We start from the raw sequence: 144,179 nt of genomic DNA, 5'->3' as shown, positions 1-144,179 counted from the left end.
GTCGTGGGCGTTAATAAACCATCATAGTTCAAACAACATATCGTATCAAAACAGCGTAAAATAATTCTTTAAAAATTTACACATCGTGCCAAGAAAATAACATCGAAGTTGGCCGCATGCGATAGCCACAAACTACTCGGCGGAACCAATAAACGGCTTGTCATCCCGCTCTGATTGATCATTATTTAATGCGCCAAACTATCGTGGCGTCTCTTTCTCACTGGAGGGCTGCCAGCGAGCCGCGCCGTGCGGTGTAGAAAATGTGGCGTTTCCGTTTTTATTTGAATACAGAATCGTGCGATAATGACGGTGTGAATTTTTATGTGCCGCCATAGTTCAAGATGAAGCGAATGTCTGTTGGGAACTTTACACTGGTCTACACGTACCCAATTAGACAAACTATATAATTACACAATTGGTTAGGTACCTATCATTAACTTGGCTATTAAACAGCCATATTATATGCTTTGTTAATACTACCGACGTGCCTGACTTGACTAATTAAGAGTTACTGTGTTTCTTGGTGGAGTTTACATCGAAATTAAAGGTCATGCCGGTCTTTGTGAAAAACTGACTTCATCCGAATCTAGGAACTAATAATAAAACTGGAATGTACAATAAACGAGGAATACTTTCTCTAATAAGTCATGTCAAAGTGGAGCAAAATAATTTCTTGGCTTGGAAAACATCAGTGCCGTTAGGAGAAAATCAAAATGCGGGAAAATAGCATGAAAATGAATAACGACTTGTGACAAAGACTTATGTGCTTATCATTCGTAAAAACATGTTGTTTTTGTATCTGTTACAACACTATTACTTTTATTACAGTTTTATCGTCGTCTGGGACCAAAAATAAATGGGTGTCAACTTGGGTTCAACGATGTTTTGTTTTTACCGTGTGTAAATTAAATAATTATGTAATTGATTATAAGAAAAGAAAGAAAAGACGATGTCTAATTTCTTTCAATTATTTATAATCAAGGAGAACAAATATTTGCTTGATTTTGCAATACGGAATAGAGCTTTATGTCTTCTATAAACATTTTTAATCGTTTTTTGGTATTTGTTTTTCTAATGAATAAAATCCTTACACAGCAACAAAATAATACCAATCAGAAACGCCAAATGTTTTCGTAGACTTAAGTGAGAGAGAAAAAATAGTAATTCTTCAGAGAGAAAAAAAAATCCGTTACTTTCTGTAATATACGACTACCCACTAGGCGTGCGGTTGACAGCCGGGCTAAAGGATTTATGAACGTTCCCCTGTACTGTTAAGAAAAAAAGTTAAGTTAAGCATGCCATGTTGGGTGTCGAGATATTATATTAAAAGCTACGGGTTGGGTAACTATAAGAAACGGACTATTTTTTTTTGTTTTCACTCAGAAGTACAGAAAATAACAAAAAAAGAAGAAAAGCATTCAAACTGATTTATCTAGATTAAAAGATAAAAACACTTTTTTGATGAAAGTATTTTTAATTACAATTTAGTACCTAAGCGGTTAACAAATTCTGATTTTAAGTAGGTAACATCTTACTGTGATGCAATCAATAGAAAACTTTTCGAAAACAAGTACACGAAACGCATCCTTAATAATACTGAAATCTCTAAACTTACAACCAACGAAAAACTTCCATATAAATCCATCTGGTACAAGTACGCAGAAAATCAAATAACTCCCATTTCGAATCCAACTAGGGGCCCTTTTAATTTGGCAAACAATTTTTCATACCGCAAAACTTCGGAACTACGGCATTATGATGCAAATTCGTCCCAATTAGCCGTTGGGAACGGTTCCGTACCGTTCCGGGCTACTCGCATCTGCTTGCTAATTTGCCTAACAATACGGGTTTAGTATTCAAAATATTCAAATACATCACCTTTGTATGGCTCGTGATTTCTAAACACTTAGTGGAGTTTGCGCTGATTTTTTGTAGTGTATGGTCGTAGTTAAGTTAGGTGGGTATGTTTTCGTGATCGTATGTGAATGGATTGAGATGTTTTTGAATGTGGTTTTGATGATACTAGATGTGTTTGATTATTATTACTAAGGGTTGCTATGTCGTTAATACAAATAAAAATTACGTTATTCATCTAAATACGGTCTCTTAAGAGGTCAAACCTAACGTAGCTAAGGGTGAGGTAAGATTAGATTTTCACCTTTTAAAATTGATTTTCTATTCCTATGTCACCGTAAAATCGTTATTTTGAAAGGAAGACATCCAAAAGAACATTTTGATTGTATCTCAAGAGCAACCCAGAGGTGACATCATAGGTAATAACCCCCCTAATCTTCTCAAAACTCTTTGACACTTCCATATAAAATATCAGTAACCCTTTAAAGCTTCGTCTATGTCCCGAGATAAACACATAAACACTTGGGGTACTAAGTACCAAAAGATAAGCCAGCGTTATAGAGCTATTTCCTAAAAATGGCTGATAGCTAGCAGGGTTATGGGCATCGATAGATGACGGGAAGTGTGTGGGTACGCGTGGGGTTGGGGATCTGGGTTGATTGGTTTCCATATTCATAATAACTTATCAATAAGTAAAGATATAGTTGGTAAAGTGAAGATATATAGTTTATAGAGAGCAAAAATGATCTCACATTCTTTTGATGAAATAGGTAGTTTATCATCATTGTCTGCAAAATAGATCAGCGGCTAGAAACATATTTTGCTGAAAGTAATGTATTATCTATTTTAGTCTCAAAAGTATAATTATTCATACTATCAGCATAGAAACCAGATTCAATAGACGTTCTTCTATACAACTCGTGGCATATTAAAAACAAGGACATAATTGCTAAAATTCTTGCCCCCACAGAATTCTATTCAATATAAACAAAGCCACATAATGGTACGCCCTGAATGACTGAACACAAAATATTAACACAATATAAAAATACCGAAAACATTCCAATAATCCTTTACTTTAGAGCATCGTATGTCGCCACAAGATTAAATTCCTCACAATATAACTACTACGCAGAAAATGTTCCGTCGGTCTTTTTAATATCGTATGTTGAGACTTTTTTATACCGAATATAAAATATACAATTTCAGCATCTTCAGTGACATTGTGTACCATCCATCTTTTCGGGTTTAGCTTTCCGTCTCCCTCTAGCGCATACTTGTTTCCCTTTCTATCGGATTTGTAGTTCCCCCCAGTGGGCTGGAGGAGTTAACTCTTTGCGCATTTTTCATTGGAATACGGCGGATATGAAGAAATGTATCGCGTACTCAACCGTGTTATGATTTTTTACTTGTTCCTATTTTTTGTTGTGTGGTGATGTTATGAAATTCGGATTGGGTGAATTAGCATAATGCTGGAGCTTAGAGAACTATACTACCTTTGTGGAGAAAATATATTCGCGAGTTAGACAATTATGTAGTTTTATGAAAAGCTTTATGATTCTTTGAGAATCTACATACCAACGAGAGGAAGACGCTTGCTGAAGACGAAGCCAAAAGCAGATGTACTAAGTTCTATTTAGGAATATTACCACCTTGCTGTACAGGTATCAACAATCTAGGTTTGGTAGTAGCTCGGTTGGCATTTATAAGATAGAGTTTTAATTGCGTGTGCCTATGAAAAATGATGTCCCTCGCAATGTTAATAGATAAAATAAGAGTTTAATCTTGCATTGATTGAACTTTAACAGTTTCCTTACATACTACTTTTAGTTATTCAATCTTTTCTATAAGTCATACGCCAGCTTTGAATTACTATAAAACTTAAGTAGGGTGGTTTTACACACGTATCCACACGTCCCATTCCCCCAAACAGAAAACGTCGCGCGCTAAAAATTATTATTCCCAACATTTCAAATTTCCGAACCTAAAAAAAACATTATGAAAATCCAACGAAATTCCATATTCAACTGCACCGCCCACCAACAATTGACGCTTATTCCAGTCACAATTCAGTTATATTTGCTGAAGAGCTGCGCGATTCCGAGAGAGCTTTAAAAACCATCGATTCTGTATTTCAGATTCCGATCACGTTAGTCAGCGGCGGCGTGGTACGTGCATCTGCCATCTAGCGTAGACAGCCGGTACTATTATAGAGTTAACGTGGTTTGAGTCAATGTTACGTGCCCAGTAACTAAGAGTTTAGCTTTGTAAGCACGTTGGGTTACGCGTCGTGTGTTGGTTATCAGATGTCGATGCAGACTGTTTTGAATTGAGAGGAGATACTTTATCTACAACACTTGCAATGCCTATAAGTCTATCAGACAAGTGCGCTTTAAGAAATACATCATCATCATCATCATCAAATACAGCGTCTATGTGAGTGATCTTATCATTCATGAATAGAAGATATATTAAGCCGCTGTATTACCGATTCTGCAAGTCATTTTGTTTCATCTACTGATCCATTTACCTTACAATTCTATCTCAGCATACCTTTGACCTCATATCCATGAGTATACTCACAATTAACAAGATCTAGATCACTCATCGAGTAGTACTTATTTTTACCATAGCAACCTTAATTAAGTATCTTAATTTTTGAAGTCTTCTTCTTCTAAACTTTGAATCCATACATGATTCATAGCAGAACTGAACGGTGATGTAATATCATATATTTGTATTAAGGCATTATTTATAGATAATGATATCTACACAATTTATATTCAATAGCTTACTGCTATAATATTAGTGATGATTCATCACTTTATTGATAACAATAATGAGCTTTATGCAACTGAAGATAAAGATTACTATAGAATGGAATTTATGGTGGATGATACTCAAAAGAGTGTCAGTCATGAATACTTGAAAGCTGATTTTGATTGTCAGTTTGAGCTTGTTGCCACCTGCTTACGGATCTTGGACATTCATGCCGCATTCTGCAACTGTACAAAGGTTTATGACTGTATGTTAAAGAATAACAAGCTAGCCCGCATAGTTTCTGCTTCTATCTTGCTTGGTACTATCGATTCTATTAGGTATTCTTCTAAAGGCAAGTCTGAGGCCGTTGGTCAACTCCCTCATATAAAGTCCATAACCGAATTAGGCACAATTTGAAATCTTTTTTTAATTTTGAGTAAATTCGGAGATTCCCTTTTTCCATAAAACCTCGATTAAGTGTACATAACTTAGAGGTAAAAATAATAAATGTATGTGAACCAAAGGAACATACTAAGTTTACACTTGCGAAGGCTTTTCAAAGGCATTGGACACGGAGAAGTAAAATGAATCACCAAAGTAGATTCATATTACTATAAGCGAAACGTTTCCGAAGAAACTGGCGTAGCAACAAGACTAATCCATGCAAATCAACCGGTAACCAAATACAAAGGACGTTGCAGAATCAGTAATGTGGCTTGTAAAGAAAACATGGAATTTCCATGTGGTTCGGATGCCAATCTACATGACAGGCGGCATCCATATTTACCCAATATGGAATAACATTCAGATGTATTGCTCATATATCAGTTCTGATTATACACACGTGATACGGAAAGCTCGGATTTGTAAATAAATGTAGTATGTGAAACGAATTTCGTTTTCATGACTTGAAATTGTTACTGGTTTGGGTCGAACTTCATTTTTTTTTTGTTTTTGTCTTAATGAAGTGAAATGAAGATGACTTAAAAAAGAAGGCACAAAAATATTAAGTAGAGTTCTGGAATCAACTAAACCATGATGCAAACAAAGATATAATTTATTCTAAAGCAGAAATAATCTTTGAATCACAATATATATTCTCAAAAACATAGGTACTTACGTACTGCAAAACATCGTTGCGTGAACGAGTATTCATTACCAGACACGATACCTTAAACATAAAACATGTTTACAGAAATTTCGTCATAAAAACAGTGCCATAAACCAACTGTGTGCAATACCAAACGTACCTTATAAAGAAGGTAAACATAGTAAACAAACAAACCACCAAATCTATACTCGAACACACGCAAGATAAAAATAATGAAATATGAACTAAAGCGAATACACTACACTCGAGAAACACACCCCTTAGAAAATATCCCATCCATCAACAAAGAAAATAGCGAACCTCCGTGCCTTAGACAAATGATTGACAGTGAACGAAAAAAAGAATAAAAAAAGATAGGAGAAAAAAAGAAATGATTCCTTATTCAAATTTTCACGGCGTTCGATTTTTTTCCTTTGTCGCGAGACGTTCCTTTTTTGTTTCCATTTGTAATTTGTCGGTTTGCTCTTTCGTTGTAAAAACTGCGTTCAGTTCAGCGTAAATGTCTTTTGGCAAGTTTTTTTTATTGGTTTTTATTATAGAGTGTAGACATCTTGATATTCAAACGGTGTGTGTAATTTAGTATTGTTGGCCTACAATTTGATCTCAAAGACGGAGCACATGTAAATTGTGTCGTATGAAATTACGTATCCTATACAATTTTACGGTACAATTCAATGTTCGGAACTCTACTGAATATTTAGGTTAGCTTGCTGTTCGTAACTTTAATTTCAGACAAGAATTAAGTTTATATTGACACTTTCTTGTCTGTGTCCGTGGGCAATTGGCATGTCGAGTTATTATTACTTCTATTTATGGAGACATTTAATTATAACCAGAATTAATTTTATGAACCGTGGCGCCGGCTTTGCTAATAAATCTGCTTGTTACTTTACTAGAAAACTCTGATCCAGGTTTAAACATAGGTATCCTTTCAAATACCTTGGCTACCAATCGAGCTTTAAATAATAACCCTCAAAACGCGACATACATACATAAAAAACTTATATCACAAAACATTTGAATCATGAATTCGGCACGTCCGCGTCCCGAAAAGATCAGCTGATTGCCGAAAACGTTCGCAATTTAAACTGTGTGACCTTGTAAAAGCGTTAATTCACCCCATCCCCGCGTAATTTGCGCTTACCGTAAAACTGATTACGCGTACAACAGCAGACGATTCCGTCCCTTTCTTTATCGTGCTGTTCCATTCACTCCCATTCATGAAACGTTTAATTATACCGCCTTGGGATGGCTTTATGCGATAGTGAAAGTGGAGAAGTTTGATTGGAGTTTTCAGGGAAAGTGTGGGGAGTAGAGCGAGCGGAATTCAGCGTTTCGTTTCTACTGCGGTTGTTTTGCCATAGTTTGGTCAATGTTTTAGAGAATACTTAATAACTTTCTTTTTGAAATCGTAGCTCTTTTTCCTGATTCAAACGACAATAATCTCATTCTTAAAACAAAATATTTTCTTTCATTTTTTTCTGTATTTTTTTTATCTGTCCATCTCTCATGACACCAACCATTACTAACAGCCGCGTCTTCGTCTGCCGACTTTTTTGAATATGGCGGACGCCGGAGGCCCTCAAATACTCATTTATACCCCCCTTGTTTTCCGCATTCGTTTTAATTTTAAACACGAATGTTGAGCAGGTCCGGGTCTCTACGTAATGAGTGGGGGGTTCGAATTAACCCAGCGTTTGGGGGTTAAATTGTGTCACTTGTTGATTGTGGCGATGAATTAATTTGGTTTTGTGTGAATTGTTTAATGGGGGATTATGTTTTATGTGTCGCTCGGAATGTTACAATCATGGTTCATTGAGATAATGATATGAAGCCTTGGAATGAATAATAATTTCTGAAAGAAATGAAGTGGAAATTCGAGTTGACCGTTCTAAATCTTCATCAAGATCAGGAAAAAATGCAGCAGTGATGAAAAATGTCTTAAATTACCCAAATAAAGCATTCATTACAATACTTTACGTAAAACATACTTACTATTTGTCAAAATACTACCGCACACGATGTTCAATAGTTGAAAAACAATAATAAAATCGTAGATATTTAAGTTTGTGCCCAATAAAACACGGTCCCGGCGTTATTACGCTAAACCAATAGGCACTGTTTCATTGGATCGCCATTATCCATTATTACTGGAATGATACAATCATACTAGTAGGGTCGCCATGATTTTTGGGAAATGTGAGACCCCTAGTAACAACTTTCACGATGTCATTAGAACTTTTTTTTGTTTTTTCTTGCTTTTTATTATACTTATGATAATTTTGGCTTGTGTTGTGACTGTGCTTGTACATTTTGCGGTGATATCGATTACGAAATATATCGTTATACGACGGTTTCTGATTGAAGTTGCAAGAAAACTACTACACGTCAAAATGTTTAGGTGAAAAATACTTTTAAAGAACGATTTTGTTTATCAGTCACATTTTCTGAAATTATATTTAATGATAATAATTATTCGAAACTGTGTACGATACTCATTTAGGACTTGTCCCGACGAATCAAAAAGCTTGGCTACCCTTGACACAAGCCCACAGCAATATTACAGTTATTGGTTCGTACCAATAATATGCTGTCACAGTTTTCATATTGTTTTTAGTTTTATCGTATTGATCACGAATAGATACAATTTCTATAATCACGCCTATTTATTGGTCGACAATGTTGAACCTACATAAGTATACTTAACGATACTACTGTGTTTTTACTGATGTGTTTGAGAATATGTTTTCAATTCATTTAATACTGATTCTTTGCTATTTCAAAACTGAATCATTTGGTCTTATAGACGAAGAATTTAATCTAAGCACCTATCGATCTTAAAAGATATAATGAATCGAATTATGTCATCAAAAAACAATTGAATATCTTTATATGATATGCGTTCTACTGTTTCGTTATAAAAATGTACGCCCATTGTCAATACATGCATTCTTACTACAACTTCATGAAACATGAGCCCATAAGTATTGTCACGTCGATATGTCTGAAATCTTGTCATAGACTAGTTGCTAGGGTGGTTTGCAATGTTTAATCTCATCATTCCAAATTACGACTGCTTAGCAATAGTAAAATAATAAAACACAACTAAGAAGCAAAAAAATACAAAACACACGAAACGCGACATGAATTCTCTTCATCATTACCAGGACAACGTTACAAAACCAACATCGCAAAATCAACTTTCCTCAAGCTACAAACTTCAAAGACTAAGGAAACCCAGATAATACCGTGTCGAACATCCTTCATCCGTATAAAATTGACACGAAATAATCCCAAACGGAACCTCTGTATCCAAACAATGACCTTATTAAAGCGACATACAGGAATAATTCAAACATACATATGTACATATACACACGCTACTTGGTAAATCCTTCAGAGTAAAACGAGATGGGCCGGGGAGGCAGCCTACCCCTCCAGGGGGCGCCACCCTCGTCTATAGAATGTCTCCACACGAAACCCCTTTGTAGAAAGAAGGGTTACCTTGGGAATGGAATAGAAAATAGTACATAATAAAAATTCAAAATATATTCTTTGGAGGCACCAATTTTCTGGAATACCCGAAGGGTAGCCGTTCTTTTAGATTATTCGCTTTTTTTTTGGAAGCAACCTTGTTGTGTCATGTGATGCCTTTGAGTTATATTCCGTTATAACGATCTCAGAGAAACACAATAAAATACATGTTTTTGTGGAATGATAAAGTAGACGCGGTGTTTATTTGAGGCGGTGTTTTTGATCTTTGTTTTTTAATTGTGGTGTGTAGTTGGTAGAGTAGTTGTTGGGGTTAATCGTTTTCTTGTTTTGTGATTACTTATTAGCTGGTTGGAAGATGAAGGGAGGTGATTTGGTTTTAGAAGTGGGTTGCGTTTTGAGGTAGAAAATGCTGATTGGTATCAAGTACCATTCGATATTAGATATAAAGGCTAACAGACTAGATTACAATATTACCACTTAACTAGATTTGTGTGAAATTCCTTCAAGATGTTTCGTTTAAGAATTTTCAAATTATAATATAAAATGGAGGATTTCGACACGTGCTTAATTCATACATTTTGTACTTGCCACGATATTCAAGTCTGTCTCTAGAAAATCTTTTGTGATTTGTTCACGAAATACATGTTTTCCCATATTTTTGCTAAAAGGTTATTTCTGATACACACAATGCCTTTACCCTTAAATGTTCGTTCACATTAGTACTAATGAATAATATCCTCAACCATCAAACCGACGTCAAATTTAACTTATTCCGTATAAAATAGAATAAGGAAACAGTGGTTTGATCGAACATCCCCGCCGTGTCAGGTACCGAGTCAAAAACGAAATTCCATTTCCACAAACGAAAAATCCATCCAATACAATATATCACACGCTTCTAAGCCCGTTAGGAATAGAGCGAGATGAATATACGAGCCTGTCCCGGGTTGAAGCGAGACGGAATCAAATGTCCCTGCGAAATGGAACGTAAGAAGATTGAATAGAAGTCACACTAGCACGAGTTACCTTTACGCACACTAGTGCAAGTGTAATACACGATGTTAAGGGGAAGACTATTTAGTTTGACATCTCAATTTGGTAATGGATTCGTTGTGAAACGAAAAAGACATTCTTTTTCTATGCTTTAATACTCTTATCTCAAGTACTTAAATCATTTACTTGACGAGATACTAATAGGGACTCTTGTAATGTTTACGAAACAAATAACTGGGAACATATAAATGGGAGCCAAAACTTCTTTCATGAAACTTGGCTAACGTTAATACTACCAACAGAGTTTAAATTCTCCATCCCATAAGTAGCAGTGTAAGCCTAGGAAAATTCAATCATATCATTTAACTATAATCAACGTCAAGCATTGAATTTAACTGTTGATTTTCTACTTTTCCTTATAAAACACAAGATAAAAAAGACTATACAATCCAATCAATGAATTGTACTTGAGTCTTCAAACAAAATATTCAAAATAACACCCCCTTAACTAAAGGGTTATGCATGTGTGCGCCTAAATACAACGAGCACACGCGAAAAATTCAGATCAACCGTAAAGAAATCACACACATAGAAAAGTAAAGGCTTAGATCACGCACACTCACACAAAACGTATCCGTACACGCGGCAATCTTGTTTGCCTGTATCTGTGTGAGTGATTTTCGCGATATAGTACCCTTGGGTGCAGAATATTTTATTTATTTTCCTTGCATTTGTTGGAATATCATTGTTGCTATGTTATATTAAAGTGTGAACCACAAGATTGCTTTTCAGATAGCTTACGGTGGTTTAGGAGACCTCGTTTCGTGTTTAGTTATGATTCTGTTGTAGGTACTTTTGATATTTGAGAATGGAGGAGAATTGAAACAAAAGAATTTCTGAGAATTAATGAAAAGTTATTTAACGAAAGAGTATGGTAACATAATCCCAGGTCTATTATGATGGTAAAGTGTTACTACCTACCAAATATTTTGAAAAAAAATTGAGCTCGCTTTCATATGAAAATTCGGAATTTGGATTACCTCACGATGTTTACTCCCACCAATAATCGGCAGTTACATTGGTAGATACTATCGTGGATCTGAAAATACAACCACATGCCTAAAATGTGCTAATTAATCTATGTATGTTGTACCAAGACACAGAAAGGTGTATGAAATGTTAACCTTAAATTGTTCTGTATTTCAGATTTTGCCCAAAAATGTCTCGATAACTCATTATTTTGTCATTTTCTCCTACTTTACCGTAGACGACAGGATTCTTAACCGCCAGCTTTGATGAACCAGTCTTTGAAACGTGAGGAGACAAGACCCCAAATAGTGCAACAAGAACAAAGAAGAAAAATAACGGAAAAAACATATTACAAATTTCAGAAACAATGAAATTGTCAGAGATTTCGTGCGCTTTCTATGGCAATAAGCTTCGCTATACGCGCCATTATTCCTTTAACTTTATTAGAAACATCAATATTACACATAAAAATCATAACCCCATAATTCCTTAATACCTACTCCACATGCTTACCATAAAACACATACATACCATGGCCGGTAATAGCTTTTTATGTAAGTCTCTCACGAACGGAACCCACTGGTAAAACGTTGTGTTCAAGTATGCCGTTAGTATATATGGCTCGTTTGGATCGGCGAGGCGAGTGGAGAGTCGAGTGATTCGGGTAACTTGGTGAGTCGAGTTGCTTGTTAAGGAATAATTTATTGAATTTAGTATTCAATGCACGGTTGTAAACTAAGTTCAATTCTGGCTTTGGTAGTTATAAAAATGATGATAAATAAAGGTGGAACTTAATAGTCGTAGATAATCTTAAATATTTAATAGAATCTCTTGAAATACATCCGTGAGTTTTGATCTATCTGGAACACACTTTTAAGCTTTTAATGCACTTCGAGAAGATACTTTCCTAATTACTAGTATTTTTGTTAACTTTTGTCCTTGTGTTTCTACTCGTTTTCTTTTCAATACGTGAGCCTTTCATGGCCGTAATCCAGTATCTTAGAAGAATACATACGAATATGACAACAGCTTTTTAATATAAATTCTCAACCATTAAAGGTTAAGTTTATTACAGTAAACAACATTTAAAACCACAAAAATCAATGTACCAAACGCTCAATTGTAGACCAATTTCATGTACACTACCAGTAAACTTACCCTCGAGCAAAGCAAGTAAACTCTCCCATTAAAACGCAGCACAACACAATGCTGTCGTGTCTCAGCTACATTCGCTGCGTATGGATTGTGGACGTTCGTGTGATATGTAAATCAGTTGTATTACACAATGATTTGTGAGCCCACAGAGATTTGTGGCATCGTGTGTTGTGACACTATTTATTAGTCATTACATGTTGCTGCACGAATCGGTAACAAGGAAGCTCTTGTTAATAGCTGTCTTCTGGTATACAACTCGTATAGGTTTTTTTTCTTTTATATAGTTTTCTCTACGACTAAGTGGTACACAATTTGTATGGAAAATTATTTATGATACAGTTTTGAATATGAAAATTTTGATTTTTGGAAAACTGATCTATGCAGTTAACCTGAGCGGAGGTTTTGACAGTTAAAACTTGAGTTTGACGGTTAGTATAACGATCTTATTTAAGCTATGTTCTATCTTTATTGTTAGTTATAGAGTGAGTTCAATTGTAAAACGATGTTAGCTTTTCAGAAAGTATTTTTTCCCCTCTTCCGGTTCGAGCGACAACAGAAACGTTTTTTTATAATAAACGTCGTGTCTGAGTCATCTCTCCAAAATACAATTTAAATCAATATCCACCCTTAGGTATTAAAATAATCTCGAAAACGTGAAAACATTTCTAAACTCAGTACAAAAAGCATTATCTTCTTAAAACACTGAAAACGGCGTACATTTGAACATGGTATCTACAATCGTCTGGTCGGATATCCGATGGGGTCTATAGGACCCCCTCAGACAGGTTAGGGTGTAAGACAATCCCTATATTTTGGTCTAATCATCGATTTAGGCACAACGCGAATGTTTTGTTTAAACCAAAACCCTGTTTTTCGAACAATGATTTTGTTTAGTCGTTTAATTCATTTATTTATTGCATCTTATGAAAAGGTTCTAAACATGGTCAATATTCATAGGTACACCAATAAAATGATAGCTAATAATCTAAAAAACTTCTGCCTTTGTCGGAACATCTGTGTGTTAATGTTACGTATTAGGTAAATTTTATAGAATTTGTATCTCAAACTCTTGTAATCTTTCATAAAAACAAATAATAATATTATTTTTTTTACTTTTTATCAAAAAGCTTGAATTTGAACTGCCCATCACCAGCTCTTACAAAACAAAGACACCGAGACTTGAACACGCATTTGCGAATCACTCAGACACCTTGTCCTACACACATAGCTCTACAGACACATTTTAATTACCACATACCTAAAGCCTTTTTGCTTAAACTCATTACGTCCAATTTAAAACGCCTTTATCTAGTTTAAAACCATCAATTTTTGATTTAAGACTCATGTATAATTACTCCTTCCAAATGCTTTGAACTAGCGGATTAGTTACGGGACTTGAACATGTACTATCTAAATCTATTTAAATCGTATGCACATTAGGTGTTATAATTATTATGTTGAGAGTAGAGATAACAATTAAATTGCCAGTTTCATTAATTAGTTTCGAGTATTTTTTTGCGTTTGAATGAATTGTCTAGCAATTTGAGGTTGAAGTCCTTACTAGTAACTAAGGTATTTTAATCGGACGGTAAGTTCTAACTATCAAAAATGATAGTAAGATCATCATTTTTTATATTTTATTTTACGTTTAAATTGAATAAAAATACTTCTATTTTGCAGTGTACCACAAATTCGGAGTAAAATCGCTGTTATTATAGAATTCAGCACCCGACTTTCGAAATCAATAATAATTAGATTATTTTAGTCAAATACTCCATTCAAGTCATTAGCCCAAAGAAAAATAATTCATCTAAAAATGTATAGTATCATTCTCTTTACACAAGTTTTCGTAATCATTAGCTCTATTTAAAGCTTGTTACACCGTCAATTATGTCATCCTCGATAAAGGCCACTTACATTGATCCCTGGTCGATTAAGTATTTAATCTAGATGCCCTTTTAGCCCGGTGTCGATATAGAATGGTCGAGGAATCGATGGTAAAAGGCCTATATTTAGAGTGACTAGCTGATAAGTCTGTCAAGACAAGGAATAAGCTTTGTGTGTTTGCATAAAGGAAAGGAACAATGGCAGGACATTATTCAATATAAATGTATATACATATATTTTAAAATTAATTGAGGTGTATTTCAGTGAAGGTTATATAGCATAAGCAGAATCTGAGAGTTTTTATAATTGGGAAAACGGAAAAATAATGTATTGGCATTTTCATAAATGACATTCAATTACACAGGCATGGGTCAGAATCTGTAACGCCTTATAGAACATGCAGAAGGTTTCAGTCTCATTTCATATTATTCCAAAAAGTTTTTAATAAAACTTACAAGGGTCGTTTAACTAATAGCAAAGAAACACATCAATACACCAACATTGTTTATCACCAGCCGTAAAAATACTAATAAACAAATTGCAACATTTTGTATATTGCAACTCTTGCCAAGATCATAAGTTTCAAGAATATTCGTAGCACGGAGCATTAACGATCATTTCATTCCGACATGTTTACGGTTTTGGCATGGCACGGAAACGGCACGATACGATTCCGATCCGAAACGTCTGCGACTGAGAAATATTAAGCTGAGAATGATAGTTTCCAATTTAGTAATGGAATGACGGGGTTTTGTTTTTTTGTTTGAGCAGTTTTAGGGGTTGAAATTATGACATTTATGGTAATTTCTTTTAGGTGACGTCATAACGAATAGATGCAAAGAGTGGGCTAAGCCACATTGATAAATTGTATGTTTTAACTACCAATCTGTTTGTTTTTTTATTGGGGCCCGAGTTACTGATAGCTAATAAAAAAGTAATTGAACTCTTTGCCAAGCAAGAATCACGTAGGCTACTCGTGAAATATAAAAGGAAATTTATTTATTTCAAAGATTACTATTACAATAGGTGTTGCACAAAATGAAGTCCATAATACTCTCACGAGCGTATTTAGTCTAGGACAAAAATATGAAATTCATATTGCAAAAAGCGTTTAAATCCAATCTCCAATCATAGTCAATAAGATACACATATAATAGAAAATATGTGAATTATGCACTTGTACTTAAACAATATTCTATCTTAAAATATATTGAATGTAATCAAACTACGACTATGTTATATCATCAACAGTAAGACGTCACACGACGATTAAAAGTGTGATAATTTTAATTATAAAGCTATTTCGGTTTATGACACAGCCTAGTTAAAGACGGAAGGAATAGAACAAAAATGCATTAGAAATCGACTATAATAAGTATTATCGGATTAAAAGATTAACGGAAGGCACTTGCCTTCCAACTCTCAACACTTCATTGTTATAAGGCCATAATTTAAAGTTCTCTCAATTATAAACAATTAAAGACTCGTCTTAATTTAAAACGAGGATTAACATTTTAATTACGATGATTAAAACCGAAATCTCTAAACAAAAAACAGCTGTATAAGAATGAAGATTATCTAATGAAAATATAATTATAGCCGTATTTCTCAAACTATATTCTCAAAACATTGTTTTGAACATAACTACAAAGAAAATTGACTGTATTTTAGAAATCAAATTTAGTCAAAAATGCACGGATAGCATAAAGGCTGAAGTCATTATGCCAAATTGTACACGTGTCGCGGGTTCGGTCTTCGCGACGGACAAGTACTTGTGTGATACACGAATGCTAGTTTTGAGTCTGGATGTCTTTGTGCATATGGCTTGAATGATTGTCAAACTTTTGCGACAGAAGGATTAAATTCTGTATTGCAGGAATCGTTTATAAAAAAAGAGTTTAACCAGAGCCGGCAGACAATTAACATCTCTCCAAGCGCTAGCATTGTTTAATTCGCTCAAATATATTAAACTGAAAAGTCAAAGTCAGATCAATTGTGGAAACAGAATATCTCTCCAATACGCTAGAAGTTTTCTATACATCTCTATTCTAATGCGAATAACATTGTCTAGGGGACTTAGTGCATTGCACCTGTCGTAACACCCTAGGGCACTAGTTGCACATTAATTGTAGAGCTATTTCCATTCAAACAACACAATATGTCCGTCTATCCGTCCGTTTAAAGGGCCTCCTGTGCCTCAAAGTCGGTAACATGTGCATCTACCATCTGACATTTGGATAAATGTATATTATTTACGAGTAACGTCAAATGTCGTCTTTGTATTTGTTGGTGGTGCTTCTTTCTTCTATTAGTTGTAGGTTTAAGTTTATGAAAAGAAAAGAGTTTTGGTTTGATCTTTTGCAATAATTCTTCATTATTCGTTTATATAATTATTCTTATACTAAAAGTGTCGCTGAAATCTTTGGTGAAGGATTACGTAGTACGCAGGAAAGCAAGAGTCGTGATATATGTTCTTTGTTCCTTAAAATGTCAAGAGCTCTTTGCTCAAAAGTAAAAAAAAAGATAGTTTGGTGTTTCGTACCTAAGGGTAAACGAAATAATAGTCTTCGCTGTATGTCCTTGCGTCTTTAACTAGGGTGTCATAAACCGAAATAGCTTTAAAATTAAAATTTTCACACTTTTAATCGTCGTGTGACGTCTTACTGTTGATGATATAATGGAGGTTAAGCAACGCATGGTGCAATCATTAATTTGATGGGAGTCCAATTTTTTAGACTACTTTTTTAATATATCCTTTGAGTAATTTGTAATTTATTACAGCCAACCTTTTGCTAGGAATAAGCATTGTGTTGAACACAACTTAATTGGAAGATTGTTTTTAAATGTTCAGCATTATTCATACATTGGCCTCTAGGCAAGAAATTTAACAGAAGTATGAGTGAAGGTGGCTATAATGACTGAAATCATTAACCGAAGCCACCTGTAGTCTGGAACAATCCGGTTAGTTCACTCCCGGCAGCTACTATATTACAAACCCGAAAGTTTGTTCTTTTGTGATGTATATTTTTAACACCTTCATGCAAAAACCACTGAACAGATTATGTTGAAAATTTGGGACATATGTAGCTTATAAACAAAATATACGGTTTTTATCCTGATTATATTATTGTCTCGTGGTATCATTTTCGATTAGTCAAAACAATCATGATTCAAACATGTTGAAATGTCAGCTATGTCACATAATCTGAACACAATGAGAAATACCTTTTGAGGTCAGTTAAAAAGTGCTACATGGTAGCCAGATTAGAGTAAATGATTTTTTTTTAAATTGATTTATGCTTCAAGTTTCTAATTTAGCTAATTCCAAGTTTGTAAGCTAAGTAAACAGTTACTTTACAATCCCAATTTGTAGAGTAACCATCGATTGCTGCAATTTGCATTAAATAGTCTCATGTTAGACGCATAAAAGGCTAAAACAATCCTCATTTCTTTTTAGGATTCAGTACCTACTCAAAGAGAAAAAACAAACCCTAAAACTAACTCTCAGTTTCTCTCTCTGTCTGTTTGTCTGTGACCAAGCTGTACCTCATGAACAATAATAAGACGGTAGAAATTTACACAGATCATGTCTGTTCCAAAAAAATAATAAAATAGAAAATCGACTTTGGCATCGCTTTTTACGGTCATTTCTTTTAATAGGATTTCATTTTTTTTTTTTGTGGTCGGCCTAGGAAGCCTTGACGGGACGATCTAGACGCTTACCGCGCGGGCTGGTTCACGTGGCCCAGAACAGAGAATCATGGAAAGATTTGGGGCCTTTGCCTAGCAGTGGAACTCCATGGACTAGATTAAAAGAAACCTATTTGTACGGAACCCACAATCTCGAAACCTGACTCGTACCTAAACGGTTTTTTGATAACAATGCAGCATAGGAGAGACTTATCGGATTGCTGCGTGCCGCGGATTCATTAGCTCCGAACAAGGAAACCAGCAATGTTGCCGCGAGAACCTAGCAATAAACAAACAATAAAACCATTACGCTTATAAATTATCGGGACAATGGCAAAAACGGCCTCACAAGACCAAGTATTCTTTGGATAAATACAGAGGGACCATAATTGGTGCCGGCACCCTTAGGCAGCCTTAGAAATTATGGTAACGTTTAATTTGGTTACAATACTAATGGTTTACAAATTATTCGCGAGTTAATAATTCAAAGTTTTAATAAAGTCAATGATCTTCTCTATGTAAAGGGTGTTTTAATTAGGACAGGTTGTTTTTATGTCATACTGTTGATGTTTAAAAAGCTATTGTTATTAATATGTATGTATTGAACAAAAACAATGAAATTAATAACGTTTTGTCGGCATATCTTAAGTTATTGCAAAATTTAATTGGCTAGGTATAATTGAAGTTTTAACATGATAATTGCTTTGTTAAAATGTTGAAACATATTGCTGAGACATCTTTATTTATATACGATAGTAAAACATAAGTACGCGAGATATTATTTTGAAAGAACTTAGTAAAAAAGCCGGTCAAGAACTGGTTGGACTCGCGGTATTGAGGGTTCTGTACAAAAGGCAAAAGAAAACCAAATTTTCAAAAGAAAAATGATCATCTATCAATTTTACTACCTTACCATACCTCGTCAAAAAAGTCAAAAACGAGGATAAGTGTCCTCGTTTTTGACTTATTATTCATCAATATTTCAATTGCCTAGTTATCAGGTTTCATTAGATACTGCTTGGTAGCAGACAGACGGATAGATGAAGAAACGTGCAGACAGCGGAAATATACTAATAGGATTGCGTTTTTACCTTTTAGCAACGGATCCCTACAAACTTAATAAAAACAATAAATACAGTCTATTTATTCGACAAGTGATCTTAAAAAGCGTCGTTTGCCATTAAAAGTATTGTCATAACATTGTCACATTATATATGACGGTATTATTCAACGCTATTAGCACTTTATTATTCAGTTTTAATATAGCTCAATAATTTAATAGTTAATTCAGAAGGCCCATTCTGAATGGTGGTTGAAAGTTAATGTAGAGTCAGTTTGCTGCAGGCTAATAAAATGGAGAGCTATGTTGATTATAGACCTGGCTACAATTTCTGTTTTTTTTTTAAGTCTTGGGCTTTTTGACTTCATAAATGCCGTTTTGTAGTAGAGAAAAAATACCTACTCCTGTATATTTTATAGATGAATTTGCCATATCAACATTTTTTACTATAAATCAAGAATTTATGCGGTTTAAACTTCCAAGTTCTTCTCATTTCTTTGAGGCCAACAGCGTGTTATTGGGAAGCTTGTTGCGCAAAACAAGCGCTTTGGAAACCTTAAATTCGAATTGGGGTTGCCTCTGGTTGTTTGGACATATCGACCTTCAAAAGTGCTGATTAGTATCCTTATTTAAAAAAAATACTTTGTTTTAGTTTTGAAGACCACATGCTATTTACACCAAAACTTTGAATATATACTTTTTTCGTTTAACCTTCTGACTTCCCTGCCCCGTGTAACCGGTACCCACTATTCAATTTTTAATAACGTTTTAGCCTCAATTATGGCGTAAAAGGTGCCATTATGAGACCAGACATTTATCTTGTTCATTATTTTTGTGTTTAACTACATTAAGTGTCGTATAGTGTCAGCGTATGTTATTAATACATCTTGATGCTTCGAGGCACTATTATTTATTGGACGTCTAACATTTTGCTGTAGTCAATTATAGAAGACGATTTTTCTTTTTGACGGCAGGCGGTAGGGATGTTTCGCTTGTAGGAATTGGTTGAAGGATTGTGGATAAGATTAAAAGGGGTTTATTGAGATGGTAAGAGACAAATATCGGAGAATAGAATACTTTGAAGGCTCTTCTCAAATTTTTTTCTTTACCTTATGATGATTTTGAATAGTTATATTATACTGTGCTACCGCCAGCTCTGTTGGAGTTGTTTGGTATATTACTTAAAATAGTAAGGCTACTTTCTTAAGACCTGTTTTGAGGTTTAAAGAAGTTTGTCTAAAAGAACTTTTGTTTTATATCCGATTACAACAAAAGGACTTTTATGTTCTGCGGATAAAGTGAAGCTAAAACTTGTATTTTTTACGAAGGGCTATTTATTTTAATTAATTTTCTTATTTCCTAAGCTTAATATTACGGAATCATAAAATTCGATTTTTTATGTAAATGTTTACCAATATACAATTCTATCGACAATTTTAAATACCTCCCCTATTCTTACCTTTAAGAAATAGATAAGTTAGTGTTTATTACACCCAGCTATTAACCTTACTTAGCATGAAAAGTTCAATGCGTATAGCTTACATATTCACTTACATTATATGTAATTTAACCATAATTTGCATATTACACGCATTAACCGGCCATTTCACGTAACGACAGTTGCAGTTGACGTCATAGTGAAGTGTAATCACCTTCTATAGATATCGATAAAAACGTCAAATGGACTTTTATATCGATAATAGTTTGTGCGGCCTGTTTTAAATATATTATAGCCTTTTTAAATGTTATTGATACTTGATACTAACTTGAGTTCCTTGTGAAAATGTTGATTCTAAACTGTTTTAATTATATTTTATTATAAATAAAACGTTAAATGAAAATTTTCGTTTGTCATATTTTAGTGTTTAAATAGGATTTGACTTCAAATTAATAAGGCAGTTGTTAGATTAACGATTCACAATTGATAGTTAATCTTTGAACTCATTGTTGAGAGAAAATATAAACCTTTCATTTTAAATGTATTTTAGTTTGACTCCAACACAAAAAATAAATATTTTCACACGTAGAGAGTTTGAGCTTTCAGAAAACAAGGAAATTGTAATGTTAGAGAATGAATATTTAATCAAACAATTTGATAGTTTGGGGGCTAGTAATTTTCTATATATTTTTTAATCAAATTACCAATAATAATACATAACTAGCTTCGTACACGTTTAACTCTCCTTCCGCTCGCTACTCGTTTAACAAAGACAGACTTATGTTTTCCTTCCCTTAATTAATTAGTCCATGGCTACAACTAAACCTAATTATTTATGAAATGTTTCTTTTTGCTACGATTGTACTTTACAAACTATGTAGGGTTGGCACTACGGTGAAGTAATATTATTTTGCCATCAAGATGTTAGTATTATTATTTTCCGTTTTACGTGAACTGAACTAAATTATTTTTCTCACATTTTGTTATTTAAAGAAAAAAATAATTGTTAATTTTTTGTGACTTTAAATACACGACTTGAATCTTTCGTGAGCCTATCTGCTTGGAATTTCTATCCTTACGAAACGACTGCTTCTAGATTTTACCTATTAGAGATCCTCTTGATTTCGGGTTTTTGAAATTATTATTTTACGTATCAATCCGAAGCTAAAGTGAAAATAACATGTGAATAAATACGAATAATGGTTATACAAGCGTAAGTAAACTACTACCTTAAAGATTTTTTTTTTCATTTTTGACAACCCTAGCATTATTTATTGATATCGTCAGTTTACAAATTTACGGTGTGTTTCAAACAAGGCCCCTGCTAAGTGACGACGTTGTACAGACCTATTTAATGAATTAAAATTACTAGGAACATTTGAATTTTTAATTGTAAAACCTTTTTTCTTTAAGCCACATAATTAATTATGTTGCTTACTAAGAAACATGTTATATTTATTTTGTCACGTAATACGTAGTTTTACTTACTTTTTATTTAACAATTAACTTTGATGTGTATATTTTCTTGATAAGGGTTAGATTCTTGGTTAGTGTAAAACTCATAATGAAGGTGCATAAAGTAAAAATAATTTTCCCGGAAGTGGCTCTTGTTGTGGTATATTTTTTTCTTTCTACTTTTTGGCTAACTTAATTACCTTGGTTAACGTATACAACACAAGAACAATTAGATACAATGACTTAATGAAAATAAAGAAGAGGTCGCTGGTGTGAACTTCGTTCTGCTGGGTTGAGCTGTGGATATAAACCATATAATGTGCCATCGAATCATAAACAAAAAAACATGCAAATCAGTCCAGCTGTTCAAGAGTTAACTAAGAAATAAAAACGAAGACAAACATACAAAACGATAAGCAAACTTTTATAAAAGTCAACAAAAACATAATAAAACAAACCACATACAACCTTACCACCTCACAACACATTAATATAGCCTTTATCTTCATACACATAAGATTTACTTTCATGTTTTTTATGGGAATGAAAGTGTGGTCTATTGTACCCATTAAGTTAACCCTCAAATTCGACAGCACCGAAGATTCACTTTCACTTAACCTGTGTTAAGTTAACCCTTTCAAAAAACTAACATTACGCCACCTGAGATTTATAACAATGGGATGTTTAGACCCCTTTTCTTGTCGACAATTGTTAGTTAATCTTTTGCAGGAAGTAAAGAAAAAATTTAAGGGTTCATAGACACCTGCGCAGAAAGTGAATTGGGAACAAAAACTCTTTGCTCCAATGATTTATTTGGTTTAATAAAAACGATTATGTTGCATGAAATTGATAGTGAGAATCTTCGTTTTTAAGGGTTGATTTAATAATGGAGTAGAAAAAAACGTTATTACTTTCGAAAGGATAGGTGAGAGTTTGAGTCTACGGAACTTTGGTAGTTTCGTTTTAAATCAAATAGTGTAGGCGCTTCGGGAGAAACGCGATCGTTTTTTGTTTTATTTCTTCGATTTTTTTGATATATACTGTTAAAATATGCATAATACGTACATAGTATTACGATTTACTTTTCAAATATTGTTTCTTTGTTTCGTTCACGCCTCTTTTTCTGTTCATTTTTACTATTGGTAATCTGAAAAGTAACAACACTCGTAGTCATATTGCAACTGAATTAAAAAGGAATTTATTAATCCATGTTTTCTTAAAAAACGGTACAGGTAAGACTAATTAATAATCTTTTATAATGAACATCTCCGTTTCGTATGCAAATCGTAAAGTTGCATTTTTATTACGGTCATTCTAATAATTAATATTTGCAATACATGGAAATATCATACAATTGTGAGCTAAATACGGTAAAAACGGATAACGGGGTCTACAAAAACATTCTATTCATTACCTCCTGATAGTGTTTATGCAAGAGAGAGTCAGTATTCAAGAGCAAAGAGTACTTTTTTAGGGTTCCTTAACGGAAGGGTATAAACGGAACCCTATGAGGCTTTGCTATCTGTCCGTCCATCCCTCACCGTTTTAAGAACAGGCGAAGATGGATGGTTACAATTTAATTAAATGACGTTATTATATTGTCGATATAACAACAATAACTATCTACAAATGAAATCGAGAAGCAAGTCCTACTCGCTCTTGACCAGTTTTTCTATAAGCCCGAGTTGCCGAGTGCCCGACAAATGTAAAAAAAATACAAGTACCTTAACTTTAATTAAAATTAAATTAAGTTGTACTTCAACGTATAAATCCCTGGTAAATTTTGCATAACACAACCAATTATCAAAGACGTATATTCAATAAAAAGTATGCATTTGTTAAAAAACATCTTGTTTAAAGAAATTTTCGCACGCATATTAAATAGACCGGCTAAAAGCGACTTGGCAACAATCATGAGAAGTTTTTTTACAACCATTGTGACACTTGGCACCTGAACATTTGAATACAGCATTGTATTTAAGTCTACATGATTTATTTGCATACGATTTTGACTTCGGCAACGTAAGGGTTAGATTTGCAAAGAAATACGACGGGTAAGATAGATTGTTCGCACGGGTTGTTTCGACCGACGTTGGCAGTTGGGGGTTATTAATTTTTCTAGGGATGTTCGGTTTTAATATGCGATCATTAAAACTGTATTATTGTGTAATTGCGATTGTTAAACATAATGCGTTTATAAATGAGAGAATTTAGTCGTTTAAGTGTAGACCAAATTGCTTATTTCTGGAGATTTTAGCCATATTTTGAACGACTTATTACAAGTCATTTTCTTCCATGTCATAAATGGATGTGACAAATTTCTTAAAAAAAATAAGTTAATGAAAATTTCACATTGATATAGTATCCGATCCAAAAAACATCGGATGCTGCAGATGCAACATTAAAATTAGAGCCAATATTATTATTACTCTGACATGTTAACCCTTACCCAGGTACAGTCGCTAACAATAGTACCTTTTTATATGCAAATATATCACGGTAACCCAATATGCAAATAAGTTATGCAAATGTCCTATTCGCAAATAATAGTCTAACGATTCAGTTGAGTTCTGTCAAAGGGATAGTTTTTGAATCGGATCAATACGGTTATTGATTATTCGAGAGATTTATTGGCTTATAGTTTCGTTGTTATTTCGTATGTTCACGGCTTATTTTGTTTAAAGGGCGTGTAGTACTTCAGCTGGTTGTAAAAGTTGTAGTTTGTTTGGCAAATAAGGTTTTTCAACTGACGCTAAAAATGAGGACGTACTCAATTCCTGTTTGTTACCTCAGAACTTTGGACTGAGTGAAACGATTTTGTTGATCGTATTTTCATTTAACGTTAAATTGTTGTGATTTGGTCTTCTAGAAATTTCATCAAGTTTGGCTCAGTAGAATTTATTTCATTTTGGTTTTTGTTATTGTTGTTAAAAACATAATGATTTTTTTTTGTAAAACTAGCAATTGAAGAATGTAATTTTCACCCTTTGAAGATAACAATTTAATTCCAATAGGATTATTTAAATTTTGAAGACATGTTAGATATTTTACAACTGATTGCGTATTTTGTTATCAGAGGTTACAAACTGACAGTTTTTGATTATATCAAAACCTAGCAGGCTAGCTGCAAAAACACAAAAAAAAATACTTACGTCACTTATTTGAAACTTATACCAAATTAACTATCGAGTATACAATACATAACAACACATACTCTTACACTATAATCACAAACTTCCTCACCGGAATATAAAAAGCGGTTTCCCGGATGACCAGCCCCCAATTTATTTAGTTTTTTCGCCAAAACACGGCGACTCTGCCTACCGCTTTGTTATGCACCCTTGGTCCCTTGCAAAGGGACGATTGGCTATAGCAGGCAACACCGAAAATATGTACTTACCCATGCATTTGAGGAACGAAAAATTTCGATTAAATTGGTCTGTAATTAGAATATTTGAAATACATTTCTTTTAATTAATTAATAGATAAATTATTTCGAAAGTTTTTATTCTACTCGTGCTCATTTACTTGGGCGGTAGTTTTGCGTTTAACACTCATAAGTAACGTGTTCTAATAGAAAATGTTTTCAAAATCGGTTCAGTAGTTTTTGAGATTCAACGTTACAAACTTCAACCTCATTGACGACCTCCGTGGTCGAGTGGCGTACGCACAGGTTTCAAGGTGTCGCTAGCTCTGAGGCCCCGGGTTCGATCCCCATCCGGGTCAATGTAAAAATTCACATTTCTACATTGTCTCGGGTCTGGGTGTTTGTGGTACCTTCGTTGTATCTGAATTCCATAACACAAGTGCTTTAGCAACTTACTTTGGGTTCAGAACAATGTATGTGATGTTGTCCGCATTTATTTATTTATTGTTTCAGTTTCAAACATCGATACTACCATCAAAACTATCTTTATCCTTTACTACATTTCACTCACTAGAACACATAAATTTATACAAACATGTCATTAATATTATTAGTACCAAACGTTATATTAATTTAATACAAACAAAATCTAAAGGACACACAAGTCCCGCGTCTAAACATAAATAGTTACCTAGAATTATTTAATTATCTGTTTGTATGTACACATGTATATTTGTATGTGTTGTATGGTCTCATACAAGATGGGACACGTGTGGCCTCGATGTATCCTTATAAAGCCATTCACACTCTGATACGTAGTGGCGTGGTTTTATATCTGAAGCACGCTAATGAAATGTTGTTATAGTTTTAGCTATATTTTTGTACGTACATCGTATAATAACTTACCTATGGTTTAAGGTAAATCATATTTTGACAATTTGTTTTTGAGTGATATGTGGATGAAAAAATGCGGATGCTTGTTTGTAAATAATAATATAGGCAAATTTTTCTTCAGTATGCACGACTCTTTTTGTGTCTTTTTCTTTCAATTAATACCTTTTTTAAATATAAATAGGAGAATAAACAAGATCAACAAATAAGGTACATTTTATACCCCTATCTAAAGTTCTTATTTTGGCATTATTTATTACCCAATGCTTCTTGAAATACAATTAAACCTACATTTGCGATACAAACAGTCTTAATAAAATTACGAATGCATTGAAACACCCACTAAATATAAGGTACCATTCATGGTTATATTACAAATTATAAATATTTAATGTCATTCAAATATTCCACGTGGGTTAGACGGACAACGGGCGGAGAATAATACTGTCTAGTGATGTGTAGCATTATTATTATTTATTATCATTTTTTTTAATAATAATTGTGACATAATTTATTGCGTATCTATTATAAGAAGAAAAAAATCTGTGACTGAATGTGGATAATTATTGTGTCCAAAATTATTTTTCTCGTTATTTCATGTGATAATTAAAAAGTATTTAAAATAGGTATATCAAATTTATTTACATCCATGCACGTGGTAGGTACCAATAACAATATTCTCATTTGAAGACTAGCCAATACAAGAAAATCATCATCAATCAGCAAAAAAAAATTATTACCTATAAATTTGAAAAGATCTTTATTCAAAGCTAACGCAGCCACGACATAAGTATAAATAGACGATCATTTAATAACACAGGCACATCACTACAACACATTTAAAAAGGAAGTTGCATTCACATACTGTTATGCATGTTATATGCATATCATGATGTCATAATTTACGTATAATGCCTGACTGTCAGCTTCTAAAAAAAACAGTATATTATGACAAACATGTTAGTTGGAACCGGTAACAATGTATAATTAGTCATACATGAAAAATAATAGAAAAAAAATCTTAATTATTTGATGTGAAATATCGAAATTATCAGTGTGATACAACCAATACTGCGTCTTGTGATGTCATCTAAAGAACAAATGCAGTTTGATAGATTGTATACTAAGAGGGTGTTTCCCTAATAATTAAAAACTATAGTTAACCGAATCTTGCGTTTATATTATCATTTAACTATATGCTACATCGCTTATTTCTATTCTTAAAACAGAAATAAAATTGTCCCCATAACATGTCAATTAAAAACAAAACAATTTCCTAAAATAACAGTTTCCCAAACCACAAACCGCAAATAAAAATCCAACGAAAAAAAATAATTGTCACTTAGAAAAACAAAAAAAAAATCTACAACTAAAATTCGAAATATAAAACTTTGAAAAAAGAACTCACTTTACTCGGGCACCCCATAATTTAAAATTGCGTCGCGTGATCCATGCACCGTGAGTGACCGTGGGGTTGCCACCCCAAGGCATGTAAACGCCCATCGATTTTTTTATAGTGGGGGTCGAACAACCCCCCGTGTAGTGGCAACAGCTGTCTATTTCTTATAAGATTTTTTTCCGCTTTTTATTAGAAAATAAAATAGAGTATTAAGAGGTCCAGTTCAGTTCCGCTCGATTCATTTTTTGCTTTTTCTAATTGACCGTTATATTTTTCTAGTTTCTATTTTCAGATGTTTTGCGTGTTTAGTTCGTTTTTCTGTTGCAAGTGCATTACTTTGTAACCCCTTGACTGTTCCACCTTATAACTACACAGTTTTAAAACTAATAGACAAATTAGTCATCAAATTCTCATCTAGGCCAATAAAAAGAGTCAACATTGAAACATATAAGAATCCAAAGTCTACCTAAATCAGTCGTCAATTAACTTTAGCGTCATAAAATAGAATCATTCAAATTTATATTCACAGTACGTTTCCCATTAGATCTATTGATGTTATATTGTTTCCTAAGACAATACTTAAGTCTAGGTAATGACAATGTCCTAAGGTAATTACTATAATACCTGGTATTTCTAGTAAAAACAATCGGCACACGTGGTTACTGCGTAGGTATGTCATTTTCTCGATTGACACAGGCCAGTTAAGAGTGATTGCCTCACAGATCGAGGAATGTTTTTGGAGCTTGGAGCAGAATTATGCATTGTTTTAAAATTCTTGAGTTGTTAGAATATGTAGAGCTATTACTTAAATAGGTATTGTTGATAACAACGATAAAGTAAGCTAAACCCGTGATAATGAAGTGAGCCACTTTTGACTTGACAAAAATGAACCCATCATTGAAATTCCATTAAAATAGTTTGCACTCACCAATCAGTTTAAATATTAAAAGAATTTTATAGCACCCGATCACAAGTTTTAGACTAGTTTATCCAACAGCTATTTTCATATTCGAATAAGACATAATGCTATATTTTTCTTGTTTCAGATTCAACCAACGCACAACGCCATCTATCGGACACGAGGTAAGTTCGACTTTTGTACGTACCCTAAAAATTCTCACAAGTGTAACATGACTAGCGACATCTATTGGTTCGTTTTGGAGTTTCAGTTAAAAGTACTTGGTTTTGCAGAAGGGTGGCGTGACAGAGTACCCTTTAAAAAGTGTGATAACAGCACACTGATCAAAACTGAAACATTCGTTGATTTATTTTAGGTGGACTTGGTTAAAATACGGATATGTTTAATTTTGCTTAGGACCTATTGGATAAAACTAAATTTTATAATATCCTGTACGTTTGCTGTACAAATATTAAGAGACTGATAAGCAATTCCTCTTGATCGACGTTCCCTTTTTATCGAGATCACTGTGGTTCTCCTGCATACTAACTACTAATTAAGCCAAAATCTACTTGACATGAGTATCTCAATTTGCTTTATTCCTTCGAAAAGGTCACCGTTATAGACCACTTAATCAATTCACATAAAATCTATGACATTAGTAACACTCAATCTACAAACCACAACCCGTTAGGTTGAACGTTCTGGTTTAAACGATTTATAGATCCATAAGTTTTTCTCATCCATTGTTTAGGAGGTAATTTGCCACTAAAAAACCTTTACAATCGATCTTTTATTATTGCAGTCAGCACACGCCTACCTTTTTACGATTGAACAAAAAAATATGTATTTACGGCATCACAATCAATGGGTATTAAGCAAGACAATGCAATTTATTACCGACTTTTATTACTTGATCAACTGCTAAAATATATTTACGAATACATATAGTCCGGCAAGCAATAATATAATTTTCACAATGAAGTGTTTATTGCTATCAGAGTATTTATGGATTTCATTGTTCCGCTATTGAAATAAACGGACACCTTTTCCCTATTTCTATTATCTGTCAACTATATTTAGAAACCATAATTGGATTTGATGTAATACTCACAATAGGTGCGAACGTGTCCAATTAATTAAAATAAAATTCTGTTTTATTTGACTAAACACTAAAAATAAACGGTAAAATATTCCGACGACATTGAATTTCAATAGCATCACTTTCCGTAATTGCAACGATAATGACTCTAAGAATGTCACACTCTGACGTAACCAGGAAAAAATCTACATTAATTTTCCTACTGATCTAGACTCAATTGTTCACTACAAGTTGTCTAGCGGATCAAGTTTTTAGAAACGGCAACAGAATTCCATAGAATCTGGTTCAGTCACGCCAACTTAGCTAATGAAAAACAATTATATTGCAATCCATTGTCTCACGCTATAACTCAATAAATCTAAGAGAAGCCTTTGACACAGTTGAATGGACAGCCGACATTGTTCCCTGTGAACCTCGTGGCTTTAACTAAGTAGCAGATAACTTGGCACGTGTATGAAACGGAGTATAAAAGGATCGTATCAATACATTCGTTGTTTTGCATAAGAAACTCGCCCCGCGGGTGGACTCGCCCAAGGAGCGGTTATTGGACCACATTTTTACATTTCATATGTGACTAATTGCTGACATTATAGCCCTTTATGAAATACATTATTCAAGTTAGTTATGAATAAATCAATACATGGACCAATCAGTTTTAAATAAATAAGGCGTTTTTAATTAGTGAAGATAAATTGTCGGCCTGTATTGTTAAAATGTATTTTAAAGACAAAGAAAATGGTTATTTGATAGCCAACTATTCCTCCTCCCACGTGACTAACTTTGAATACAATTATAATTAAACAGATTATAAGTTTTATTAGATATCTTGCAATTAATTTAATGCCAACTTCACGACGTAAACTAATAAAGATGTATCTATACTCTATTGTTCAAGATTCTAGTAGTTTAATAGTTATTCATATTTAATTAGTATCATAATTGGCATAATATTATAAGGTAAAGTATTTAAATAAGTGGTCAAGTGCAAGTCCGACTCGCGTCCCTGATCGTTCCGTACAAAAGAAAGGCCGACCTATAAATAACGAATTTGCAAAAAGAAATAGGTTTTTTCCAATACTAATCGTTGCTTAATCTCAATTATTAGATTATTTGTTATAATAGCGGCAACGGTAATATATTATTTGTAAACGACTCAACTGTCTAGCTATCACAGACTTTTGACATCATCAGACTTAGCCACCACTAGCCTTAGCAATATGACTCTTTTTAACCCTTTTGGCTACGTAACCCTAAAAAGAGCCAATATACGTACCTGTCTCACATAGCAAATGCAAACACACGCAAATAATTCTTAATCACTGCGTCGCTAGAAATGATTGCATTTCTATATCCAGTACTTATACAGCATGATTTGCAGTACGTTTTCAAACATCTTTGATCTCATTAACATTTTAAATACAACACGAGATTGCAATGGAATATTTAGTGTGACTGTTAAAGATATTCTGTTCTACTTGTATGACTGTAGGATTGGAAGTCGGACCTTTTACTTGGTAATAGGTTCTTCTATAATATTGGTACTGTTATTAGTTTTGTGTTATGTTGTCTAGTTGATTTAATCAATGTGCAGTATCATTGTAAAAGTGAAATTAAATGAAATCGTTTATTCTGTAAGTAAGATATAGCATCACTATTACAAGTCTTTTTTTTTAGAAGGCTGGAGTCGAGGGAGTACTCATACATATATGGTAGTTAGAAACTTAAAACTATTTCTTTTTTAAGTTTTCTTTTTCTTTGGATAAAGACTATGTAATCATTACTTTGAAATCTTAAGTCTATTTGGTTCTGTTCTATATACTTATAAGGTAAGTTTGATTCGGTAAACTGAAAAACGGAATTAATTATTACTATGTTAATTATGTAGTAGTCCAGCAGTGGACTGCGATAGGCTGATGATGATGATGATGATGATGATGTTTATTATGTCATGCAAAAAAATCAACTCATACAATTTCACACGAAACACATATTTAATTTACAATATTAGTACCTACATATTTGTATTATACCCATGTTAATTTCTATATTCATATTCTTAACTTTATTGACTTAACGTTATTCCTCTATATTCCTATTTGAATTCTTGATCCAGTAGTAAAGTTACTATTAAAATCATATAAGGCCCATACAGTTTCATATACATTATAAGGATGTTCAATTATGTATGCCGTCATGACACACTGGTCTACGCGACGTGTCACTAGTTACAGATTTGAACTCATCATCCATCAAACTGTCAACTGTAGTTCGCACGTTGCAACTCGCATTTGCATTGAAATAGGCTTGTTGTAAACTATCAATATTGATTTATAAAGGAAGCTTAGACAGTAGACAAGTCTTAAAAAAGATAAGAATTAGAAATTATTTTGCATCTTCATCAAAATTAAGGCCTATGTCATTGAAATTCACGTTACCACTGATTATTTTTGCTTTTGCTAAATTTAAATTTGTCTTGACAGGTAATCTTTGAATATTGGGTCAAACAAAGGTATAGTTAAAAATAATTAAAACTACATTTACATAAAAAATAACGTGCTTAGTGGCCATGATTTACCTGACAAGACGGGTCCAAAAGATGTTAAAATCCTAAGGATAGAATAAAGTTAAAATTCAGTCAACACGAATTAAAAATAAAATTATAAAGTAACATTCATTCAGTGCAAAATGCCATTGATAGAATCTTGATAGTGTGCAAAAATCTTACGGAAATATTCGCATGATGTTATTCAATAGAACTTGTCTTGCGTGCAAAATGATTCATCAATGTAGACACATTGAATGTAAAGACACATTAAAGTAACTGAACAATTGACAACTTTTTCATACAAGATTCTTATTGGAATTATATTTAAGGCAAAGTACGAATGGTAGTATTCGTAAAAATAAATATCCATTAAATAAGGGTAAATTGTCACCTAAAATATTGAAGTTTATAAATGACGTAATTTAATATTGAAAAGACTTCGATTTCCAGATAAATTCAAGAGCCTAAAGAGACATTACACCATTAATTATAACATTTAAATGACGGTAATCTTATTAGAACATTTTAATAACTAAAGTGTTTTATCATATATCATTGTGATTAATCAGATAACATTATTTATCTCTAACTTCTTCAGTATAAGCAATTCTACAAATCATTTATAATTAGCGACACACGGATTCCTATAAATCAATAATTTAATAAGAACTAATTATTGGATTTACTATATGGCTATCTTTTACATTCCTATAAATAGTTTTATCTAAATAAGTGGCATTCGGTTATGACCAAAACGGGAACAGAACCCGTTAAGGGCCTTGTCGCAAACAGCTTTAGCACAAATAACTTGATTATGCTTGACAGAAAATCAGTTAAGGTGGCCAGTAACGACTGATCCGTGGAAGTTGATAGTGTGACCTCGATTTCTATGGAATTTGTAAGGGTAGAGGGGGGAGCGGGAGGTACAGATATGTCGGTCGAGTATATCTAGTTTGATAGTTCGTTGTCTGATAGAAATCAGATTGGGTTTCATTGCAATTGTTGGGCTGAGTCATGGACACGCCGCACCAGGCCTGTTATGATTTATTTCTGCGGATAATTTCATAGAAATAGTGTTACAATTGTTATTTATTTGCGGCAATTAGTTTCCTGTTTACGTGAGTAAGGAAACTAGGGTGTGACTGCTACCACGCACTCCAGTGTAATTTTTTATTCCAGTAGCAACAAAAAAAAAGGTAGGTGATTTCATTTTTGAATACTTCTCCTAAATTTTGGTCTTAACAAAAAAAATATACCCATTCAACGTTAACTACCTTCAATTCCATTCGATAAAATAAAATTCAATCTCCAAGTAGTGCGTCCATAAAATCATAAATTACGGACAAATATCCAACAATATCCGTGATTTTAGAAATAGCTGGTGATCCTACAAGTACGGCAGACCACATTTTACAATGGCTACCGTAACCATTCGATTAGACGTCTAGTTGGTCTTGCACCATATTTGGTCTTGCCGATAGTTATAATGCTAATAAGAACCTTACTGTGATTTTAGCTATTATCCTTAGGCATATAGTTCAAGACTGGGACATCGGTTTTATGATCTGTATCGAAAATAATGGACTGAATTAATTTAGATGTAGCTTGTCTTAAGGATTTTTATAAACTACCTCTTTCAAATTTCTGGGATTCAGTACGTAAAGGGTTAAAGTGGAAACGTGTATAAACTTATGGTGTGGAAACTTATTACTGAAGCTCCTCTGTCTATAGTGTCTATCCTTCTGCCATTGCCTTGATTTTTGCTAGCTATCAAAATAGTGGTTTGTTTAAAACTTTAAACAGAGAACGAAGGTGCAGACCAAATGAAAGAAACTATTATTTCCGTACCTATAAGTTATCCTTACTAATATTATAAATGTGAAAGTAATTCTGTCTGTCTGTCTGTTACGCTTTCACGTCTAAACCACTGAACGTTTAATGAAATTTGATACAGAGATAGAGTTGACCTTGAGAAAGAACATAGGATAGTATTTATCCCGGACTTTTAAAGAGTTCTCTTGGAAACGCGATATAACCGACCTCGACGCGGGCGAAGCCGCGGGCGAAAAGCTAGTGCTTTATAAGCATTATATAGTAAGACAATACAGATAATATTTCTAAACAGATTGACGGAAGCGACACTGACTAACAATAATTCAATCATTTTATCTCAAACGGAAATGAATGTAAATTGTATGATGATTCCAGTTGGATAGAATCTATTGCTTATAGGAACTTTATGACGCTCCCTGACTGTTAAGTTTATCGAGTTTATTTATAAGAGTTACAATGTTTCGCAGGTAAAGAATTTCAACTTTGCTGAATGATTTGTAAATATTTCTTTGGTTTTGAAAATAATTTTAGGAAAATCTATAAAAAACTAAGAATCCTATGCTAGTTTAAATTGTTCTCTTATTCAGAATAAGATACACAGGCTTCAGTTGGTATATGACCAGTAAATTATTTAGGAAAAGGGGAAGGAGATAATTTCCTATGCTTTCTAAGAAGGAATAAAGCAACTGCCGTTTTTTCCAGAATTAAGTCTTCATAGGATAATATGAAGTCACAATCATGCCTTTCAAAATTGAAACCGGCTAAATATAATTGTTTGACTATAATCTGACTGTGAGCCCTAGGAAACTATTTTTTTTAAGTCAGCTCACAGAAATTAGAAGTCAGATATTTCACATCAGAAATTACTCACACCCAAGTTGTTTCACTATCTTCAACCAATCCCAAAACCTCGACGAAATCTCAAAAAATTCTAAGCAAAATATTACGTCTTACATTCAGCCGGTTTCACCTATCAATTTCGATCAAGTCGAACTATAAATGCAATGCAATGCTGATCATTAGGCATTCAGTGAACAGTGTCACCAGTTAATAAATATCGTTTGTATAAGAACTACTGCCAGAGAATGACAATCAAGTTGACAGTTAGTGCGAATTTGAATTTTAGTGCGAGCTGTACGTGATGGCTGTGTGTTCATTGTTCCACGGCCTGTTTTAATTGGTTTACATTATAAAGGGTTACATCAACAATGTTGGATTGCATTTTTAGATGTACTAGTACATATATATATATATGCTTGACAACTTGACTTCGATTTGAGTGAGCGTGATGATCTTGTTGTCACTCGTTTTGAGGTCGTAAACTCTCGGTTCAAAAGACATAAAAACAAAAACATAATGAAATTACCTACATCAGATAATCAATTCCGTAACATTTTGGGATCTTCATAGGATTTAAATTATGTAACCAAAACCATAAACAGAAATTACGTTTTCTTGGTATTTCTGAATTTGGTTGTAGAATTACAATTCCTTTTCTAATTAAATCTATACCAAATGCCATAAGCTGCATTACCTAGTATCATCTAACCAATACCAGAAGCAAAAAAAATATCTTAAGACATCTATACTATCATCTACCTAGCTATTTCTTCCATCCCCAATATGATGTGGTTAAACAGGAACATTGTCCCAACCCGTAAAGCAACAATCCTACAAAAAGAAAGAAGTCGTAAAACTAAAATCTTTATAACTTACGCATATGGAAACGCACATGCTTATAAGGGACATTTAGTATGCACAGTGGTCCTATTACGAGGTAACACTGTGCATATTTGTACCCACAGGGTTCCGCATCAGCCCGTTTGCATAGATATGGCCAGTAATGCACTTTGTATGGTGAATCAGAGGGACATAATGTCATACAAGATTCTACAAAACTAGAGTGGAATCCAAAAAGATTGACTCATATTTCTGTTTATTTTTTTTCTAAGATTTATTTAATGGCATTTAAATTGGTAGCTAGTTGGAACTTTTAGAATTATGAAGTAATACCTAAAACCAAACCAAAAATGAAACTAATACCACGAACAATTTATTAGTTATGTGCTAATATTGGGAACCTTCTTTATTTTTTAACTCCTTAGACATATCAAGTTAAAAGTCGAGTGTATCAGCTATTTTGTGATTAGAAAATTGACTCTTCTTAATTAAGCCTAAGTGACCCAACTGATAATGATATTTTAAACATGCATTATTATTTTGACATCAAACAGATCTCTAAGTTCCCTCAACCCCTCAATGAGGCAGGTAAATTCCTTGACATTATAAAATGAATCAAGCTCAATAATTTTTAAAAACATAATTATAATAAATGTAATCAGATCACGACATTCCTCGGCCAAGAATAGAACCATGGAAAAAATCTTATAAGGGCTAAAGATTGTACACACGAAGTCATTTAGCAAAATGTGTTTTAGATCCTATCGTGTAAAACTGACTTTATGATCGACGATTATGTAGTGCACTCTTATACTTAATAAATATTTTTACTAAGAGGTTCAGTAGAATTAATAAAAATATTTTCTTGGATGATTTATACTCTAGGTTCAATTAAAGCAGTAATTTTATCTAATGAATCATCTTTGTGATACAATAACAGCAATGACAAAACAACTTTTTCATCAGAAGCAATTCGGAATTCATTATATATTTTTTTGTCATTTGAACACTTTGATTGAGGCTTACTAGGATTCTATTTTTCATTACTATCCTCTTTATCAAGACCTCTCTCCGCTAATTTAATTTGTCGTGTTTCCCATGGTTAAAACCTCCTCGAATTCCTTAATTCATCCTGTGTCATGAACAAACCATGGATGACATCTTAAAAAAATCCTCATTCTCAACCTCATTGATCATTGCCAAAAATATACATATATGACATAAAACGTTTAACTTATTTTTTATCTCCTAAAAATTATTACTATAATTCATATTTAGACATCCTAAACACAAATCACCTTTTGTTTTATCCGGTGACTGTTTTGCACAGTCTTAAATTAGAAACATCGTGATGACAAATCCAATCACAGCAGACAATTGCCCAAGGCACAAAATCAATCACGATCAGAAAACCAACAAGGTCCCAAGTAAATTACCGAAAGGACCTTGATTGAACCCTAAGTATATGATGTAGGTGGTTAGGTCTTGTAACCATAGCTAATCTGTAAACAGATTGGTCTCTTAGCTCAAAGGCACCGGCGTTGTGGGCCGATTTTAATTGCGCTATACCCTTGAAGGAAACTGCACACAAACTGGTTATAGTTGATATAGTTAAATAGAATACTGCACTGTGTTAGCTTATAGGTAACGATCCTTAAATGTTCATTTGACGTGGGAGCTGGATTTGTGGTTCGAGATTTTGGAATCTGTTTGGGTAAGGAATTTTAGGAGATAGCTTTGAAGTTATGGACTTGGTCTAATTTGGGCATTTTCAATTTTAAATGCAATCTAGCTACTAGTTATAAAATTCGTGATACAGACAAAACACCTGAGTCACTCGTCTAAATTGTACCAATAAGAATTAGTAACTATTTCCTATTTGATACATATGAATTACAAAAGTAATTCTTTTGGTAAATAAGTATATTATATCAGTGAATATAAAGATTAATAAATACAAGCATGGCATTTCAATTATATGATGCACTGTCATCAAACTAAATAAGAAGATGATGCGTTAACCGGACTATGAAAGAATTGTGGTCTAGAAAGGAATCCTCCAAAAAAAAAACTTGGCACTGTCATCTACCCTCTTGAAGCCTTTTCCGAACCGATTATTTAAAGTAATTTAGTGAATTTAAAACTAACGGCCCAACTGCATACGCAGTCATTGCACGACATTGTAATACCACGATCACGACGGCTGATTTGCACTATTATAACATGACCAACTTACAACTCCATTGACAAATCTATTACCATTGCATTATCCACCTTATCTCCTAGGTTTAAGGTTTAAGGGTCTAAGTGATGGGTGAATGGTTAAAGTTGTTCCAGTATATTACGGTTGGCATTAATGACATTCCAACATTCGTTGACGAGGACTCCCTCACTTCTCAAGGTTATAGAATATGGCACGAGAATACTTAGCTAGCTTTTAATTTAATGAGTTGCTGAGAATTTTGTTGTTGAAGGACTGAGGGCAGTGATGGTCACTGGAGTTTTTATATAGCTAGAATTACTAGAATAAGTAGATTTAGAAAGAAATTGAATTGAAAAATAAAAAAAAACTGTACAATATTAACTTTGATGATTGTTCAGGTATAACTGCAATTGTGGAGATTGAACCAAATAGATAATACGTGTCAAAAAATTACTAGTATTAAATAGACTTAGGGCATTGAGTGAAAACTAAAACCATAATTAATATTCAGTTTATACAGTTCACAACTAGGATAATCCTCTGTTTTTACAATCTTAACTAGTTCTAACTTCTAATGTCTAGTTTTAACGCACCCATCAGGACAAACAGACAGTTTCACTATATTATTATTATTTATTATTTATAAAATATCAACAGCCTTACCTCACCCATGACAAAGGAATACCTTGGTTTCTATTATTTACCACTGAATCACATTCTATGAAACTTGAATCATTTCATGATTCATAGCTCCATGTATTTAACAAAAGAATGGAATTTGTACGAAAGGCAATAGAAATGGTTTTCGGAGAATAATTGCGATGCGTGACGATCTTATCTCATTAACTTTAATTAGTAAATTCATTGTTTTAGTGTTACTTGTCACGTCAACAGTTCTACTTGTAAAAAAGTATTGAATGGTGTTTATAAGGTTAAGTATTCAAAGGGTTAAAACGGCACCCTGTTACTGAGGTTCCCGTGTCTGTCTCTGTGACCGTTTTTTTGCCATCAGGTAAAACAAGATCAGGAACAGGAACGGAATTTACCGCTACGCAGTTGAATTTTTCACAGATAAAGTATTTTCTTTACCGATCTAAATGAGAAAATCTAGTAAGTAAGCCATTTTTATTGGTTATCTTCAGAAGGAAGTCATCCAAGAAGGCATTATTCCTTATTGTAAGAAAAAAATCCAAAAACCAACCAAAAATTTAAAAGACTGCCCATCATAAACTATCGTCAAACATACCATCTGTCATTTTGTCATCCCAACAACCTATTTATAACAGCAGTTACATCAACGATTACTTATCCACATTAACGCGATTATGATGCACGTCAAACAGTCCATCATTTCAATCTTTTGAGTCACAAGACAACTACAAATGATGGTATTAGACCACACGGTGTTTCTTAGAACTCGCAGCCATAAGTTAAATAATTAAGAACGAAATAATCAACAGTTGCATAGCTATATTAACCTTCGTTGCAACTTGGGCCGCCTTTCAAATATTTCACTTCACATAAAGACATTCATGTCTCCCTGTTATTAGATTTTAATGAGAGGTACTTATGAAACTTCTTTAGGGTTGTCACTGGTTTAAAATATTACAACTGTTTATTTTTTCTGCTAGCTTGTCTGCTGTTTGATGCGTAATATTTTTGGTCTTGAATTATCATAATGAAACAAATTATTTCAATTTACACAAACACAGTTTTTTTTTGGTAGACCAATACAGGAATTTAGCAAATAAATTAATATATAAGAAACCACAATAACTTAAAATAATATAAGTGAGAAGATTATTTGAAAAGATACAAAGATAAGTAGCCCATTAAAACTAGAGTTATACTTTTCTATCTTCAGAACAAACCATAAAAACCAGCCAAACGATATTCTAAGACTATTTTGATCTAAACTTTAACATAATCTTTCGTGTGCCAACCCTAGAGGCTACAGTACGAAACTTGATCCGCACTTAAAGTTTATTAGCTTTGGTGCTGAATAAGCATCCACACTGAAACGTTAAATGTACTTGATTTGGATAGTAAGGCCCTTATGTGTTAAATGGGTTACGGCTATTTTTGGTCTTAATATAATGAAACCTGATAGATCTGTTCAATTTATTGAATGGCCAAGCTGTCAAAGTAATTTCGTTGTATTTCTTTTTGTAATACGATTGAATACATTTATATTAGTAGTTTCATTGATATTATTGAGTGAGTTTGTAGTGGGTATGAAAGGTATTTTATCTTTTAATATCATGATATTGAAATACACACATTACTTTCAAATTTCATCAATCACTTATGTATATAGCTGACTAGGGAAATATAAATTATTTGCTCACTTAAAACGTGACCTGTATCTATGACGAAATTACCGTTACATTTTTCTATAACAACATTCGAATACCTCAAAGTAATTCCACCAAACATCAACTTCACACAAGTCGTGCGACGCGTCAACAAGCTAACGCACAGCAGTGGCAGCTATATCATTATAATTACTGCGTTAATTGAGGTCACATTAATTTAGCTACGGACTTAAAATAAACAGTTTATTAGGCATTAGGGTCATCGCGATCATAGGGTTTACCAACACCGCTGAGTTTCTGAGAGTGATATAATTGCTGTTGTTAAAAAGATGGCGCTCTACGCTGTGTATTGCTCTGTCTCTTTTCCACAATTACAAAAGTTATCATTTGAAAGCTGATGGTACGTTTGTGATGCAGTTCGTGACAGGAGATTGTCGGAATTCATTATGAAATGTATTTAGTGCGTGTTTCATTGAAGCTTAGGTAGGTAACGTGTTCGTTGAAGTTTTGTGGTGTTTAACTGATGTAATGATACAGGTATTTAATTATTGGTATGCTTTTAAGTACTTAGTTATTAAATTCTAAAGTTAGGTAATTAATTACGAAAATGTCATGAAAAGTAATTAATCAAAGCACTGAATCCAAGTCTTAATTATCAATGTTTTTTGATCTATTATTTTTATATTATATTACTGCAACTGATTGTCGCCACTCATATATTAATAAAAACCTTTTATTCTTTTCAAAAACTGACTCAAAGTTACAGAACTTCAACTGGATCGAGGTAATTATGTATTCGATTAAGTTTTATCAAATAAAACTCTTGATGCAGCTTTTATCGTCACAATGTTGCTCATAATCAATATTTCACCAATTAAAATCAAAAGAAATCTCATCATGCAAAAGCGTGCAACAAAAACATCTCTTAATGATCGCTTCGTCCTCATCACGTTCATCAGGAATCTCTAACTGTCCATTGTCTGATCTAGATTCATCATTAATCGAATAAACTTACTGATTTACGCTTTAATTAGGAGTAATAACTGCCATTATAGTTCAAGAAGTTTTTATTTGTAAGAATAATTGCTTAATATCGTTTTCCCTGTACTATCATCTCTATAAATTCCATTCTTGTCGCTGTCGGAACGGGATGGTGCTATAGAACCTCGATAGTCGTCTCTCGCTTCCTCAATTTCAACAGTCTTTCTTTACTATCTTATAGTAGGTGAGTTGGCTTGTCCGTGATGGTATTGCACTGTCGTGGCTATAGTTTCATCATCATCATCATTAACTCTGTCACAATGAGCAGTTAACAAGACTATTGTTATTTAATAAGCTTGGCAAGGTATTGCAACGATTTCAGTGATATTTATTGTCTCAAGTACTTAATTAGTGTTTTTTACAGTGATAGTGAAGAAAATTGTCTTTGACATCTAAGGAAAGGCAAAGAAAGAAAGTTTTTTTTATATTGAAACATGCTTCAAGATCATGCCAAAAGGCCTCAAAATCAGTAGTCTTATTCCTGACCAAAATAAGTTTAGATCCCAATACCATTTCAAAAACAAAAATAGAATCAAACGAGTCTAGGAATATGTTTGTAGTTTACTCGAATAACAAATAGACAAATAGACATATGTACCAGTAGTCAGTCACATCAGCATTTATAATTAATATGGCTACCTTATTTGCACGTTGAGATAAATCACTAAGTATCATGCATCTCTGCCTACCCTTTTAAGGTGTAGACACATGATACAAAGTTTTTTAAACCGATTAGTGTGTAAGCATTATTCAAGTTTAATATTCATAAGTGCGATCTTAGCTCTATTAATGGACAAAGACTTGTCTCAGTCTGGCCATGTCGCGTCCAAGAAATAATTTACATTGACCTGAGTTGGATGCATCTAATGTGGACATTTGTGTAAAGTCACACTTTGTATTATTTATACCAGTGTGTTTGTCAGTTTATGTCTCGGAGTGGCTTGGGAAATAGGATAGTGAAGAGGATGAGGTTAAAGACATGTAGAATGGGGAAATCAGAGTAGTATGCGACGTCAGACACATAGGTGGATGTAATAAAGGTGGGCAGGTTTGAAGGGATATGGAAGGCATAGGACTATGTGTTATACGAAGTGGTGTACATTCAGCAGTTGACCAACTTTCATCCATAATTTTCTTAATAAACGAATAGGTTCGACTGTAGGAAATGTGTTAATTGTATGAATATTAGAATAAATATAGAATCACGAGCATGAAGATCCCGGCCGGGAATCGAACTCGATGCAGAAGCATAGTAACTGTGCACAACAACTACTTGACCTATACGAGCCGTACTACCTACTATGTCCTCTACACTTTCAGACTTTCGTTACATATATCAGACAAAACCAGGATGGTCAGCTATACTACAAATGCAAGTCAAGCGACAATTACTAAGTAGCATTAAAATTTGTTCTAGGTAACTCAGTTTCTGAGATTTGCGCGCACAGATAGAATCCGGAAAGGCATGCGGCTCGTTTAGTTTGTGATTCGTGGACCGTCAGCAGAATAATAGTTATAATGATTTTATTGATATGCTGAGTAGTTTTTTTACTCTATTGTAGTGTTAGACAATAATTCTTCGAGAAGTTTTCATAGTTTGAACAGTCTTAGTGAATGCGATTTTGTAAATGTTTGTGAAATCCCCACGATACAAGGATTAGTGCACCGTTTACGGGTGGTATTTTCCTTCAACTGTTATAAGTTATTCTTCATAGAAGGGCTTAGTTATAATTGATAACGTTTTAAATCTCTGATGACCTATCAACTACCTATCAGCGGCTGTCTAATGCAAAGATAGCAAATCCAAAGAAGGAATGAGAAAACATCATATTAAGCAAGAGTCAGTAGTCCCTTATTTCAATCGACAAGCATAACCCAGAAATAGTAAGTACCACTAACAAATGCAAAAACAATGGCCACTTTAAATACAAACTCATTTTTGTCCTACCTACTATCTATACCTACAACATATACATCTGTCACTCTATTAGCTCCAACTCCAGCCAAGACTGTCCTGCTGACCATACCGCCTCCACGGACAGCAGCGCAATCAAGATCCCTGTTCGATTGAGTTATGATGACTCGCGAACGGCGACGGAATGTAACCGCATCGGTCTGACTCTGCCCTTACGATTTTATCGCCCACAATAATAGATTGCGGCTACTTGGCCCTTGATTGGAAACCACTGAACGATGCCCTTAAATTTGAAGAAGGTTTATTTGTGGTAAGAGATATGGACTCATTCGAGAATTTTATTAAAACCTTTTTTGGTGTTGTCTTGAATCTTGTGTTGATGTGTAATCAAATTCTTCTAGAGATTCGTGTTCAAGTGAAAACTGTATTACCACAGAAGATTTGAATAAAAAAATCGAATTAGACCGTGAGACGAAAAATATCAGATGCAACATGTATTTTTTCTTTTGTCGCGTAAACTAATTTTTGAGATCATACTCAAAATGAAATTGTTGAAATTTTATGTGACGTCACTCATCAGAACAAATTTTACAAAGAAGTGACGTTGCTAGCCCACAATTCCATAGTTTTCAATACTTTCACCATCCCTAATACGTTTCATATGCGTATTTATTTTATATTAATTTAATAAAATAAAAATACAAATCCCACACTTTTAAATCGAACTATAAGTAGAGTATTATTGATTTAAGGTAGACAAGTATTTGAGTTACTTTAACTATTCCTATTGCTGCAACAATCAATCATTGATCTTACAAGATTGACGTATGTCGTTGGTAATAGAATGTTAATAATGGGTAGTCTGGTTGGAATATGTGTAGCGAGATTGTTGGTGCTGACTTACCACTATCTTTTACGAAATTTTAAAATTAAATGTATAATGCACAGCATACGAATATATTATGTTTGATCTGGATTTATTCCCCTTTTCGGCATTCATCAATCGCAGCACCTTAGTTCCTTAGCTTATCAGGAATTTCCCTACCTAGTTCGTGATTATTTGGTCCAGAAAACGAAGTAATATTAGGTTCGGTTAGTAAGAGTCTGAAAGTACCCATTTTCTTACTCAAAGAGGTGGGTATCCACGGCTAACCAAATATATCCTCAGGCTTAAGAATATCAAATTTAAATTTGTCTATCGAACACATGGTTGGGTAATGCCAAGGCACCAAAACAGTTGCAACATCTAACTGTCGCTCTGGTAGACAAAACTGTCTCGTATACAAAAGAATGACACGACAAAAACAGCAACTTTCTGTAAACCTACAAGTCTACAACCAGTTGTATCAGCTATGTTCATGTTCTTAAATACCACGCAAATTGTCGTTATAAGTCATTGCTTGCCTTTTCACTTTGATATCTGATCTTGTTAACAGCTGTTTGCTTGTTAATGTGGCAGAGACCTTGACATATTATTTTTATCTTGTGTCATGTGATCATGTCAGTCTGATGCCGCCCTAGCGAGGAATTGTTGGTGCGTTACAATTGATCGAGATTATGGCTTTGGCATTCATCTTGAGATGGGTATTCGTCTTGTGATCGTTTTTCAAAGTGTAGTGTTGAATCGCTATAGTTGTTTTTTTTTTAATAAAATTAATACTGACCTAAGGAATTTTGTATAGCGGGCGGTTTTCGGATCTCTAATACGAATGCTGTTGAAGGGAAACCGAATTAAGAATACCCAATCTAAAGAAACAAGTTTAAATCAATAATTTCACATCAACTCCCAACATTTTATACCGTTTAAATCTATATTCGCCTTAACGATTCTATCAGCATTTTGGGATTAAAGATACTTATTTGATTAAGACCAGCCTGAGCTAACGATAAGCTGTTGTGTTATGTGTTCGCTGTGTTATGCTTCTGAATTCACTGAATTATGCTTCAGAAGACTGTTGCGTCAACTCAGTAAGTCACAGCTAAAATATTTGCAAACTGCAAAAATATAATAGTAATATTGAGGGTCAGACTTTGTTGCGGATAAAAAGTTTAGGTTAAGTTACCGCTGGCAAGCTAAGATTTGATGAGTGGACCATTATTTGTTTTTCTGTGGCCTCATCATCATCATCATCAGCCTATCGCAGTCCACTGCTGGACATAGGCCTCTCCAAGTGCACGCCACTGAGATATGTCTATATATGTGGCCTATTTGTATGGAACCCTCAAGTCACATTTAAACGGCGTGACTGATTAAAAAACCGATACCTAATAGATTTTAAAAAAATCTAAAAGCGCACGTTTTTACGAGTAAATGTTACTACAATTTTTTTTTTATCAAAATCGGTCCTGCCGTAAATTGCATCGTCATCGGGTTTGAAGATACTCTGAAAATTTCAACCTGCTAGCTTATTGGGAAGTGCCTCAAAATTTAGTTGCAAAAATCCAACCGGAACCAAATAAAAGTCTCATCAAAAGTCAAATCATTGGCATCCCTTATTATACTAAAATTTTAAAAATGTAATTTATTAAGAGCATAATTCTATTAAGACTAAATGAAAACAGACCAGGGTATGCAAATTAATTAACAAAATTAATTACTAAGTCTAAGCTTTAACAAAACATTATTAACTATATAAATAAACTAACAACTGTTTTGGTCAAATATCTCATTCGACTTTTACTCAGCCTTGCAAAGTTAACAACATTTAGATCTAGGTAATATATAGCGTGTGCCTTAAACCTAGGTTAGACCTAGACTAGATTTATATCTATCTGGATATTAATGTGTTCAATAGGTAATTAGGTTTGACATAAATTCGTGCTGATTAGAATTCGTTTTAAAGGCTATTGTTATTGATTCTGTGGGAGATTTAAACTTGTTTTAAGAGACAAGTATTATTCAAGTATTATTGAAAAGAATGTATTGTTTTTTTGTGAAAATGTCAAATTATACAGTCTCTTTATTAGAAACTGCTATTTAGTTCGATGAAGCAGTAGATTCCTGGGTTAAGCAGCACTTAGGTATAGAATAAAACAAATTAAAAAACGTGTCATTTGTTTGTACAAGACCTTACATGACCCTTTGTTTTAAAAACTAAACTTTTTAAAGACTTCTAAACACCATGCTCACCACCATTTTGAAATCGTTACCGTGATCACAGATCACTCAATAGTTACAATTTGGTACCAATCCGATATTATCATTTTCGTCAACAATTTCCTTAACAATAATCGGTCGTGCAGTCGGTGTTTGTGTAACAATTTGTTTATTTTATGTAACAACTATAACATTTATTATTTATCAGTATCTGGCGCCTTCGCTTGTTAACGCAAAACACTATTCTATTATTCCTTGTAAAATTAACTGACTGTTTCATAGCTATGAATATTTTAATCATTTAATTAGAAGTTTTGAGTCTAAGGTTTGTTTATTCCAGTTTCCATTTTGGATCTTGTATTAATGTTACAGGGTTGACGTTAAATGAGATTTTTTACGTAAGTCATGCTGGGTTTTTGGCGAAGAAGCAATAAATAAAATCATGTTTGTCTAGAAAGAAGTTTATAGCCCAATATCTATTTCAAATTCCGTCAATTAATAAGCATAAATTACTTTAAACTACTACCGATCTATAAAACTATAATGGCCGATTCCAAATTAATGGCCGCGGAACACGAGTTATTTAAATGCTTAAACAAAATGTTATTATTGACTTGGATCATTAAATTAACTTGCAGGCAATTTTTCTTACTACCGCTCCTAGTTAATCCGGTTGTCGCCGGCCGACCGGCTCACAGCGCCCCCTGCCGGGAATCGCGACTACGTGCGCAAATAAAATGCTAATTCACCAGTAAAATCTGTTTTGATTAAATTTTAAGTAGACAAGACAGTTTTTTCCTCAACGGCTTAAAGCCGGTTCTGTAATTAATTCTTGGTCGCATTAATAAACGATTTAATTAGGAAAACAGCACGCAACCCGTTTTACAAAACGGAAAATCCAACACACGCCACGACGCCACACATAGCGCTGCGCTGTGGCGAGTAGACGAACTATACCCAGAAACCAACCCCTTTCTCTCAGTGCTGCCACCCTTAAAGAGAAAGTCTACGCGCGCTTTTCTATCCTAAAAGTTCCGCTATTGCCCGCTAGGTGGCAGCGACCCGGAGCGTCCCGAAGCATTCGCGTCACACCGCATAGATGTGTGCGTGACAGAGCGAGACCGCGAGTGAAAAATAAAAAAGGAGAAAAATAGACAGCAATATGTGTGTATACAAAGGCGTGGTTACGTGCATGCAAGCATTTTTTTTATCGCAAAAATGGCCGGAACTTTACACATTTCGCATTAGACTGTAAAGTCGCAACTACATTAGACGCGCTATAGCTTGAACTCTATGCCATTGATGATAAGGTCGAAAATTGAAAGTAAGCTTTGTTCAAATTGCGTTTGGATGCTAGAGTACGGCAAAATAATTGGCGTCACCGGCGTCGCGGCGTCACTAGAGAGAGAGGACATAACATAGCTAGCGTCGCGTCGGAGCGGTGCCTACCGCCGACCGTTAGACGGAGGGGGATGGCTAGTTGGCGAACGTGAACGTTAGACAGAGACATAGCGAAAAAAATGTCCGAAAAAAGCTGTTTTCATTAAAGGTGCGCGCCGCGATAGAAATTACAGAAACATGGGCGCGGTTTAAAAAATGTCAGGGGCGCCTGCGCCCTCGGTAAAAAGCCGGTGCGGAAGTAAAGGGGGAAAGAGACGTTGTTAGTGGGCATTATGTGACGAGTTGCAGTGGCGAAGCGCGCCGCGAGCGGTCGCCACCGGCGCGCGCCAACAAAAACAATAACCGCTAATTATTGCGATTAATAAGCGAATAAGGTTCGTGCGCGCCGACTAGTGATGGCCGATCACATCACTAACTAATATAAACGAGTGCCGAAGTGTTTGTTCTAAGTTGTTTCATACTTTTCGAAGGTAAATATTCGGGTTGTATCGAAAATAACCTTATCGAAGTTTGTGGGCGAGTGAGGGCGATGTGTGGCGAAGTCGTTTTGTTTGTTCAATATCGACTACAGCGATGACTGTGCTGTTTTCCCGCTAAAACTGGTAATGAACGTCTCCGAGCGCGCCTTTTTGTGTGCCTTTTGTTGAAGTGAAAATGTTATAAAAACGTTCGACAAACTGTGAGAAACAACAAGCAATGTTACAAACAATACAGAAAATGCAAATTTAATGCGAGTCGTAAAACTTTGTGCAGAAGGAAAATTGAAGTTTCAAAGCAAATAGAAACGTAGGCAGAAACCACAAACACAATATATTTTACAGGATAAATAACAGTTGCTGTGAATGAGTTTCTCAAAGTAAACCTAATATTACATTAGACCAACTCAGCTCTACAAATTCAATAGTAGAAGTACTCTTAGCTACTCAAGCACATAATGTAAAAAAATATTCCGTGTGTAGAGTTGTACTAAAGCTTCCCTAATCGCTACACTACTCTTGTTCACATGGACCTAAATTATAAGTCTGTTTAAAACTACATGATACTGAGAACGGCAAATTTTCTAAGCAACATATTCTTTTTTCATATCGAAATGAAAAAGTGATTGACCAAAATGTGGCCAAGCAAATAAAAATAATAAAAAGAACACAAAACGAATCCAAACTGCATTCAAATTTCAAAATTAGAATGTTATAGAGTAGATTCATAAAATAGCAGTTAAAATAACAGTTATTTTATAGGGTTGTAAAATCACAGGTGCTATTCCAAAGATAAATAGAAAGTCATTTTTATCGGTAATAAAATGTGACACTATGAAGAGACAAATAAAATATGTGTATCTCGGACGCCAGTGTCGCGGCGTATCTGCTGATACTGTGTGAGGTGAGACGTGGTATTATCATGTTGACAAGTTCCTTAAAGTTGTAGATTTAAATTTGTTAAGACTTTGTTTTAGAATGTAGAGCTAGAAAAGTTGGTGCCTAGTCAAAACTATTTTAACGCTTGCTGTTTTATAAATTTGGCTTTGCTCGATTTTCGTAATGCTATTGAAACACACCAGTTACACCATTTTCATATATTTTTTGATCTCGTGAAAAGTCCCCTAAGAAATTTTCCTGTAAATATAATCAATTTGCTTCATGATATTTTTTTATAAATCATGTTAGTTGGTGGAACTTAAAGACAATATTAAAATAGCAACTTTACAAGTGATACTTACTTTCAATGGCAAATTAAATACTGGCGCTACTTGTAAAGAGAAAAGAGATTTTCAAACTCTACCAAAGATAATTTTATGCTAAACGAACGTAACCCAAGAGACAGACAAAGTTCATTTTATTTTATGTTAGTAAAAACATTTAAAATATCTAAGTTTAATTTTAGAAAAAAAAACTCTACTTATTATAATAATTAAACCAAATGTACAATAACACTGAAAATTCAGTAAAGTATGTAATCTTGATGCTTAGTTCACAAAATTCGGAATTTTCACAATGTTGCCAGCTCAACCAATCAAATTAATTCAAAATCGATCAGCCCACGATTCCTGATTAGCAAGCTGTGTACCGCTATTTTTAGCAGAGCATATCAGATTATGTGCATACAGGTATAGATTAAAAATAAAAATAGAGAAAAAAATATCTTCGCATAAGTTCTTCACTCAGACTCTTGTTTTAATAATATACCTGTTGTAACCTCTATTTATCTATTACACAGATAACATCAGTGATTTCGTAATTATTGTTAAAACTTTAATGTCCCTGCTCTTTATAAAAGTACCGACTTGATGTACGTGCGCCATTAACTTAGACGATCGTATAACATATACAGTTGTAAAATTTAATTTAAACAGATGTCTTAATGGGCTTGTTTAGTCAACTTTCAAAAGATTCTCATCAAATATCTACTACTAATTAGGTTTATTACATCGATACCGTAAGGGACTTGGTTTGACCAGAAAAAGTCAAATGTATGATAATAAATTAGACGCAACAACACCTGTGCCTACTGCGACAGAACGTTACACACTAAATCATTCCAAATTCCGATATCGTAACATAAAAAAAAAATTCGTTTAAAAAAAAAAATGAACGTATCGAATAAACATAAACTGGCTGGTTGGACGCGACTAGTCACTCAATACCCTCTAACCAATAGAAATTCGTAAATTTGAATTTTGAATTGCGAACGTGGGCCCGCATGTGGGTGTTCGTACTTCCATTACCAACTGTGTAAACGATATTCTCTCTCGATTTGATTATCAAATTTTATTCGCCATAACAGAGCTTACATGGAAAACGTCTTTAAACTCAGCATCACGAAACATTCTGTCTTATATTTGTATAAGTCATTTCGATATTTCGTTATCGGTAATGTAGAGTTAGAAATCAGGCACATGTGTCTTAGTTTAGCCAGAGGTCTTGGTCGAAAAAGGAAAAAATATATATATATTCCACGTCTGTGTCAGGTTGTAGGTGTTGAAAATATATATTTAAAAGAAAATACATTTTCATTTTCTTCCCTGGACTTTAGAACCTACTACTTATTTTTTCAGTAAAAAATTGCTTTTTAAACTATTATAGACAAACTTAACATCTCAGGTAGAAATGTGAGCTTTGATGTCGAGTAAATTAAACCGGACGATATTCACTGATCCGTGAATACGTGTCAATTAATAATTTTCAATGTCAGATGAGCTGGGCCATTTGTACGCCACATGTCGTATTCGTAGCGTGGACGGCTAAATTGAAAGAGGATGAAACAGAACCTCTTTTATTTAATTTTCAAGACAGCACTTCTCATCTACGTGTACTTACAAAGTCTGACACTATGCCACTATTGCATCGGCCCAACGTTTAAAGACACACATGCGTTACGCGGCTCAACTACCGATGATCTTCCGTCCCTGTCGCCCCCGCGCCCACTCTAGCCCCCTCTCTGTCTACACGCACGATCTGATGTCGGTCGCACGTCGCGGTTCGGTCATCACATCCCTCGGCTTCTATACCTATCGCATAGGAGCTAGATTGGCGCGTCGCGTATTCAAAATAGGAACGTTAGTAATGGAGTGGTGTACGGTGGGGTGGATGTGTGCGTGCGAGAGAGTCAGCGAGCCTCCCCGCCCGCGCCCGCCCCCGCCGGCCCGCGCGACGCCAGCCGAGCGAGTGCCGCGACTGGCGCGCGTTTACACAATCCGTTCGTTCGGAGCGCGGGTGACACTCGCGTCGGATGCGTGGCCGTGCCGTCTTCTTGTGACGACGATCAACGCGCGAACACGTATCGTCAATTGTTTTTTTTAAACATCTTGAAACTCATACGAGTTTAGCGCGCCCTAAGCTGTCTCGGAACTTCTTATAAGATACCACGTTCCAACTTCAAGAAAAAATATTTTAGCAACTTAGGATCTACTTATCACTTTTCAAATATTTTAGTGCGGCTAGTGATTGGAATATTATAAAGAAGAAAGAAAACTTTTTAATTTTATAAAATAAAATAGTAAGTTTTCTATTTTTCTAAAATATAGTAACTTACAAAATATACTAAAGGAACTGTTATTAGTCTACTGTGAAAAATATTTCTGAAGTGACGATCAGTGGAATAGTGTCATTGGAACATCAGGCGCAATTCGTAGTGATGTCATTAGTAAAAAAAACAACTTTTTTTTCTATCGCTACAAATTAGGTGAGTGTTTTTTTTATTTTATTATTCATTACATATTACATTTATGAAGAACTTTATTAAGTAGCAAGTGTTTTTTATAACTTAACTTTCCGTCGGATAAAATATTTTTCCAAAAAACTTATTTTAACATTTTAATTTCTGTAGGTTATTGAGTGAATCTAACTGGTATTTTTAATGTTCGATAATAGTTAATGTTCATAAAAAGTGACACAGTAAAAAAGACGTTCACTTTAATCGGCACCGCACGCCGACAGTTTTTGTAAAAACTTTTTTGTTAGTACCAACAAAAAAAAAACCGAACCGATGTATTTGTAAATGAATTACATCGACTGTAAAAAAACAGTTACCAAATACTTAAATTGTTGGCCAGTTTCTTTTTTTAAAAAAAAAACAATACACTGATTTAAGAATTTTTATTAAAGTAGGTTTGCATAGTAATAAAAATACACATTTTTTCTTAAAAAAAACTCCGGCTCTTTATTTCGTTTAAGGAAAAATAGTCAGTTATCAAACCGCTTAGCAACAGTGGAGCTAGTGATAAAACAGTCACATGTTTTTATCACGCTTCTACGATTTAACATACCTATCCGTGCCCACTGCCCTTATCATGTACAAATAAAAAAAAACTTTAAGTACACACTCACAATTTTACATTCACAATTCAAAAACAAATTATATAAAAACTGAGAAGATGCGGTACATAGCCTTCCTAAAAGCAATCATGTTTTTTTTCTGCTCTTTTTAGTTGCTATGCTGCTATCTTTATTTTTTTCTTAAACAAAAAGTGAACAAAAAAACAACAAAAATACGTTTCATTTTTTTATCAAGTTGGGAATGCGAGTAACGTAATCCTTGCCCCTTCTTATCACTTCACCTTTCAACTTGTCACTATGTTTTTTCCGAAAGGTGATTTTTCATATTCTCGTTAATAAATTCTATACATAGATATTGCTAGGACGATATAAATGCTAATTTTAAACGATAGCACGTCACCCGTTTAGTTACAGACACAACATATTGTTTTGTTAGCCGTTGTGCCTACATTGCCTTATCTACGTTGCTAAGCCGGATTGCTGTAGAATAAAACTCATAATTCGTAATAAGATATTGCTGAAGAAAGCAAAAATTAAAATGCATATTTGAAAACGCTAACGTAGTAGGTTGTAGGCACAAATTGTAAAACAAAAAAAAACGAAGGCATTAAATTATACGGCAGCAAGTGTAGAGAGAGCCTATATAGGTACATTGCCGTAACCTGTCATTAACGGTCATCAACGAGAGACTAACACTCAACACGAAAGATAATAACTATTTATAACTAATGAAAATAACAGCCAATGTCACAGAAAAGTAACAGTTATTAAACGCGTTCCAAAACAACACTGGTGCGCTCTAAAAAAAGCAATTCGAGTTCCCAATTCAAAAAGTAATGGAGTCGACACTTTCACGTACCAAATACGGATAATAACAGCATTACTTTAACATCTGTTTTGGTACTTTTGGTACCCGAATTTTGAAACGTAATATTCTGGTTGTTTTTACAATTTTGTGGTCGACGCGGCGACGTTACTGCGCCCGCGCCGCCGAGAGCCCGAGATATGCAATCGTACGCCCACATGTATATGTTTTTATCTCAAAATAATTTGGGTGTGTAGCTCGAAAAATAGCGGCTATTAAAAGATTGTAAACGCGGAATTATTAATTTAGTTTGGCCCTCGGCAACCTTTTATTTATTCGGCCTTAAAGCTTATCGTGACTTGGTCTTGGACGTTATCTTTTGGCTTTGGGCGTTCTTTTTTTTCAAATTTGATCGATTTTATTATTATGAACACGGATGGTAAAGTAAGAAACGGTATTATGATCGATGGTGGTGCGCTAATGGTCAGCGCAGTAGCGATGCGCGATGAGTCCGAGTACCTGGACGTACTCTAAACTCGTAAATAAACCATTGTTACGAACGTAAACGCATCGAACAAGAGAAAAACGCGTTTTTGTTGTACATTTTTAAGTTTTAACTAACCTTAATTAGACGATTCATCTCTGGTCTGACGTCGTAATAGGCGGACTTGCGTTAAATCGAATCAAGTTTAAATGATTGCTAAGTAAAGTAACTTATATGAAGATATAAATCAGATGGTCGTTGCTTGTTATTAATAACTGTGCCGCGGGGGACACGCAGGATCGTTAGTCTCAAAGTACGGCCAGGTTCGATTCCCGGCACTAATTATTATTTATGAGTAACTCTTATCTTTAGCCAGAGGCCGCTAGGAAGTGTTATATAGTGGAAGTTTATTTGTTGTGTTCACGATTAATTAATGCATGTAGATGAGCGTTTTTTTTTTTAATAACCAATAAGAAACTTGTTTGCGATTTCGATAAAACTCTAACATTGAACTAATTAGTGTTTAAATTACTTGTGTACGTTTATTTTTGACAAATACATGTATTTTTGTAAAAATGTTGCTTGATATGATTGTGAGGGAGGTCATTCACCTCGCGTCGCATCGGGGTCAATGCACTGTATGAAGTGAAACACAAAACAAGCTGAAAACTGAAACGTTTTGTAGTTTTTTTTTACTGAATGGAAATTTAATTAGAGGGAGTACTGTAATAAAAGGTATTTATTTTTAGCAATTATGTATTAGGTTTTTTTTATATTTAAACGGTCATACGAAGATATTGCATTTAAGTAGACACCTTTCTTTTTCTGAGAGAGTACTAGAAGCGAAAAGACTAGCTAATAACAAGAATTTTATCATTTTATTATTTATAGTAAATTTTATAAGCTAGACTTTATTGATTTTTGTACTTTTAGTAAAAAGCAGAGTTAGATACAAATTAATAAAAATAATTATTAAATAGCCAGAAGACTGATTTATCCTAAGATTGAGTATATTATTATTCATCATTTTAATTAAAATCGTACCTCAATTTCATTTCATATTTCGTTTTTTTAAATTAAGTCGAAAAAGGCAGAGTTCCTTCTACTCTGAACCAACAAATAAAAAAAAAGCTGAAAAAAAAATCGAATATACAACATTTCTAAATCATTTAGTTATAAAGTATTTACCGTCGAGTAAATTAAATAAATTAGGTATTAGTAGTAACGGCCACATTAATTTCACTTCACGAAACTTGCAAACAATTTCATCAGCTGTATATAGTTTGGCGGGCGGCCATTTTAACGCAATTAAATGTAATTTGGGACAATTTGTACATTAATAAGTTTATAACGTGTTCGTGTGTTTATTTATAATTGTTTTCGAGGTAGTATTTGGATTCAAGCATGTTTTTGTTTTTATACTAAAGGACTGCTAAGTTTTCCGGAGGTAGGTTTTTTTTTAAAAAAAAAATTGTCTTTGCACATCAAAGGATAAAAAAAAATGTTAGTTTGTAGTTTAAAAGTTTTTTTTTTAAGAAATTAAAATCTGTTTTTATAAAATACGTATGACGATAGATTGAGCAATTGTTTTTTTATAAAGTATCTTAATTTAAGTCCGGTTATATGGAAATCAAAGTTCACACGTTATTCCACCCACAACAGGCAGTTTTGTATTGAAAACAAAAAACATTTGACATTCAGAAGTACTCGGGTAAAAAGGTTCGATGCAATTTATAAGGCTTTGATTTTATTTCGATTTGAGAAAAACTGTGTCTCATGACTCAGATATACCTACTCAATATTATTAAAAATGACGGATTTTTTGTTAAAAATGGTTAAAGGCAAAAACTCTGTCTTTTTGCGTGGATTGATCTTTTGTCGCCTTCATTTATCCGATAGCGGCAAAAACATTTTGTATTTACTTACCTTTTAAATGATATAAACTATTATAAACACAACAAAAAGAACATAGTAGATTTTATAACATAAACATTACAAAAAAAGTACCACCATAAAAATAAAAATACATTTTCCCTTCACTATTCTGTATCTGGCCATTCAAAAATATAATTCTGTAGTTACAACAATGTTTCCCGCCTACGGACTTAAATAAACGTCAAAAATGACAGCATGTGTCCATGTGGTCACAATATGTATGTTTTATGCGTTGCATTACGCCGGCTCGATTTCAATAATATCCTACATGTGTGTTACGTATTTGATTCCCGTCGTGTTTTTTGTCTCAGGGTCAGATTTCTTAATATAAAATTCGAAAACATGAGTCCATCTTGTTTTATAATTCGTCGCCATCTTTTATTTTTATACTTACCTGTTTAGGCTCACACCTCGATACAAAGCCATTTATCATAAAACATCGGTTTGTCATAATCAGAGATTTTACGCAAATCACAGGATTACAGAAATAAAAATAATTTAAAAGCCATCTATAGACTTAAGATGTAAAATACAACTCATCATAACGATCACACAAATCGATTTGAATTTTCAAATCATGTCATGAGCGCTAAATTGATGTTCTTTTTTTAAAACAAGTCCACACCCACCATAGATGAAGAATGTTATTGTTATAAATCTGAATGTTTTGACTCGGAGTCTTTACGGATAAACGGTTAACGTGTGTTATCTACTCTACTCTATGGTCAGACATAAAACTTTGGTATTTTGCGAGCGACAGTTAGATAAATACGTGCATGTGTTTCTTTAATACAATAAATTATTTTATAGATTATTTCTAAACATGTAATAATTAAAATAAAGAAACGGTGAAATTATAATATATGTTATATTGAAGTTATAGGTTACATACTGCAGAAGACTGACCTGAATAATAATAGAATTTCCGAGAAAGAGTTGATCTTGGTCTTTTTTTAATGAAGTAGGTTTAAAAACTATTCTTAATTTTCTAATAAATATTGGAAAATTTATAGAATCCTCTTTTATGCTAAAGATAAGGTGAAGAGAAGTAGTTTACGGCACATTAATAAACATAATTGTGATTGAGTCTTTTTTAGTTTATTATTGCGCTGCTAATAAGCAAAGAATCATGTTTAATAACGCTATCAATCACAGCAATCAATCAACTAACTTGACTTAAAAATGCAATGTAAAAAACTTTGTAAGAAATATACCAATAATTATTTTGATTATTATCTTCGCTAAATAATAACTTTTAAAACACAATGGTATATTTATTTAAATTATATATCATGAATGTCAAAACTTTCTTCACTGCTGCCGCCGCCATAGCTGCAACTGTCCAGTGTCAACGCCTCTAAGGTTGTCATTTTGACATTAATGACATGTCACGTCATAAAGTATAGTTTTTTATTTTTTAGCACCGGAAACTGTAAAGGTGTCGCATAGTACACAGTATTTATTCTTCATTTTGTGAAAAGTTTATTTGACGGAATATAAATTAAAAAAATATTGTTAATTATTTGTATTTTACCAGATCAATAAATATTTTGCAGCTCAAATAAAAAAAAATGTGACAAATCCGTTTTTAGTACTAACTTCAACAATTATAATTATCGTTTTAGTTGCGGTTTATTCGAACTATAATTAACTAATGCCAAACAAGGAAAGGTCAAGGAAGTCACTTGCTATATCTATGTGCATAAAAATACATCAGTAATACAAGTCTGATGTTAGGAACTAACGGAACTAAGTAAGTTAGCAATTTAACTAATATTATGAGAAATTCCTTTTTTTTTAAACGACAGCAGTAAAGAATTTTATCCTAAATTTTTATACTACAACTATTTATGTTAATCGATCACAGGTTAAGCTACACACGGTACGGTCTGTGGATGGGCGACCATCTTTGTCATAAGGAGAGTCAGATATGCCGTTGCTACTTGAAAACACTGTCAGTTAGCTGCCCCCGGTTAGACGACAGCCGTGAAAGGCTAGGATGATTATGAATAGCATTAAAAACATTCAGTGCGATTTATAGGCAATTAATGACATTCATTATTAAACTAGGTTTATACTATTTCAATAAACTGACTTAGCATTCGGAATGATTTTTAATTAGCGCTGAATCGTAAATTGTGAGTAATCCATTGGTCCATTTGATCATAAATTTCATGCAATATTGCGTTAAGTATGAATACACTAATTTATTCACTATGAGGTTCAGCATTAGACTCAGCTCTAAAGATTACTATTCGCTAAATAAAGGTAAATTTTATTGAGTCTACTAATGGCAGAATACTTAAGTATGACTATAGAAACTACGTGCACTTTACTTAAAATACATAAGTTCATAATTCCCAATAGGAAAATATCAGGCAAAACCATTTTACTGCAGTAAATGTGGCCATTACAAAATTCATTTCACAGCATCGAACGGATGGCCAATAAACAGTGTCCTAACCAAAAAAAAAATACATTCCAATTTCAAAGTACGTACGTTGATCGCCAAAGTGCTATAAATCTACAACAGTATTGCAATCCCGTCGAGCGACGTCAAATGACCACAAAATATCGGTTTGTGATGACCAATAACGCTGTAATAATATGGTTAGCCTATGATATTACGGCATACGGGCGGTTACTGCCAGCTACCGACTACGGTAATTCTAAATCGTCAAGCACTCAGTATTTTGTCGTTGAATTATATATTATACATATGACGTACACCGAGGTCGTGTGACTAATGTGTGTGGTGTCGTGTTATAACTTATATTCTTAATTTGAAATTTTATGTACTTTTTAGTCGGTAATTTGTTTTTTAGCTGCCTATAAGTTGTAATTTGCAAGCTCACTTCTTGGACAAATATTTTATTTAATAGCTGAATAATTATTATTTAGTAACTTGGGCCAAAAATTAATACGAATTGACACATGTGGGTTGTATCAACAGTACATATAACATATGCCATGCAAGGCCCTAATGTTGTGGTACAAATAAAAGCAAAAAGTTTCTAACACAAAGAAGTCTTAGAAGCCAAGTAAGGTCGAAACGAAAAGGGTGACTAACAATGACAGCGAACAAAAATATGTTGTTAGGCGATAAACTTTCATACTGTCAATACACACATTGCACAACTTTTTTAAATAAAAATATCATTTAAAAAGAGAAACAAAAAGTATATTTGTTTAATTAAATACCGATACACACTACTTCCACAAAAGCGTTCCATTTCATTTCGTAACAAGCAAATATTTCTTTAGCAATGTTTGCCAAATTTTTGAACATACATTAATCATCGCAACACTGTTTAATTCGCCAATATCCAGCGTTTGTCCAATAAACAACATATGAAAACACGCCGTGACTCACAAGCGGTCATTGCCGAGAATAGAATAAATGACATGAACACACACAACTAAAATATATTACGTAATTGTTGAACTGTCAAGTGTACGAAGAAAACCGTGAAAATGGCGAATTATGTATTTTTGACTCTGTGTTTTTACTGTCACATCTCTTATGAAAAAAAAACTTCATAGAACAAATGCATTTGTATGTTCTTCGTTAATACAAGTATTGATAAATATTATACGATGACATTAAAGTTCAAATGACTATCCGTTTTCTTTTTGCCCTTTACTTAGATAATAATCCCAATCAAAATATTACATCACGTTATAAAGTTGACATTTGAGAAATCAGGACAGTCACACACCGCGACGAGTGCATTAATTGACGTTTCAAAATCTGTCTAGTCTATGAAAGACGTTTTTTAATAATGCAGTCAGCCAAGACATTTGATGAGTCATTCCTGAACGATTTTAATTTTAAATTACTTGTATGACACTGCTGGTAATAATAGTTTGCTAATAACAGGAAATACTGTTTGAAATTCATTTTAACGGTCACGAAGTGTGTATGACTGGTGGGAATGAACTGAAGATTGATATAAATGAGCAAAAATTTGCAACACGCGATGCGTTTCAAATTGTTCTTAGATCTGGGACAAATTACATCTAATTGGTGTTCTAGTTACAATAATCTTGCATAGACATTAGGTTAGGTGGTGTAATAAAAAATGATAGATGTTTATAGCATAATGCTTATGTCCCTTCTAGGTTGTATATATCTTAAGTAAGTACATAAACGGCTTAAGAAGACAGGTTAATGAAACACCGGTGTTGATTAAACTATAAACCTAAATATTTCCTCGCTTTTACATAATGTACTTGATCGAGTTAAATTGTGAGAGGTCGTTACTATGAGTTGTCAACCCTAGTAAAGATATTTAAATTCAGTAATTGACGTAAACGGGTAATAAATTGCAATTAGGCCGACAAGAACAATGTTAGTAGGCTTGTTGACTAGAGCTACCAGTTTCTAATGCAGTTTAGGTAACACAATTACGCGGTGGAACCTAATAATTGGAAGCATGAATAAGATTCTTATCAATTCACTTACATGCTACCAAAGACCATTAGAATGGTGGCGCTATAAATGATATTATTATACTACCAGATAAAAAAATCCTTGAAGCTTTTATATAAACTTGTTTATAATTTTCTGACTTAAAGAAAGCCTTTGATAAAGTTTGACAATATCTGAAAGCAACAAAAATCGGCATAATTTAGTTTAAACCGTATACAATATTTAATTGTAGCAATTAAAACCCTTTATGTCAATACACAACTCAATTTTCATTACAATTCAACTGTTTTTTATTTTTTTTGTTTCGGGGTTCTTCAGGGATCTCTACTGTCACCGCAACAGTTCAGGTTATTGCGAATGTTAAGATACACAAAGTTCTAAACTTGGCACTAAATGCTTACAGTTTCAATTGCCTTGACTTTAAAGCTAGAATTAGAGTGAGACTATTTACCAAACCCATGTTACATTTGCACACGTGTTCGATAACACAGCAAATTGCAAACCACCGAAATCGTTTGACGCCTGGGGCGCAGACAAAGTTATGTATTCGGACATCAAATATACCTCAAATTGATATCGAAACAAGCAAATTGTCAAACATTCACATAAGAATCTATATGATTCTTCCAACCGTCAAAATAAAAACGAACATTAATCCCTAGATATTAATAATTTTGAGTGTATTATTGATTACAATAAGCACTTCCTATTCAAGTTAATTGTATAGCCCACACAACAAAATAATCAATAGACAAAAAGCGAAAAAAAAGCGGAAATCGATCAACCCCAAGAATGCGACCGCAAAAAATACAAAAATTGAAATCTAAAGTTAAAAATTACAAAAAATATGACCTCATTCTTGAGACTCTTGTATTGTCGAAACAGCCATTTTTAAGCGCCCACTTGGTAAAGGTTATACGTTGCTTTCTGACAGGCAATTAAACGGATTGGGTGTATCTCGAGTGCATTGTCGAAATAGTATTCTTTTTCAAATAATTTATTGCCTTGAGAACTATCAAGGGCGCGGCGTGACATTTAACTAATGATTTTTGACCTTTCTCTTACAATAGTTTTATAAATGTGTTCTTCTTGCTATTGTCTTTAAGACAAACTTCGAAACATTTTTTTAAATATAATTCTTAAGGGAATACACAATCATAACTCCTTCCTCAATTAATTTAAAACACCTACTATAAGTAGCAAAACCTTCATACAAGACCATCAAGACAATTTCATTAACCCTAGAAAGATAGTCTGCGTAAAATTGACGCATGCATTCTTGAAATATTGCTCTCTCTTTCTAAATAGCGCGAATCCGTCGCTGTGCGTTTAGGACATCTCAGTCGCCGCTTGGAGCTCCCGTGAGGCGTGCTTGTCAATGCGGTAAGTGTCACTGATTTTGAACTATAACGACCGCGTGAGTCAAAATGACGCATGATTATCTTTTACGTGACTTTTAAGATTTAACTCATACGATAATTATATTGTTATTTCATGTTCTACTTACGTGATAACTTATTATATATATATTTTCTTGTTATAGATATCGTGACTAATATATAATAAAATGGGTAGTTCTTTAGACGATGAGCATATCCTCTCTGCTCTTCTGCAAAGCGATGACGAGCTTGTTGGTGAGGATTCTGACAGTGAAATATCAGATCACGTAAGTGAAGATGACGTCCAGAGCGATACAGAAGAAGCGTTTATAGATGAGGTACATGAAGTGCAGCCAACGTCAAGCGGTAGTGAAATATTAGACGAACAAAATGTTATTGAACAACCAGGTTCTTCATTGGCTTCTAACAAAATCTTGACCTTGCCACAGAGGACTATTAGAGGTAAGAATAAACATTGTTGGTCAACTTCAAAGTCCACGAGGCGTAGCCGAGTCTCTGCACTGAACATTGTCAGATCTCAAAGAGGTCCGACGCGTATGTGCCGCAATATATATGACCCACTTTTATGCTTCAAACTATTTTTTACTGATGAGATAATTTCGGAAATTGTAAAATGGACAAATGCTGAGATATCATTGAAACGTCGGGAATCTATGACAGGTGCTACATTTCGTGACACGAATGAAGATGAAATCTATGCTTTCTTTGGTATTCTGGTAATGACAGCAGTGAGAAAAGATAACCACATGTCCACAGATGACCTCTTTGATCGATCTTTGTCAATGGTGTACGTCTCTGTAATGAGTCGTGATCGTTTTGATTTTTTGATACGATGTCTTAGAATGGATGACAAAAGTATACGGCCCACACTTCGAGAAAACGATGTATTTACTCCTGTTAGAAAAATATGGGATCTCTTTATCCATCAGTGCATACAAAATTACACTCCAGGGGCTCATTTGACCATAGATGAACAGTTACTTGGTTTTAGAGGACGGTGTCCGTTTAGGATGTATATCCCAAACAAGCCAAGTAAGTATGGAATAAAAATCCTCATGATGTGTGACAGTGGTACAAAGTATATGATAAATGGAATGCCTTATTTGGGAAGAGGAACACAGACCAACGGAGTACACTCGGTGAATACTACGTGAAGGAGTTATCAAAGCCTGTGCACGGTAGTTGTCGTAATATTACGTGTGACAATTGGTTCACCTCAATCCCTTTGGCAAAAAACTTACTACAAGAACCGTATAAGTTAACCATTGTGGGAACCGTGCGATCAAACAAACGCGAGATACCGGAAGTACTGAAAAACAGTCGCTCCAGGCCAGTGGGAACATCGATGTTTTGTTTTGACGGACCCCTTACTCTCGTCTCATATAAACCGAAGCCAGCTAAGATGGTATACTTATTATCATCTTGTGATGAGGATGCTTCTATCAACGAAAGTACCGGTAAACCGCAAATGGTTATGTATTATAATCAAACTAAAGGCGGAGTGGACACGCTAGACCAAATGTGTTCTGTGATGACCTGCAGTAGGAAGACGAATAGGTGGCCTATGGCATTATTGTACGGAATGATAAACATTGCCTGCATAAATTCTTTTATTATATACAGCCATAATGTCAGTAGCAAGGGAGAAAAGGTTCAAAGTCGCAAAAAATTTATGAGAAACCTTTACATGAGCCTGACGTCATCGTTTATGCGTAAGCGTTTAGAAGCTCCTACTTTGAAGAGATATTTGCGCGATAATATCTCTAATATTTTGCCAAATGAAGTGCCTGGTACATCAGATGACAGTACTGAAGAGCCAGTAACGAAAAAACGTACTTACTGTACTTACTGCCCCTCTAAAATAAGGCGAAAGGCAAATGCATCGTGCAAAAAATGCAAAAAAGTTATTTGTCGAGAGCATAATATTGATATGTGCCAAAGTTGTTTCTGACTGACTAATAAGTATAATTTGTTTCTATTATGTATAAGTTAAGCTAATTACTTATTTTATAATACAACATGACTGTTTTTAAAGTACAAAATAAGTTTATTTTTGTAAAAGAGAGAATGTTTAAAAGTTTTGTTACTTTATAGAAGAAATTTTGAGTTTTTGTTTTTTTTTAATAAATAAATAAACATAAATAAATAGTTTGTTGAATTTATTATTAGTATGTAAGTGTAAATATAATAAAACTTAATATCTATTCAAATTAATAAATAAACCTCGATATACAGACCGATAAAACACATGCGTCAATTTTACGCATGATTATCTTTAACGTACGTCACAATATGATTATCTTTCTAGGGTTAATACACTCAGGCGGAATGAAGCAATACTTTTGTCTATTGGTTTAAAGGAGCGTTCAAGCTTACGTTGGCTGTCAAAACAAGTGTGTCATAAAGTAACAAGCAATTCATTACTGTCCTCGGGACAATGGTAAAGAAATCTATAGCCTGTTCACAATGGGACACAATCACATTAGGGACGTACCTTTTACAAATACAAAACTTGTATAACTATTGTTAATGTTATAATTTCAAACTACTCGAGTTGCGTCTTAACTCTGTGGTTTTTGTACGAACCTTTTTTTAAGTTTCTTTTTTATTCTTTTTTTTTATTTAGGGTTGTTACGCTTACGTGCAAAGCTAGTGAGCCTAACCCTTTTGAATATCATCTTACTGGATGTTCATCGACGTTTTTATTGGTAGCCCTGTTTTCTTTGTTCCAATATTAATTTACAAGATAAAGTTATTATTGTTGCCCTGCTGGCCTTTCTACGAAGTCAAGTTATGTAACATGATATTTTAATAAAGTTTTTGAGATACAATGTTGGTAAAGGTAATCGGAGTCAAATTACTTAGAACACAGCTTGAATTAAAAAAGAACATTTTTGTAAAGTCTATTCTGTTTCTAGCAAGTATTATGACTAACGAAGCCTAAGGTTTTATGAAGGTTAGATACATTATTTATTTTATTCAGCAAACTATTTATATGGTGCTGGATAGAACACCCAACGAATTTTATTTTCTCACGGTAAAATACAACTGGAACGCTTATAGAAGTTTTAATTCACTACACATAAAACACACTGACAGGTTGATTTGTACCAAAATAAGAATAAATAAAACTAAAATAAATTACTCAAATCAGAAACTATAAATGTACGAAATTAAAAATTTAAATTGTACAACTGTTTACGCATGCAACGCGATTACGCGCCGACATCGCTACGGGTTAACCCTTGAAAAGTCGATGCAAATTTGCGCATAAATAAATAATGTATGGGCCCCGCACATAGATATCAACGAACGATAATTCCAGTTAGACAAAGATGGATGGTCAAATAAGATTTGTTGACACCTTTGCGCGATAAAATTTTTAATAAATCATCTGTCGTGTCCAGATTATTTAAACGCGGGTAATTGGACGTAGGAATGTGTATATACAGCCAGCTGCATTCTAGTTTATATTTTTTTTATTCGAAATTTGAACTTTGTTAATAGACCTTTGAAATTAGAATCTATTTTAGTTGTGGTTTTGTTGCCACGCTAGTTTGCTTTTAAATATTAAATTAATATGCAGCCAGTAATTGCTGGCATGAACCGTCACATGAAAATGAAACTTTTTATTTATTTAATTATGGCTAGGATTGGATGATAATTCTAAAACTATGGCGCTAAGTTTTAAATGTAGTTTTAAACTGATTCAGTCACGATATCTCTTGGTCTGTCTGAATAGTGAAACATAAACTAAGGATATTTTACTAGTTTTTGCTGGTATGGTAGCTATGTCACTTCACAAAACACGTATTGTGATTAGATCTGTAATAAATGGGTTAGCACACTTAGTAGGTACTTTATATTACATTAGTGTCTTAGTATTAAATCATAATTTCATAGCTTGTGATTTATTTCTTACTGAGACGCGTTATCTATTCTACCTATTAATTTAATTTTATATTATATTAAATTAATTATTTGTTTCGATTGTTTCAGATATAACCTGTGGAAAATTTATAACGCTTTGAGACACTGATCAAGATTGCATCATGCAGGTAAATACAAGTATTAATTCACATTAAAAAGGCTGAATGAAACATACAGAAAAAGTAACATAATTAAAAATAAAATCAACACTAGAACCAGATTCAAATTTTCGCCTCACTCTTGAATGTCAGCGTAGTCTTGCGGCTACGGGCGTTGCTTTACCTTCGTGAGTCGTGTGGCGCGAGTTCGAGTCACAGCTCGCGTTCCACATCTTTTAGGCCTTATCGAAGCTACATGTCGTTTCATACAATATGATAGTCAAATAAAGGCCAATATAAAATGTTCCCGACACGGTCGCGCTTTAGATTCAATTATATCTTCAACGTATCACCGAAGGGGCCTACAATTTTTGAAAAATATTTTCACAAAAATAATTTCAACAAATGTTCAAAAAAATAACATGTTTACAAAAGAGAAGTTATTAATAGAGTTATCTCCAACCAACATTCGCTTTTTTATCCTATAATCATCTTTTACGACCTTTTCGCTGACAACAAAGCATGTTACACGTGTTATCTATAATCAATAAAATAACCTTCAAGGAGAAAGTTTGATAAAAAAATGATTGATCGAGTAAAACCACGGTCCTTAAGTTTATCAAATTCGATTAGATACTATATCGAAGAATTTCACCTTAGATATTTATTTGACATTGTAAGGTTACATTGTTATGACTTTAGCTCAAGACACGTTGGGTTTCTTTGTTCAGTTTTTTACTTTTTGTACTATACAGAAAAACGGTAGCAGTTTGGCAAAGATTAATTACAAGTCTTTTAGATAATACAAAAATCATTTACATATTTGTTCCTTTTTCAAATTCGAACAAAGAACGCTTAATCATCGGATTGCACTTTTTTAAATCGGTTACTAATGTTTCATTCGAATTTTAAACAAAGTTCTTTATTCAAAATTATTAAACACCACGCAAAATGGCGGCTATAATTCATTCGTTAATACAATGTTTCACCCATTATCCTTATTTCATTGTACGGCACAGCCGTCCTAAACCACCCTAACCCTTCAACGACATACGGTGTCTTCTATACCCCCGACTTTCACATCCTTCCTGTTTTAAATGTATTCATAACGCATAAAAACCTAATGCGTATCATTTGACGGTCTCTAGACAAAAGCCCACTGTCTATTGTTAAGTTAAAAGGATTTTTTTGTCGTCTTCCAAATTGGATCGAAAGATGCAACCGATAGTTTGCTCAGCGTGAATGGGTATTACTTTCGGTTTTTATTTTACGATTGTAAACGATATTTTAAGTCTTTGTTTATTCGACGGTTAAAATGGGTCAGTAGACTCAGCAGATATTTTTTGTTTGCAGTTCTAGTTTATCTAGTTTAGCTTGCGCAATCAAAATATCTCGAACGATTACAATAACTAACGCAAATAGGCGAATACCTTATTATTTTGAAACAACATTGTAATTTCGAACGTACCTATTCAAACGTTTATTTCAAGCCACACCTTGTTTTGAGTAAACTTATTTACTATGGAAAACATAAATAACAAAACGAAGACATTAAATATTATTGAATACGGCATTGTTGTTAGCTCGTTAACTTCTCACCGTAGCCCTTCAGGAACATCTTACAAACCACCACAAAGTGCACTATTGTCAACCCTTATCTGCAACAAAGGGCTACTGCACATTTAAAATCAAAGCTACTTTGAATAAAGCATCCTATTGTGAAATACAAATATTATGCTAATGCGATAAAGATTTGACTTCGGTCTTTATGACCAGGTGTCGTTTTTAAAGGGTTGGAGGGAATCGCGACCCTACGTGTTCGATCATTTATTAAGATTTGTTCTATTGTCTACCGTCTTATTCCCATGCATGCGTGCATAGAATTTATGTGAGAAATGCTAGTGATATATTTTCGTTGGTATTCTAATGTTGGTACGCTTGCTAGCATTTGAATGTGTTCTTGTCGCTTGACTACACATTATTATAGATTAATATTTCGGAACTGATCTTAGGATTTATGTTTATGGAACTTTGTTAAAGGATTATAGATATGGACCATAAAGTTTAACGTTCTTACCTTTTATGGCTGTTCTCTCGTATTAGTTATTCGTGTTTTAAGCGTTTTATTTATGTTCCAATTAAAATAGGAACGCATTTCAATATTTATTACCAGAAAATGTTTAAAATAATCCTACTAAAAATCTTCAACAAAGAAAAGAAACTACGAATACTTTTTAACAAGGATGACTCTTGCAGTTAGCAAGCTGATTAAAAAACAAAACGAGTTAAAATGGAGAATTATTCAATTATCTGTTTACTGTCATTTGTGTGGTTGTACGTCTGTAATTTCTGCAACCAGCTACAACCAACTGTAATTGTGACAACAATTTTCGTTTATTAAAGTTGTTTGTTTACTTTCATCGTTATTTTAAATTGCCTTGACTTTTATGTTATTAATAATATGATCATATTTTTTTTGACAGAAACTGCACAAAAAAAAACGTTTTTTTTTTCTTGCTGTTTCGGCCCCCTATACAAGTAAATGCCTCTCTTGCTATTTATTTCTAATTATTATGTTTAAGTACTTAATATAGTAATTTAATTCAATGGATTACCATACTTAATTAAAAACAGCAAGACATAAAAATCTTGTTTACATAACATTTGTAGTCATTACACCCATATTATGCCTCTACAAAAAAATACTTAAAACGGTTATAAATATGGATAATATATACAATATTTTTATATGTTTACGGAATAAATGTGTGTTCCCGTTTTTTTTACTAAAAAAAACCCCATCTCTCAAGAATAAAAAAGAAAACTTTATTACCGCGATAAATGTCATTAACACGAGCCAAACCTTGCGCTTATTATTAATGAACATAGTTTTATCTATACTAGTATTAAAAAAAATACTTAAGGTTTTGAAGTTTGTGGCATTTGTCAATGTCAAAATTTACTTAACCGATTTTGAAATTTACGTTTTTATTTTAAGTGTCCTAGGCTGCATATTTATCCGAAAATACAGTCCAGTGAAGTAGGTATGTGTTAGCTAGTTACCTATGCAGAGTAAAGAATAATAACCAAATCAAACAAGTATTTCCTTATGTACATAATTTGTGCATTAAAATGTTTGCATTTTAATCTTTGTTAATTGGTGGCCATCTTGAATTGTTTCGAACAACTTTAAATAACGTTAGAATTTTGAAATGAATACGTTTTTCTTTTATTTCAAATGTCATGGTAAGCCACAGACCCGAAAAAATTAGAGCGCGCATAAAATTAAGAAATATATTTTTTTAAATTGTAGAAATATACGAGGCTATTCAAAATATTATATTAACCATAAAAAACAACATTCTACATTTTGAATTTTTGCTCGTTTTAAATTAAAATTAAGTGTTCCATCTAAAAAATTCTTAGTTCTTTAAATTAATTGTTGAAATTACGCGAAACGTTCGTCAATACGTAATTGGTGCTGTTTCCTTCAACGTTCGTACATGTGTTTAATTACATAATTGGTTTAAAAAGAAAACTCGAAATTACAGGGTTCCTACCAGAACCAAAGTCGTGCATTTGTGGGAAAGAGATGACGCTCTACACCGTGGAGTGTTCTGCCTCGCTTCCACAAACTACTTTTAAAGGTGGAGGGTCACTGGGTCCGGAGTTTTGGTTGCCGAGTCGTGGTTACAACAGTTTTACACTTATGTTTATAGCACGCTATTTTGGGTACCTTTCGAGCTTTCAAAAAACTCCGTTTCTTGTTATACTTTTTTTCATGACGTTTTGTTTTGCATTCATTGTCATCTAATATTTAGAACCTATTTTGATAGGAAATGTGTCGGTAGATTGTTTAATTTCACTTTTTTTTAATCGTTGGATGCTACGAGACTTAAAAGTTTAAATATCTACGGACTTGATTCGTGTCCAAAAAGCCTTAGACTACCTTAGAGTTCTCCTCATCAGTTAATCCCTTCCAATCCCATCCTTTTCCTTTTATAGGCAATTCCATTATAAATATGACAGCTTTGAGAAAATATGACCAAGCATTTAAAATTACGTCATTTGTCCCATAATATAAATGAGCGGCCATTTTAATAAAAACTTTTTCTATTATAATTATTGTCATACCATATTGTTTTATTTTAATAATAACTATTGTTAGTGAACAAAATAATGACCTAATAATAATTATATTTATGTTAGCGTTATTTATAGTTTTATATCATATTGTGTTATAACAGGCATTCGGGACGGATGTGGCTGCCATAATGATTTTATATCATCATTATTATACCACTTAATACAAACGTTGGCGTTAATTTATCGTTGCGAGTCGTTTTATTATTTAAAACTGTCAGACATTTTCTTGTGACGGAAATGCACATTAAAAAAAAACTAAATATTCTTTCTAATAAATAAAAATAACGATTAAATATAGACTAAATTTAGATTGAGAACTCATTCAAAAATGTTTGATTACTCAATACAGCACGTTCGAAATTTTTAATTTAAATTTAGAACTCTTTCACGTGTACACAAAACGTATGTTAATGGCGCGAGTTACATATGGCGGTGGAACACAGCTGTACCTTCACTATTCTTATGCAAAACAGTATTTCGTTTTATCCGTTGTACTAAGAACTACTATTTTGTACAACACACGTGGAACAGATCGTGTAATGTTAAACAGATTTTTGCCTCACTGATATAAAGTGCACGTGTACAAATATGCTGTGTTCAATGAACTTTGTCCTTATGTGTTCTAAATTCAAGTGAAAAAAAGATAAAATAGATAATTTTCTCGCAGTATTTCGCTTGCTGTTATGTTGGGTGCACGTTGCTTACACAGCCAAGTTCGAATTTAAATTTCGGTGAGTGCTACTTCTTGAATAATTTCGGAGTAATTAGCGTACGTGACGAGTACCATAAAATTATTTTATATACTCGTTCAAGTAATAAAAACGAGAAGATTAGATAATATTAAACGTTGTGCATTTATTAGTTTGCGAGCTGTTTGTGAATTACTTTGAACGGGTTAAAATATTTAGTTTTGGACATATTTTTAAGGCTTTTTTTGTCCCTCTGTTCTTGTTTTTCATATGGGACAGAAGTTTTTTGTGGGACCATCCTTTACCTCACATTGGGACAGTTTAACTACAAGATAATGAACGAAGAAGTTACAAAAATAATAAAGTTCTTCCAATACAAGATCATTTTAACTACACTATACAAAAAAACTTAGTAACACTTAGAATTGGCACTAAATTCATAATGAATATTACAAAATGTACTGTTACATAAAATAATAGTACCGTGTTTACCTGACTAGGGCAGTTTTAACACGTCACAAGTCCTTGGTTGTTGTTGACAGCTCATAAATAATATTAGGTCATTGTACTTAGTTAATTAACTGCCAAAAATGTGAAGTGTCCTTGGTAAGCCATTACTTGAGTTATAAAAAGTTTACGTCGAAATTTGACAACGACTAAATAGCTGTATTTGTTCCATTACAGTTTAGATTTTATATATTGTGGAAGCCAAATGTTTCAAAACGGCGTTCAGTTTTGAATAAAAAACGCCGTAATTAATTTTCATTCGATATTCCAAAACGTACAAATAGATCGAAATAATCCCCGATTCGAACATGGTCAGTGGGCAAAGTACCCCTCGATAAAATTACGTAGAGAATTAATAAATGGTGGATATATTAGCTACCCTTGCAATCCGTCAGTGCGCAGGCGTGGCTATGTTCTAATCGCCCCCGCCATAGGAGCGACGCCATCTTGCGTGTACATTTTTAAAAATTCCTTTTTCATTCGCATTGAGCGCTAGCGCATTCAGCCTTGTTTGGTTTGATGGATCTCTTGCATGAATTATTGAATACGAGTTACAATGTTATTCCAATTTCTATGGTAATTCGTTTGTGTTTTATGCTGTTGAACTTTTTTATATATAAAAACTTGATGCATTCGCTCTTTTATCGATGTTTATAAAAACGTTCGATTGTACAGTAATTTAAATTGCAACAACAATTATTGAGGCATTTTGTTAACTGCCCGTCCCGCACAAAAAGTCTAAATTTAAACTCGAGTTATTTATAAACCGAGTTTAATTTGCTAAGGTTAGGTATTCTAGATTTCGATCTTTATTCAGATTACCTTTTGGCGGTTCAAGTAAAGGTTCGTTTTGCCTTTTTTCTTGGATTATTTTCTTGATAAATTCTGTATAGTGGTGGCTTTATGAACGCGGAGCGTGCACTCGGTATCGGGAGGCGGCATCACACTATGTCAGTCACTTTACGTGCCGTCTCGTGAAGCGTTCTAAATGTTAAACTGTTTTAGTAAGAATAAACTATTTGAATAAACAGCAGTCTAGATGGGTAGTCATAAACTGGTACAGATATGTTTTAATCGAAACTACTGTCTAGTGATAAGAAAATTGAGTTTAATTTCCGTGGATTTTTTTTATGTTTTATCCACGTTTTTTGTAATTTTTGTTGTTTGTACCCTATATGGTATGGTGTTTTCGCTATTACTATTGAATATCACGATAATTAATGTTATATATCACCAATACATAGACACATTATGTGAATATTTTGACGCGTGCGCTTACGCGCACGCGTCAAAATCAAACTATATAGTATTACAAATCATACCATAAACAATATAAATACTCATTACTAAAAATTACACACGTTCTTATGTAATCAATTTACACCTTAAAAAACCTAACCTTATAAATTTATATTTCAAAAGTACGTAACGTAAAAATAAAAACGTATTTAACAATCACGCTACCTACGCCATTTTGTTACGTTTTAGTAAAAAACTAAATACACGTGTTCCGTTCAATTAATGGCTGTTTAAATTCATTTAATTAGTTTCACGTGTATGTGTCATATTAATCTAAAATCAAGGTCTTTGTGTTTACTTACTTGCATTGTATAATCTGTGTGTCATATTTTGTTAAGTTTTATATTTTTTTGTAGTTTGTTAAGGGATGGTTTTATGCAGTAATTTCTAAGAGCTAAGAGCATTTGCTGCTTTATTTTGATAGAAAGTCATTAAATAAATTTAGTTCTAATATAAGTATTTGCTATAAATAGAGGTAAGATATCATTACCGTTGCAAACAAATTCCCATAGTGATGTTGGTTGGAGAGACTACCATTAAAATGTCATCGAAAAAAAAAACTTTATTCCTCAAATTAAGCTTGTTACAAAATCATATTGATTAACCAAAAACATCTTACATTTCAGATGTGTCGGAAACAAGAGATCAACAAAAAGGGGAAAAAGAAAAAAAACACTTGAATACCACCGCGCTCAACCTGTTGTGTGCTCGGGGACATTTGGTGAGCGCTCCATATTATTCTTTATCCCTTTCGGTTCCACTTTTTTTAGTAAAAAATGTAAAAAGAAGAAAAAAAAATGAAAATAATACGATCCTTTGAAAACGAGATACGAGAGCGGGTTGAAGTTTGTGGTGCACCGAGAGATAGGGGTTAATTTAAATTTGGAATAATAGATTATAGAATTGCTTTTTAAAAACTGGTTCATAATTCGTAGGATTTACAATGTTGTAAAAGATTTTCACTCAAGCATAATGTTGGCAAGTTATCTGTAATAAAACAATGTATCAATGAATTTATCGCGTATGCAAAATGATCGGAGCAACCTTTGCGTATCATTTAATCTCGCTATCAACTAATTAAATGATAAAAGATAAGCGGACGAGTGGAAAACTGGCAAACGTTAACATTTTAAAAATGTCATGCGTATTGCAAGGGCTCAGTTTTAAATTACTTTAGAATATTGAAGCGGTGAAATAATTAAGTGGTTGAATACAGAAACCACAACATTAGTTCGTGTACAATAATGACTTATAACATCAGAACGATTGTGCCTCAGTCCTTACCGCGTATTTGAACGGACAGGACCACTCTTGGTTAAGTGCAGGTATCGTAGACATTCTTTTTTATTTCGTGCTTCGGCAATAGATTCCTATTTATTTTACTTTCGAAATTAGAATTAGGATAAAAGTAATTTGATGCCGCTTTGAAGGGTTAACTTTTTTATATTTATTATCTACATGAGGAAATTAATGTCGGATTTTTGGTAGTTCCTTTTTTGAGGTTTGAATTTTGAGGCAGCAATAATTACTGTTTGGGCGCTTTTTTAATAAATCTTCAGATGCGACGGTTGAATTAATGTCAGACGTGAAATATTTTGCTTATACATGAAACGTGTATAATAAAACTGAATGCGTCATTCTCCTTTCATATATTTTATAAGGCTCATCTTACAATTATATGAATCATTCTGTCTTTATGGCCATTAAAACGGTCAAGACCCCGGATTTGTGGAACCCAACGACGTTGAAATATATTAAAAATTTGATACAACCCTGTTTTACTGTGACACTTGCAATTTTATAAACATTAACATTCATAATAAAAATAAAATGCCCGTGTTCGTTGAAACACCTCAATCATTCTTAATTTGATTACTTTTTGTCACAAACATTCAGACGGACAGACAATCACGGGCTGTTGATATGTTTTAAATTATATAGTGCCGAACGTTACAGCACGGCTATTTTGCTATCCGTTCATTGGCGATGATTATTGGATTGTGTGTCTTATTTCATTTGATATCTGGTTCATTTTCGTTTGTGCTTTGTACCGGACGATCAATGTTTCAAAGAAATACATGTGAATGCTCTACCTGCTGTGGGTTGAGATGTGTGGACGGTGGTATGCAACACTGTTGCACTTTTATACCCTCTTCGAATACAAATTGTCCTGTTTACGTCCTAAAAATGTGTCCAATTATTAAAATTGCCTTGTTTCTTGATTTCAAATGTGATTTTTGTAATGAAATTTCTGAACGAGAAGGCTGTAGTTTTCGTCGTCTTATTATCATATCTTGATAATAAAATCTTGATGTTGGTACAATGACAAAAGTAAATTAAAATATGCGGGAAGTTTTGAATTGATGCTTAGTAAAAATTTGCTGACCATAACGGAGAGCAATTCTGTTATATTTATCTGATGATATTTTATGTGACAACTTTGTGATTTTATGTGACTAATTCTAGAACTGGGATCACAACCTTATTTGTCGTTTTTTGCCGATGTTAATAACTACAAAAGTTTGATCACAAAAGAAATAGTAGTTACAAAGTAAAGCTAGAGTACCATAAAATACGTGATCGTTGCTTCATCTAACATAACATCATTACGGCACCTGCTCTCGCGGGACCGGTCGGAATAGAGGTAAAAAAATAATCTTTTTCATTTTAAAAACAACAATTTTTAAAATGCCCGACCGTGGGATCTCGTTTTGTTTACAGTTTTCTGTTTATATTCCAACACTTGGCGATGACAAAATGTTAAACAATTCTTTGTTATCGATAAATAAGTTATTTTAAGACTTTGTCTTTATATTTTTTTTAAGAAAATAAAAGGATCTTTGTGGTTTCTCTGTGGTTGGACGTGTTCTAATTTTAAACTGGCATAAAGCACATTCCTTTGCTACTATTTAATTAAATTCCGCAAATGTTCGTTATTTAAAATTCGGAACTATGTTATTATGTTAATTTAACTATTAATATTTAATTATATTAATATTATGCTTTTAATAATAAATAGGTTTAATAAAATCGGATTATTGAAATAAAAAGCATTATATAGTGCCACTTGCGGCCATAAACACTATTAAGAAAAATAAGATTTTTCTGTCTTGATCCTATTAATATTATAATAGGTTATGAATGCGTCAAGTGTAGAGCTACTCTCAAAAATTTTAATAAAGAATCAGCAACTTCAGCTTTTATATGTGTTCAAATGATATTACATTTTTATTCGCATTTTCAAGTACTTAAGAAACCACTTTTGTTCGATACACTTAGGCCTATTACCCTATCTTTAGTTTATTTTTATTAAATGGTTTTCTTAATAGGTGTGGTAAAGTGATGATGATTGCAGTATAAAGCCCTAAGAATAAAATTTTCTGTAGTTTTACTTGGCGATAGGACTATATATGATTTTGGACCCCGATAACATAATATGTACGCTCGCGGCCCAGTAACTAGGTATAAGTAATGGTACCTATTTAGATACAAGCTGATAATAATATATCTATAATTATCACCCAACTGCCTCCCCTATTAGTTTATCTGTACCTCAGCGGTACCATTAACCGCATGTTTTAGATAAAATGTCTATTTGGAAATTTCCAAACCTTGTTAGGGCTTTGTGTTATTTTAATTAATTTTTAATTCAACTATAAAATATTCCGTTGCCTGATGATCATTCAGTTTTTATCACGACCGGTTCCTTCGTTTGGTGGCACTGGCCACGCCCCCGACCGCCATATTCAAATTTCGAATATTTTTTCCGTTTTCCTTACCGGCCGGCATTATAACCAGTTTTGTACGTTTTGGTTCATCAAACCGAGCGTGCGCACCGATTTGAGACACTTATCGTCACAACTCCATTCCCCGCCATATCGCGAGGGATTCTGTTTACGCAAAAACAATTTATAAAGGACAGACCAAACAAAGACATAGGTCGTGCAGGTCACGCCGGGCGTTGCACGGCTGTAAAAAATAACGCAAAATCATCGCCGATGCAAAAACATGTAACCATGAGTCATATTTTATACCTTTACGAAACGACTAATAAAGGAAATTTGTTGCTCGCTACAGGCGCTACTAACAAGTCGGTCGCTCGGAATACAATGATTAGCTGTCATTTGTCACTTTTCGTGTCCCGTGTGACGACCGAGCATTGAATGTGACACAGAGGCTATTAACGTCGACGGAAAACTAAATAAATTGTGTAGTTTGCACCTTCATGTAACGACGACTTTTAGTGATGAGACATTGCTTTTTGTATTGACCTCAAACAAGATAACGAAACAGTTTTATATTGGCGCGAATTTAAATATAGTCAGACGTAACGTGTTTTGAACGAGTCAATGTAAAATTGTTTTTAGCCTGAATAGGAATGTTGCGTCGTTAGCTATGCAAATAATGCGATGCTCAGTACAATAGGCGTCAGCAAAAACTGTTGCAGGCAAAAAGTTGAGCCGTCAAATATTGACTAGGATACACATTCACGAGTTGACCGTGGCAAGGTCGCGGGGATTTTGAACTTGAAACAAAAAATATTCCACATTTGAATATTGCATTTAGCTCGACTGATTGATGGGATTTCTTTTCACGGCACGCGATTGATTCTTTTTGTTTATTTTTTCGGATGTTGCCATTCACACTGCATCCTCGGTCAGGAACTCCTTAAATTATACACAATTGTTTTTATTCCAACCTTTTTTGTTGTATGCTTGGGTAAATTTAGTAATTGTAAGTTATTTTTATTTTTTCACGAAGCGCATGTATTATCTGGTCAAAAGCCAGATGTTTTGAACGGTTGAGAAAAACAAACAATTTTAAATTGAGTTTACGAAGGTATAGAAAGAAATTCCAGTTTATACAACGCCCCCGATATCCGTTATGCATATCGGCCTTATACGGGCCCTAGAAGAGTGTCGGCCGTCTCATTGTCTTTCTGTCCATCATGAGTGAGTCACGCCATTGTTGGGTTACACAATAGATGTCTTTGTGCATTGTGCCCCGGGAGACCCTGATGTTACGTATTTTGTAATAATTAGTCGGCTTCTATTTGACTCACAAATGATAATTACTCATGCGCCTACTTTCTATATTTTAAAGATATCGTTCTGTTCTCAATTTTTTGTATCGATCGACCACGAAATAAGTTTTGTGTGCGCGTAACGCAATATCGCACGGCACGCGTTTAGGGGGTCACCCTAACGTATTGAAGGGCAAAAAATGCCGAAAGGGGGTCCGTCCAGTATAATAGATATGCGAAAACTCAATCGCGCTCTCATCCAACAATAAAACCCAATGAGTTAAGTTCGAACCGGTCAAACGATTATGGCCTTTATGCTTGCGAAATACGAAACACTTTTTTGCGAATTTGATTACTTGGAATTTATCCCCTTTCGAGTAGGCAGCTTGTAGGCGGGAAAAGTAGTCGTTCGTTCAGATATGTCAAAACAAATTAGCGGTATACTTGTGTATGTACGAACTATTTCATCCCTCTCATATCTCGTAGGTGCGAATGGGACGAAATATATGAATATTGAATGTAATTTATCACCAGTTTTCCCCTTTTGGCGTTTATCGATGTGTGGGTTATGAATAAGGAGTTTTAAGTTGTTTTATTTTTGTTCTGTAAATTGCGTTGTCTGCTAGATTACACGTGTTAAATGTAAAAAGGTCTTGAAACTATACTTACTTTTGGTACTGAAGTTTGCACTACATTTCACTGTGAATGTAAATGAAGCTTATTGTAAACACTTAGATATTCTTAATACCCTTTGCTTCAGGAGATTCTATTGGGACCGGCCTAAAGCCTGACTTTACCGCACCAAACCACTGATTCTTGTAAAAAGACAACCCAATTAACCTTAAATTCCCCTCATTACACCAAACGAGCTATTACCACGTAATCACACTGTATCGCAACTTAACACGAACAAGCTTCTCGTAATTTTACAAATCACGTCCGAAAAAAGCCTTAAAAGAATATTATTCGGTCGAGCACATTTGTTATAATTCCCACAAGAACTGTTACATAAATTACTCGAAATCTTCAACTTAATGAAACTTCCACCACAAATCATCGCGTCACGCACCCCTAAAAACTCGACTAACGCATTTACTAAATCGAATAATTTAACGAATAATCGAATAAAACACGTTATAATCGTTATCGGGCGCAATTACAAAAATAAACGTTTGAAATTTAGAATACTTGATAATTGCGTTAGATACGATGCTTTGATGTTAAAATCGAATTGAATTTACGTGGATATTAATTTGGTTCTTTAAATTTGAAAGATTCAAAATTTAAAAACAAAAAAGATATAAATAAGTACGAATTCAATTGAAAAACATTTTAAATTATCAAATTTTATCACAAAAATGAGCTACGATTGCGTTCGAAACTCAAAAAACCGAACTGGCCACACAATTTGAATAAAGAGCATTCAAAAAAGTTATCGAAATTGCTCACTAGTAATTCAAATAACGAATGATGAGTAGAGTGGGTGGTGACGTTCAGTGATGGGGTTTAAAATTACCCCCGAGGGGTGTTCCCCCTATGTGATGTGTGTTTATGTGTGGAGGAGGGTATGATAATAGCGTATTTCCTGCCTGCCCCAAAGCTCTCGTAATGTGAAATTTTGCATTACACGCACTTTAAACGAATTTTTTCGGTAGTTGGTCATGACGGAACATAAATATAAAACTTTTCTGAAAATAAAAAAACGAGATTGAATCAATGTTTTTTGTTGTTAAAACCTTTACAAATCAGCGTTTAGTTTACAGCATTATAAAGATTAACAGTTTAGCAGTACATTGTATAAAAATATCATTTCTGTTACATTTTTACGTTTTTATTGGCCGCCATAAAAGTAACATATAACTTACAAAATGGCCGTTAAAATGTAACCATTAAACGCCTCCCTGAAATAGTCCGAAACGAGTGTTTGCATTTTAGCGGCCCGGTATGCGTTCACGACAGTTTAACACATGGCGTGCTGTTATGGTGATAACTGTGTTTATTTTACCTTTAATTTACGTATATTTAAGAATATTTTTATAGTGAAATGTTAATGGTATTTTTTACTTATTTATCATGGTATAAAGGTTTTCTTAAAGTATTTTTTATAAATGTAGTCGATGAATATTTAGTAAAAGGAAAAACCGTTTTTTAAAACAATTTTCATTCGGTAGGCCACAGAAATTTTACTAGAGCATCTTATTTATTAAAAAGAAAAAATACTGAATCGAATCGATATAATAAGGTGGGTTTTTGTTCACTGTTTTGCTTAAGAATGCCATAAATAGGCCAAGTCCACTTGTCATTAAAGATGTTTTATTAGAACCGAAAAAAGAGAAAACCTTTGTTTACAACTTCCAAATTTGAAAAAAGTGCAAATAACACAAAGTCCTTTTTTAATGGCCGATAAAATTTAAATATGGAACGCGGGGGAAATGTCTCTGCCATAAACGCACGCATGCATGCATTGAGTTTTGGCAAGAGACTACTTTTTACTAAACCGTTTCCGAGCACAATAAGGTTCCGTTCATGGCAATAAACCTTATTCGGACAATTATTTTCATAGTCACAACTATCTATTCATTACGTCTCGTTTCTTTACACGTTTTGAATTATTTATTTGCGTTAATATCAATTCAGATGCGACAAAGGCCTGTTAGTTGGTGCGGTTGTGTTGGCAGCGCCGTCGTTGCGTCGCGCCCAGGTTGGCTAGAGCCATTCACATTGTCTGCTATCACGCGTATTTATTGGACATTCGCAGCGCTGCGTCGGAGAAGATACGGAGTTAAACGGCCGAGTGACACGCGAGCCGTAAGTACTTTGTATCAAGTTTCGCCGGATTCCGTTTGCTACTTGAGTTATACGGTGTTGTCGTGTGTAGGGGCACTTATGTGCGTCGCGTGGACTTGCAATTGAGCTGTTCATACATATTTAGTCGGCATTAATTTCGTCGAATCGGATTAAATGGTGATAAAACGTAACTTTCACGTACATTTTTCGTAAACATTTACGTGGCGCGTGTGTTTTTGTTTACTCCTGGATTGTGCCGTATCGGTGAGCTTTTGTTTTTTTTTGTAATTCTTTACGTAATTTATTTTCTTGTTATTTTTTCGATGATAAGATTTTTTGGCTTTTGTTACATTCAGTTTCATTAATGGTAACGATAATGTAATCTACAACATTAAATTAACCGTTGGTATTTTTCATTTAACAGTTTTACTGCCAAACAGAGTAAAATAAATGTAAAATTACAAAATACTTTTAAAATAAATACGTATAGATAAGAAGCGTATCTTGAAGTCTGTACATAAATAGACATACAATCTCATTCTTATCAGAGATATATTATTTTATGGCCTGATAATAATTCTGAATGTAGTCTTATGTAACATTGAATATTGTGACGTAACTTCATTCATTTAAAGTATTTTTTTCATTAATGTAAATATATACAATAAACAAAATTAAACACACTTGTAGAAATTATAGACAAAAAAAATTCTTTATTTGAATATCTTCGAAAATAAATCGAAATTCAAAATGCACAATATTTTTTTTTTCAAATTTAGAACAAAGTCAACGCAACATCCGCCAGTACATAAGCAGTACATAAAGCCCTCTCCACACAATCCGTGATAACATTACGAACACACATTAAGGTGTTTCAGACAGCTCCCAAATCCCTCTCATTTTAAGGATTTGTGTTGAAATTAGTTCGCAAATCTCATGGCTTATCCACCCCTACAAATGTAGATGAGACAGATAAATAGATGTGGTGAAACTTTATTGTGTATTTTTCTTAGAGAAAATCCGTTTTTTTATGGACTTTACTATACAAAAAAAAACGAAATTCAAAGTTGGAGTACGAACTACAGATATTTTTATAGATCTCATATACAGGTTGTTTCTATATTTCTAGTTTCTTGTTATTTTAATGGATGTGTTATATAGGAATGTTAAATGGGATAGTTGTCTGTTATGAGGTCCAAGCTCGGCAATCTAACTCCATAAACATTTCCGCTGCAATTGCATCTAGAGTTTAATGTCTCTGATTCTGTAGTGTAATTATACCCGTCTGTGAGATTTTCATACCGAGAAAAAAATAGCAGTCGGTAGTTCGTTGAATATAAATAGTTAGTTCTTTGAAGTAGTTAGAGTTGGTAATCATTTGTGAAAAAAATATAAATAGAAGGTATCGTAAAAATCATTATTTTTGTACTAAAATTTTGTGTCTTTAACGTATTTTGCAAAGAATTAAACGTATGGAAAATCACCAAAAAAAAAATGTAAGTAAATATGAGAATTTATATAAAAAAAAAATCAATCGAAAAAAAAACGTAAGTAGTTTCTTCTATGTACTAAAAAAACCTATATATTTTCAACTATTAACGTTTTCTTTATTTTCTCAAGCACTCGAAACGACTTCATTTTGTTTAATCCATACTAACTAGCACATTAGTCTGTCTGTATGCTAATTGTTAGTAATATAAACATTATTGTTCACTAAATACTGTTTACATACTCCGAAATAGAACTATTAATACATGCATTTTAGCCTGGTTTCAAATATTCATTAATGCTAATGTTTGTAATGTTATATTTAAAGTTTTGTGTAACTAAATTCGTATTAAAGGAATTAAAAAAATTAAATCCCGATTCTACCAAAAATAGGCATAGAATTTTAGTAGCAAACATTCTACAAAAATATCTTTCCACAAAAAAATCGAATACCTAATAAAAAACGAAAAAAAAAAACAAGAATAATACATTCAACATGTGTCCAAACAAAACACATAATTCAGAACCCATCATAACTTAATAATCATAATAAATAAGACAATAGTTTTATCATTATACCATCAGACCAGTATTAAACTACCTTCAAACCTTACAAAAACATCCCAGGATAAAGGTCAAGTTATGTTGGATAACCACCCTTTGTTCGCCTAATTACAAACTGGGGTGCGGACAGTTTGCGTCATGGCTCATTAAAAATGAACTTTAAATGTGTGTCTGGTTGTACGTAGATGTGTGCCTTAACCTTAATGTTAGGCTAGATGTGTAGTACTAGGTTAGTTCAATGAACATCTAGTATCAAAAGTCGGTTAGCACAATCTGAGGGTTTACCATGTCTAAAAGTAAGTCATATTTTCGTAAATCGTGTCGTTTTCTCTGTTATTACTGTTTTCTTAATTATTTATACGCATTGGCACCCTTTGAAAAGTAGCCTAAACTTAATAGTCAAAGTATTTATATTAAATTTCTGATATATTTTAATATTATTTCCGACTAGTTGGTCTTCCTATTCTCAGTTTCTAAGTTAATAATAATATTCAAACAGTTCGACAATACCAGCTGAATTACACATCAAATTATCCTTCATTCAAATCCGCGCAATTTTTTCTATAACCTTAAGATATGCAAATTCAAAATCTTCGCTAATTCAAATGCAAATTCCTACCCCAGTCTAAAACTAGTAGCACAGCTTCCCACAAGATTTCCTGGTTAAAAAAGTGACCTTCAAAAAAGATGAACTTCTTATGCTAATGTCCAAGTTCCCACGGACAATTTGCATACCCAAAGGGTTGATCCCGAAATCCCAAAGAATTTCGAGTTAATTATGCTAATCTATAAATACCCTGAATATTGTAAGTTTTTGACAGCTGCTGTTTTTTATTCAAATGCAAATTTGACAGATCAGGTGAGTGTAGAATTTGGTATTATTTAAGATGTTTTTAATGGGGTTTGGGGTATAATAATAATTGTATAGAAGTCTTCTCGTAAGGAGATGGCAATAGACTTGATCAGTCGGTGTATAGACTGCGTTCTGATATGTTTTGATAGCAACATTTATTATTTATTTATGTTTTAACATATGTAGTTGCCATCAGTATAAAAATATGTTTTGTAACTAACTATTTATAACTTTGAATTTAAAAAAAAAAAACTATCTAGATTTTGAAGAAAGAACACTACTAGAACATCTACAGAAGAATCAACATACAGAAGAATCCTCATGAACAAACAAAGAAGATAGTTTATTCTCCAGACTGGTGATTGCCACTAGCGAGGTATAGAGTTCCTACGTAATATACCACTGTAGGAACTTCATACCGTGCTCTTGGGTTCGCCAAGCTTCTTCGTTCTTCTCCAAACTTCTTCAAACTTCTCCGTTCTTCGAGATACATCTGCATTGTTCAACATCTGGAACTGAAAATAGAAGAAATGTTGAATCAAGATCGGTCATTTTTTTTTTGTACGACTTTTTTGTATTTATTTGTACATATAATATGTTATGGTATGTATTTACTTTTTGTGTATCTTATTTTATGTTATACATAAAATACTTTTTAATATAAGTTTATGTGATACGCCATGTAACGCCATCTGTGATACAAAAATGAAAATAACAGACAAAAAAGAATGTAGACACGTTTAATATTATTGGTTTACTCTGTTATATGCCTGTTTCAATTACTGACCGCTAAAGTAGTCAGATTTGTATGTGTATATGTTTTACTCTACGAACTACCAGCTGAAACCGGTAAAAGTGACCACATCATTGCTTTGAATAGGAAGTGCAGGAGGATTCTATAGTCACTTAACTAAGCAAAAAGGATTTAAGCGAAAAGGCTGAAAAATATACGTAATGTGTGGTTTCTTAGGTTTACGCGAATGTTAGACATTGAAATGAAACTACTTTTACGGATTTTATCGCGGTTTAATATTAGATTTGTTGATGTGTTTGTGTTTCCTCGCCAAACAGTCTCATGTTTGTTTTAAGTCATCAGATTTTCAGAACGTGGCAAAATAAAAAAAGTCCAAAAGATAGACGACTCAGACTATTAGCCACGGACAAAGCATTCGGCTGATAGGTTACAATTGAAAATATATAAGTAACGCAAGTTATTACTGCGATGTAGGACACAAAATGAATGTGTGTAATCTAAGCAAGCAAGAATGCAAAAACGCGAAACTGCTTAAGAAAAGATTGGCTGAAGTAAAAATCAAGAAATTAAATACCTTAATTAGTGTCAAAGTGTAGCCGCCGCTTAACGTCATAAGGGCATCGCATGATCCAAAGATAAATTCACAATTGATTGCCCCACACGTACTCCAAAAGTTTCCTAACATAAACAATATTTTGTTTACGAAACTGTAATTAAATGTCAAAATATCAGTTATTTTCCTTTATAGATTTCATTAATCATAGTGCATTGTTAATTAATGTTATTATCATTAACTATACTCGTTATGTTAGATTTGATACCGATACGGTTGGTATGTTATTATATTAATGTTCTTAATAATAGTCTTGGTTGTGATTTGCAAATGTTGAAGGAAAATGGATTCTTGCCGTGGAAATCAACAACTGTCATGGCTGCCGTTTGGTTGCAGTTTAATGTAAGATGATACTTGAGGCTATTTGGATTTCATGATTTTTCTTTGTATGTTAGTTATATTTTTGATGATACTGGAAAAGATCTAGTTGGTATTGAAATCGTATCAGTCAAAACAATACTGGAAGACTCTGAATAAGAAATAATTACACAAAACACCTTCCCATAACACTCAAGGTTAGGAGAAGAAATGGACTGACTGAGCAGATTATTACGAACATTCATTTATAAAACATAGATTTTATTCATAAGATATCCCAAAAATGTTTTTGTTTATACGCCTCGCGCAGTAAGTAAACTTCTTTGTGTCGCGCTGGTATCACAAATATTTAAACCATATGCACAAGAAACACAGACTCAGAACAAGCGTTTCATGATGACATACCTCTTCTCCATCGAACTCTCGCTCAGGGGATTTTGGGATGACCAAAACATTCGACTGTTTGTACAATTGCCGTCGCAGAAGCAAGACTTGAGCCTGAATGCGAGAACGCCAATGCATTATCAAGAGTAGAAAAAAAACGAATCCCGCTGACACGAGAAATCTTTGGTGGTATAAAATGTAAAAATTAAGAGTCTTATGATAGTTCTTATAAAGCATTTCCACATGAAAATTTTCGTTTTTTATTTTCTTCTGTCCTCGACTTAGTAATGAAGTAGAGTCCAATAGAGTATTATTAAATGTAAGAGAAGCGATCTAGTGTTGTCGGTACTTTTACTTTTCCAGAGAACTAAACCGATATCAATTTAATTGTCGGGAGTAAGTCTACAGTCTACCTTCTCCTACCTGCTTCGAAGGGACCCTTTGAACTCGAATCTATGACCTCACCTTATTAAAACATAGCGTGCATACCTCACTTCATTGTAAATAGTCATCACGTCAAAAAGTCATTACACAACATCGAATACCAATCAAGATCAATAAATTAAATACTTTCTCTCGAAATCAGCTTCATTACCTAATTTCTCTTACTCATAATTTATTGATGAGCTTGTAATAGTTTCATATAATTTATTTAACGACACATTTACAATTTGAATACCAAGTTTTACCGTCGAGGCCAAGATTTTTATGACACAAAGATGGATGCAGTTATGAAGTTATTCAAAGATGAAATTTTATATTAGATGTTTATTGATGCTGAGAGTCAGTAGGAATTTCATTCAATTAATTTTATGTCAAAGGGGTGAATAGGACCGGCGGGGTTAATAGAAACAAACTTCGTAATGAATTTAAAACGTTATTCAGAATATACATCTATACTCTGCACGAGCCATTTTGATCTGTTTGACAGGTGTCGCACAACGTAAAACGTAGAAGAAAAAATACGAGAAAATTTTCTGCAGTGTACCTCGATACGCTGAGTTTTAAGCATTAGTAACCTGTACTTATTATGAAGCCCGTTAAAAATGAGTGTACTAAATGTATGTAGACTTATTTTTATATATCGGAAACCCAAAAACGTTCTCGAAAATAATATTTTTTGAGCAATATCTGATACAACCGAATTCAAAATAAAAAGGTAGGGTTTTTATGGGACAAAATGAGGTATTCCACGTTGAATGATAAAACAAAATCGTTTCACCCAGTCTGAAGTTCTGAAATAACAAAAAAAAAACCGATGAATTGAGAACCTCCTCCATTTTAAAGTCGGTTGAAAATTGTGAAGATTATAAAGTTTTACGATTACTCCTAATACACACATTGCTATTAGTCTTAGGTCCAACATAAAAACTAGTAGTAATAAACTTTGTTCTTTTTAATTTTCATATACCCTTTACAGTAGTTTAGAGCTTCATTCTCCAAGTCTTTATTAATTTTGACTAAAGTAAAATACACTTTTACAAAATTGATGCCTTTTAAAAAAAAAAGATATACTATAGCCATTAGAAGCGTATACATACATTTGTGTCTTCCGTAGATAAAAGACGGTATGTGGTCTTTAATTTATTGGGCTTCACTATCGCTCACCGGGTTTTAGTGATGTGACATCCTCACACAACATTAGTTTAGTAAATGCTTGTACTGAAATAGAGTTACTTGAATGGAAAAGTTGGTTAAGAAATAATTGAGAACTTATTTAATGCCTAATAATAACTATCTGGTTATTTAATTTAAAGAAATGTTGATGACGAAATAATTTTCAAATAATAATTTTTTAATAATTTTTCAACCAAAAAATAATTTCTAGACAAATTGGTTTAACTTAAAATATTTTTGGACTTCGTAAAATTATAATTCAAATGAACGTTGATACGCAATTTAGTTGATGCGAATTATACATATTTTAACTATTTTTGAGTATGGAGTCAAATCAATTTAAAAGATAGAGAATTAATACCACCCTTGAGTCATACAAAGAAGGATATAAACATTAACATATATTATAGAATCGAAGTCTACCTTAAAAACAATTATAAATCTTCTCTTGAATTTCAATTTAAAATAATAATTAGGAACAAAAATAAGTGACTGAATAAAAAAAGGCACGAATTGTGTCCCATCACTAACTATGTCATTTCCTATGCGGTACAAAAAAACGATAGATACCTTTATCAAAATGGATTGCCTCTACATTATAAAATGTAGGCCGCAACGCAGTCGTAAATACTTGCTACAATACCTGGTCTGATTAGTATTAGGAACTTCATACTTCTCTATAAAACCCAAAAACTGAATTGAGAAGACTGAAGGAGGATTGAAGGATTGCCACCACATCACAAAGTACCATGAACAGCCGAGTGCTCTAGGTCACCAAGTCAAACCCACTGTGCTACGTGTCTCGGGCTAGATCCCCGCGTTCGACAAGAGTTTATGTGATCAACGAATGCTTGTCCTGAGTCTAGGTGTCTTTGTGTATGTGAATTGATTGTAGAATCCTCCGCCTCCACTGGTCTAGAGATGATTTTGAAAATTTGAATAGGAAGACCTAAACAGCGACTAAAAAAGAGGCTTCTTCTGAAAATTCAAAAGTACGTACACTATAACTTCTATAAACGTCAAAATACCTACAGAACGTCCAACGTTTCATGTGTAAAAAATATAAAATGGCTGACATCTTATCTTCACTCAACAATTCACTTATTTCGAACGATCTTATTATGGAAAAAGGTGAAAAAAGTTTCCACTTGTTTTTTCTAACATTGTTCGCTTTAGTTATTGTTTGCTATCACGGAATGTATTTGTGAGAGTAATGTGTTCAGCGCTTGCGAACGGTGATTGGTCAGGCTATGTCTTATTAAAGTTTTTTTTAAGGTTGTAAAGTAAGTGTGACGCCCCATTGTAGCTGATTACGTGATAAGTTTTTCTTCGTAATTATGCTCAGTATGTGTTGGGTGAATGTTTGAGTTGTCAGGGATTTTTAGCTGTTTGTAAATATCATTTTAATTACATATAAATATATTATAAGTAACTTTCTAGTCTATTGTAACATGTTCGTAGAAGATTTTTGTAAAAATATTGGTCCTTAACAAATATGTTTACACAATTTTGCCATGATAACTGATATGCGGACGAAATCGAATATTTAGTTAAGGAATTTAAATCAATTTCTATTATCCTATTTCTATATCTAAAAGTTCAATGACTAAACGATAATAAGAAAAAAATATTGATGAAGGTTGTAGGCATACATAAAAGTTTAAAAGCACAAATAACAGGAAGTCAATTCACATACAACCTCTTTAAAAGATATCATTCTAATATTGACAGAAACCATCCGAAGAACACATCAAAATACTATAAAACGAAGTGTTAAAAATTTGATAATCCCATCGCCTTTCATGTCATGGGAAAACCACGCCTAAACATCTAAAAAAACAATAAAATTCATTTTAAATCCAAAATGTTGCTGCTCACTTAAAACCACCTAAACATACCCACTTAATTTTATAGTCCAAGAGCCACGCAACTATTTCAACATCATTGAATAATCAAATGAAGCATTGTGCGTAGTTTTATTAAGTACGGAACCCGAGGCATTCGTAGACCAAAACTGGACAGGTTCAACGTTCTCCACTCATTAGTTTTTGATCACACCCTCATAAACAACGAAACGACATACATGTTAAGTGAATTCAAACAAAAATCGGCTTTACACACAAATTTTAAAATTCATTTTCGAATGTGATCCGTCGAAATTTTTTAACCGCATGTATAAATCTGGTTTTCTACTTTTAGACGTTCGAAATGATAAAATTCCTCTTTCGAGCTATAGATTAGGAAATTCTAAACTACAATATGTTTATAGGGACGAGTGGTGGACAGGTTTTTTCGATAATTTCGTAAAGTCGTTTTAATGTTTAGTATTCTTTTAGTGTTTAGCTTCGTGAAAGAATGTCGTCTTCGTTTCAATTTGCATTGAATTGATTTGAAATTAAATATTCTACAGTGAAAACAATTGAGTTTGGCAATTTACGAGATTCTTTGTTTGTTAATCATTGTATAAATACCGAAGGCGTGCTAACCATGATGAATCTCAGAACGAAATGATTTTACAGTTCGTTGCTTGGACTTGAAATATTTGGTTGATTAAGATATTTCTTACTCATTTTTTGTTTTATTGGAAATTATTGTGCAATAAACTAACGCTCGTTCAAGGACCAGACTTATGGTTAATCAAAGTATTGCCTTGTATTATTTTTACTTATATAAATCCAAATAATATAACAAACGCATAAGGGCTTATTCCGGAATCGGTTTTTGATTTAGATTCGTCGTTAGCAATTAATTTAGCGTAGTTCTTACTCTTGCCACTGTATGTATTGGCGCTAGTGTTCTTCCAGCTTCCAGAGTACAGATTTCGGCTCAATTACACTCTAAAGTTTCTATATCTATTAACGACTAGCTGTTGCCCGTGACTTCGAACGCGTGGTTAGAAGATATAAGATAGGAATTTTTGAACGGCAGCCCTCGAAGATTATTAGAAGAATATTTTTCCCCGTTTTTGCCACATTTTCCATTATATTTTCGCTCCTAGTAGTTGCAGCGTGATGTTATATAGCCTTAAACCTTCCTCGATGAATGGTCTATTGAATACAAAAATAATTTTTCAATTTGAGCCCGTAGTTCCTGAGATTAGCGCGTTCAAACAAACAAAACTCTTCAGCTTTATATATTAGTAAGTATAGAGTTTAGATATGTACTTTTATATGTACGGTATACAAGTGAAGCGTAATTATCTAATGGTTGCACAAACCTGGGCGATCATGCTCTGTGAACAGCGATCATTATATCACTTTTATATAGTGATTAGGTTATTTAGGATCGTGTTATGGATCTGCTGTTAATACATGACTCAAAGGCTAGTTAAGCCAATGCCTTAGATGTTGATATAGTGTTTAGGTATAAGGCATTTAAATGTGTGTATAGTACACGTACGAATTCAATAGCGACGCACAGTAAATGCCCTGTAGATGATGTAGGGACAAATATACATCTTAGGACGACATTAGCTAAGTGTAATTCTGGAAATTCAAATTTTTGGATTAGGTAAATGAAACAAGCATGGACTGACTATGAACTTTATTTATGGCACTGTTTCTTCACTCGACACTCACTTCTTACGTTTTAAAGTCATCATTCTCAATATTTTGTTCTGGTAATAAACTGGGACTTTCGGCTGTTTCCCGATGGGCACATTGTCACCCACCGACATCGAACTCTAGAAGATACAGTTTAATTAGTACGAGCTGCCCACTCGCGACCAAAGCGGTTCTGTAGGCATGTGTTGCATTGAACAGGCAAGCTTGTTAGGATAAGTGATTCAGTTTTAATAAACAGACTAATTATAATAGGAACAATGTATCGCTCTGACAGTCATGAGAACAATGACTGTATCAAAATTAGACGTGGTTACCCACACACACAAACATACAATGATACAGCGAGGGTCGGAATGGTACACCTAAATTATTGGTACCAAAATATTCAATAACGTCTGAGGCTAGAGGCAATCGCCATTCGTAACGGCATAAAAAATTCAAAGTTTGGTAAAACATAGCGTGTGTACAACGCTCGTATGTAATCAGTAAAACACTATGTTTGTCTAGCAATTTAGCTGAGTTAGCACCAACACGCTACACGTTAAAAATAATCACGCAAATGTACACTGGATTTTGAACCTTGTGCTTTAAGTTATACAACATTGATTCGGGAATTGGGAACAAACAGAAACCATTTCTTTGGCTGACTTCCTGCAGCACGCCGGGATCATCTCGCACATGGGCTGGTGCACACAGTCGGGTATGGCGTCGTAGGGCATGTAGCTGTCGCACACGCGCGCCAGGCACTTGGGGATCATGATGCAGGGCGGCTCGTGTCTGCACACCATCTTGCCTTTCGGCCGCACCTGCGTAGCCGCCTCTTCCTTCGCCGTCAGTACTATAAAGTTCCTCGTACATATCGGCACTTCAGCACACTTGGGCTTATGTTGGCAGGGTCCAACAGGCTGGTTTTGATTCTTCAGATCCATCAGGCACAAGGGTACTTTTTCACACATCGGCACATGCACACAAGAGTTCTGCAGCTGTGGGTCATATTTTGGTTTCATACAGGTTCTTACTACTTCACAAGGAGGGTTGTGGTTACAGATGCTTTGTATGATCTTCTCTCGTTTTAGTTGTAAGGATTTCCTCGTAACAGTATCTCTAGGTGTGCAATACTGGCAGCCTTCATTAAAAGTATAGTTTTTAGCTAGAATTTCATATTGAGATTGACGGTACTGGCACCCATCTTCACTTATCATCATCTCTTTCGAATCTTCCTCCGGTACTTGATACTGGCAGCCTTCATCCGCGTTCTTAACTGATGCCTCTCTGGGTGGTGGGAAATACTGACAGCTTTCATCAGTAATCTGACATTGCCGGAGTTCAAAAGAATCAGGACCATAATGAATGTCGTCTGTATCTCTCGCCGATGATCTCGGGTACATATGGTAACCGTTACACTCCTGCAGCACTGGCCACATGTCTGTAGTAAGTTTTTCTTTAGCCGGCGGTAAGTTCAGGCATCCGTTTATCAGCACGCAAGGTGGATTATGTATGCAAAGTATTTCGCCGTTGTACTTTTGTTTTAAGGTCTTCGTTATCTCATCGTGAGGTATTTGGCAGGGTCTTGGCGAGGCGTCGCCTGATGTTGCCGGTCCGTGGCCGTATTGGAAGGGTTGTGACTGAGGCATTGCCTGTGGTGGAGGCGGGGGAGGGGGCAGAGGAGGAGGCATTTTGGAACCGTCGTAACATTTACATTCAACTTTGTCTTTCGACTTTCCTTTTTTAGGAGCACATGCGCATTCATCAACCCCTAGCCCCGGAGCAGAGTCCCGATAGTTGTACTGTTGTACGTCTTGTTGTAAGTTTTGTTGTTCGGGTTGAGAAAATTTTTCACATTGAACGGGATCGCAGCGGGGACTTTTTTCAACAATGGTATTACACTTGCAAGGCTTGAACGTTGCATTAGCATCATTTTGATATCTCGCATTGATTTTGTTGAATAAGTACTCCCAGAAACCAGAACACGTAGAGGGCAACTCACTGCCACTTATGTTACTAGATGCCATAGGTGAACATCCCGTGGTAGTCATCTGCTGATATTGGTTTTGGTTTTGGTTTTGATAGGGGTTCGAGTAGATGTGGTACGGTGTGGTTGTCCGATTCAGTTTCGATGGGCATTGCTGTTCTGTGTGTTTCAAGGTCGGGCCCTCGTCATACCACAAGTATTCCTTCTCAATTTTAGACGACTCATTAGTCATACTTTTCTTATTCTTTTCCTTCTTCCGCGCCAGGAAATTCCGGGAGCCAGTGCCATCTGAGGACGACGTTAAACTATAGCTTACGTTAGTATACTCGTTTTCAACCGTTTTGTGGGTCACCAACGGTTCTCGGATAATTTTTGTGTGTTGAAATGAAGGCGACCTGGCATGAGCGCTTCCTTCAACGGCATAAACAGGTTGGACGGCATAGCACTGCTGTCTTCTATTAAATTTCCTTATTTTGTGTTCGCAATTGACGGAGCTCGCTTGACAACCGCTATCTGTGTTTGCGTTTTCGACTTGGTTTTCCTTTATAATTGACATTTGTTTAACATTAGTACTCGGTCGTCCAAATATGCTTGATAGGCACGGCAGTACTTTGTGTCGCATCAGCGAGCGTTTGGATCTGATTGTTTCTATTTGATCTCCGCTGTCTAATACTTTTGACTTTCTATTTTGATATTTCCGATGGAATTCTAGATCGATCTGTTTACCATCCTGGCTTATGATAGTTTGTGACTCCCACATTTCTCTGGAGTTAGCATTAGTGACTGTGCACTGGCCGTTGAACGAGGCTGTGCTGGTTTTTCTTTTAGATTTTACTTTTCGTCTTATGAGGCTGTGGTTACCGAGCTTGGGTGTGATAGGTGCTGGACACGAATCTTCGAAGTCTGAGCTATCTGTATGAAGTTCCGTAAACTTAGAATCGTATGTCAGTAAGTAGTCTCCAGGCACGTCATACATTGTGATTATTGTCTATTTAATATTACTACAAGCACAGACATGTCGATTCACGTTTCGCACCGTTCATCATATTTGATTTATATAACGTTTTACTACATGATTTTTTTTATAATTTTAAATAATTTTATTAGTCAGTCAATGTGAAGTTTTTTTAGAACTTGTCAAGATAGTTTTCTTTTTATTTTATGTTGATTGTGTCGCAACCTCTGTGGTGCTTAGATTGACCTACATACCTGTAGTTGAAACTTCTTAAAAATTTGAAGGATTAGTTCGTCCATAAACAGACTGTTTGATCAGTCGACTGCTCTGATCACATCGTGTTTCTCTTTCTCTCTCGTAGCATTTATTTAATATGGTATTTTTTCGGCAGGCCGTTTTGGTTAAGTATATTTATAATTTCAGCAACTCTAATTATGGCCACGGTAATATTCTTATAAATCATGCATTTGTGAAACTATACTACATGAAATATACAAATTAAGACTTTAGTTACTAACCTACTATTCGCCGGGTATCGTATACTTTACCCGGCTACCCTGTATTACTTTATGGAGCTACAGCCTTCCTAAAGCAGTTTTTAATTACATTTACCACACATTCATACGTGGTGCTCTCAAAGGGATTCCTCGCATTGTTTCTTTAATAAAAATGGTATTTGTTCTACCCCACGGGGGTTAAAACAAAGAACACGGTGTTTGGTATTAAATGGTAGAAATGGTGATACGTCATAGTAACGTCGCACTATTTATAGTGAAACTGAGTAGTTTTGATCGTAGGTTTAAAAAGGTTTGCTATTTAAATATCACAATATACTTATCAAATGTTTGTTACCAAAAGTTTTTTATATTAAAAATGTGTTCCTTTAGGTTTTCTATATACAAAACGTACGTCATGAATTTGTAAACTCTACCTTAATGTTACCAGAAGTAATATTTATAAAGAGTTATTTAAAACATAAATGTACAATTAGATTTTTTTTCAAAACGCTTCTTTATTGTATAAATGAAAAAAATGTTCTAAGAAACTATCTTCCAACGATCAAAACTGCTTAATCACTCTACAAAAACCGACGTCACACTTTAAAATAATAGGAACGAGTACAGAATAAAAACGAATCAGGTCGCGTTGTTTAAAGCACGTAAGTTCGTAATGAACAGAAGGGTTGCCTGTTGGGGTGCGGTCCTGTGTAATCATAGGTGATCTAACGACGGCTGCCTTATTGTTTAAAAGGCGACTGCGACCGGTTGCAACGATTAAATTTGAATATTGTCACGGGACCGCGAGAGCATTGGTTTTTGTTTAGCATTTTTTGTTATAACTTTTTTTGGAAGATGAATAGTTGTTGGGTGAGTTTGAATTTGATTAAAAGGGAATAATGGTTTTGATTTTTTTCTGTGACTGTATTTAGAATGTGTCGGTATGTAGTACAGCGTTAATAAACTATCTGAAGTATTCAATAATTATGGATATTTTTTTCCGTCTTTGAAGACTTTTTAAACTATGTAAGTGCTTTTAAGAGTCTAATCCTTGTTTCACTGAATTTTCACAAATACTCAAGACACATGCACATCCAGAGCATTTGTGGATTACAAAAATGCTTGTCCTAGGCAGAGATCGAACCCGCGACACGTCGTGCACAGTGGATATGGAGTGGATACCTATACTATATCATGGCTATTCGTGCAGACTTAATATTGCTTGATATTGACAATGAGGTAAGATAAAAATAGAATTGTTTCACAGATCCTTAATGTGTAAATTTACGACTAATTCTTAGCAATCGCTTAACAACCGTCGTGATTGTTAGTTACGTTATAGTATTTCATTCGTTTTCTATTGTTTGTGAGTAAATTAAATATAGTACAGCTGTTCGGTTAGGGGCAGTAGAAGAATCAATTACACGGTACATTTTGAAGAATTTTGATTGTTTTTAGATTTTATCTGGTTTAGAAAATATCAACTTTAAGATTGAGAGTTTAAGGTTTAATTTCATTTTTTTTTCAATCTGAATATATTTAATTATTAAAGCTGTGAAATAAGTAGGACAATGCAACAAACAGGATAGTCGTTATTTTAACATTTTCCTTGCAATTGTTTTCCGTGAATAACAGTTATTGTTAAAATTAATGGGTACTTAAACGTGAGATGCGCTGTGTTTTTTTATACAATGGCCACATACTATACTTACAATTAAAAATGAATAAATCTGTATGGCGTGACTTCTGTCATAACTACATATTAGATTCAGACTCGGATATCTATATAAAATTGGTCTTATTGTTAAAAGAATAATAATATATGCATTTTCATTGCAAGTTTATAATGTAAAAATAAGCAAACAATGGGACTAGCAATTTCAAGAACAGCGCATAATATCTCGCACAGAGAATATGACATTATTTACTAAAAAATAACATTAAACATCTTCATAAAATAACATTTAAATATTCGAAAAAATCTGATTAAAACTGTTTTAATTTTAACCCACTCTAAAACCAGAAAAAAATCTCAAGTTAATGTCATCAATAAATTCGCTTAAAAATTCAACTCGTTTTTAAATTGTTGACAACGTATCAGGTTTGTAAAATATATATCGGAATTCTAATTTATTCATAAGCTATTAGCCAAGACACACCTCCAGAAATGAAGTCGTCTTAATAACCTATTTGACTTTTAATATGACTGCGATCAATCAATATGTAAACTGCAAAAAGTTCGGCCTAAAAACAAATCGAATTTAATTGTAACGTTTCAATCTTTGTACAGAACTTGCTTGGAACCGTGGCTTTGCCTGGGTTAATACGGTTTTTTAACTTTCATGACGTTTTACAAAGACATTGACAGTGACAGCTATTTTTTTTTAATCGACTGCATGTTGCAAATTGAGTAGTCAGTAAAAAAAAAATTAAATTATTTTTTTCTGATTCAAAATTCAATAGCATTCGAACGTCAATCGCAAATTTAATTTGATTGGTCGAATCCCCACGAGGTTTGCCGAGGATGCCCGAAACGGTGGAAATCAAGAAAAATAAAAAAAATGCTTCATACGTGACCATTTTGTCATGAGCTCTAGCACCCTATGTTTCTCACAGTATTTGTTGGGGTTTACTCGTGATTTAGGGGTTTAGTTATGTTGGATGGTGTGTGTTGGGATGTGTGGGGTAACCAATCGTGAGTCGATGTTGCGATTGATTGGCAAAGGGCGATTTTGCGAAGTTTCCCCTGCGTGGGGGCGAGTAATACCCACATGAGGACATTGAGGGTGGGCCTACATTTGTAGGTAAATATTTTTATTGCAAGTTAACTTTTACTATTTGTTTAACATACGAATGATAGACCATTTGGCCTTGTTTTATATTTGGAGAGAAGTCCATACAATAAATCCAAATTAAGGAACCGTTTTGTATAAAATGATTATAAAATTTTATTAGTCAATTAAATGACTAAAATGTATACCTATTTAAAATACAGCATTTAAATATAATATTAAACTAGGCCTGTGTTTTTATATCAAAAATATGGTAAAACACTTAAATGCAGTATAAAATATTACAATTACAAAATTTAATGTATAAACCGCAATAAAGAAAAGTGCTTTTTAAAATGTTGCATAATAATAATAAAAATACATGCCGCCTATTTTGTTACTCTGATAATTAGGCATAAATGTAAATTAATTTTACTATTTCAAAATCAAATGATTGCTTGGCATTACTAATTTAAATAATAGCTCTTTATGTATAAATATTAACATAGATATGTACCTTAGATCTTAGTTTATCTCTCGCTTTAAACCTTAATAGCGAAAAGAGTTAATTTAACAAAATATAAAATGAATTTATCGGTTCGTTACCTTTGTAGATTTTTTTTTATTTTCGAGAAAAGTATTTGTTTTTTGTTGCAAATATTTATGTTGTAATTATTTTTACAAAGAAACAGTTGGTTATCGTAAATATTTATGTGTTTATATAAAAATATGCATTTTGTTAACTTAAATCTCTGAATTAAGTTGATTATAGTTATACTGCAGTGTATGTACTATCTAATCAACAACCGTAAGAAATTTTTTCTCTACAGTTTTTGATTTTGCATTTGTAAGATATCGCAATACCGTCGCGCGTCGCCTCTAACCCTAAAGATGCTGTATGAAAAAAAAAACGATTAAATTATTTTGAAATTGATTTTTTGTATCAAACACTACCTGAATTTACTCATCTAATTAACGTAACCCTCAACTGCTTGAGGTACAAAAATAAGACATGCAAAAAATTTACATAAAGTGAATTTAAAATTTAAATGTATTTTATATTTACATAAATATAAAAGCTATCAATCGGTTTCGATAGAATGTTGTATTGTGTTACATTTCTCACGTTTGCCGTGGCGTATGCAAATTATGTGAAGTTTATTCAAATTTTTATTTTTATCCAAGGGTTGTTTTTTTCTTATTGAGATTCGATTGTGTTTCTTTTGTGGAGATATGCTACTGGCAAGTTCCTTTGACGTTTCTTTGGGAAAAGTCAATAGTAGGTAAATGGCAGGCGTGTGAGCTGCAGACTGGATTCAAACATTTCAATCATAAATATCCGAAGATCATAAATATACGAGACTACCTAAAGATGTATATGAGGCATAAGAAATCTAAAATTGATTCAAAAGGCTTATAACTTACAGAAGTATTTTAGAAGTAATTTTGACTGATAGTACTCCTTGTACCTAGGTCGACTGACAGTACTGTTTTTAAACGAGTCGCAATAAGGACTTTCATTATCGTGTTGCGGAAATTTCACAAACATTCAAGTCACATTCCAAAAGACATCGGGACTCAGGACAAGCATTACTAGACCACACAAATGCACAAATGTCCTACGCGGGGATCGAACCCGCGAACCGTCGCATTTTATGGGTAAATGCTAACATATCTGCATTCCTATGTATCGTATGATTTGATTTGAAGGCAAATCATTAGTCTCTTTACCAAAGTACCAAGCCCAAAAAATGTAGAAAAGGTCTATCAACTCTCAAGAAACTTAACCCGTCGTTTGCCCAACCGGTCTTAGCGACCAATAATTTTAATCTCAATGTTGACTAAATTTGAAAAAGTTGACGGCCAGTGAACCTGTACAAAACCGGATTGTACCAGTTATATCCAGTTTAGTAATAGCTAATATATACATACTTTATAGTAATAGATGATAATCAGGCCTTTCTTAGGGTGATTACAGGCCTAATGAATGCTGTTACAAATTTGATAAAATACTTGTAATTGGTAGTTATTTGCCGCGCATAATTTTATGGTTAAAATATCCTTACAGTATTAAACGATGTTGTTAACTAAAATTATTTATATAGAAATACATTTGTGAATGGAGTGCAGGTATTTTATTTCAAGTTGCTCGTTTTATAATCCATAAAATGTTGTTAAGAATTTTAATATGCACAAATCAATTTGACAAAAACTATAATGCTGTCAAATTTGATCAAAATCACTTCGGTAGTTTCGGCGTTTACTTTTGCAAATTTCATTCTATGTTAGTTTTAGAATATCTAAAAAATACATATTTTTACATTAAACATGAAACCAGGTAGATTTATTAGAAAAAAAAAAAACAAAATGTAAATCAAAAATGTTTTCTAATCTTATCATTCATAAATCTTACCTAGGTGTGTACAATTTATGTTCGTATTAAATAGCGTAATATATTACAAATTGACTGTTAAATACTAAATAATTTCGAAACATATTACATACGTAAGTTTCGTGGACGCCTCTATATCTCTTCGACGCGATAATTTATGTCCGTTCGTAATAAATTGCGTTGTAACCAAATAACTAACAAAAAATACTTAATAACTTATTAAAAGTTAAATTTAACATGTTACAAACTAATAATAGTAAAAAGAATATGCAAAATGTTCGTTGAAACTGGGTTTGCAGATGTATTTGATTTGAGTGAGAACAATGAGTTCTTAATATGCAAATTAGGATGCAACACAAAATACTCTCAAAAACATAATGACGAACCAATAAAAATGCAAAAAAAAAAAAACAGCAGATGTGCTTAAAACAAAAAAAAAACAAAAGAACAATTTTTTCTCTACTTTTTCAATAATGACAATTATTTTTTTTCATATAAAGAAAAAATCTTACCCCTTTGGCCATTTTTTCCTTATAAACTTAGAGTGCCTAGAAAAAATTGTGGGGTCATATTAACCATCGCATATGCAAATAAGCAACGGAGAATTCGTGCACGAAATATGGTATTAAAACACAACGGATTGACGGGTTAAAACTGTGGGGTCCAAATGGATGCGGTATGCATTTTTTGCTATTAATAGAGAAAAAAATAAACTGGTTGTAACAAGGTAATAATAGTTATTCCATTGTACTTTTATTTTGAAATTAAAACTGTTGCACAAGCTGACAATTTATGTTAAGCTGTTGATTGGAAGAATGTATAAATATGGTGTTATTATCATAAAAAATGTAGGTGACGTCGAAATCACTGTAGTTTTTAAACATCACATCAACACAATTTAAATATCTAAAAGCAGGCGTCTATTTTAATCAGACATCGCAACATTTAGCGTTTTTTGCAAAAAGGTCTAGATTTATAGTTATTAAAAAAATAGAGTACCTAGTTGATTTTTATCCGTGTAAATAACACATCTAATTTCTAAATTTCTTAGCATTCAAAGAAAATCCTCACAAAAAGTGTGATACCTACAAATGCATGTGCCATGCGGGAGTCGAACTCGCGTTTCATGATTTTAAACTGAACTCCACAGTAAGCAATTGAATCCTTGCCTCGCGGGGAGTTCCACTAACTTCCAGTCAGATGCATGAAGACACCCAGACTCAAGACAAGCATTCGTGGATCATACAAACGCTTGTCCAACGCGGGGATCGAACCGACGACGTCACTCAGCTCACTGTGCAATCGTATTATAATTGTGAAAGTGTCTCCTTAGGACGCCGGTAACTTACCCTACTTATTCGAACTTCCAGAGATTTTAGTATTACCTACCCCAGGTTGAATCACATTATATTGCGGTCTCAATCTATATACTAATATATAAAGCTGAAGAGTTTGTTTGTTTGTTTGTTTGAACGCGCTAATCTCAGGAACTACTGGTCCAAATTGAAAAAATATTTTTGTGTTGAATAGACCATTAATCGAGGAAGGCTTTAGGCTATAAACCATCACGCTACGACTAATAGGAGCGAAGATACAATGGAAAATGTGGAAAAAACAGGGCAGGTATAAATCAAAACTCATATCTTCTACCCACGGGGACGAAGTCGCGGGCAACAGCTAGTATTCAAATATACCTATAAGAACACAGTAAATTTCCAACAATCCCCCTTTCATTGTCCGTTAGTGTCTGACGTACCTATTGGCCAATGTTTCATCATCAAATGATTCATTTTGTAGATCATTAATTAGTTTTTAGAAATGGTTGTGGCGTGGCGCGGTGTTGCAACGTATGAGGAAAAAGGTTTTTGTATAGGTTTTGTAAATGATGTATTTTTTCGCCTATAAAATAAAGTATAAATAATATTATTAAGATTTTGTGTAAATTACAAAATTAACTAATGAGGTACTAATAGGAAAGTTGCGTTTCTACTCTTTTCTGTGTTGACTATGATGACTCTATCTGAGCCCAGTCATCGACTGCTTTACCGGACTCAGAATTTCAAACCCTTAAATCATTTGGTTATAGTGAAGAAACTGTTGACTCCAGACTACTGATGTATTATATATTTCTAATAGAAAATGATGGTGAATCTGTTCTTATTAAGTCTTGTGTTATTAACTTAGATTTTTCATCCTTATGAAATCCTACCACTTTTACCAAACCTAAACCCAATCTTATCGGATTTATCTGAAAATCCTAATTCATATGGAGAGGCTACAGCTCATAGTTGTAAGTTTTTTATCCCTCAATATATACAGCGTATCCAAAAATGTTAACTTTAAGTTTGGGTATAAAAAATTGATAGTTTTAAAGTTAGGAAAAAAATATTATATCATGCAAAAATCTTTAATCTTATCAGACAAATTTAATAAGAAGGTACGAAAACTGTTACGTAAAATTATATTCAGCTCTCTCAAACTATTTTTGTGATAAATTGTGTTTTTAGCAACGTTCAGTACTTTAATAACTTGTAAAAATTGTATTCTATATTTAAACTAATAAACAAATTAAAAAAACGAGGATATTTATTAATAAAAATAACAACTAAATACTAGCTAGTTCCATTTATCACCCCGAAACCGTAAAAATACAAAGTTTTATAAAAATCGTTTTAGCCGTTTCCGAGTTACAAATTGCTTAAACACATAAGATGATTAAAAATATGATCCACACATTTAAAATTCCGATCGCAGTCCACACCCGGACGTTGACCGGAGAAGTAGTATCACAAACATATTAATTGCCGGTCCGGCTAGCTCGTACGTTTTCTTCACCGTATACGGCGGCGAGACTAATGATGCGTCCTTAATGGTTTTATAGAGAAACCTTTATTTATTGTATATAATAATAGTGTAAGTTGTGGACTATTTATTAGAAATTAATTTCTATTAAACTGTTACTCGCTCAGATATCGATCTATGTAATTTGTACTGTGTATTAACGTAAAGTGGGTTTTTTTTGTTTGTTTTCGGTTCGAAACACAGTTGCATAGGTAGAATAGGAATGATGACTGGGTATAAAAAGAAAAAAAAAACATTAGTCCCTCAGTTAGATAATTGATAAGTATGAGACACGGGTTTTTTTGTTTTTCAGAAAAACTAGAATTGACAAAGATTAACTGCTTTAAAGTTTACGAGAGGGGGCTTGTGACGTCACGATAGAGTAAAATTTAAACTCAATCGTGACGTCACGCGTAAGTTTCATTCATTGTAATTTAGTCAATTTACGTTTGTGGGACAAATTAAAAAATAAATATCCATTATTATACAAAAAACTACAAGGCTGACACTGCAAAAAAAATTGTCATCATCCCTATTCTGAAATGAAGATTTTTTTTATATTGTGTGATAGCTTCTTTGCCTATATGCACAGGAATATATGTGCTATAATTATGTAACGTTTCAAGACTTCTTAATTAAGGAATTTAAACAAAAAATGATAACACCTCGAAATAGAACAAACTGTAGCTTCTCTCCCCACAATTTTTCGCCTTGGGTGGGAATCGAAAAAACGACCTCTGTTTTGCAGTCAAGGCCACTACACCAACAAGTCAATTAAAATGCAATAATTATAAATTCATGTTAAAACAGTCTCCACACAAATTTTCATTAAAATTGATGAATTAGTAACAAACAGTTTTACATACCCAGAAACTTTCTTGTTTTTTTTTTTATTATTAATATGTCGTGACTTGACCCGCCCAACTTCAAATAGTATTTTTTATTATTTTTATGTTGAATAAAAGTCAATTTGAATAGTTCGTCGATAAAATATAGATTTGAGATTGATTTTAATTAACTTGTATTTATTCGATTTTTTTAATGACAGAAATTGTATTTGAAACTTGATAGATTTTATGGATAGATAAAAACTGCATAATTAATTCAAACATTTTAATTAGCGGTCTATATCATCATTATCCAAGCCTTTTTACCATATATCTTGGGGTCAGCTTCCAGTCTAACCGAATGCAGCTAAGTAGCAGTCTTTTACAAGGAGCGACTGCCTATCTGCCCTCCCCAACCCAGTTACCTGGGCACCACGAAACCCCTTATTCAGTCTAGTTCTATTCTAGCCTCTAACTAATCGTACGGCTGTCAAAACTTAAAAAAAAGTCTTCCGAAACACAGAGTTATATTGATCACTGATTTACATAACCTCCCTAAACGCCACTTTGATCATATCTGTAATATATAAGTATAGTAAACACAAATTTTATTAATCGAATCCAACTAATTTCCAAACCATATTATCGATAAAAAAATCTAGTTTTAATATGGGGCATAAAGTTCCTTTTCGCAGGTCTGTCTGAATCATTTATTTCTCTACAATAATCCGGAATCTTTGTTCTAACGTCACTATCCAATATCAACTCTTTACAACTTTTTAAAAGCGCCCGCATTTTAAATGCTCTAAAGCTTAGTGCACACTGCGAGCTCATTGTTTTAATTATTTTTCGAGTTTTTAAGAACAATAGGGCGATTGTTCAGGCGCCCCGCGAAGTATTGTTAAAGGACTCTTTTATGCAAATGAATTTTTTGAACGAATTATTATTATTTTTGTTTAATTCATGCGGGCGATGCACGTGTGGAATTGCCTTTATCAAATGCTTTTAGTTTTAATTTTAATGGGTTATTTATTGTTATTTAATAATAGAGGTGTGTTACTGTTCAATACAGAAGAAATGCGAAAAATAAGGATTATTTTCATTTTACGTATGGCTTACTTAATCGAAAACAATCTTAGATTAAAAAAAATATATTAAATTCTAATTTTAATACAATATTAATGTATACACGTTTAACAGTAAGTATACCTATATAAATAAACTGTATATCTTATATAAAATGTTCCTAGATTATGTAATTTTGGTCAAAACAATAATTGAATGACCTACAAAAAATAAAAAATTCAGCAGTGCAAAAACATGCATCATATGTTTCCGCCCGGGATCGAACCGGGGACCTTGTGCGTGTGAAGCACACGTGATAACCACTACACTACGGAAACCTTGTTACATAGGCATCAAATAATTAAGTGCATACTTCAGTAAGCAAGGTTATAGATAAGAACAGTTGCCGATTAATTTTAAATAGGTTATTAATATCATCATCCTATCTATCGCATCGGGGGGCAGCAGGATGTCATAAAATGGGCGTTCTTTACTGAATAAAAGTGCCGATGTCAGTGTATAAACGATTAAATATTGTAGGACATAGGGGCGATGCAGTTGTACTAAAAATAGAACAACCGCTTTGATATCTCTGCCTTTAATAGAACGATTGGAAGTTATTTATGGTTTTGTGATAACATTTTGTTACTAAGTGTTTATAATTTAATGAAGATATTACTTCGATATTTCTTAACTTTGGTGTAATAAAGCATTTAAAATAATAATAAATAATAAAAAAACCGTTTCCCTCAGAAAATAATTTTATCCTTGAGTCGCGAGTTATACAGACATTTAAGTGACATTCACATAGGATACAATAGAATGACTTACTTCATTAATTTTTCCACCTCGCTTAACTGCTTAATCGATTTTGATGAAATTTCTTATAAGAGTTTTTTAAACAGTCTGTAAAGGATAGGTTATTTTTTCGGTAGGGCGTAATTTTTTTATCGCGACCTTATCTTTTACTAGCTGTTGCCCGCGACTTCGTCCCCGTGGGTAGAAGATATAAGTTATGATTTATACCTGCCATATTTTTTTTCACATTTTCCTTTGTACCTTCGCTCCTATTAGTCGCAGCGTGATGGTTTATAGCCTAAAGCCTTCCTCGATGAATGGTCTATTTTCAATTAAAAATAAATTCAATTTTCATTTCAATTAAAAGAATATTTTTCAATTTGGATCAGTAGTTCCTGAGATTAGCGCGTTCAAACAAACAAACAAACAAACTCTTCAGCTTCATATATTAGTATATAGTAGGTGCTTATAACTTCTATGCTAAGGAAAATATATTCGGACGTTTTGTGGTGACATGGACTTTTACATTTTTTTCGTAATTTTTTATTGCAGTTCATTTGGAAAGTCACTAATATGTCCTTGAGGTATCATACACAGGTTAATGAAACATACTGTATAGGGCTTACAATAACTAAGGAGGTCAAACTAAACTCATACCAATCTGACGTCACTGCATCTTATATTACCATAAGCTGGTACAAAAATCGATCTAATTAAAAGTTACGATCATTTTATCACCACTCATTTTGTTCCAACTCTTAAAGCAATACCATTGAAGTTGTGGAAACGAGACGCCGGTATAAGCCGTGTAATGCGCTGTCTCTTTCCTTCAAGGGTATTAATGTTACTGGTAGGGATTTTGGTCTCTCAGTTTATTTTCGAGTTATTGAAATAGCTACAAGACTCATTATCGAAAAGTGATTAAATTTTATACCAAAAATATTATTTTAATCCCCAGTTTGGGTTACAGACCTTATGAGAGAGTTAAAGATATTTTTGCGATGATTATAATGGTTATTGTTCTAAATTATATTTTATTGGGACATATTATATTTTTATGAAGGTAAAATACCGTTCGGCGATTTGTTACCAGGTAAATTTATTTATATGACATACAGTATATTTGTGTTTTGAAAAGGCAATAGAGCGTTGATTCCGAATAGTGTTTTTTGAAAATAATGACTTTACGCAACCGCAGCTAGATATACTACTACTGTAGGCTTTTTTCATCGGTTTAATTGAACTAAAATCACTTTAAAATGATGTAATTGAATTCAAATCACTTGGAAATTAAGATAGCACATACTGGGTACAGTACTATCATAAAAGAAAAAAATATGATTCAAATAGACCCTGACGCAACACTATTTGATGCCCGTGTAAAAATAATAGAAACCACTGTGCACGTCACTACTATTTATTTCATATGACTGCACGGATAGCCGAGTGGTTGAGGTCGCCACGCCAAACCCACTGCGCGTCGGGTCGCGGGTTCGATCCCCGCGTAGGACAAGCATTTGTGTGATCCACGAATGCTTGTTCTGAGTCTGGGTGTCTTTGTGCATGTGATTTGTATGTTTGTAAACCCCTCGCAACACAAGGATTAAATTCTTTACTGCGGGAGTCGTTAAAAAAACACTGAAGTAAATCTCAGTTGAAACTAAAAAAAAACACCCTGTCGTTTTCGCATCAGCGATTAAAAACTATACACTAATAAATGAACGCAAAACTTTAATAAGAAAATAATCTCGGGCTTTATTACTGTACTTCGTTTGGCAATTTTATCTAATTACCTACCACGTACCGGTAGATAGGTGGTCCTTTATGGTCTTCATCATGAATAGTGATGACCATAAACTTGATTTTCAATAGGCAAAAGCCTATAATTTCAAACTTCATGACACCGTGCTAGTTAGTAATAAAATCTACCGTTTGTCGCGTTTTTTTTTTATATTTTACGACACTTCTGTCGACAACTTGTCATAGTTAAAATGGCAGGTTGTAGGGGAAAGGTCACTGTTATGAGAACTTAAAATTAATGTTCGTGTAGTTCGGCATTTTCCGATCGAATCAGGCCAGTACCAACCAGATTAAGTTATACAAGTACTTTTTTGATCATTTTAAGACACCACTAGCAAATGGTAAAGGAAAACGTCGTACGGTGTGATAAAAGCCTAAATCTTCGGCATTCGGATTCCGGTGCTTTATTTATAATTTCCTTAAGCCCATTTCAGGCAGCGTTCATCAAAATATACAAAAACAAAATATAGTAATTACTCCTAAGTCGATTTATTCCCTTAATTATACATCTGACGATACGTATTCAAGTCTTGCCTTTAAAAGTGTGCTGTTCCTGCTATTATTAAACATTACATAAATCAACAGCCTAATATGTCTATCTTCATGTAGATATAATCATATACAGCCTTACCTGAACGTGTTGTATCACATAACCTTAACAGTTTTGGATAAAACATACGCTGATGGAATTGATACGAGCATTTTACATAAGTATTACTGTGTTACCCACAACTGTTCCTTATTCCTATCAAAACGCCATAGATTTTATAGTTTCTGACGCTTTCTTCGCGTATATTGTGGCGCCAGTTGTACGTGCTTTAAATTTAAACTCACTTCAATATCTTTTACTTGATACTTGATTCTACAACGAACAACTTTGAACGAGTAAGGTGAAACGGGTGTCAATATATATAAAATAATTGGCCGGTTGGCCGACAACGGGTGCTTGTACCTTGTTTCATCGTGACGGACTAAATGTCAGCGATTTTATGGATGTTAAGACACTCTGGCTGCTAGATCTGACGCCCTGGTACGTGGCGAGAATGTTGGAGTGCTGCTGTGTACTGTGTCATGTTTTAGAATATTGTTTGTTCTAGTAGTGGTGTTAGAAATGTAGCTTTGACTGTTTTTAGGGGAAATATTATACGCTTTTGAATATTCTAATAAGTCTCATGGCCTGAAAATATTAAGGGTTTTCGTACTGATTGTTTAAGAACAGTTTACTGATGCATAGTTATCGGAATCTTTCGACTTGTTTCGGACTCAAGCGTAGTCCTAAATGAACTCCGGTTTTTTTTATTATTTGCAGAAAAAAAGGTGTTATTTTGTATATTAGGAACATGCCACCAAACCTCTTAGATATACCAAAACTAGATTAGAGAATTGTTGCCAAAGCTGTTACTGCAAAGTTAATTTAAATTGCATATAATATTATAAAATCAATCTTTGATAGATTTTATGTTCTAATTACTCGTTTAAGCAGTAATTTTGATCGTCTAAATAAATATTATAATATTTACCACTGTGTAAGTAAAATCAAGTACAAATACGTCTAAAAATATCCGTGTGCTTCCCAAATATTTGTTAAGAGTTTAATTACCTTACCGGTTATTTCTGTCGCTTTAGTTTTCGCACGTCGTATAAAAGTAGGTACGTGCACTAACTTGAAATTAAACAGAAAAGTAGATTTTTTTTAGTTCCTCATTTACATGTACATACCTTGTACCTTGTTATATATAGGTATAAAAAATGCTTTTTGAAAACACAACACAGTTTGTAAAGATTTCCGAGATTCAGATTCAGAAACATTCCTATTTTTCTTTATTCTTTAATTGTATCATATAATGATGTTTCGACCATGTCAATAATGGTCCATCAATAAAATTCTGTTGAACGCGTGTTGAATTGAACTCATGCTAAATGACTGGAGAAATTTGAAGGCTTTTTTTGTATGCTTTTGTCAACCCAGTAGGACAAAGTTCGCAGGATCAGCTAGTAATAGTTTACCACATATAAAGACTTCTTATCCGTCCTATCCTGATCTCCGTATTAACCTAAATTAAATAATACTTTATGGAGTAACGTAACGTGGTATTAGTTTATAGTCCATACAAACTTTCTCCTCTTCAAATATGGAATGAAGCTTTTGATTTGCATGTGGACATTCACAGACCAATAATATTATTATTTAGATGACAATGATAGACCATAAATATAAGGAAATTGTCCAACACCTTTATAGAAACACTAGTATTTACTTCTGCTTTGATATGTATCTCTATGTTGCTGTCAACCGTCAACGATAGTTTTCTGTCACTCCATTTGGCAGAAAAATAAAAACAACAAAAAAACGAAGAGATTTGTTCTCGATTTGTAGTTTACCAGATAAAGGCACAACACAATTTTTTTGGGTTCCGTACCGAAAAAGTAAAGACGGAACCTTACTACTGAGGGTTTGTTGACTGAATGTTTGTCTGTCTGTCACGAACCTACGCAGTAATCACAGTTTAAATTTTCACTGATGATATAGTTCTTTGGCCGTTATAACAACTAAAAATCTAAATCATCATGTTGAGCACGATGAATGTTAAGCAACCGTTAGAACTGACGTAAATTTGATGGGTAACCAATTTTCGTTTGGATGTAACACTGTGTCGCGAGTCTGACTCGCACTTGACTGATTTTATAATACTTCTGTAGATCTTCTGCTCACGCGCACCTCACGTATTCGATTTTTGAATCAAGCGTTGCCATTGGTCCACCGGCCATCAACGACTTTGTTGTAATGTGTAACATTTATTATGTGTGTGCGATATATACGAGTTTCATGATTGGAATAAAAATGTAGCTATAAATTATTTATTAAGTAACTAGCCGTAACCGCGACTTCGTCCGCGTTGACAAATTATTAAATTAATTGTACTCAGTGATAATAAAGTGAATCAGTATTTTTTCTGATTTTTTCAACATTTTTTTTTTTAAATAAATGTAGCCAAAGTTCTTCTTATTATATTATTATCAGCTACCTGACCGTAAAGTCTCATCAAAATCGGTTCGGCCCTTTTAGATAATAGCCGGAACAAACAACCAGACAGACACGCTAAAACTGAAAATAATGCTATTTTGGCGCATGGTACATACATAATTCATATATACAATTCATTTTTATTTAGTAAAATACTGTTATATCAATATTACAAACAGACACTCCTATTTTATCTATACCTATATATATGTCTAGCTAGATTGTAAGTTTGTCCTATTGACGATCAGTTTACGAGCTAGCCGACTAGACTGGAGACATTTCTGAGTGTTAATGTTGATCGTGTCTCTCTGATATGTATGGAAGTGATGTGAATGTCACGTGACATGTCTTTAAAGAATTTCCTTTAAATTAGCTTAGACTTGAAGAGTTTTTTTTTTGTTCAAGGAGAATGCTTACAAATATTGTTAATAGCGATGAATACTGCATGTGTATGGGTGCTAAAAACACGTTGGAAGATTAAGAAAATTTGCATTTCATTATTGAATTATTAATTTACTTAAGAGTTTGAGTTTTAAGAGCTTAGAATTAGATCAAGTATCTGAGACAGTAATTTAATTGTTAAGATTAGTCTTATAAGCCGAAAATCATGTTTTTAATGATGTCCCTTGCCGAAACAGCGATAAGCATGTCCAGGGTTGTCTCGGAACTTATTAAATTTCCGAGGCAAGGACACGCGGGTCAGCGCTGAAAACCAGCGCTGTTGTCTCGTGCCTGCGTGCGCGAGGCACAGCATTTATGCTGAGCGCTGTCCCTTTTTCACAAGGTGGTGCAAAAGCAGCGTATTCAAATGTCTATAAAAAAAAAGTTACGAAAATGGGTCATTTAATTAATTTAGGACGTCACTAATCGTTGCAGAACCAATAATAGCATCATCTGTGAAATTTCAACAAGCTCTCAAGGTTTATGTGATACAGCCTGGTCATAAACGGTCAAACAAACAGTGTTGTCGCAGTAATAGTATTCCGTTTCATTCTTTCGGTGCGGAACCCTAATAATGAATATTATTAACATACCATTTCAAAGAATTCTCAATTTTTGGTTTTCTAGTAGGTAAAATACAATAGAACTATTAAATTGTTTTTATGCCCCATTAAACAGTAGTTTGTTATCTGACATTTTATCAATATTTTAGGCTTTTTATAGCCATGTAGACGTTAATTTGCTTTGACATCCGAATTTATTTAAATTTTTCAAACATGTTTTTCGATTTAATTTTTTGGTATTTTAATTTAAATGTTAATTTTTTTGAAAGCATTCGAGATCCCAGTAAAATGTCGACATTAGTCAATGAAGCATCTTTTAGTTTTTTTTTAGCACATGCATATTTTTTATACTGCAATGAAAGGCTAAGCTTAAATGAACCCCAATATGAGTGTTAAGATTTTTTCTAATAGATAAAATACGCGCTAAATGATAGCAATAAACAAGTAATAAAACTGTAATGTACCAATCACCGCTGCATAATTTACTATTTCAAAAACCCAGTAAAATTTAAAACTCGTCTCATTAAAATGCAATTGACCAATATAAATTGACCTACCCCTCTCCTCTGCCGAAAAAAAAACTTTAGAATTTAAACCTTTTTGGTGTGATTAGAAGAAGTTCAGAGGTCTTTTTATATTGGTGTTGCATCTAATTTGGTCTTGGGTTTTTGGAAATTTAAAGATGGGTGAAGCAATAAAAGATTCAAATAGATTTTAAAGTTTTACGATTTCGTTCCCTTTAGTGAAGTCGTGTTATTTAAGTAGGAGAAAGTCAAGTGTCATACAGGCAACACTCTTTTGATTCGTTCTTAGACAGTTTAATCGGCTTTTAACTTTTTGAAACTTTCGGTACCTTTGTATTTTAGGGAATAATTCTTGGACTATGTCAAGCGGAAAGTGGCGGAAAACGCCGTGAAACATATCAGACAATTGCTGTATTTATGACAGAAGCATAAGCGCTTTTCATCATTAAAAAAAATCATTCATCATTGATTAAAAAAGATAAATTTAATACTGTCTTTATTTCATCTTAATAATGCAAGAAAACATAAATACTAATAAACTCAATATTATCAAGATCAGCGAGCTGATGACGTCAAAGATAAAACAGCGAGTATTCAAAAATAATTCCGAATTCGATTTGTAAAATTGTAACGGACTTTCCAAATTTCGAACATTCGAATTTCATTTCATAAATCGTCCCCTGCCTTACCTAAAACGGTACGATTTCTCGATTTTAAATCAGCTGATGCATCGAATATCGATTATGGAATTCGGTATCGTAAATCGTGGATGTGCCTCGGGTATCGAGTACTCGGATAATTTCCGAAGCCATTTGTTTGACAGGTGCCGCGAGCAATCACATTATTCCGTTGCATGTCTTTATTCGGACTTATTTTGCTGTTCACTATTATACTTTGCCTTTTTGAGGGAAAATGCTACATTATTCGTGAGTTACTTTAGTGCTGTGCGCCTTTAATAGCTATTTAAGTGCAGTTCAATGCGTTCATTTGTAACGTTTTAGTTCTTTTTATTTTAATGTTGTTTGTTGTACCGTTTTCGGCTACCCAGATATGATTTTATCGATTACAATCGATTACTGATGATACAAAGTGGGAATAATGAATATCGCGATTTAATGTAAAGATCATGCCACGTGCAATTCTGAGGACTATTGTAAGTAGACCATCCGTTTAAGCCCATTCTACTATCGAACTAATTATTTTACACTTTTTATTTTAATTGAAATCGATAGTAATTTTTGTATTTTTTATGTAACTATCTCAAAGGCTGATGTTAATTCCAAAATCCTATTCTGTAAAGTGGGCCTAATGTTAGGTAGGGCAAGTTATTACATATTGGCTAAAGACTTTATAGCTATCAAGATAATAATATTCTAAATAACAAATAGGTTACCCAAAGTACTTAATTGCTCCAATAAAATACACAATAAACCTAAACAATAATTTTCCTATGACACCTTGACAACCGCTCCGCTCACGACAGCTTCGTGTTTGCTCGGCAGTAATCGGACGCGCTCGTGACGGCTCGTGTCATTACGCGCCTGTTCGGCTAGCGTCGTGCTTGCCCGTTTCGGTGATACATTTACGCACGTTTTGCAGGGATGCTAGCTAAGAATTAAATTTAATTAATTTCTGGCAGTCAAAATTCATTTTTGTATTTGGCCAAAAATTATAACGAGCTCCAACTGCTAGTGGCCAGGGGTTTCAACTGATTAAATGCGATACGTAGGATTCGTAAAACTGAAGATATATAACCTTCAGTTTTACGTTTTACATAGGCTAAATGTAAAACAATCAAATCAATAATAGGTACGTTGCTTAACCTCGATCTATGTTCTTTTAAAGCGGTGACAGAAATACATCAGATCTGAAATTTTAACTTTCTAGATATCACGGTCCATGGAATACAGCCTGGTGACGGACGGACAGAGAAAAGGCAGTGGTCCTTCAGTAATGAGGTTAAAAAAAAAACTACTGCCAACCCTACAATCAAACACCACAAACACTGACCATAACTTACAAAATCGTGCACACAATTATAAACATTATTGCAAACGTGTAAAGAAGATAATTGCTTGATCGTTCCCAAAAGTTATTAACCTATGTTCGTTGGTGTACTATCTGCAGATTCTGTAGTAGTTTTGATAAAGTACCGTTTATAATGATATGTAAGACACGAACAGGGTAACTTTTGAGAGTAGGTTTAACTGTCGATTACAAGTAATAATTATAATTTAACTAACGACAACATTAGAATCGTAATTGGAGGATCACATTTCATACAGAAATGTTACTTTGAAGTCACGTTTCTTGAGTGGTATACAGTAGAAATACATATACATGCTGACACACCTCTTTTGCTGATACGTTGGTTGAGGTCATCACGCCAAGCCCACCCTGCGCGTCGCGTCGGGGTTTCGATCGCCGCGTAGGACAAACATTTGTGTGATCCACGAATTATTTATTTGTGTATTTGTGAAAGCCCCCCGCGACACAAGGATTAAATTCCTACTGTTGGAGTAGATTTTATTTTAAGAATAAATTCTTCCGTATGGTTATGAAGATAAAAGATAGGAATGTTTAAATTTAACTTAACTATTGTGTTAAAATGTTCTCTATGAGAATTTAATAAATCATATATTACCATTATAGGGTGTTACATTCATAACAAGTTTGATCTGTAAATATCCATTATTAGTGTAGATGTCCTAATGTATATCCATGTGTGATGACAAACATGCAAACAGTCATGTTTAAGTAGCCATCGAAGTGTGGGCGATGTCAAAAAACATTAAAACGCGAAGGTTTTTAGCGTGAGGATGTGATTGACAGACTTCCGCCATTAAACAGACCTCCCACTTCACTGCCGCCGTTCTAGCCTTTTCCCAACTATGTTGGGGTTGACTTCCAGTTTAAACAGATGCAGCTAAGTACCAGTGTTTTACAAGGAGCGACTGCCTATCTGACCTCCTCAACCCAGTTACCCGAGCAACATGATACCCCTTATTCAGACTGGTTGACAGACTTTCTAGCTTCTGACTATCCGTAACGACTGTCAAAGATGTGCTATGGAACCACAGATCGTTGCAAGTCATTAAAAAGATGATGAATTAACAACCTTATTTTCATTTAAATTATCATTAAATGTATCTTAAAGTTCTTCAATTTCTTAACGAGACTGGACACAGACTACAAAAATTATTACGAAAATGATTAACGTACCGTCATTTAATGTGTTTTTTTATTTATTTCCCTTTTTGTTACAAGAGTAAGTCATAAAACTGAATATATGGCATGTCTTAACATTTAATGGGCGTCGTAAGTAGCTGGTCACACAAAATACCTTTATTTCGGATACATTTTAAGTCTTTCTTGATTTATTGTAGTTTATAATAACTGGGGATTATTGAGTCACCTATAAAGCTAAGTTTTAGATTTAAGGGGCATTTTGTAGCGGTTTACGTGAACGGGTGAATGGTTTATGTTTTTTTTCTTGTATTGAGTATCTAAGCAACAATACTTGCCGGCTTGGGATCCGAATAATGTACTTACGTACTGTTATAACGTAAAATTATACGTTACAAAAAAGCCTTGATATTTTTAAATTTATTAACCTAATAAACAATTCATATTGAAATGTGTGTTAAAACCGTAAAATTTTGTACATTAAGCCAGCATTTTAAAAGAAAGCGACTATTTTAAAATAATATTAAATTGGACATGAACAAATTCCTAATTTAGTAGATTTTTTTACATAATACAAAACTATTTAAAATACAATCTGCCTATCTAACTCGGCACACCCTACTTGAACAAATTACCTACACTCACTATTTCGTTAATTTGTTTCGCTTATCTCATGCTACAATCTCCTAAATAACTGTAACAATACTGATAAATTCCTTTCATAAGGTAATCTAATTTGAATCGTGATGTGTGACAGATCCTAATGTGTAAACATTCGTGGAGCTGTATGTCCGTCACAGCGTGTAATGTTCTGTGGTCCTTAGGATATAGAAATCTAGAATAGACAAGAGCGTACTTTTGATGCGTAGCAGTTCAGGGTATTAATTGAATATAATAAAGGATTGGAGGAGTTTGAGGATCAAGGTCGGGTTTAGTCAGTAATAGTCTTACACTACCCACTTCCTACCCAGAGGGCCTGCAAACGTCCCAGGACTCAGGAGACATCCGCGCTTCTGGAGGGAGTTGTGATGGCTGAACTGACAGCCTTCCAAAGCCAACCAACGCGTAATGGGCCGACTTGGAGCCTACGTGCGGAAAAGGGAGCCCATTAACAGTAACCTCCCAAGAGGAGGTTGTCCATAAAGATTGCATAAAATAATATTCCAATTTGTTGAAAAACAATCGTTATTATAAGGTGCATAAAGTCCTCTTCTCGGCCGTCAGAAACGTATATATTAACTATTTTTCACTATTCCGACCTTATTTTCCCCACAATTTCTGAAAGTTATTAATATAAATATTCACCTCGATAATGAGCCTTTATAACCTTTTTTATTTTTTTATGATATTAATATAAGTCACTTCTAGCACATTATTAAGCTATTTTAGAAGCAGCGACCCGCGATAGAGTCATTTCCTGATTTTGATGTCACAATACAATGTTCAACGGCAGTATATAAAAACTTCTGACATATTTATTGGTACACAATTTATATCTTAATGTTATTTTATTTTTATTCCCCGAATACACAGAATTAAAGCTCAAATAATTTACCGTCCATTTATTATAAAGGTAAAAATATTCAATTTTTTGTAACTTATTTTTGTAATAATAAAAATATATTTCTCCGATCATTAGTTTCGAGAATTGAAATTTTATAATTTGTTTAACCGTAAATCACTAAATTTGAAAATATACAAAAAGCTCGTAAATTAAAAAGATACATAATTGGGTATTATTAGTAAAAAAACATGTTTCCGTTCCGTTTATAAAGATTTATTACAAAAATATTTAGATTTAAGAAATTATAAAAAAAGTCTTTAAAATATTTGTAAGCATGGTCGATGTGTGAAATTTGTTGTTAAGTGTCCTGCTGTCATTTAAGGAAACAACGATTAAATAACTGTCGATACATATTTTCTCGTAAGAAGTCAAATCATATAAGTTGCTAATGTTTCTCTGGCTTTTTCTTGACGCAGTGTCCAATACATAATATAATGAAATATTATTATATTATTGAAATAAAAAGGTTGCATGTGAACAAAAATTTTTGAAAAATTATGAATGTTACTTTCAAGGTAAGCAAAAAAATCTTCATGATAAATCAAATACTCTATTATTTACCACATTCTTTTTTATAAATCTAAAAATGAGTCTTTTATTAAATATTTACATAGTATTGATATTTATAATCTACACATAGGTATACACTTAAAATAAGTAGTAAAAAACAAAAACAATAATTAAAATAACGCATAAAATTTAAAAAATCGGTTTTCTGCTCTCAATCCCTGCAAAAACGGTCTTGACTTTATAATTAAAAAGAAAATACCAGCTACATATATTTATCTGAAACCCTAGCATATACTACGTGATAGCATAGCAAACAAGGATATGGGCAGTAGGAGCGATGCCTAATTCCGTCTAATTTCATCCCATGCAAGCCATACAACGGACAAAGTTATTGTGCAACTGTCAAAGTGATACCTCATACACATAAATTAAGTGAAATTGTGGGTGATACAGTGAAATGTATGAGATTGTCTGACTGTGAGCTACGGTTGAGTGACATTGTATGATGTGTGTATTAAGGTGTAGCGGTATTATATTTGGTCGAATGTAATAAACTATTTAGATAGTGTTCAAAATGATTACATTCAATTTTGGTTGTTTTTTTTAACTCGTTTTTTTGGCGTAGGGCTCTGTCTTTGATTTTGTCCAATATGTTATTTTTCTAATAATTTCTAACCTACTAAATATTTCTTTATATAACTATGACTCTGATGATAAATTTGACATGAAAGTATAGTTTAAGTTAAGTATAATATAGCAATACAAAATTTTCAACTTTTCAAATTCAGTGCCGATTTTTTCTAACCAAAATAATAGTTACTAAGGTAACAGTAACGGCACAAATAAGTTTGTAAACTTTATTACCGTTGTAACAATATTCTAATGACCAAAATATCCATTGTGTTGCCAGGTCATGGTGCGTGACGGTTTTGTATCACATTTGTAGGTTATCTGTGATTATAAGGGCCTGTGCACTGGCAACCCGAAATAATTTAACAATTTTCCTCTCCGTTAAATAAATGTATTAGTGTTTCTAAAGTATGAAACGCCCTCTAAGAATTGTAGTCTTGGTATGACCGTTGGTCTGATAGGTCAAAGTTCGGAGGTTCGAATCCCGTCTAGCACCAATGACTTTTGAAATTCATGCGTGAATTACAGAGTAATAATCATTTAATATAAATGCTAAAAGAAAACATGAGGGAAATAGCTACGGCTAAGATTTTAAACGGATGTGTGAAGCAACGTCAGAAGTCTACTGGCTTAAACTTTGACATCAGGCAGAAAATCAGAGATATAAATATTATAAACAACTAATGGTCTGAAAGTCTCCATTAAATCTGTAGTTTCTTTATTTACCCTGAAGAACTTAATGACTAACGCACATAATTTGTTGTAATTCTTCGAGGTACATTCATACAGTTTTACATATAAAGCCTATATGGTTTCCACGAATTATTCCACAACGATCACAATTATCCCATAATAAGACTCTCAATTGCGGCAAGCCGAAGACAGGACGCTATGGCGCACATTGGGGGAGGCCTATGTCCAGCAGTGGACTATTAAAGGCTGATGATGATGATGATGATGAAGACTCTCAATTCATTTCATTAGATTCCACAATATTCCATACCAAACATTATCTTGGTTTTTTCAAAATTGAAAGGACACACGAAAGCGTAAAGCATTAAACAAAAAACGACTACTTAAACTTCGGACCTCAAGTACGCGATAATTTTCCTAAATACCAACCTCTTTAGTTAGCATGGGTGCCCACGTAAGCTATTGAAGTCAAATTTATAGGCCCAAGTGTTATTTACAGTCTTGATGTTATCAAATGACTTTGTTACCGTAAAACAGCCAACTCAGTTAGAATATAATTAAAATATCGTTAACCTTTCGCCAGCTAACTGTTCAGAGTTAATGGGTTTCATTAAAAAAGTATGTTTAGAAGTTCCATTAGCATGTAGTATTAATTAGATAGTACCGGAATGTATAATTGGAGATTTTTAGGGGTAAGCAGCTTGATGAGAAAGCTGTATGGATTTTTTATATGAAGGATTGCGACCGGTTTTGATACATTATACGCTACGTCTCATAGTAATACTAGCTGTAGCCCGCGACTTCGTCCCCGTGGTTAGAAGATATAAGTTATGATTTATACCTGCCTGTTTTTTCACATTTTCCATTATATCTTCGCTCCTATTAGTCGCAGCGTGATGGTTTATGGCCTAAAGCCTGCCTCGATGAATGGTCTATTTAACACGAAAAGAATTTTTCAATTTGGACCAGTAGTTTCTGAGATTAGCTCGTTCAATCAAACAAACAAACTCTTCAGCTTTATACATATATTAGTATAGATTCTTGCGAATGTGGAAAAGCGATGAAACTCTATTCCGTGTGTTGCGCTGTCAAGCTTCCACAAACATAATATGACTTAAGGACGTAGTGAAAAACGCTTTGAAATAAAAAAATCTGGTAAATTTCAGTAAAAGTTGGAAGAAGGTTGCTAGTAATTTATGTTCGTGTTTAAAAAAACTTAAACAAATCTAAAGTAGTTAAAAACACAATTGCATGAAATGTGTTGGGTAGTTTAAAATCAATAGATATTTATTTTTCTAACAATTCTAGAAATATTACCTAAATTACAAGTCTCCAAAAACACACTAGAAACAATCCTAAAAATAATGATAAATATGCTAGAAGCATCAGAATCTGTCATTAGAACAGCATTTTAATGTAAAACTAACAGACGCCATGCCATCCGGTAATTAAAATTTTACCAGACCGTAAATCCCCATCTCCAATAGAGCAAAACATTTTAACAATGAGCTACAAAAACATTCAAATTACACCTACATCTATGAAATACTAATTATAAATCATCGGGGCAGGGACAATAAAGCAATATTTGTCATATCTGTACACTTGTTTGTAAGTTTTGCCTGGAGCAGCTGTTTTGGCTAAGCTAAAACTGCTTATGTTAATCGATCACAGGATCACTATGCTTAATACGGTCGGCCAGTGGACGGGTGGTCTCTGTCTGTCTGTGTTATTCGTTCATCTTTAACAGTCGTTACAGGTAGTCAGAAGCTTGAAAGTCTGACAACTTGAATTACTATGGAGTATCGTGTTGCCCAGGTAGCTGGGTTGAGGAGCCCAGATACCATAGATAGGTCTAACAGGTTTGATTCCCGCGTAAGGCAGGCATATGTGTCATTCACAAATTTTGTATCTAAGTCTGGGTGTCTTTGTGCATGTGATTTGAATATTTGTGAAGGACCCAAGGAACGATTTGCTTATTGGCAAAAGTTATTTTTTAAAAAGGCATGAGAATTGTTTATATGATTATTTTTCTAAATAAAATGATATGTTTATGCTACAGAACCCAACATTGATTAAAGTAATTCGCAAGTATAATTTTTATGTTCTTTTTAGCGTAGCAATAAAAATATTTTGATTAAATGATTAAGTGTCCCTCACTAGTCGAATTTACATAATTAATTTAATTTGAGTATTTCTGAAGATGAAATTTTGAATTCTGACATATTTTTAGGCCTTTTTATTTGATTTTGAAATTAATATTCTTTATTAAATGATGTAACCGTTTACTCACGCGTATTTATCGGGGTAGCCCGACTAGCGACGCGGCGGGATCGCGACTCGACTCGCGATCCCGCCGCGTCTGCTCATGATTAAGGACTCCGGTTGGGTCCGAAACTAGTCGGGCTACCCCGATAAATACGCGTGAGTAAACCGTTACATCATTTAATAATGAATCAGTCTCACGATAGTTATTATAAAAATTAATATTCTTGGTTATCAGTATAGCTAATATTATCATTCAACCTTAGGTAGGACTTGAACCATTAAACGTGCAGTTCGAGTGTGTCCGAATGTCATTTATTCTATTCCACTTTTTATTTTATTTAGTTCAAGCATCAATATTGCTGTGTCAAAAATTTAAAAAAGCTAAATTGAAAATGTTTCATTGGCAAGTTTCAGTCAAGTTTAATCCGTAGTCAGGTCCATTCCTAGTCTTATCTCGGTTAGGCTTTTTAAACTATGGATATTCTAGGGTCCCATTCTAAATGTAACTACGTTTGTACCGCATTCAGCTGAATTTTACATTTCAATTCGAGCGTCTCACACAAAACATTTAAGTCACAGGCACAAACACACCCAGTCTCGGGACACGCGTTAGTGGATCACACAAACGCTTGTCCTACGCGGATCGAACCCGCGACATCAGTGAATTCGGCGTGGTGACCTCAACCACTCGGACAACCATAACCACCGTGGACTCTATACAAATATAATCTGATTGTGTAACAAAATACCTTAAAGTAAGTCAATTATAAACTCCCTAAACACTCAAATACTTTTTCAAGTGTCAAAATCAAATTCATTTCATCTCTCCAACGTTTTGAAACAACAATTACTTTATAATCATTATAATTAAAATGCCTGTTCCGCTAATTATTTTCTTTTTGATTACCACCATATTCGACCCGACCCAAATGGGATCTTGATTGAATGTCAATCATATTTCGTTGATTGATTCGGTATTTAGCACGTTATATGCCATTATCCTACTACTATTATAAAGGCGAAAGTTTGTAAGTATCAATGTATGGATGTTTGTTACTCTTTCACGTAAAAACTACTGAATGGATTTGAATGAAACTTTACCACAATATAGCTTATACGTCAGAATAACACATAGGCTAAAATTTTTGAGCTGAAGAGTTTGTTTGTTTGTTTGAACGCGCTAATCTCAGGAACTAGGTACTGGTCCAAATTGAAAATTTTTTTTTGGGTTGAATAGACCATTCATCGAGGAAGGTTATAGGCTACATACTATCACGCTGCGACTAATAGGAGCGAGATACCATGGAAAATGTGGAAAATATCTTCTAACCACGCGGACGAAGTCGCGGGCAACAGCTAGTTTTTAATAATTTAATTTCAATCTATCTGATAAGTCTTGCAAGAACAATTGTAAGTATGAAGGTTTTATTATGTACTGCCCGCGACTCCGTCCGCGTGGACTTCAGTTTTCGTTTTTAAATAAACATTATTTAGGCAAAACTTTCAAAGCCGTAGTCCATTAAAAAAGATTCATATAAACTTGGTCATCCGATTAAAATCAGTTTTTTCATTTAAGAATAAGCCTATGTCTTTTCTCAGCCTCTAAAGTATCTGGTTTTCTTCGTGACAAGTTTCTCAGCATAGTGAATCAAATCTAAAAGGTGCATTGTTACTATGCTTGCATTGCCATCGAACTTATACTTTGTGCATATTAATCAGTATTCCGTGTATAGAACCGCATGGCAACCACGTCAATTGTTGGGTGCCAACATAGTTTAAAAAAATAATTATTTCAATTGAAACCAGCCACTAAAACCAGGACACTCTCTTAGTAAACCGATCCAAATCTTTACCAAAGTATTCTTCGATAACTCCTCAGCTATTAATTACGAAGAATACCCACTCATATTTATCAATGCCCGTCACTCCGAACAATTTATAACATCATAAAACAAATACTGAAAGAAACTGTTATCTAAAGATCAGAAAATGACCAATCAGAGGCGAAATTAACTATCAATCTAAACTCCTCTGATCAAAGAGAGAGATGGCACTATACAGACACATAGCGCTATCTCTTTCATCGTAACGGTACTTTGTTAACTATTATCTGCTCTGTAATTAACGTTTCAATTGAAAGCAGAAACTGACGTGTATATTTCTCTTATTTAACGAGATGTTTTGTTCAATACTTAAGCTAAATTGAGCTGAATAAAAAGTTTGCTAAGCGCGATGTTAGCCTGAGGCAAGAACTTCCCGATGACGCTATCCTGATTAGTATTTGTATGACTCACTACGTTTATTAAGATATTCGGGTCTTTTATATATATGTACGAAGAAATGATTCATTTAATTTCCTTTTTTCAGGTTAAAATCATAATTCCTTCAACATCTTGATGGCGCGGCGTGGAGATATGTTGCACTGACTAAAAACACTCAAGTCTCTTTTTCACCTCGAGATCAGAATCACGAGATCGCTCTCGCATATTCTGCGGGCTTTACCAACTCCTGTTGGACATCTTCTCAAAGGAATCTGAACTTATTCTGCTCCACGAAAAAAGAGACAATGAACCCTAAGGTGGTTCTAACATTGCTTCTCAGGGTACCCAGCTATGAATGTCGCCTCCATATGAGTTTAAAATAAATTTCAAATTGACGGTTTTTTCAGCTCATTAATAGTTTCAATAGATAATTGTGAAAAGAATTAAGCTTTGCCCAATACTGGCGGAACAGTGGGCTAGAAAAAAAATTGTGATTAATTAAATCACAATTTTGTTAACATAATGAGATGTTGTCATAACACAATGCGTTTGATAAGTCTGAGAAAGAAAAAACTAATTAAGATTAAACCTAAAATTATAATCATGAACAGTTTACTCTAATTTTACTTTTTATCTACAAAATTTATTAACTGTGGAAAACGTTAAAATAATTTTACACTTTCCTTAAGATTTATGTTTTATTTTGGAAGTTTTAGACAATGGGGTTTGATTAAGATATGTTAATATATCATAGTAGATAAGTTACATAGACATGTAAGTTACATTCAAGCAAATTAGATTGGGTGAATTTTTTTTAGAGATTTGTGGACTCCTCTGTAATTCCTATGGCTATCATTTTATTTTATTTTATTTCAATAGGTACAGATACAGATAACAGATTAATATAGTACAAAAAATAAGAAAAGATCTTCATAACAAACTATGAGTGAACCTGAAATCCGATTACAACTGTACACGACACTTATAATAAACAATGCTTCGTTTTACTAAAAATTAAGGTAACCCTTATGACTAATTAAGGTTAAATTACAACTGAACATAAACAATAAGCCGAATAGCGGTAAGTTAACAATTTGGTGGATTACTAAAGTTACATTTTCTTGTAATGAGAGAGAAAAGATTTGAATGCACTTAATTTATCATGAAAAATATCGGTTTGTGAGCAGATAGCGTTATAGTTCTTACACATTCTATGCAATGGGTTATTCTGAGATACATTGTTGTTGCTTGCAGGAATACTAAACAGTTGTGGAACACGTACAGATCGAGTTGGTGTTTTAATGTATAGTTTTTCAAGAAGGTAGCCATCCATTGAGCCATTCACAATTTTATGAAGGGTGCACAAGTCGCCCATCCATCTCCTACTCTCTAACGTTGCCAAAGAAAAGTTGCGAAGTCTATCAACATAGTCTGGTATTTTACGCCTTAGCCCACATTTAGAGCAGAGAGCTCTAACGAACCGTCTCTGTATTGCCTCTATACGATCTATGTGTGTGTTATAAATTGGTGTCCATATGGGTGAACAGTACTCTAAAATACTTCTTACCAAACAGGAGTATAAGACTATCATAGAGCTCGAATGTTTAAAAGGTTTAGCGGTTCGAAAAATAAACGATAGCATGCGGTGAGCTTTGCTGCATATATTATCATAGTGTGGTCTAAAAGACAAAGAGGAATCAAAAGTTACTCCTAAATCGCGAATTTCCGTGACCCTTTCTATAACAGTGTTATGAATGTAGTAATTGTGATTCAATGTATGTTTTTTCTTTTTGGTAAATGTAATAACCTGACATTTTTTGATGTTTAATGACATGAAATTTCTGTCACACCAGTTTACGATTGTGTTAATATCTGTCTGGAGAAGTTCACAATCTTGGTGATCGGTTATTCGATTAAATATTTTTATATCATCAGCATAAGCTAAGCATTCACATTTAATGCTGTTTAATAAATCATTGACAAATATCAAGAATAAAAGTGGGCCTAGATTTGAGCCCTGAGGCACGCCGGATGTTGCCAAGTATGGAATGGAGTCGTAACCACTAAGTGTAACCAACTGCGAACGATTCAATAAGTAAGACGTGAGCCATCTGTACAAATTTCCATGTATTCCTATGCCTTGAGCTTTTGCAAGTAGTGCTAAATGATCAACGCGGTCAAAGGCTTTAGAGAAATCTGTATAGATCGAGTCCACTTGGGCTTTATAGTTAAAGGATTCGCAGATATAGTTGGTGTAATACAGGAGATTGGAGTTGGTAGAACGGCCTGCAACAAATCCGTGTTGTTTTGGACTCAGCATGTGTTTGAAGTGGCTGTATATGTGTTTGTAAGCATAGCCTTCAAATATTTTAGCAAAACAGTTAAGAACACATATTGGGCGGTAATTTGTGATATCCCCCCTGTCCCCGGACTTATGTATCGGCGTAACCTTCGCTATCTTCCATAACTGTGGAAAAATACCTTCTTGCAACGACTTCTTAAAAATTATATGCAGCGGATTGACCAAAGCAGAAGCACACATACGAATAAAAACTGGGGGAATACCATCAAAACCACCATTTTTAGAAAGATCGATTTGTTTAAGCTTATTCAGTAAATCACTCTTTTCTATTTGAAATTCAATAATTGAGAAGTTTGTCTGTTGAGAGTCCGGGAGGTGACTACTTGTTGTGCCAGAGCTATAAACCGAAGAGGAGTATTGTGCAAAAAGGTTAACGGTGTCACAACCTGAGCTGCTAACCTGATCCTGATAATACATGCGACTGGGAACACTATTAGTGACGCGTTTGCTTTTAGTATATCGCCAAAAAGCTTTTATGTTGAGCTTAAGATCATCCTCAATTCGTTCAACATATGTTTTAAAGCATTGACTAGCAAGGATTTTCGCTCTAGCTCTAAGCATCGAAAACATGTCATAATCTCTAGGATTTCTGTATCGTTTAAATCTAGTATGAGCTTTATATTTATTTCCTAGTAAATTTATAAGATTTTTAGTAAACCACGCTGGGTATCTGTTATTTTTAGCTTTACGCTTTGGTGTAAACTTTTCTATAATTGAATAGATAATCCGTTGAATCATAATTCCGATGACATTGTTCAAGCTAGAAAGTATAATTATCATATTATTTTGAAAAAGCACTAGAAATTTACACATGGTTAGTAACAAAGCACATGTTAAGACAAAATACAATGTTCAGCATCTATATTCGGCCACTCGTAGGTAGTAATTAATGCTATTTCTGCGGAAGAAGAGTTGGCGTAACTGACTCCTTATTTCGACTTGTTTCGGACTTAACTGGAGTCATTTTCCAGAATACCTTTTTTACCTAGTTAGAATCTACGGATAATTCAACGCAGGATTTTATTTAGATTTTTATTTAGACGCCAAAAACTGCATTTATTGCCCTACAACAGTGGTACTAGTAGAGAGATCTCTACAAAGGCTAGTTCAGTGTCCCAACCAGCAACAAAGACCTCAAACAGCACTCCCCTTTTCCGAGGGCTAATGAGTGAGCAATAACGGTGTTTACGAAATGTTTCGGTCACCGTCCAGAGAACACCAGATAGAGTTATTGTTACACGATGTGGGGCGCCACTGACAGCGACAATGATAATCTTTGATAAAGTATTTGTGCAAGTGTTTTTCGTGCTCTGTTTGTTTGATGGATTTGAATTGAGGTTATAAAAGAAAAGTCCGTTTGACCCAGACCATATTCATGTTACAAGAAAAAGTTGTAGAGTAATTGTAGGTGTGCAATGATACAAAATATATTATTTGATACATTTTATTTAACTACCGTTAAGTGAAGTGAGAAGAGAAGAGAAGAGGTGAGAAGAGAGGAATATGAGAAGAGGACTAATGCTCAGCAGTGGGCTGGTAGTAACAGTAAAGATTTTTTCCTGCTTAAAGCTGCTCCTTAAGGGAAAAGGCTTTTGCTCAGCTGGTTGCTAGGTTTCTTTTTATTGCTTGTGCAATGTTTTTTTTTATCTAAGGACGCTGCATCTCATCCACTTATATAAAACTCCATCACCAAGTTTCCACTTGTCATCATGACCAGTCTAAAGGAATCAGTTAACTACTAGCTATAAAACTTGAAGCTTTGTACTAATTAGTGTCCTAGTACACTTCAATCTAGCAAACAACCTTATCAGCTGTTCACAAGATGTCTGATTGACATCCATTAACCCTACACACCTGTCTCAAGCGACCCGTCATCCATACTTACGTATAAAACCTCATTTGACGACGCGAGAATAACTTACAAGTTGTTGTACATTGCCGGCTATGACAGATCAGTTTTGTTATCATAGTAGCGTGGCCCCGCAATATATTGCAAAACGACTGTAATTCTCGCCTCGCCCAAACGCCTCTGTGACAATAATCAGCAGGTTTTAAGCACAGATGTACAGGAAATATCGTCTAATCATATGAGTTAATTGATTTCAGATCAATGACCTCAAATTACTTATTTAATTTGACATCTGAATTGAGATACGATTCGGTTTTTTGCACATTAACATAAAGTTGACATTCAATGCTTACCTTTAATTGAATTGTTGGTTTTGTGTTAGTGTTTTTTTGAGGCTTTTCATTGTTAAAAAAAAATAATGAGCGTTTTTTAAGCACCTGTTTTTTAGCATTTGTAGGTGTATAATACTTTTCTACTAGCTAGGAGATGGGTTAGATGGACATCATAAACTATAATAGACACCATGGCATTTCAAACTAATATTAAGGCGTGTGTTGAAGAGGGATGCCGCTCTATACCGTCTATTGTCCTGTCACGCTTTCACAACCATAACTTTTTCTTTAAGACATGATGGTAGACCCTCAGGACCCTGGACAAAGAGAGATGGAAATGTAAAAAAGAGAGGCAATATAAACCTTAACATACAGAAAATATGTTTCGATTTCGTATTTACAGAATTAAAGTTTGATCTAAATAACCCGCTGATAGTGGCACCATACAATTTATAATTAAATAAACGCACAGAAGCAATGATTTTTATCTTGTAACAACTACCTACGTAAACGCATAATCATTCTTTGTTCGATTTCCATCGTACTTACGCACTACTACGTAATTATGCAACCTGCGTTGAGTATCCCCAGGTAACTATTTATTCTGCCCATAGTGCAATAGTAGTCAAAAACGTTACGGCAAAGTAACGGAAAAGAAACGATTAATACATTAAACTGATTTTTGATTGAATAGATAGTTTAATTTTATGGTTTTTTTTGATCAACAAATAATCATATCTTTCGAAATTGGGTTCGAAACTAGGAATTTATGTTTTATATTATGGTTATTTTCGATCCACTAAGAATCATATCTTGCTATATAAGTTCTGCGTAAATAAAGTAATGGGGCGATAAAAAAAATTGAGTAACTCATCATCATTGACAGCACGAATAGCTGACTGGTCCTCGCGTAGTGCAAGCGTTTGTGTGATCCATGAATACTTGTCCTGAGTCTAGGTGTTTTTGTGCAAGTGACTTGAATGTTTGTGAAACCCCCGCGTTCATGGGGGTCGTTTGAATAAAGTATGAATCCGACTAGACAAATACATATATCATAACAGTTAGCTAAGTTCGAATGATGTCTGTCATGTTGCCCAGTAACAGAAAAACTCCACCTAACCCTCTTTTTGGAATACAAACTTAATTATAAAGCATCAGTAAAATTCTGAGTATTTAACCATAATTCATGGTTTCGCAAAAAATCACTGCTGTTCATGCTTTTTCCAATTACTATGAGTTACTGGAGTGGGGGTTCGATTCCCGGGAAATGGAATAGTAACAAAATGCCGGATGTGTCGTGGGCGGTCACTGAGCGCATTGTCATACAAAAAGCTTGTGCTTTTGTGGGGTGGCCATGATTTTTGTATTTTACAGGTTATAAAAAGGAATAAATTGATCATGAACCTTTACTTATTTGATTATACTGATATGCTTAAATAAATATTTTGTCTAACTTTTCTCCTAGTTAGGGCCAATCCTAACTTTACCGAGTCCGAGATGTATGGATGTGAGTAGGTACTTAACTTATCCATGTTTTGGTCAAATCTTGTTACGTAATTAGAACCACTTCTCAAAATGCTTATTGACGCGTAAAAAACTGCTTTTAAACTAGTATATTGAATGTGCATAAAACTTTACCTAACTTTATTGAACTTTAACTTAAAACGCTTTGTTTTATTACTTGATAGTTAAAAAGGGTCTGTTAGGATTAGCTACAACTAGGGACGGGTGGGCAAAATGAGCTTTACTATTATTTATAGCGAGCATTGGACCTCGAATTTGGGAAGGTCTCAAAAAGCATTGAAGAATTAAAATATGTTTTTGACTTATCCTCAATTATAGTCACTCTATAACAACAAAGCTGCTATTGTCTTGGTTAATGCTGTTAACAAATTATTGTTTACCACGTCCAAGCCGGCGACCTAGTTATTACCGTGCAATCGTTCCGGCCCCTTCCGGTACGATCCGTTTCGCCGTTTTTAATTAGTAATTAGTGGGAAGGGTATTATTTGGTTTTGTTTGAGGATTTTTAGATTGATTTTTATGTGTATTTGTAAAGCAATTGGAATTTTGATTTTTTTACTCGTCATCCACTCACTAGAGGGCAAGTACTTGCAGCTCTCAATCTATCTCGCTCTATCTAGGGTTCTGATGTGTCCGTTGTTCACAATGTATAGCTGGTTTCGACATTGACACCATGTTATCTATACACAGTCTAGCCAGAGCTAGGATAGTCTAGGGAACCTTTTTTTAACTTTGTGTACTATGGAACTGAGCAAAAATCATGTGCTTGGTAACAATTTCTTGGTTTTAATCATAAAATAGATATCAATTATGATTGTCAAGTAATCGCAAAGGAGAAGACATAAAGAGGTGTGGCAGAAAAGGGGGAAGCTTTTGCCTAGCAGTAGGATATAACAACTTACATCGTCATCTATCACAAATTAAAAAGTCACTTTTAAAAGAAAATTAATTAACCATAACGAGGGCAATATAAAAATCACTGATTGCCATAAAAATAACGATTCAAAAAATAGTGAAAAGTCGAAGGAACACGTAGTAATATTTGAATAGTAAATGTATATACCGGTTGTCTATATAAAACGTATTAATATTGACTTAACGAATTTAATAAATATGTATTAAACTGGTTTTGAAACGAGTCGTTATGTATTTGTCTTAGAATTCATTAGGATTTTGTGACATCTGCATACCTACTGGTTGAGTGATCCACTTTGATCGGAATTAACAATATGAAGATTTTTTTTCGACTAGAGATTGAAAGAAAATTTTGGATTTTTGAGGACAAATTCTTTCTAGCTTAAGTTATTTTAACTGGTATTCGTATCAAAAGTTTTACTATTATTGAGATTTGTTTAATATCGTTGATATACTTTCATATTCTTTAATTTATCTCTAGATTTAGGATGCATGCCAGATTTTAAATGATCCTCTAGTGGGCATAGACTTGTTGAAATAAAAGGAAGGTTTGAGGAGTAATCACCATGCTTGCTTTCTGCGTATTGGCGATTTAAGATTGTAATATTTGGAATCAACGTTACGTGTTGTTTTCCTTCAATGTTTGTCAAGAATGTTTTAGAATAATTAAGAAAGTTCATTATAACTTTAAGAAAATTACATTGTGAATTTGTCTGCATTCAGATCGAACCTACACTGCAAAATCCACACATAGAACTGCAGTCTACCACGACATTTTTAGGCTTGTATAAACCGACGATTGAAAGGACGATTGACGACGATTGAAAGGAATTCCAAAAACTGAATCAATTCTCTTTTTTTACTTATTAATGATGCTAGCAAGTGTTGATGCAATTAGTGTGTCTGTGTCTATAAACTAGATTGTGATGTAAGATTAATATGATCTTTCAATAAAGTTTTTAGGGTTCTGATTAAAAAACAGTCAATTTCAATTATGCTGCTGAGGATTGAAGAATTAAAAAAAAAATACTATAAAATGTCATATGTAAGTCACAATATTTTTAAAACTTTACGATTTCAAAAAATTCTCAGACCATCCTACGCTCACATATTTTCAGTTCTGTAGCTTAAAACTATATATCTTCACACCTACGAAGTTATGTCGACTCAAACACAGATTTTGTCTTGGTCAAGACTCTTACCGAAATAACCCTACTGATGACTTACAAAAACCCACGCGACTTTCAACCCTATACTTAAGGATATAAGAAAAAGTATAATATTTGATAACGTTTGTGTAAAATTTGTTTTTGTTACGGAGGGTTCAACGTACTTTAGAATGACGATTCGAAATTCTTCGCGCGTAGGCAGTGGCCGAAATGATAGGCCGTCCAAAGAGACTACAATAGACTATAAATATTGAAAAAAAAAGATAATCTATTAGATTCGTTTGATATTCTAACGCCAGAGTTACTTTGTATGCTTTCCCCTATGTAGCTGTAGATTAACTATGAGATATTGTTTTTAACGGACTTGTCTGTGTGATAAAAAATATGAAAATTTACCTTTCAAATCATAGTTGTATTTTTTTTGGTTGAAGGAATTCTTATTTCCCATCGTATAGGTTAGGGAATTACATTCAGAAATATACATTTACGAACAAAATTTGCTTGTATGATGAAACCTTTTAATACTTTTTCCTTCAACTTATACGAGCCAAAATTCGTAAAATTTGATGGTAGATAAGGATGTAGACTACCAGTAAATACCTACAAGGTCCATGCCAAGTTATTAAGAACGAGAAAAAAAATCTCCCATTTTACATTTTACAAATAATTAATTTAAGGAACATTTTATATTTTTTTCAATTATCCTAATTTTTGTCATTATCATGGTATGCCTACTGCACAGGAATAGTATGGAGCGATGACGCGAATGCGTGTATATGAAATATTTAATGATTTGAATATGAAATAATAATTTGAATACGATGCAACAATACAGGCGGTTATTTAATTTTGAGTTTTACGGTTGGATTGATTGGTGCTACTTTATAAAGAGGACAATAGTTTGAGAGTTTCACGACGAAAAATGACGTTTATATTTGCATGTTGTTTGGATAGTAATCGTTGGGACGACAGGACATTTTTAAACGAGTTTCAGAATAATTCAAGCCTCATGCAGATACCCAGGCGATGATTTTCTATCAAAGTTAATAAGTATTAAATGATCGGGTCGGGCTACCCCGATAAATACGCGTGAGTAAACCGTTACATCATTTAATAATGAATCATTCTCACGACAGTTACTATCAAAATAAAGTTAATAAGTGTTGAGAGGGTCGTATTACGGCATTTCCTTCCACATCTATGTTCCATGTTTAATAAATGTAGTAGACAATATTTACACCGCACTTTACAGCCTACGATATCATTTTATCTTAACAGTAATGACCATACTGTATCACTTATAACTTCAATGTTCCATTACAAGAACGTTCAGTAAAGTAGAAATCACCTAACGGCATCTAGGGGTCACACTTTGATGGCCTACGCAGACTAATCTGATCGTAAACTTTTATTACTCCATTCTAAAATTATTTAAAACTTTATCTCTTTTAATTTAAGAGTTAATTTCCTTTGGCAGATTTACGATTGATTTGACAAACTGTGTTAAATGCTTTTTGAATTTTTGTCGTCTCAAATTAGTTTCGAGTTAAACAGAATTGTTTAGACTTGTTTCCGCTGTCCGGAGCTTTTTTAAGCCCACATTGGATTATAAATGGATTATTTTGCTCTGCCTCTTTTACATATTAAGCAAACGTGCTTTAAATCTTTCTGTTCATTAGTAGGTAACTTTTCTAAGACCTTTTTTATCATCCAATGTTGAGGTAAAGGTTTCCAATCCTTCCTCTGTGTCAGGTCTTATGGCTTCTTCTGATCATTTAATGTGGTATTCATCCTACTCCATCTCATTCTGCATCTTCTTGTTTCCGCCTTATTTTAGATGAAAAGCAGTTGGTTATATTCTTTAGGCCAGGAGTGATCACGCAAGATAAAAATGTGTCCAATTCTCTTGCTGCGCATTCGTATCTTTAAAAAGCATTTGTGTTCTTATAAACATCAGCTTTCAAACTAACGTCCTGGTTTTTTTAGTCTAAATAAATTCTCTTCTTTGCCTCTTATCTGTCTAAACCAATTATCAGATTGTAATGAAACTTTGTAGCGCGTTCTAAGAGTGTTCAGCGTTAGGGTGTGTTTGAATCGAGTTGCCAGAACAAAAAGAGCTTCTTAAATAAAAGCAAATCGCTAATACTTAGCCTGTTTTGACCATTTGTCACGAAATTAAATGTTCATTGAAACCTCAACATACCATATTTCTAAATGACATCAACCTCTTTGCGCAACCACAACTAAATACGCATTTTCAATTTTATTAGTGAAAATCCCATTACACGTGTAAGTTACAATGAGAAACGTTATAAAATTTCTATTTTATGGACTATTTAGCATCTAAAATGTTAATATCGGCCTATAATATCTAACAATAAAGGCAGGTTTAGACGACGCGAGAAAGACCGCAGTATATTGCGGCGCTGCCGTGTGAACACTCACTCTTTATACAATTAAATTTTCTGTTAGAAAAATGCTTAGGAGTATACGAATAGTGTCAAATTTAATCCAATTTCCATTCAATTATCGGCAATTGTGAATAGCGGAATCGGGGCCTTGGTCTTAAAAGTGATCACCATCATCAACGTCTGAATCAGCTTTAACAAAGTATCGCAGAAGTGTCATAAGTCACACCTAGATACTTCACCGATAAATATTTATTGCAGTATATTGCTTCATTATTTCGTATAAAATTATGAGTATTAAAATTGCGTAGAAACGTACAGTTTTCCCTCTTATTTTGTCTATTGTTTCCCATTTGAAAAAGCTTGGTTTCTTTGCATGTGTTCTGATTTATACCTTGTGCATACAATCCGTACATAGAATAGTAAGACCATCTCACAAATAAAATACCCGATTAGAACAAAACGAACTATTGAAACACTTTTTACCGGCAGGATAGCTGAGTGGTTGAGATCACCACGCCAAAATTGTCGTGTCCCGGGTTCGATCTCCGCGTAGAACAAGTGTTTCTGTGAGCTACGACTGCTTGTCCTCAGTCTGGGTGTCTTTTTGCATGTGAAATGAATGTTTGTGTAAACCCCCGCAACAAAAGAGTTAAATTCTTTATTGCGGGGGTCGTTTAAAGAAATACATAAAAAAAATCACATGGAAGTCAAAATGTACCTATGTAACAAACAAATGTTGTACACAGTTATTTAGATGACTCCTTTCTATGTCGTATAGTTGTACAACAAGTTTAGAGTTTAAGCCGAATATTGGCCTTTGACATATGACACAACCTTGAGAAATTCTCAGGTGTGCTGATTATATCACGATGTTTTCGGCGAGTGATAAATGCTTTGTGTGTGCTGGGATTCAAACCTACGAACTTTGGCTTATACGTCCAGCATTCACACCACCAAGCTAATCTATACACATGGTTAAGCAAAACAGGTACCGAGTTAAGATGAGCAAGTTATTACCATTAACGTAACATTTTAAAATATTAAGTGTTATTAATAGGAGACCATTACTTATAACTAGCTTCCGCTTAATTTTGAGGCGTGGGAAGATATTTTTAAATTACTTATCTATACCAATATATAAAGCTAAAGAGTTTGTTTGTTTGTTTGAACGCGATATTCTCAGGAACTACGGGTTCAAATTAGAAAAAAATAACATCACGCTGCAACTAAAAGGAGCGAAGATATAATAGAAAATTTGGCAAAAACGGGGAAAAATATATAATCTTCGAGGGCTTTCGTTCAAAAATTCCTAACTTATATCTTCTAACCACGCGGACGAAGTCGCGGGCAACAGCTAGTAGGTGATAAGTTTGTGTTCATTTTCTTGCGATGATCGAATGGTGAAACATCTATCTACATGACTAACATCTTTCTCACCTACTTAAGTGGTTTTGAGTTACAAAATTATTATTTGATCACAGTTTAATTTAAATAGAATGGGTACACACCTCTAATACATTTTAAGATTAATGATACAATCTTGTGTACTATTTTTGTGTCGATCTATGCATGGCCAGCAACACTAACAAAAAGGGCTTTGTTGCTATCCGTAGCTACTACGGAATTCCCAAAATTCTCCCTTTTTTATTTTCTAAAAAATAGCGACTTCCTTACTAAGAATTTTAATTGTTATTTCGCGGGGTATTTACAAAAAATTCAAGTCAAATGCATAAAACTCAGAACAAGCGTTTGTGGACCACACAGGCGCTGGTCCTAAGCGGCGATCGAATATTATGAGCTAAAATAACGTAAATATACTAAGAAATAATAATAAAAAAACATTTAAATTCTAAGTAAATAACATTATCGCATGTCAATACTAATAACATTCAAATTCAACATCTATATTGATATAAACAGGCTATCTCTTATTTACCATCTCGTTTTATCTAAAACCAATGAATCATACGGATAAAGGCCTTAAAACAAAAAAATACCGGTCAAGTGCGAGTTTGACTTGTGGTAGTGGGGGTTCCGTACAAGTGAGGAAAGAAAAAACAGTTGCCCATTAATTTTACGACCATTTATTTAACGATTATCTCTGAATTTTACATAATTTTATTTGTTGTTATTTCTGCAATATAAATACGACATTTGCGAAAAAATTTACTGTTTGGCTACGACGATTTATGAGATACAGCCTGGTACCAAACAAGCAAACAGCAAAGCCTTAGTAATAGGGTTTCTTTTCTACCCAGCGTGCACAGAACCCTAAAAAAATCTACTCACGTCACTATGCAAATCAAATAGACACTTTAATTTAATAAGACAAGATATCTCTCTAGTTTTGGTGTCCGTGCGTCAAAGTCCAAGCGTCAAACACGCTAACTGTTTCGAAAAATATTTTAACTACTAATTCGTATGCTTTGTAAGTCGGTTGATAAAACTATTTTTATATTGACAACCTACTGAGGATTCTTTTACGTATCTCGATGGTGCTAGGAATAATAATTTTGTGATAGGCTGGTTTGGCTGGCGAGATGATTTTGTTGTTGAATGTTCTTGTGACATTATGCTAAAGGTCTGAGCCTTAAATAGTAGTCGGTTATTAGTAGTATTAGTCGGTTTTTTGACTTTTGGTTTCTTATGGTTTCAACATAAGATGCCAATTTTATGGGGAAAAAATCATCGGTATGATTGGTTATAAAACTCCATTACCTGATGACACACTGTTTGAATAATATAACTGGGCATGAAGTTAAAGTAATTTTAGTCGGTTAAATAGATAATCAAAAATATTAGACTCGTATTCTCTCTATAAATATTTTATTACACAAAAGTGACGTCACGTGTGCTTTTCATTCACTGTCATATTCTTTATTCAATTACAAGCCGGAAAATTGGAAAAAAATCCACACAAAAACCTTTATCGAAACCCATCACAGAAACGCACACGCAAATGAATAAACGCGTCCAACTAAATTGCACCAGTTTCACAAAACAAGCGAGAGTTGAACATAAACTAAACTCCGAACTAACGAGCCAAAACTGCAACTTACAATTAAACCGGGAACATGTCGGGTCACGAGGTCAGGTCACTGCGACCTCACTATCGAACAAGGTCAGACTTGTTCAAGGTCAAACTTGCATGATAGGGTGACTGTGAAGTGCTGAAACTGAGATTGAAATACATTTCGTACATTTTTTTAGGGACTTTGCAGTTACGATTATTTTTGTGTATTTCATGACTATTTGTTGGAATATTTAATAACTTATATCTCTGAAACCGTGATTGTAAGGTAGTATGTGAAGCGAATAGAGGCCCTCGCTGGTCGTGGGTTCGATTCGCATCCAGTAAAAGAGTGTTATGACAATCATTTGCTCTGTGCCAGAGAGTAATTGAACTATATATTTTTTAAGCTAATTTTTTTTCAATGGTTTGTATTGAAAACCTAATACAAACGTTAACAAAAACCGACTTTCTTCAGTAAGATTATTTCGATTATTCATATTTTAAAGTTTTTTTTGAAGATAAAAAGACACATCTCTTAGATTTCTTATAGCTGCAACATAACAATTACAAAGTACGGTCAGCTAGAGAAATCCAAAATGATTGTTTTTTCCTTTTGTTGGTCTTTTGCTGTTATAACTATTATAACTTTAACAAACTTTACTCTGTTCGCTTAATAAATCGAAAGCTTGGTTAAAACTTGGATTTTCACTTCGAAATTACTTCAAGTCACCATTTGACCAATTAAATGATCTGTCAAAAGATTTTTCTTAGAACGGATAGAGTATAAAAAGATCCCACTTTTCTTTGAACAATATACTGAAATGTGGTAAAAGAAATCTGTTGCCGTCTGTACAACCAAGTGTAAAGCCATTTATAGATTGACACGCAAACTGTTTTTCACAAGGAAATCAGATTTAAAAAATCCATTAGAAAAAAGAATAATTATTTAGTAAACAGATAGTGCTATTGTCTTATGTTCTTTTTTTATCAAACAGGAAAATCACTTGTAATAAATGTTATTGTGGCTATCAGTCTGCTGGTGATAGCTTTGTGGTATGACCGTTGAACTGCCAAGCCAAAGGTCGTAGGGTCGAACCCGGCACGAATCAATTTTCTTACAAATTCCTTTGCTTCAAATTGTATATGAATCAAATGTATCTATTGATCTCCGTGGTCGAGTGGCGTACGCACCGGTTTCAAGGTGTCGCTAGCTCGGAGGTCCCGGGTTCGATCCCCGGTCGGGTCAATGTAAAAATTCACATTTTCTACATTGTCTCGGGTCTGGGTGTTTGTGGTACCTTCGTTGTATCTGAATTCCATAACATAAGTGCTTTAGCAACTTACTTTGGGTTCAGAACAATGTATGTGATGTTGTCCGCATTTATTTATTCATTGATTTGATTATGAAATTATATCAGTTTTCAGACTGTAGACTGCAGGTATTAGGTTGAGTCAGTAAGAGTCTGACATTACCCACTTCCTCAATTCTTTAATGTGGAATCTCTTCTCGCCTCAGCAAAAAGAAGTCCAAGCGTTTGTGTGATCCTCAAATGCTTGTCCTAAGTCTGGGTGTCTTTGTGCATGTAACTTGAATTCTTGTGAACAAACGGTGACACAAGGATTCAATTCCTTAATAAGAAGGTTTTTTTTTAAACTCGTATTGTAACCACTATATGATATATTTAGCTCTGTATATTTAAAGGAATCTAGGTTTGATTCACCGCTTTTTGTTGTTAACTAGAAACAATTAGAAGAACAAAAAAATATATTTACCTTAATATAATTCCTGCATAGTCACCCTACCCTTGAGTCAGAAACATGACTCAGAATTTTGTTCAGAACTCGATAACACCAGAACTGAACCTTTACTAAAATCAATTATACCATGACTGTTGCAGTTAAAGTGAGACAGCGCTCTATTCTAGTAGCGGCATCTCGTTTCCACATTAACAAATTTCCTGCTTTTAGATCTCGTGGTAAGGGCAGAACAGTTTATAATACACTCCTAATTAACGACACGATTGTATTCACTTCTATCTCACAAGTACAGTCAGCACCAGAAGTGTAACCACGGTCTGATTTTTAAAATGGTTACACTTCTACAATGTCAAAGCAAAATTAATTAGTTGCAATTGCGTTGTTAATTAAAAAAAGTTATCTAGTTTTGTACTAAAAATCTAACTGCTCCATTCAGTAGATTTCCAAAAAATGTGTTATGCGTACGTATTTTTATTTCGTCGCGTTAACTAACAATGTAGTGATGTTGTAAGTTGTCGCGTGTGACGTCACTTATCGGTACACTTTGACAAGCGAAGTTACTATTATTGACACTTTCTTATGTTTCACCATCTTTGATGCGTCTTATCCTCGAATTTTTTTATTGATTAAATAAAAGCATTATTTGAGATCAAGTAGCAAAATAACACGATGTATCATGTTAACTTAAAATAGAGGCATTTACTGTATAACAAATATTTTTTTTAGGAAGTTAATTGACGGACTAAATCATTTTTTTGTCCAAACCCAAATTGGAACATACAACACCAATTCTTTCGACTGTGAAAAATATTGGTACTATACACGGTGATTTTTTAGTCGTCTTACAAAAGGAGCCCAGTTCATGTATCCGACGTAAAAAAGGCGCGATTATTATTTTTTTATCATCAACAAGATAATAAGTAAGAAAAATTAAACAAGAGAAATCTGAAAATACTCTTAAAAATGATCAAAACGCCGCCGCGCCGCCGCCCGCGCGCCTCACCATTGTTACAAGGCTCGGACCGCTCTCGCAACAGAGCTGTGTTTCTAAAAAACTACGAATTGCATCATAATATTGAATAAAAATTGCATTTTAAACTTATTCAAATCTCATAAATACCTATTTTTTTATCATGAACGTGTTCTAGTCATTGGATACATGAACTGGGCTGCTTTTGTAAGACGACTAAAAAAATCACGGTGTATAATTTAGATTGTATACAACTTTTGTAGCTCACTGTACTTTACTACATCTCTATGCTCTGTCTGTACAATACAATTTTCTTTTATTTCGAGATAGTATTTTGTTTCCTGTTTAATTTGTTCTTGTATTTATTTGTTTGATTGCACATTGTGTTAGTAATACGACTTGTAAAGGAGATTTAGGATAGATTAACTTCTATTAGTATAACTGTTTAATTTCTCGTGACCGAATGCAAAAGAAAGGTTTATATGCCACTGTGTATTGTATTATTCTGCCTTTAAATATGTGGTGATAATTAACTATACTATAAATTATATAGTCTGATTAACAATCATTGCATCATAGGTACTCTCGCAATACCCGAACTTAATTAAAATATTTACCCGAACAAATATCTTACCATCTATATTTTTGAACATAGAAAAGAAAATAAATAATAAAAATATTAAACTAAAGATTTACAATAAACAACACTTCCCCCTTTCTTAGAAAGTCCACTGTGGGTCGTTTCAATCGGTATTCATTTAGCGCGCAATTTGTTACAGTGCTGGCAACGTGTATTAATCGACGCACGCGCACTTCCCGCTGCAAACGACGTATACTTACTCACAGAGCTCACCACGAGAACCTAAAGCAAAACTATTGGTATTGATGAAAAGAGATGGCGCTATAGACTATGTATAGCGCTATCTCCCTTCCACACACGCATTTGTCTTACTGTAAAAGCTCGTGGTACGTCCGAAGGTACTTGTCTGTATTAAGTATAAAGTCTTATAATAACTTTGAAGTCAGGCTGTAACTTAGTGTATAGAAATTTCCTCTTTCTTTTATCTTTAAAACGACCTATTCTATACCGTTTGTAGAAGCATTTTAAGTTAATTTATTTATGTTTGAACTCACGTCTGTTGGTTTAAAACCCGCGTTGGCTTTGAGTTTTTTTATGAAAGGATCGTTTTATTTGTGCAAGTGAGACGAAGCTAAGGGCATTGTAGTGTGCTGTTTCGCTTTCATAATGACATTAGTTTTCACAAAGCTTTAGGGGTAAATGAAATAGAATATAGAAAAAAAAACTTTACAAATTGCAATAAAGTTTGAGAAGGCAGTCTACTACTACGTTGTAAAGCAAGGCTTGCAGTTGTAGGAGCGAGAAAGTGCACTACACTAAACATAGTGCTATCACTTTTTAACCAGTAACACTCTATTTGAATCTATGTTAAATAGGATTCCGTAGACATTTAATCAGCAACGCGCCACTCTTCCAACTTGAAAATTATGCGATCTGTCAAAAGCTTCTTCATAAAACGGACACACTATACACCCTTTTAAGTTCAACATTCAAACGACCCAGCTATAAAACGAACCTATATACCAACGTTACGAAGGCAGCATTTACGACACATTCTCCACAAAGCACTTCCTTTATCTTTGTGAAAAGTAATCCGCTCTCAATCGGCATTCATTTGACGCACAATTTGTTACGACGACAGCTACGCGCATTAAACGCATGCGCCTGCGCAACTTCCGGTATGGACGCGCGCAGTTAACTAAGGAATGGAAGTGTAAGTATGTATTTTATTATATTGAGAAGACATTTATTTCTTGATTGATTTAAAGGGAGAGAGACAGGGACAATGGAATAAGGAATGGTGTGCTTATGCCCAGCTGTGGGTTAGTCAAGCTGATGATCATGGGGCACCTATCCTTATCCTTACTAATATTATAAATGCGAAAGTAACTCTGTCTGTCCGTCTGTCTGTTACGCTTTCACGTCTAAACCACTTAACCTATTTTAATGAAATTTGGTACAAAGATAGAGTCGACCTAGGAAAAGAACATAGGATAGTTTTTATACTGGATTTTTGAAGAGTTCTCTTGGAAACGCGATATAACCGTCCTCGACGCGGGCGAAGCCGCAGGCGAAAAGCTAGTAGTCTATAAAAACTGAGTTACTTAAGGGAAAAATAAAACTTTTGTGATGAAAGAAAAATCACAAACCGTAATTTTTTTTAACTTATTTAAGATAGATCTTTGCATTTGTTCGAAGTATTTTTATAGCTATGCGTGTTCACAAGAATAATTAATAAATCTTAAGTATCAGATACCCCACTGTGATTAGTGATTATATTTAATTGTAATATGTATAGAGGCTAGAAGAAATAAATATAGTTTTAATATTTAATTTACACACGCAATAGTTATAAAATAGATCTTAATAACGGTAGAATTCTATAGAAAACTATTTAGAAATCTTTCATCTTAATAAACAATAGAGTCCCATTAATAAATAAATATGAATTATAATAAATTACGATATTTCTATAAACCTCTGTGTACATCTTATGCGCATACGCACACTTTCATCCGATATTGGTTATAGAAATACGATTCAATAGACGGGAAATTGCTTTGTCACAATCGTGTGTATAGATAGCAAGAAAATCTACGCCCAATACACGTAGTGCGTGACGTGTCGCGGGTTCGATCCCAGCATAGAAGAATAGTTTTATCCACGAATACTTGTAGTGAGTCTGGTGAGTGAATCTTTGTGCATGTGATTTGAATGTTCGTTATCAAAACCTAGCCATGATCCTTTGTGTACCGGGGCAGCAGTAATCCTTTTGGACAAGTCTGCTGGTTAAGCAGGCATCGGCGATAATGGGGTCCACAGAGCTTCCTGACATCTGTTTGCGGCGCGTATTCAACACAAACAGCCGTCCAGGACGGGCGTGGTAGTGGTTGGGTGGTGAGCTACAGGTACTTGGCATATTGGATCACCATATTTGCAAACATGTCTAAGGTACAAAATGCTTCACATTACCAAGAACTTTTCTGATGACCTGCAATTTAATTTGAACTTCAATATTTTTCGTTTACAGTTGAGCCTTTATAATATCACATATTTAATCATAAATTCCCATTTGACCATGCGTTCAAATAATAGAAGGATCGAATTTGTTGTCGGTCTCATATTTCAAAATGGACGAATGAAAATAGAACGTACGGAATTAAATCATCCATTAACATGTATTTTAGGATGCCATTGTTGGTAGTTATGTAGCGAAAGGTATTACATAATATCTAGTAAAAGCAAGATAACAGCAATCGACAGGATTATTACAAGAGCTTTTATGAAGGATTGCAACGCATTGCCATACACCGACACAAAACGCGGTTGACGTAGCACAGCGGTTCAGGTTTAGTCACTAAGAGTCTGACACTACGCATTTCCTCCACCGAGGGAGTGGGTATCCATGAGGATTCCCTCGCCTTAACTAAGAGACTACACCCGATTATTTAAACGATCGGGACTTTCACAGATGATCATATTTTTGTAGCCGAATGGTTGAGGTCACCACGCCAAACTTATTGAGCGCGACGTGTCCCGAGTTCGGTCGCCGTATAGGACAAATATTTTTGTGCTATGAAAAGAAAACCAGATAGGTTGAACCAGTTATAAAGAGCTCAAATCACGAGTCCAAAATTTTTTAATTTGTTTTTTTTTTCATAAAAAAGAGTTTTTTTTTGCCGCTTTGCTATTGCTCCATACGTAATAACAGTGCATGATGAAAACACGTATTAACGTGCTCGTATAATTTACAGTTTCATCAGCTGAGCCCCCTGCTGCGAGCTATTAGCTCACAAACAACAAGAACCTAAGAAAATACTGAGAAGTGAACCTGTTGTTCTAAGGAGATCCCGTCACATTTGACAGCTGCGCTTAAAGTAAATTAAAACACCTTTAGCTTGCGGTGAACATGCGGTAAAGGATAATTTTACGTGAATATGAAATTGAGCTCTAGACTTCAGACTAACTATTTGGGTACATTAGTGCACGGAAAATATTCAAGAAATATGGATCTCACATTAAGTAGGTAAAATAATTCAAGCGAGTACCTGAGATTGTCCAATGACCAATACTTTTTGTGATTCTAGTGTGGCTTGGTCTGGCAGTTCCACAAATAAGTGACAAATCATTACCATACTTTTTGTCCGAATTGCCAATCGCTAACATACGTTGTGATTTTGTAATTATCTGAAGTTTTACCCAATTAATCATGCATAACACGCAATCGTTTATGTAAAATACCTATGTATCATGTAAAAATAAATTACAATATAGCGAAAATTCCAGTCTGAACATATATCTAAAATGCAATCTTTCTGTACCTGGGAACCTCTCTAAGACCCCCTTTATATGTATGTGTGGTCTCATACATCAATACAAGAAAAACCATACAATCCATATTACATGACCGATCTTCTACGCCGTGGGGCGTTCATATCGTAAATCTGATGGCGGAATGCTATATATTTTACAAGTTGTAAAATTCATTGAAAATTAATCAATATATTATCACCTTGCGCCGTATCTGTGTGCTAAGAACTTGAAAATGGGTGAAGAAATGGAATAGAAATTGCCTATAACAGTGGGAGACAAAGTGATTTTAAATGGATATAAAAGTTAACAGTTTATACAGTTACGTGTGGAAACGTGTAAACACTCTTAAGTTGTCCTGATCGATGTGAACGTTACTTGGTCTGTTTAATGCGCTTTAACGGCCAAACTGCGGTACTGATTTCGATGAAATTCGGTATGAAGATAGCTTAAAGTCAAAGAAAGGACAAGGAATATATTCATTGTTTTCGAATTACGACTAAAAAAAAACAAGAGGAACAAGTCTGTGACAGAGTGTTTTTTTTACGTAATCGTACCTTTTAACTTGCAGTTATTGTGAGCCGTCCATTTCCAGCCGTTTACCTAAATCGTCTATAGACGATTATTAACTGAAATAAAAAAAAATAAGGATGTGGAATCTAAAATTATAAATTTACAATAAATCGACTATAGTTAAAAAAATGTGAACACTTGAGCCTATGTTTCGTGCAGCAGCGGGTTCCATTTCCATTGCATTCATATCATATTTGTTTCATCCACAAAAAAAACATTTCATATTTTTTTCCCCTTGATTGCTTAAAACACATAATTACGTTTCGTATTTATATCTATTTGCCGTCATGCCATCACTTTGAGTTATAAATTGCACGCGTTGTATGCGTACGCGCACGGTGCATGGTGTCAAAATTGCCTCGAGGTTTGAAAGCACCTGTTGGGCTAAGTTGTTATGCTTAGGAGGTTTTCGGACACTTCTAGCAGTATTGGGAATTATTGTAGCTTTATGCATTATGATGTATAATTAGAATAATGTAGAAATGTTTTTGAAGACTCAAGTGTAAGTACTGTTCACATTAAAGGCTAATGCACGATACGCTTATGGCCAAAAACCTTGTATTATTTTTGTCTTCAAATTGAGTAACCACTACAAAAACATATATATACACTTATTTCAGGAAGTTATTGTCAAAGAATACATTTTATTATCAGTGTTTTTTATTGGCTACACTTCGAGTAGTCGAGTTTCGAGTACTCGAGTTCAAATACAATTTGAAGTACAGTGACTAAAATAGCTAGTGCTATTGTAATTTTTGATTTTTAAGTAATTTGATATAAATTAGAATAGGAAATTTAGTTATCATTTACTAACAATATTCCACTTAAAATGTATCTACGAATTCTAGTACTAAAGATAAAGATAATGATATATTTTACCTTCTTAAGTCCTCTTCACGCCGTCAAAGAAACAAAGGTGTTATCAATCAAAGCCCGTTCGTTGAAACATGGGCGTGCTACTGTCATTTATTTCATAATTATATGGAAAAGAAAATTTCTCTTACATTGTAGTTATAATCGAATTTTGAAAATTATTTTTAATTTTTGACATCTTGTTAAAACTTAACGTTTTTGGGTAAATTGTGTAAAAAATATCAGCAGCATTTGGGATATATTTTTACTATATTTTTAATACTTACTATATTTTTAAGACTTTTTAAAGAAAAAACGTATTTGAAAAAAACAATGAAATAGTTACGTTTTTTTTCCTTACCTACAGACAAAAATCTGTGTTTGTTTTTTTTGGGTCATGGGT

At 33.8% G+C, this 144,179-nt stretch overlaps 1 protein-coding gene, 1 long non-coding RNA gene and 2 other non-coding genes across 4 annotated transcripts; 2 read left to right on the top strand and 2 right to left on the bottom strand.

The window, feature by feature from the left end:
* The first annotated feature begins 51,583 nt into the window (after positions 1 to 51,583).
* LOC113497921 lies at positions 51,584 to 75,095 on the top strand. The gene is made up of 3 exons (XR_003400941.1): positions 51,584 to 51,793; positions 65,442 to 65,500; positions 72,738 to 75,095. It is a non-coding gene; the product is annotated as an uncharacterized LOC113497921 (long non-coding RNA).
* Positions 65,706 to 65,840, top strand: LOC113498400. The gene has a single exon (XR_003401018.1). It is a non-coding gene; the product is annotated as a small nucleolar RNA SNORA16B/SNORA16A family (small nucleolar RNA).
* A 14,945-nt stretch (positions 75,096 to 90,040) lies between the features above and the next one.
* On the bottom strand, positions 90,041 to 93,171 carry LOC113498248. The gene is made up of 2 exons (XM_026878191.1): positions 90,708 to 93,171; positions 90,041 to 90,194 (listed from the first exon to the last, which is right to left on the bottom strand). The coding sequence occupies exons 1-2, from the start codon at positions 93,021 to 93,023 to the stop codon at positions 90,087 to 90,089; spliced, it is 2,424 nt and encodes an 807-aa protein (XP_026733992.1). The 5' UTR covers positions 93,024 to 93,171; the 3' UTR covers positions 90,041 to 90,086.
* A 10,489-nt stretch (positions 93,172 to 103,660) lies between these two features.
* Trnav-cac lies at positions 103,661 to 103,733 on the bottom strand. The gene has a single exon. It is a non-coding gene; the product is annotated as a tRNA-Val (tRNA).
* Positions 103,734 to 144,179: the final 40,446 nt, after the last annotated feature.

The sequence above is a fragment of the Trichoplusia ni genome, chromosome 10 (genome assembly GCF_003590095.1).
Source record: "Trichoplusia ni isolate ovarian cell line Hi5 chromosome 10, tn1, whole genome shotgun sequence".
In the NCBI taxonomy this organism is placed as follows: Eukaryota; Metazoa; Arthropoda; class Insecta; order Lepidoptera; family Noctuidae; genus Trichoplusia; species Trichoplusia ni.
Note: the sequence above shows the minus strand (reverse complement) of the source record. Positions and strands in the feature narration are given on the sequence as shown.

Excerpts from the sequence above, each read along its gene's own strand:
- LOC113498248 (XM_026878191.1), bottom strand. The coding sequence starts at position 93,023 with ATGTATGACGTGCCTGGAGACTACTTACTGACATACGATTCTAAGTTT. Across the intron at positions 90,195-90,707 it reads GGAAGTCAGCCAAAGAAATG|AGTTCGATGTCGGTGGGTGA; the intron begins GTTTCTGTTTGT and ends TGTATCTTCTAG.